This window comes from Myxine glutinosa, chromosome 13 (genome assembly GCF_964187855.1).
Source record: "Myxine glutinosa chromosome 13, kmMyxGlut1.1, whole genome shotgun sequence".
NCBI classification, from domain to species: Eukaryota; Metazoa; Chordata; class Myxini; order Myxiniformes; family Myxinidae; genus Myxine; species Myxine glutinosa.
Window position 1 is genome coordinate 9,968,523 of NC_136273.1, and position 144,179 is coordinate 10,112,701.

At 42.7% G+C, this 144,179-nt stretch overlaps 1 protein-coding gene across 1 annotated transcript; it reads left to right on the forward strand.

Annotated features, from left to right (window-relative positions):
- Nucleotides 1-470: 470 nt before the first annotated feature.
- LOC137438301 (von Willebrand factor A domain-containing protein 7-like) lies at nucleotides 471-114,992 on the forward strand. Its single transcript, XM_078767755.1, has 19 exons — nucleotides 471-842; nucleotides 17,660-17,782; nucleotides 24,638-24,820; nucleotides 29,623-29,689; nucleotides 35,089-35,186; nucleotides 35,336-35,500; nucleotides 39,518-39,727; nucleotides 51,708-51,846; nucleotides 52,604-52,761; nucleotides 56,540-56,830; nucleotides 67,708-67,926; nucleotides 70,459-70,628; nucleotides 70,737-70,854; nucleotides 75,291-75,495; nucleotides 75,896-75,986; nucleotides 88,143-88,363; nucleotides 88,684-88,966; nucleotides 114,239-114,339; nucleotides 114,634-114,992. Exons 1-19 carry the CDS (start codon nucleotides 572-574, stop codon nucleotides 114,644-114,646), a joined length of 3,126 nt encoding a protein of 1,041 aa, XP_078623881.1. The 5' UTR covers nucleotides 471-571; the 3' UTR covers nucleotides 114,647-114,992.
- The last annotated feature ends 29,187 nt before the right edge of the window (nucleotides 114,993-144,179 follow it).

Below are 144,179 nucleotides of genomic sequence, written 5' to 3' on the forward strand. Positions count from 1 at the left end.
TTCTCCTTCGTGCCCACGTCTTCCTTCCATAAGCCGACGTGGTGCCACTTAACCTCCCTTCAATATCCCTTACTCCCACTCCTTCCAAACAACACACAACTCTTTATCTCTGATAATTTCTGCAGATTGAAGAGTCCATATATATATTTAATAATTTCACCACCGATGGTATCAAAAACTTCTCCCTGGTCTCATTCCTACCATATTTTTCCTTAACCCCCTCTCACCTTTGCCTGTAGTTTTTAGTTTTTATGACATAAGGGATAAAGAGCAGGTATTTACCTGCACTGCCCACTGACTAATCAAATCCCAGGGTAACTTTGTCCCGTGTTCTAAATGTACTCAAATAAGCTGGAGAGGTAATCCGAATAATAATTTTTGGTTTGGCAGGAAAGAAAACCGGAAGTGTGTGGAGTATTTCTACAAAAAGAGAGGGGGCAGGGTTTGGGCGGTGGATGAACCGTGGGCACAATAAATTGGCGAGCAGGTCCGTGAGGGAGTGCACATTTCAACTTGTCTGTGTTCGCAGGTTTTTGTCCTTGTGGAGTACACCTGGTGTGCAGGTGCAGAGATGGTCCTCCATCCACAGATTGTATTTCTGCTGCTCGGACTCACGTCCCTTCTGGTCCCCCCATGCGCTCCTTTCTACCCGAACCGCGAGTCCCTCGGTGCAATTGAAGCCCAATTCACGGATGAAGAAATTACCGAGCAGGGCGTTCTTCGAGCAGTGGCAATGTTTATGGAAAGACATCCTCTACCCAATCATGGACCCTTCGATCCAGGACAACTGGAAAACCTCTCTCCACTAACACCGACGTCCCTCTTCCAAGCTTACTACGGGGGTGAGTTCGAAAATAGAGATTCTGCCTTCATTGTAACTTTGAGTTTGGTTTCCTTTTTGGGGTGTTTGGGGGAGCAGCACAGGTCACACCAGTTATACAGGTAGTATCACCGGTTAAAGATAACACAACCACATGATTTGCATAGTTGCAAATGTATCACCGAAAAGATCTCTTCTTTTTTCTCTCCACCAACAGCCTGGTAAACAGGAGTTAATTGAAGTGGAATTTATCATCTCCACCAACGAAGGTGCATAGAGGTCATGTTTCCACCGCTGTTTGTTACTTGGCAAAAAACCCCCAAAATTTCACAAGTATGTTGATCATTCCGGTTTGTGTGTTTGTGTGTGTGCCTGCTCCCTTATACTTTGGTTTCCTTTTTGGGGTGTTTGGGGGAGCAGCACAGGTCACACCAGTTACACAGGTAGTATCACCGGTTAAAGATAAACAACCACATGATTTGCATAGTTGCATAGAGGTCATGTTTCCACCGCTGTTTGTTACTTGGCAAAAAACCCCCAAAATTTCACAAGTATGTTGATCATTCCGGTTTGTGTGTTTGTGTGTGTGCCTGCTCCCTTATACTTTGGTTTCCTTTTTGGGGTGTTTGGGGGAGCAGCACAGGTCACACCAGTTACACAGGTAGTATCACCGGTTAAAGATAAACAACCACATGATTTGCATAGTTGCATTTGCATATGTTGATCATTCCGGTTTGTGTGTTTGTGTGTGTGCCTGCTCCCTTATACTTGCATACAGGTCACAATTTGAAACCGATCTTCACGAAACTTCACCAAATGGTAGAGTTCGTGGTCCGACAAAATCCTATATATTTTTGAGTTCAAAAGGTCAACATAGGCCAAAGGTGACCACTTTTCTCAAATTACTAAAACTAGAGGAATACCCGTGCTATGCACGGGTGGGAGGCCAGAAGCAAACAGGCAATGCAGACACGGCGAATGCTAAAGCATGAAACCAATAAATTCCACATTCCTGTAGCACCTTCAGTCGCATGCCAGACATGGACAGCAAGTTCGTGAAGGACTTCCATGAAAAACGTACCTGTTCGCAAACAAACGGATACGTTCACGCACAGAAACATCGATCGTGGGTCCGTGGCGAATCTGCATATGGCGATGGCAAAATATCAGAAATTGAAGGTTTTTTCTATTTTAAACGATTTATATAAACATCCGTTGAATCGTATCACACGCAAATCATCAGAATCTAAACAGTATCTTTAGAATTTCAATACAAGCCACATCACTGTTCATATCGGTAAATATTATTCCATTGTGTTTGGAAAAACTGGAAAATTTGGAAATTGGAAAAATTGGGGAAAATTTTGGAAAAACAATATTGCCGATTTTACTCAAGGGGGTCCCAGGATTACCCACCCAAAATTTCGTTGCGATCGGTTCAGCCGTTTTTTCGGTACCTGGGAACAGACAGACAGACAGACAGACAGACATTTGGTGAATTATAGTAAGATTAAACGTTTGGTGACCCAATGACTCTTTTGACTTGGTAGTTACCATATGCTACACAAAGGTGGTAATTCTAACCACAATATCATGCGACATAAGTATGTATTATGCTTTGACTGGAGCATTCCCAGAAAATGACAATCTCTTTCCACTGGAAATGAAAAATACACTGGACAATCAGGGTGTTCCACTGGAAGATTTGTCATAATAAGCTGATAAATATCGTGCAGAGTTCACTTTGTCATAGGTGAAACACCAAGGGATCCCTTCTCGGGCAGCTCGCAGCAGAGCAAGCAAGATCGTTTCCACAATATCCACGTATGACATGAAGAATGCTGACAAATATCCATTGTCATGACGAAGATGCTCCAATCATTTCTTCCAAAGAGCATGCGGCCCTTTAAAAGTTGGGTGTTCCAACAGAGTATCGGAGTTCCATTTGTGCAGATCTATGACGGCGTCATTCATTTTTTCTGAGAGCGAGGTTCCAGTATGAGTATTGTCCTGCCTATTGTTCTCGGCCAAAGAGAATGAAATGAGTATTGTCCTGCCTATTGTTCTCGGCCAAAGAGAATGAAATGAGTATTGGCCTGCCTATTGTTCTCCGCCAAAGGAATGAAATGAGTATTGTCCTGCCTATTGTACTCCGCCAAAGGAATGAAATGAGTATTGTCCTGCCTATTGTTCTCGGCCAAAGAGAATGAAATGAGTATTGTCCTGCCTATTGTTCTCGGCCAAAGAGAATGAAATGAGTATTGTCCTGCCTATTGTTCTCCGCCAAAGGAATGAAATGAGTATTGTCCTGCCTATTGTTCTCCGCCAAAGGAATGAATTCAATCCACGCGAGTCTCATAAACGCTTCATATATACACTTGTGCACGCGGACCGCTTGATTATACATCTTGCCTTCAAGAACTCTATTCATTGAACCTTCTGCGATGTCCCAAAGGCCAACATCTTGGAATCGCGCACCTAGGATTGACATCACGTTGAAAATTGTGTGGAATGTGCCCGAGCGAAGGATGATTTGTCATACATGTCTGTATGTTTCCAGACGATCTCGGTGGCTTTAAGATATGTGACTGGCTCTGGCAAAAGCAGACACTTGGGGGCAAAAATCAAAATTGAGATTTTGATATCATCTGATTCCCCATGCTTTTCTCTTTCATTTGATATTATGTTAATTAGATGAAGATTAACGAAGTTATGGTATTTTAATGACAATTATATTTTCATTTAAACAATGGAGATAATTAGGTTCAAAGTTCACAATAAAGTTCACACACACAAAGAATGTGCACACGTAGAGCTTTTCATTCATACCAAACATGTATGTCAGGGATCTCCTTCGAATTATGATGTATGGCTCGGAGTAAAACATCAAAATTTCGCGATTTTAGTGACTTTCTGAGCACATTTTGAGAATGACATTTTAGATTTTTCATCGAATTTCACAACTTTTCTGTTGTTTCTTCGAAAAATGTTTTGGTTCAATAATCTAGAGAAGTTACTCTTTCTATCCATATAAAAATCTCAATTTGGTCCCTGTGGTCATTTTTTTTTTTTTTTTGTATACAGAATCGAGGCTCGTGAAAGAGCTAACATTTATCACAAAAAAAAATCAACCAGACAAACAAAATATATAAAAAGAGGGAGTGGTAGACAAGATGGGGAGAGAAGGGGAAACACACAAACACAACATTTGAGAGCAGGGAGATGTGTGGGAGGGAGAGGGCTTGGGGAGAGGAGGCGTGGGAATGGGGAGGGGGTGGGAGAAGTACAAACACAAGGACACCAAGGACTTCCAGGACAGAAGTTGGTATTTCAAAAAAGTGGATTTGGGGTGAAATTAGCGGGGGTAGAAAAGATCAAGGTTTTGGATGGGGGAAGATAAGAGATGGTGGTGAACAGCTGTTTTAAAGACCTGGAGGGAGGAGTGGGATTGAAGAGAGTGAGGGAGTTTGTTCCAGAGGCGGGAGAAAAGAGGAATGAAGGAGTGAAGGTGAGCAGAGAGTCTTGATTTTGGCAGTTTAACCATAAGAGGGTTGCAGGCAGATCTTGTGCGACCTGTAGGAATATTTGGGGGACAGAGCCCAGAGAGAGCTGGGGGGGCAAGGCCGTAGAGGAGTCGGTAGAAGACGGAAAGACCACCAACCTGCCTGCGGTGAGTAAATGAAAGGCCCTCGGAGATAGCTTCATCGCGGGAGATTCCAACGATTCTGAAAGTTTTGTTTTGAAAGTTCAAATTTTGTTCAAATTCTGAAAGTTCAAATTTTGACTATTTTCGGCTTTTTCTCGCTAAGAGAAATGCCCCCAAGTGTCTGCTTTTGCCAGAACCAGTCACATATAGAGCCTGGTCCGTGACCACAACGATGTCCTGTAACCCCAGTGTCTGTCTCACAAGTTCTGACTGTTTAAAGATTTCTGAAACTGTAGACATTTCTGTAGTTGGAGCATTTATTGTGGGCAGGGTCACCAACAATATCTTGTGAGACAATGATGGTGCCTCTGGTGGTGATGTTGACCCCTGTCCAACTTGGTATTTTCTGTGTTAAATGACAATGACCCACAGATACATTTTGGATAAAAAAAATCTACAACCGGCGATCTTAGTGGTAGAGTTGTATATATCGAGTGATAAAACAGAGAAGGCCAAGAGCTACACACCACTATCACACTTTTTCCATCTTTAGGGACCAAAGCCTTGCTAAAAAAAATAACAGTTGAGTTGGCCTTGCTCCATCTGCCTGATACCGACCAACCCCTTTGGCTCATAGTCTAAAAGGATAATGAAATGGGACAATGAGTTGAAAGTTGGCGGATCAAATTGCAGAAAAGCCTTTTCAGGGATTTAGGGTTGGGCCCCAGTTTAATATGGCGCCTTTAAAGCTTTGTGGACATTGTTTCTTGTTGGGACATTACATAATTCTTGGAAAAGGCTATTCTTGCGTGCAATGACTTTTTTATCCTGGTGATCAGACCTGACAAGAAAAACGTGACAATGTTCAAGTTCAAATTCAGAGAAAACTTTCTTCCCAGGGAAAATTGCCTGCAATGTGGTTTCAAAGCTGTGCTGTTAATTCCTGTCCTTGGTTTTCCCTGCTTTGTGTTTCGTGCAATACTGGAAACACCAAGTTCTACGTTTGGCCTTTTTAATCTTTGCTGTTTGTTTTTATAATGACGAGGTGTCGCTTTGCTGACGGGTTTAATCAAAAGGCAGCAAACAGTTGTACTTTACAAACATATTGCATGTCTATCTGCGATAGTGTCAATGAGGATGTAAAATGAAGAAAAACACACGAAATAGAATCTTTTATAACACGTAATTGTTGTTTGGTTATTGTTGTTGTTGTTGTTGTTGTTGTTGTTGTTGTTGTTGTTGTTTGTGTGCTCCTTCCATGTACCTTTAGAAAATTTTTCTGCTGCTTCAAGAAGTATTACTACATATAATTAATTAGTTGCTTTGATGCTTCCATGCCTTCATAAAAGGGTTATATAATAATAAAATAATAATAATAATAATAATAATAATAATCGGTTTATTTCAAAATGACTTTTCGCAACCATAGGCTGAATTACAGTCAATTTACAAATGTTACAATAATATAAACAAAAAATAACTAGAACGGCGCTTGGTAGAGCTCATACCCCCGCCAGGCTGAACAGTTTATGTTTTGTATCCCACGGATAGGCCCGATCTGGATTCAGACCTGAACCAAAATCGAATCGGCTTGTTCTTGTCACCAAACCAACTCCGCCACCCAGTTTAGTCATAACTCATCCACAACTTTTAAAAATATCATGTTATATTTCACTTTTCGCCCGATCTCTCAATGGTGAAGAATCGCTTAAGAATTAAATAATTCTCGTATCCAAATCCATATTCATATCTTCACCAAAATCGAATCGATTAGTCCTTGTCACACACACAACCGGTTCACCAAGTTTCATCCAAATCCGTCCATAATTTTTTGAGATATGTTGTTCACAGACAGACAGACAAACAGACTTGGGTGAAAACATAACCTGCATCCACGTCCGGTGGCAGAGGTAAAAACGCCTCAAACAAAAAATACAGAATAAATGGGATAACATTGATGTTAAACCAAAATACAATCAACGTCAAACTCATATTGAACACAGGGATCTCATCCAATTCTTATTCAAAATGGAGGTTAAAAGGGGGGTGGGGCTGCACTTGTAGCGGTTGGTTCGACATCTAATAGCGGATACCATGTCAGAGTTAAGTTATTGTTCCACGGTGGGGGGAGCCAATCTCTGTGTATGTTTGATTTTAAGAGTTATTCTTCCTAGGTGGGGGAAGCCAATCTCTGCGTATGTTTGATTTTAAGAGTTATTGTTCCTAGGTGGGGGAAGCCAATCTCTGTGTATGTTTGATTTTAAGAGTTATTGTTCCTAGGTGGGGGAAGCCAATCTCTGTGTACGTTTGATTTCAAGAGTTATTGTTCCTAGGTGGGGGAAGCCAATCTCTGTGTATGTTTGATTTCAAGAGTTATTGTTCCTAGGTGGGGGAAGCCAATCTCTGTGTATGTTTGATTTCAAGAGTTATTGTTCCTAGGTGGGGGGAGCCAATCTATGTGTATGTTTGATTTTAAGAGTTATTGTTCCTCGGTGGGGAAGCCAATCTCTGCGTATGTTTGATTTTAAGAGTTATTGTTCCTCGGTGGGGAAGCCAATCTCTGTGTATGTTTGATTTCAAGAGTTATTGTTCCTAGGTGGGGGAAGCCAATCTCTGTGTATGTTTGATTTCAAGAGTTATTGTTCCTAGGTGGGGGAAGCCAATCTCTGTGTATGTTTGATTTTAAGAGTTATTGTTCCTCAGTGGGGAAGCCAATCTCTGTGTATGTTTGATTTCAAGAGTTATTGTTCCTAGGTGGGGGAAGCCAATCTCTGTGTATGTTTGATTTCAAGAGTTATTGTTCCTAGGTGGGGGAAGCCAATCTCTGTGTATGTTTGATTTTAAGAGTTATTGTTCCTCGGTGGGGGAAGCCAATCTCTGTGTATGTTTGATTTCAAGAGTTATTGTTCCTAGGTGGGGGACGCCAATCTCTGTGTATGTTTGATTTCAAGAGTTATTGTTCCTAGGTGGGGAAGCCAATCTCTGTGTATGTTTGATTTCAAGAGTTATTGTTCCTAGGTGGGGGAAGCCAATCTCTGCGTATGTTTGATTTCAAGAGTTATTGTTCCTAGGTGGGGGAAGCCAATCTCTGTGTATGTTTGATTTTAAGAGTTATTGTTCCTCGGTGGGGGAAGCCAATCTCTGTGTATGTTTGATTTCAAGAGTTATTGTTCCTAGGTGGGGGAAGCCAATCTCTGTGTATGTTTGATTTCAAGAGTTATTGTTCCTAGGTGGGGAAGCCAATCTCTGTGTATGTTTAATTTCAAGAGTTATTGTTCCTAGGTGGGGGAAGCCAATCTCTGCGTATGTTTGATTTCAAGAGTTATTGTTCCTAGGTGGGGGAAGCCAATCTCTGTGTATGTTTGATTTTAAGAGTTATTGTTCCTCGGTGGGGGAAGCCAATCTCTGTGTATGTTTGATTTTAAGAGTTATTGTTCCTCGGTGGGGGAAGCCAATCTCTGCGTATGTTTGATTTTAAGAGTTATTGTTCCTCGGTGGGGGAAGCCAATCTCTGTGTATGTTTGATTTTAAGAGTTATTGTTCCTCGGTGGGGGAAGCCAATCTCTGCGTATGTTTGATTTTAAGAGTTATTGTTCCTCGGTGGGGGAAGCCAATCTCTGCGTATGTTTGATTTTAAGAGTTATTGTTCCTCGGTGGGGGGAGCCAATCTCTGCGTATGTTTGATTTTAAGAATTATTGTTCCTCGGTGGGGGAAGCCAATCTCTGCGTATGTTTGATTTTAAGAGTTATTGTTCCTCGGTGGGGGAAGCCAATCTCTGTGTATGTTTGATTTCAAGAGTTATTGTTCCTCGGTGGGGGAAGCCAATCTCTGTGTATGTTTGATTTCAAGAGTTATTGTTCCTAGGTGGGGGAAGCCAATCTATGCGTATGTTTGATTTCAAGAGTTATTGTTCCTCGGTGGGGGAAGCCAATCTCTGTGTATGTTTGATTTTAAGAGTTATTGTTCCTCGGTGGGGGGAGCCAATCTCTGTGTATGTTTGATTTTAAGAGTTATTGTTCCTAGGTGGGGGAAGCCAATCTCTGTGTATGTTTGATTTTAAGAGTTATTGTTCCTCGGAGGGGGAAGCCAATCTCTGCGTATGTTTGATTTTAAGAGTTATTGTTCCTCGGTGGGGGAAGCCAATCTCTGCGTATGTTTGATTTTAAGAGTTATTGTTCCTCGGTGGGGGAAGCCAATGTCTGCGTATGTTTGATTTTAAGAGTTATTGTTCCTCGGTGGGGGAAGCCAATCTCTGCGTATGTTTGATTTTAAGAGTTATTGTTCCTCGGTGGGGGAAGCCAATCTCTGTGTATGTTTGATTTCAAGAGTTATTGTTCCTCGGTGGGGGAAGCCAATCTCTGTGTATGTTTGATTTTAAGAGTTATTGTTCCTCGGTGGGGGGAGCCAATCTCTGTGTATGTTTGATTTTAAGAGTTATTGTTCCTAGGTGGGGGAAGCCAATCTCTGTGTATGTTTGATTTTAAGAGTTATTGTTCCTCGGAGGGGGAAGCCAATCTCTGCGTATGTTTGATTTTAAGAGTTATTGTTCCTCGGTGGGGGAAGCCAATCTCTGCGTATGTTTGATTTTAAGAGTTATTGTTCCTCGGTGGGGGAAGCCAATGTCTGCGTATGTTTGATTTTAAGAGTTATTGTTCCTCGGTGGGGGAAGCCAATCTCTGCGTATGTTTGATTTTAAGAGTTATTGTTCCTCGGTGGGGGAAGCCAATCTCTGTGTATGTTTGATTTTAAGAGTTATTGTTCCTAGGTGGGGGAAGCCAATCTCTGTGTATGTTTGATTTTAAGAGTTATTGTTCCTCGGTGAGGTGTATCCCGGTGTGTACCCCGATTTTGAATAGGTACACCGTATCCCTGCGCATCGTAAGAGGCGACCAAGGGTTGGCGTCAGGAAGGGCATCGGGCCATAGAAACATTGCCTCAAACAGGGAACCATGATTGTCATGGGGCCCGCAAGGCTAACCCCCGCTGTAGCGGGGAAAATGGCCTTAAAACGATCATTCATTCATTCATTCATTTAGTGGGGGGAGCCAATCTCTGCGTATGTTTGATTTTAAAAGTACATTCCCAAAATTGACGGAGAGCTGTTCAAGCCTCTCAGAAAGAATAGGTATGTTAAGTACCTGACAAATGTCTCCATGAGGTTTGTTTCTACAAAAGTCGCGAGAGAGAATTATGCGAAACTCTTTCCATTGCAATTCCTCCAAACATTCCTTCTGAGTTGAGCCACAAAACCGAGCTTAGCCTCAAAACCATGCGGGCGACGCATATTCCAAAGTGGGCCTAACATACTGTAAATATACTGTTATTAAATCAGAAACAGGGACATTACAACGTTTCAGTTTCCGCAAAAAGTAGAGTTTTCTGTTGAATTTTTTTCTTCTTCACGTTTTCTTGCACATGGATGCCTGACAGTTTAACACAATCAGTTTGGTTAATAGCTGAGTCTCTGATATGAAAACTGGACACCTCTGCCGGGATACATATTGTGTTTCGTTGACCATTCTTGGAGACAGTCAAGTTGTTGCTGCAGAGGACTAGTTTGCTCAGTCTCACTATAAGTTTGACAAAAAGTCATGTAGTGTATACTTATAGTGCGAAACTTCAGGATAACCGGAAGCAAAGTCATTTATTATGGCTAAGAAAGCAACCGGACCAATGTGTGTGCCTTGAGGAACCCCAACATTAGTTATTTCCCATGTGGAACACGATCAAATGCTTTAGAGAGGTCAACATTCTTCAGTTCTGGTAGCTACTGGAGTTTATCAGTTTCCTTAAAAATATCATCCAGTATTTTAACTAAACAGTGAGTTGTAGACAAACCCTTAAGAGAGCAAAGCTGTTAAATGTCATCCTAATGTCCTCACATATCCAGTTTCCAACAAAATCCTCAAAACTTTGGAAAATAAGTATGTGAGTGAAATTGGGCGCAGATTATCAAGATTTGGTGGTTGAGACTTTGGAACCGGTAAAACATAAGTGGATTTCCAAATATCAGGTAATACACCTTCACGAAGTGAGCAACTGAATATTTCATTAAGTGGGACACATAATTTGTATCCAAATTACTTGATAATACGAGGCTGAATACAGTCCGGTCCGCCACTCTTATTAATATTCAATTTCTTGAGTTTATTAAAAACATCCTGCAGAGACACTGAAGGCGGTGGATCAGAAGGTACAGTAGGTCGGTAGGTAGGTAGACCACTGGCTAAGATGGAGTTTCGGAATGTCCTGAGCCACCGAGACGAACCGTTGGTTAATTTCCTTTCATGACATCCACTGTAAGTGAACTCCATTCAATGTACAATGTGCGCTGAGTGGGTTCATCAAAAATGTAGTGGTTTGAGAGGGTCATTAACCAGTGTGGCAGCTACATTCAAGTGTAAGGTGTGCACAGAGGGAGCTGCAGATGGAGGAAATGTTGAGTTGGATCTTGGAGACGGCGTGAAGCTGGAAGGTGTGAAAACATTTTGCTACCTCGGAGACATGCTGAATGGAGAAGGTGGATTAGACTCGGCAAACGGTTGCAAGAGTGAGATGTGCATGGAAGAAGTTTCGGGAACTGAGTGGCGTGCTGATGATGAGGGGAGTGTTATTGAAGCTGAAGGGAAAGGTGTATGCTGCATGTGTGAGAAGTGTTATGATTTATGGGAGCAAGACATGGGTAATGAACGTAGAGCAGCAACGAAGGCTGGAAAGGGTGGAAATGTCAATGGTTCGGTGGATGTGTGGAGTATCGTTGAGAGAGAGGAAGGAAGACAAATGATGAATTGCGAAAGATGATGGGAATAGAGCCTGTGATGGATGCTGTGAAGAGAAAGAGATTTTGATGGTTGGTTCACATGTTGAGAAAGGATGAAAGTGACTGGATGAGAAAGGTGATGGAAATGAATGTATGAATGAATGACATCTCCCTTACCTACACAGCTGACACCTCTTCCCCCACCTCAGTTAATGGCTACACAGCTGACACCGCGTGACAAAGCCGAATGCCTCAACTCTGTGTTTGCCTCAAAATCTTGTGTCCCAAACTGTCTGTACCCACATTTCCCAGTCAAACTCAGCTGCTCCTGGAATCTGTGTCCTTCACACCTGACAAGGTGGAGAAGTTTCTGTCAAACCTCGACTCTGATTCTGCAACTGGACCAGACGGCATCAACCCACGGGTCCTAAAATCCTGCTCTGCCGCTCTTTCACCCTCTCTCTGTTCTCCTCACCCTCTCTCTGTTCTCCTCACCCTCTCTTTTGCTCAAGGTCATCTGCCATCTGCTTGGAAATCAGCCAACATTACCGCTTTACACAAAAATGATGCTAAAACTGTAAAACAGATCCGTGCAACTACAGACAAATCAGCCTGCTCCCAATCATCAGCAAGGTCATGGAATCAACCATCGCATCTGACATCAAATCCTTCCTCTTCTCCAATGGCTTGATCTTGGATCATCAATTTGGATTCAGACCAGGTCATTCTATTCTGGACATGCTGCTTCTGCTGTCTCAACAATAGGTTGAGGTCCTCTATGCCAAAGAGGAAATCAGAGCTGTCTATGAAGAAGTTCTGTCACTCAAGCTTTTGGGTCTCACTATCTGCCATGATCTTTCCTGGGAAAACCACATTTCCTCACTGGCCTCAAGCCAGTCTCCGTCTGGGAATCCTCCATCGTGCAAAGTCCTTTCTGGGCACTTCTGAGCTCCTCACCACATACAAAGCTTTCATTCGCAGCTCAATGGAATACTGATATCCCCTCTGGGCTGGTGCTCCTGCCTCACACCCAGCTCGGCTTCATGCTGTGGAATCCAGAGCATTCAGAATCATTGGAATCTCCCACGATGAAGCTAACTCTGAGGGCCTTTCTCTCTCACCGCAGGCAGGTAGGTGGTCTTTCTGTCTTCTCCTGACTCCTATCTGGCCTTGCTCCCCCTGTCTGTCTGTACTCTGCCCCCCAAATATTCCTTCAGGTCGCACAAGATCTGCCAGCAACCCTCTTCTGGTGAATCTGCCAAAATCAAGACTTTCTGCTCACCTTCACTCTTTCATTTCTCTTTTCTCTCGCCTCTGGAACAATCTCCCCCACTCTCTTCAATCCCTCTCCTCCGTCCAGGTCTTTCAAACAGCTGTTCACCACCATCTCTTATCTTCCCCCATCCAAAACCTTGATCTTTTCTACCCCCGTTAAAACACCCCAAATCCACCTCTTTCAATCCCTAATTCCTTTCCTGAAATTCCTCGAAGTGTTCATTTGCTTTATACCGTGTACCCCTCCTCCCCCAGCCCTTCCCCTTCTACGGATCTACCGATGTCCCTGTTCTCCACTGTTGTTGTGCTGTGTGCTTCCCTCTCTCCCCCTGTTGTCTCCCGCTCCCTTCATTGTATGTTTTATGTGTCTGTGCATGTTTTCATGTTCAATGTGTTAGTTCTTACACGAACCTCGATTCTGTATACAAAAATATATATATCAGCTAACTGAATTCAACCACCAACTATTTTTGAGATCAACATAGGCCAAAAGGTCAACATAGGCCAGGTCAACCACTTTTTTCAAATCTCTGAAATCCTAAATTTTCATTGGATTAACTTAAAATTTGAAGACGATTTGCATATCAGATCACTGAATTTAACCACCAATTATTTGTGAGGTCAAAAGGATGGTCTACTGAGTGCCGTTCTACTTTGATCTGTTTTGCCAAGTGTCGCTCTATAAATGATTTTCATCTGTTTGTCTGTTTATCTGTGAGAGTGCAGGAGGGCTTTATCTGTGCGGGAGGGCCGACGGGAGTTGTGGGAGATATGTTGAAGGCAGTGGGAAATTGGGGTGTGAAGAGAATGACAGAGATCTGCAATCTGGTGGTGAAAGAAGGCCGCATTTCAGTGGATTGGGAACTGAGTACCCTCGTCCCTCTATACAAGGGGAAAGGTGACCCTCTGGAGTGTGGCTTGTACCGAGCAATAAAGTTATTGGAGCATGGAATGAAGGTATAGGAAAGGGTGTTGGAGAGGAGGATAAGGAAGAAAGTGAAGATTGACGAAATGCAGTTTGGATTTATGCCAGGAAGAGGAACGACAGACACGCTTTTTATTGTGAGGCAGTTGCAGGAGAAGTACATGGAGAAGAGGAAGAAGTTGTTTCTTGGGTTTGTTGATCTGGAGCAAGCATTCGACAGGGTTCCACGTGAAGTAGTGACATGGGCATTGGGGAAGTTAGGAGTGGATGAATGGTTGATCAGAGTTGTGATGGCAATGTACAAAAGAGCGCGCACAGCTGTAAGGACGAAGGACGGGAACAGTGGTGATTTTGAGGTGAAGGTGGGAGTGCATCAGGGGTCGATACTAAGTCCACTACTATTTGTAGCTGTGATGGATGTGCCGGCAAGGAACGTAAAGGAGGGTTTACCGTGGCAGTTGTTGTATGCAGATGATCTGGTGTTGATTGCAGAAAGTATGGATGGACTGAAGGAGAAGATGAACAAGTGGAAGGAATGTATGGAGACAAATGGTCTGAAGGTGAATATCGGAAAAACGAAGGTGATGGCAAGTGGTAAAACATGTGGTGAGGTGGAAAGAACTGGGAAGTGGCCGTGTGCTGTGTGCGGGAAGGGTGTCGGAGTGAATTCCATTCAATGTACAATGTGTGGTGAGTGGGTCCATCAAAAATGTCGTCGTTTGAGAGGGTCATTAACCAGTGTGGCACCTACATTCAAGTGTAAGGTGTGCACAGAGGGAGCTGCAGATGGAGGAAATGTTGAATTGGATCTTGGAGACAGCGTGAAGCTGGAATGTGTGAAAGCATTTTGTTACCTCGGAGACATGCTGAATGGAGAAGGTGGATCAGACTCGGCAACGGTTGCTAGAGTGAGATGTGCATGGAAGAAGTTTTGGGAACTGAGTGGCGTGCTGACGAGGAGGGGAGTGTCGTTGAAGCTGAAGGGAAAGGTGTATGCTGCATGTGTGAGAAGTGTTATGATTTATGGGAGCGAGACATGGGTAATGAACGTAGAGCAGCAACGAAGGCTGGAAAGGGTGGAAATGCGAATGGTTCGACGGATGTGCGGAGTATCGTTGAGAGAGAGGAAGTAAAATGATGAATTGCGAAAGATGATGGGAATAGTGCCTGTGATGGATGCTGTGAAGAGAAACAGTTTGAGATGGTTTGGCCATGTGTTGAGGAAGGATGAAAGTGACTGGTTGAGAAGAGCGCTGGAAAAGAATGTAGAAGGAAGTAGAGGATGGGGAAGACTGAGAAAGACTTGGCTAAAGATGGTCGAAGAAGAAATGTGGCAAGGGGGTTAACAAGGGGAGATGCAGAAAATAGGGCAAAAGATTGTCATGGGGACCGCAAGACTAACCCCCGCTCTTGCAGGGAAAATGGCCTTAAAATGCCTGTTGTTGTTTGTTGTTGTCTGTTTATCTGTGAACAAGATATCTCAAAAAGTTAGAACGGATTCAGACAAAACTTGGTGGAGATGTTGTTTATGTGACAAGGAAGAATTGATTCACTTTTGGTGAAGATCTGAATATGGATTCGGATACAAGAATTATTTAACTTTTAAAGTGTGTGGTGGAATATGTTGTAATGTCTCGAGCTGAGTGAAGAGACGATCCGAGCAAAGGGACAACCTTGAGGGAGCTTATATAAACTGTGCCCATTCGATGCGCGATCGGGTGGCATTCTGTATCCCAGCGCTGTAGACTACTGAGATTTAACAGGTGTGTAATTGCTTGCTTGCAGGAAACTAGAAAGAGATGTATGCCTTGTTGCCTTAATTATGGAACTAATAATCTGCATTCTTGTGTTGTGGGAATGGGTAAAGAAATAGTTCAATAAAGCCTCATTTCTTGCAAGAGCTCTGAGTTTGATTTCACAACAAAGTGATTCTTAACCATTGAGAGATCGGGCAAAAAGCAATTATATAACATGATATTTAAAGTTGTGGAGTTATGGATTAAACATAAAAAGTTGTGGATGAGTTATGACTAAACTTGGTGGACAAGTTGGTTAGGTGATGAGAACAAGCCAATTCGATTTTGGTTCAGGTCCAGATCCGGACTATCCGTGGGATACAAAACATAAACTGTTCAGCCTGGCAGTGTTATGGACTCTTCCGAGTGTCGTTCTCGTTGTTCCTGTGCTGTTTAAAAAAAAAAAATTTTGTATTTCATGATTTTTCTTATCCAACTATCGTGTTAATTTCGTTATGTAAAATATTTTCAATAGCAGAATTCTCATTTTTTATTTTTGATACTGATTGATATTTATGTATTTTTATCAGTAATTGATTTGATATATTTTATCAGTAATTGATATTTTTATCAGTGAGTCCCTGGTGTTGGGCTAGCGGCTAGGGTGCCAGCTTTGGATCCTAGGATCCTGGGTTCGAATCCCGGTCAATCGCTGAATTAACGCCAGGGGGGTTGACTCAGCCTGTATCATCCTTCCGAGGTGGGCTAATTGAGTACCAGTTCACTGGTAATTCCCTGCTTGTCATAAAAGGCGACAAACAGGGTTGGCGGCACGAAGGGCATCCGGCCGTAAAACATTGCTTCAAAAAGGGGACCAAAAAAACAACAACAACCACGGTCCCCGAAAAGGCCAACCCCCGCTTTGCGGGGAAAAATGGCCTCTAAACGGTGGTTTTATCAGTAATGTTTTGTAAACCAAATATCCTGTCTTCGTATTTTTGTTTGGTGTTTGACATTCAAACCAAAATTATTATTATTATTATTATTATTATTATTATATTAATACGGGTGTTCCTTATTTGGCTCACCTTAGCACAGAACGTGGTCATAACATATCATGTCTATAAAAAGGCCAAAAATCCTGTCCCAATTTCCTATCATTTTATATAATCTATAATTATTGCTGATGATTTAAACATCTTTTTATAACATTAATCTGTCTCCGAGATGTTTTTCTCATCTCCAAGCTTCATTTTGGTTTTTATTGTAGTACTCTTCCATTGACATGAGGATGGTCTTTTGTGGAACAATCTCAACCTCCTAGAAAGTACTCCTAGTTGCTTCCTCAGGCATTTCCTGAACCCTTGATCCAATGTGGCACAATACCATCCTTACTCCCAAACTTATCCCTGTGACATTCCGTGGTGTTTTTCATTAACCACTTTCAAACTCTCCTTCGACCTGGAATCAGCACCGTGCTTTACTGTCACGCTTCTGTTCCCTTCCTGCTCTGTCACGTTTCTCCATGGAGAATTACTCTTATTTGTTTACAACAATTGTGGATAGTTTTCTGTTAAAAACTCCCTAGTTGTGTTTGCTGATTCCTTTACCTGCAATTACACTGTCATCTCAAAATATTTGCTCTCACGACTACCTCTGTTTCTGCCACACTCGGCTGGATTCACTGTAGGCCATTTAGTACATGACGTTCAGGTTTCAATACAATACAGAGTACAGTGCTTCACCCTCATATATCACACCACAAAATATCCTCCTTTTTCTTGGTTTGTCTTCTTCGTTTGTTTATGGGCCTATCCTTGGATATTTTTGATTTGACATTCTTCCATGATGTATCCTGAGCATCGCACACCTCCAAACTACCTCCAGTACAACTCTGGAGGTTCTCATTGCCTTGATCCTTCCTCCCTGTTTTATCATCCTCAATGCTTTTGTTTATTCACTCATGGTATTTGTCTCCCCATTTTGTGCTGGTGCCCCCTCATTCCATTTTTAATTGTTTCTTTCAATTTACAATCGGACTCTGTAAATCTAAACTGGTGCCTAGTGGCTTTCTTCTATCTCGTTGTTGTCCCAATGCTTATATCCTGCTGTTTTCACACTTCACTCAGGTCTTTCGAATACTTTTTACCCTGGATTGTTACACTGTTGTCTTTCCAACTCTTCTGTTACCATCGCAAACTTTTATTGAACCAACCATCTCGATTGTTTCATCCAACTTCTCTCCTGTTTGAGAACGTCCTTCTTTGAACGCGTACTTTCTACCTTCTTTCAGTTGTTTCAGTCTTCGCCTCTCACATTCCTTCCTGTCATTGCTCTTTTAAACTCAATAACTTGTTTTCCTTCAGGCTTTCCCTCTTCTCCTCTCTGGTCTTTCTCTCTCCTCCCTGTATTACCTTTTTCTACATTTTGTTTTACTGCAAGCCTTTTCTTTTGATAAAAGGTAGTCTTGTGCAATAATAACTATTGTTGTTGCAGGTCCTGTATCAGCAGAACGCTTCAGTGAGGCAATCCAGGATATAGTGATTGGAAACAATTTTATCGAGGTGCTGTACGAGGATTCGGAGGAATACTTCTTATACTGTGACTCATTTCAAAAAGGTGCCAAGTTTGTTATTCTTCATTGTTGGTGTCGGATGTTAAAATTGGACAATTTAGTCCTCTTTTTTAATTGTGTTTTCCATACGGTATGGAATTTCATGTCCCTTAGGAAACTTTTCTCTTTGACATGCTTTTACTTTTACTTTAATGTGTGCATTATTTATTTTCTTTGTACCACTTTCTATGTCCATCCGCCCCCATTCCATTTTTCATTATACTCCTCACTGTTTGGCATTTTGTGATGCATTTTCATGAAAGGTGCCACGTAAGACTTGTTTTACTATCATTGTTGTTATTTTTATCTTCTGTAGCTCTGCTATTTCATTTGGATGTTATATTATATGTTGTGTAATGATGCTTAAATGTTTGGTCATTTGAGCCCGACTTCGCTCGTCCCCATATCGTCATCCTATTATTAAGGCTGCTAAAGCTTTCGAGTCTTGGTCTCCAGTACCAACTCTCATCCTGGTGCTTTGTGGGAAGGGTGTTACATCAGGAACAGTGTTTTTCTTCAGAGAGGATGTTCAGACAGTTATACCATCTCCTAACTTTGTCGTATTTTGAAAAGATTGAACCATTGTCTGCCACTACTTCAGCCAAAATCCAAATTTCTGTTCTAATACATCAGTAGTGTCGTCATGTTCCGATACTTGATTCAAACTAGATGGTATTCATAGAATACTTACCCTGTGCAGTCAATTTGGTGTGAGCCACCTTTTCTGGTTTTCAACGTTATTTTTTTTGATCCAATATGCCTGCCAGACCACGTGAGCGATGACATCATAAATTTATATTCTCTAATATAATTGTTGCATAGATCATGCTCAATAAATTTCAAACTGATCAGACTAAGCGTTGTCCCTGTCGAATTATGACGTCAGAATTATGGCACCATTGACGTCATCGTTAACAACACCTTTTCTCCATATGGAGTTATTTACAATGAGCCACGTTTCAATTTTTTCCACATAGCGGTTTTGGAGATATAGAGGTGCAACGTTTTTCGGTTTTTCCTATATGGCACCTGTAACACATGACCTATGACGTCATGATTATCATTCAAATATTCTTCAGGAGAAGGCCCTCTTATGGTGAAAATTTTGTGTCAATCAGACCAAGAATTGCAGAGAAAATCATACTGATCGAATCAAGCGTTGTACTATGACGTCATAATTAAGGTGCTGATGCCATCATCATTAACATATCTTATTCCTCAAGCGGAGTACTTGACAATGAGCCATGTTTAATTTTTTTCCCATGGAGCAGTTCCAGAGATATAGAGGTGCAACTTTTTTTCGATTTTTCCAAGATAGCACCTGTACCACGTGACATATGGCGTCATAATTATCATTTTTAAAATTCCACAGGAGGAGCTGCTCTTATTCTGAAAATTTCGTGCCAATCGGACTAACAGTTGCAGAGGATTATTTTTCATTGTGATCAGATCAAGTGTTGTACTTGTCGAATTATGACGTCATAATTAAGGCACTGATGACATCATCAACATATCCTATTTCCCCATGGGGAGTACTTCACAATGAGCCATGTTTCCATTGAGCGGTTTTGGAGATATAGAGGTGTAACGTTTTTCCAAGATGGCGTCTGTACCACGTGACCTATAACGTCATAATTATGAATAAAAAAATTATACAGGTGGAGGCGCTCCTATGGTAAAATTTCGTGTCAATCGGACCAACGGTTGCCGAGAAAATGAATTTTAAAAATGCAGACACGGCACACATACTGCACACGTACGTACCTACCCAAATGCTTAACCCCACTTTTCACTTCGCAAGCGCACGGTAACAACAGCGAAGTCATGCTTAAACTGACGAATATTTTGAAAGTAAAGTTTGAGACAGACCATGCTTTGTATATCAATACACAAGCACAGTTTTTTTTCTAAATGTTTATGTACATTTGATGTGTGTGTTTGTAGTCGGCACAATGAAGCTGTCCACCAAAACGATCCTCTTTTTTTTTTTTTTTTTTTTTTTTTTTTTTTTTTTTTTTTTTGTATACAAGATCGAGGCTCGTGAAAGAGCGAAAATTAATCACACAGAAAGACAAACAGACACATAAAACAAATAACATCGGGAGCGGTAGACAAGATGGGGAGAGAGGGGGAAGGACACAAACACAACATTTGAGAGCAGGGACCGAGAGACATGGAGACATCGAGAGATCTGTGGGAGGGAGAGGGCTTTGGGGGGGAGGCATGTGAAGGGGGGAGGCATGTGAAGGGGGGGAGGCATGTGAAGGGGGGGGGGGTGGGAGAGGTATAAACATATGGACACTGCCAGGATTTCCAGGAAATAAGTTGGAATTTCAAACAAGGTGGATCTGGGGTGAATTAGTGGGGGTAGAAAAGATCAAGGTTATGGATGGGGGAAGAAAAGAGATGGTGGTGAACAGCTGTTTTAAAGACCTGGAGGGAGGAGAGGGATTGAAGGGAGTGTGGGAGTTTGTTCCACAGGCGGGAGAAAAGAGGAATGAAAGAGTGAAGGTGAGCAGAGAGCCGAGATTTCGGCAGTTTAACCATCAGAGGGTTGCTGGCAGATCTTGTGCGACCTGTAGGAATATTTGGGGGACAGAGCACGGAGAGAGCTGGGGGAGCAAGGCCGGAGAGGAGTCGGTAGAAGACAGAAAGACCACCTACCTGCCTGCGGTGAGTGAGTGAAAGGCCCTCAGAGATAGCTTCATCGCGGGAGATTCCAATGATTTTGAAAGCTTTGGATTCAACAGCGTGAAGCCGAGCCAGGTGTGAGGCAGGAGCACCAGCCCATAGGGGAGAACAGTATTCCATTGAGCTGCGGATGAAAGCCTTGTATGTGGTGAGGAGCTCAGGTGTGCCGAGGAAGGACTTCGCACGACGGAGGATGCCCAGTCGGCGACTGGCTTTGGAGGCCAGCTTGGAAATGTGGTTTTCCCAAGAAAGATCATGGCAGATAGTGAGACCCAAAAGCTTGAGTGACAGAACTTCTTGGAGAGGATTGTTGAGAAAGTAGATGGGAGGGTTGTCCAGTCGATCTTTTCGGAGAGACATAGTAAGAGAGTGAGATTTGGCAGGATTGAAAGACATGTTCCACTTGTTTGACCAGTCTGTGATTTTGTCCAGGTCTTCAGAGAGTGAGGAGGCTGCAGACTGCCTATCTGAGGGAAGAGGAATGGAGCGGCAGAGAGTGGAGTCATCAGCAAAGAGATAGAGAGGATTTTCCAGAGAGTCAGAGAGATCATTGATAAAGACCAGAAAAAGCACAGGGCCCAGCACACTTCCTTGGGGAACTCCAGCCTGAACAGGAAGGGGAGATGAGAGAAATCCATTCAGGGCCACACGTTGACTACGACCAGAGAGGAAGTCCGCAAGCCATGCATGGAGATTTCCATGGATACCATAGGAGGAGAGTTTGGTGAGCAGAGCTGGGTGCCAGACCGTATCAAAGGCCCTTGATATGTCAAGGGAGACAGCTCTGATTTCCTGTTTGGCATTCAGGACCTCCATCCATTGTTGAGACAGCAGAAGCAGCATGTCCAGAGTAGAGTGACCTGGTCTGAAACCAAATTGATGATCAGAGATCAAGCCATTGGAGAAGAGGAAAGATTTCATATCCGAAGCAATGATGGATTCCATGACTTTGCTGATAATTGGGAGCAGGCTGATTGGTCTGTAGTTGCAAGGATCTGTTTTTGCACCTTTTTTGTGTAAAGCGGTAATGTTAGCTGATTTCCAGGATGCTGGCAGATGACCTTGAGCAAAAGATAGGGTGAAAAGAAAGGAGAGAGGGTGAGATAGAGCGGCAGAGCAGGATTTTAGGACCCGTGGGCTGATGCCGTCTGGTCCAGTTGCAGAATCAGAGTCGAGGTTTGACAAAAACTCCTCCACCTTGTCAGGAGAGAAGGACACAGAGTCCAGGAGCATTTGGGTTCGACTGGGAAAGGTGGGAACAGAGAGAGATGGGTTTGGGACTAAGGATTTCGAGGCGAACACAGAGTTGAGGCATTCGGCTTTGTCACGTGCGATGTCAACTGTGTGGCCATTTGAGGTAAGGAAGGGGATGGAGGGGGAACAAACACCAGAAACGGATTTGACCAGACGCCACCAGGATTTGGAGGAAGGAGACAGGTTTGAGAGTTCATTCTTGAGTGAGGAGAGATAGTGCTTCCTGGCACTCCTGAGGGTAGACACACACTTGTTCCGAGCTTGGTGGAAGGAACTGAGATTTCCTTCAGTTGGATTAGCCTTCCAAGAGGCAAAGGCAAGTTGTTTCAGGGCAACTGCCTCACCACAAGATTCAGTGTACCATGGACGGGAGGAAGGGTAAGACAATTGAAGGCGAGATGGGATAAATCTGTGCATGAGAGAGATCAGTTTGCTTTGGAAGAATTCCCAGGAAGAATTGATGTCAGAGGCAGTGGAGATGGGAGACCAATCCAGACGATTGATGGCTGCTTGAAGACCGTCCCAGTCAGCCTGAGTGAAATGCCAGACTCGTCGACGCTGAGGAGGCTCTCTGAGAATGGCCAGAGAGATGCCCACTTTGACAAGCACATGATCAGAAGAACCGATTGGAGCAGAAGAAGAGCAGCAGACATTAGCAGGGAAGTTTGTCATAACCAAGTCTAGAAGAGAAGATACTCCATTGGCTGAGATCCGGGTCGGGAAATTGACAGATTGTGTCAATCCCAGTGAGTCACAGAAGTCCTTTGCTGAGGTGCCATGACTAGTGAGAGAGGAACCCACACCCAACCAGGTGGCATGATGACAGTTGAAGTCACCACATATGAGGAAGAGAGAGTTGGGATGAGTGGATAGAAGTTGGTCCATGTTGTCAGACATTGAAATGTAGATGGAGTCATCACTGTTTGGGGGACGGTACAGAACACATATGAACAAAAGGTGGGAGCGGAGAGGAAGCCGTAACCAGAGGTACTCCTGCGGGTGAGGAGGAAAGAGAGCAGTGCAAGGAGAGTGAGGAAGAGAGTTTTTGACAAAGATAGCCACCCCACCACCAGGCCGAGGCTCAGGTCTATCATACCGGAGGAGGGAGTAACCAGGAAGAGATATTAAGGAATCAGAGACATCTTGAAGGAGGAAAGTCTCTGTTAAGCAGATCAAGTCTGGATTGTCAGAAGCAACCTGTATGGAGAGATCAGTCAGGTTTGAGCGAAGGCCCCGGATGTTTGAGGTCCATACCGTTAATGAAGAGAGAGGGGGAGCATCGGGTACAGGACAGGGGAGGGGAGGAGTAGGGTAAGATGAAGGATGAGAGGGGGAGGTAGGGAGAGCAGTTGATAGTGTTTCAGATGTTGCAGAAGAGTTCCAAGAAAGGGAAGGATGAGGAGGATGAAAGGTTTGCTGGTGAAGGGATGCGGCACAGTGAGGGGTTGTTTGAGGGGGGGCAGAGGAAAGTAGAAGGTTTGGGGGGGTGGAGGTATGAGATAGAAGGGAGACGAAGTGGGGAGGAGGCAGCTTGGAGGAGGAGGGTGGAGGAGAGAGAATTGGAGAGGAATGGTATGGGGGGAGAATTGAATGGGAGGGATTGGGGGGGAGTTTTGAAGGGGAGGAGTGAGGGGGGAGTTTAGGAGGGGAGGGGCAAGGGGGGAGTTTTGGAGGGAAGGGGAAAGGGGGGAGATCAGGAGTGGAGGGGCAAGGGGGGGGATTAGGAGGGGAGGGGCAAAGGGGAAGTTTAGGAGGGGAAGGGCAAGGGGGGAGTTCAGGAGTGGAGGGGCAAGGGGGGAGTTTAAGAGTGGAGGGGCAAGGGGGAAGTTTCGGAGTGTAGGTGCAAGGGGGGGGGATTTGGATGGGAGGGGCAAGAGGGGAGTTTAGAAAGTGGATGATTAATGAAAGACGAACATTGATAACAAATTGGGTTTGTTGTGATTTTCAAGTTAGCAATCCGGTTCAGGATGATGGAGGAGGGATGGAATGAATGTGAATTTAGACCATGTAGTGAGGGAGACGTATAAGATATTGAATTTCTTTTTTTTGAAGTGGAATGAGTTGGAGAGGAAATTGAGAAAAGCCTTTTAAATAGGAAGAAAAACAGCGTGTTGTAATATACCACTGAATAAAAAACAGAAGGGGAAAGGTTAAACATATTTAAAAAATATTTAAACAGAACTATGAACAATCTTATATGCACAAAAATACCAACGGGGGGAGAGCCGAGAGGGACCACCACGAGTCACGTGAACAGGGCAAACGGTGGATGGCAAGGAGATAATGGGGGTGGGGCGAACAGCACACATGGACAGAAAATACAGGATGAGACAACAGTACACGTGGAGAAAATAAAATAAATGTTTTTGTTTTTTTTTGGGGGGGGGGGGGGTGGGGAATTAGAACGTTAGACAGTATTATGTTCGGGGTAGAAGGGAAAAAACCAAGAGCCAAGCAAAACACACTTAAGTTAACAAAACACCGACGGGGGTACAACTACAAGGCCACACACTAGGAGCAGAACACGATTAATTAATTACGAGTTACAGGAAATTCAAACCAAAACTAACTATAATCAAACAATATCACATGGACGATAAAATAACGAATTGAAATTTGACAATCTATCTGGGGAAATGGGGGAGAAACACGTGGTCGAAGAACGAACGAACGAATAAGAATGAATAAACTAATAAATATTATAATAAACTAATTATATTATAAAATTATAAATACTAATTATAAAAAACTAATAAACTAATAAAACTAATAAATATAAACTAATAAAATAAAACTAATAAATAAAATAAGAATGAAATAAATTTTAATGGAGAATATTGTTAAAATGAACAAGTTTAATAATATGACAAGTTTGCTCCATTGCCTAACAAATACTGGTGTGTTGTTTTCTTTAGCTAACCAGGTGATCATCATCAAACGAGCATCTATCATACATGACTTGATGAACAATCCCAACGATTATGAAGCCATTAATAATGCTCGGATGAAAATTGGCGAGTTACTGCACATCATCCAAAAGTTCTACAGCAACTCCAACTGGCTGGAAATGGGTCAAACACAACCCTATTCTGGGCTAGGTATGTGAGTTTTGTGGTAAATGTGACTCTTCTATCATGTTACACTGCTTTTACTCAAATATTTATATTCATTTGTGTTTCCCCTTTTTTGAACTTTTCTAGAGCATTACCTGGTTCCTCCTATGAACACAAGGGTAGTCCAGCATGATCACGAGATTTTTTTGAATGTCCCTTATTTTCTATTGTTTGCTATTTTCTACAAGCAATGGAATGTCCCTTCCTTTCTATAGTTTGCCACATGGCACATACCCTAATATAAAGGGGGCTTTTCTATGCCCCTGGCATTTTTCCCAATAATTAGCGATATCTTACTATAATTCACCAAATGTCCGTCTGTCCGTTCAAAGGTACCGCAAAAACGGCTCAACCGATCGCAACTATATTTTGGGTGGGTATTCCTGGGATCCCTGGGAGTAAAATAAGCTATATTGTTTTTCCAATTTTCCCAAGTTTTCCAATTTTTCCAATTTTCCAGTTTTTCCAAACACGATGGAATAATATTTACCGATATGAACAGTGATGTGGCTTTTATTGAAATTCTACAAATACTGTTTAGATTTTGATGACAATTACGAACCTGCAGCGAATCCGGAAGTGGACAGATGTCGGCAATGCGTGGGTTTGATAATATCCCAATACAACCGTCATTCAATCCTAATGTTAAATCGTTAAACGTTAATCGTGTTAATCATTTTGTTAAAGTATCAATTGATGATTGGAATTGAGTGAATACAATTACGATTTTGAATTCGTAATTGTATTCACCAAACCGTACGGAACTTCACATCAGGATTTAAATATTTGTTTATGTCACAAATGTTGTTAAAAGTTAATTTTTTATATTAATGTTATTTCATTTGTGATTGGAGTTATGCTGTTTGGAATGAAAAAAGTGATATTGAGTTCAAGTGAATGACAAAATGCCGTGACGGTCTCTACTTTCTAAACGTGAATTCGCGGATTGCTATATGCAGATTCGCCATTGACTGGGTACCCGTTTGACTGGGTATAAACGGGAACAAACGTGCCCGTTTGTTTGCCAATGGGTACGTTTTTCATGGAAGTTCTTCACGAACTTGCTGTCCATGTCTGACGTGCGTCTGAAGGTGCTACAGGAATGTGGAACTTATTGGTTTCATGCTTTAGCATTCGCCATTTCTGCATTGTCTGCATGCTTCTGGCCTCCCACCCGTGCGTAGCACGGGTACCTCACTAGTACCAATAATTACACAATCACATTGGATTTTCTTTGGAAAAACAGCAAATAAATAGCAATTCCTTTTGTATTTGTTGTCAGTAAGCATACTTGATACTTATGGCAATGCAGAGTATTTCTGCTACCAAAGTTAAGGTCAGCATATGTGATATTTAATGCAATCTGCAAAGTATTTTTGCATGGTAAGCTATTTATCTTGTATAAAAACATGGCGAACATTCCTCCCAACACCTCCCGTCCGTCCCCTTTCTCCCCCATTCCTTTTCCCAATATGCACTGTGGACACACTAATTTAATAAGTCCTTCCTCTTCCCCACCCTCTACCTACCCACACCCCGCAACCACCGCCTGGACAAAATAAGCAATTAAGCATGGGAACTATTTTAATCCACATCGCCGGAGCATCCTCTGAAATTGTGAAAGCTTATGCCAAATAAAATGTTCCAATAACAGAGCGGTCAAATACTCATTGTGTGGGGAATTAAAATACTTTTCATGATAATTGTTTTTTTTATTGATCAAAATACAATTTACCATCAGGTGCAGATTCCTAAAGTATATACACTATTGGTCAAAAGTTTTAGAACACCTCAATTTTTCCAGTTTTTATTTAAATTTACGCAGTTTAATGTCTCAATGTACTCTGAAATTAAGCATAGAACAAATAAACAATTGGAGATAAAAATAAATCATAGAATCATTTTGTTTAACAAAATTTAATTTAAATTTTTGACTCGGCAAAGTCGCCACCTGTTGCAGATATAACCGCCGAACACACTCGTGGCATTCTTTCTACAATGGAAATCAAATATTGTTCGGGAAGTTCTTCCCAACACTGTTGCAGAAGTTCCCACAAATGTGTTGCACTTGTAGGTTGCTTTGCTTTCACCCTTCTGTCCAGTTCATCCCAAACCAGCTCGATGGGGTTTAAGTCTGGAGACTGTGCTGGCCATTCCATGATTTGAAGCCTACCGTCTTGTTCTTTTCCTCGAAGGTAGTTTTGACATAGCCTGGAGGTGTGTTTTGGGTCATTATCTTGCTGTAGGATGAACCCCTGACCAACTAGGCGTATACCAGAGGGTATTGCATGGCGCTGCAAAATGCTGTGGTAGCCCTTTTGGTTCAGGGTGCCAGTCACTCTGTGCAAGTCGCCGACTCTGGATCCAGCAAAAGAGCTCCAGACCATCACGCTTCCTCCTCCATTTTTGACAGTTGGTGTCACACACTGAGGAACCATCCTTTCGCCTACTCGACGGCGTACAAAAACCCTGCGTGATGAACCAAAGGTTTCAAATTTTGATTTATCGGTCCATAAGACCTTCCAGTCTTCAGTGGTCCACTTGCGGTGCTTCATGGCCCAGTCAAGCCTCTTTTTCTTATTTTGCCATCTTAGCAATGGCTTTCTTACTGCCACTCGACCTGTCAAACCTGCAGCTCGAAGTCTTCTCTTCCCAGGTGAAACTGAGACTTGCTTACTTCGACCAGTGTTAAGCTGTGCTTGAAGCTGTTGTCCTGTGAGCCGTCTATCACGCAAGCTATTGACTCTCAGAAACTTGTCTTCTGATTCTGTTTTGGCTTTGGGTCTGCCAGACCTCTTCCTGTCAGAGTTTCCTCCAGTTTCCAATATACTACTTCCTGCAGTGCAATATTGTCCAAATAATGCTTCAGAGGGTGTAATAACAGTCTGTTCCAATACTCCTTTTATACAGACAGGGGGTTTGTAATCAAGTAATCAGCAGAGGTTGGGACACCTGTAGGAATTGTTTGCATCAACTTTCAAGGCTTAATTTACTTACATTGCTGCAGAACAGCTGTAAGTTGTTGACCCATTACTTGTTCCCTGAAGAAGGCCTTTTTTTTTTTACAATATAACTGTGGAATTTACATTATTTTCCCATTTTTGCTAACCTAAACTTTTTTTTAACCTCGAGCAGTTTACTGCTTACCGTTGTACCATTTCAGGTTATTCACTGGACATTAAACTGCATAAATTTCAATAAAAACTAGAAAAATTGAGGTGTTCTAAAACTTTTGACCTGTAGTGTATATATATATATATATATATATATATATATATATATATATATATATATATATATATATATATATATATACAGTGCATTCAGAAAGTATTCAGACCCCTTCACTTTTTTCACATTTTGTTATGTTGCAGCCTTATGCTGAAATGGTTCAAATTCATTTTTTCCCTCATCAATCTACACTCAATACCCCATAATGACAAAGAGAAAACAGGATTTCAGAAAGTTTTGCAAATTTATTTTTAAAAAAAACTGAAATATCACATTATATATATTAAGTATTCAGATCCTTTGCTGTGACACTTGAAATTTAGCTCAGGTGCCTCCCATTTCTCTTGATCATCTTTGAGATGTTTCTACACCTTGATTGGAGTCCACCTGTGGTAAATTCAATCGATTGGACATGATTTGGAAAGGCACACACCTGTCTATATAAGGTCTCACAGCTGACAATGCATGTCCGAGCAAAAACCAAGCCATGAGGTCGAAGGAACTGCCGGCAGAGCTCAGAGACAGGATTGTGTTGAGGCACCGATCTGGGGAAGCCTACAAAAACATTTCTGCTGCATTGAAGGTTCCCAAGAGCACAGTGGCCTCCATAAGTCTGAAATGGAAGAAGTTTGGAACAACCAGGACTCTTCCTAGAAATAACCGTTTAATATAAGAAGGCACAGAACGACGAAAATGGAGAATCCCGGGACAAAATACAGACGGACGTGAAAACGGGCAGAAAAATCAATCAGTAAAGTGCACTCGAAATCCTGTATAACGGAAACTCACTGACTGCAGAAAACATAGTCTAATCAAAATGGCCATGAGCGCACAACAGGGGGTGCCAATCCTACACCATCCAACAGGGGGTGCCAATCCAACACAATCCAACAGGGGGTGCCAATCCAACACAATCCAACAGGGGGTGCCAATCCAACACAATCCAACAGGGGGTGCCAATCCATCACCATCCAACAGGGGGTGCCAATCCATCACCATCCAACAGGGGGTGCCAATCCAACACAATCCAACAGGGGGTGCCAATCCAACACAATCCAACAGGGGGTGCCAATCCAACACAATCCAACAGGGGGTGCCAATCCAACACAATCCAGCAGGGGGTGCCAATCCAACACAATCCAACAGGGGGTGCCAATCCAACACAATCCAACAGGGGGTGCCAATCCAACACCATCCAACAGGGGGTGCCAATCCAACACCATCCAACAGGGGGTGCCAATCCAACACAATCCAACAGGGGGTGCCATTCCAACAGGGGGTGCCAATCCAACACAATCCAACAGGGGGTGCCAATCCAGGTCTTTTTGGCGGACATTATGAGTCCAGTAGATGCAGAAAACATAAGGGGGTAGTGAATGCCCTGGTTTACACTGGAGCAAGGATGGAATGTCCTCCATTACATGACCTGTGAGTTTAAAGGGGTAGTGAATGCTCCAGTTTTGTACCATGAGTGCGGGTGATTCTGGGAAACTAATTATATTTTAGAAAAATGTGAAAAATCGTTTGTAATGAGCAGTGCGGTGGTTGTTTTGCAGGAAGAGAGAATGTCGCCTTTTTCCCTATTGTACAACCTGCTCAGACGACATGTGTGCCTTGCCCCAGGTGAGTGTCTTGCACTCCTTCGCTTCGCTGATGCTTCATTCCATGATGGAAGTGCATGGAAATATTCGACAATATAACCTGGAGTGTAGACGAGGGGAGGAGTTCTTCAATCCAGTTTGGATGCAAAACAGATTTTTGTTGTTGTTGTTGTTGTTGTTGTTGTTATCTGTAGTCTCAGACTTTGCGGTTTTGACCAGATATATGTCACACAATGGTCTCCAATTTATTAACAATGTGAAATCATGTGTTGTCAGCTAAAATTTATTTCATTTGGTTCAATGAGCCAATGCCATCGACTTTGATTTGACTTTTTTGGGGCCAAGCCCGATCTGGCCCTCAATAGATTTTACCAACTGCCGGTCAAAAAGTTTAAAGATTATTTATGGCAAAAAAAACAAAAAACAATTTATTACAACAAAAAATTCAAAGCACTTCTCCATATACAATATTGTTTGGTTTTGTTGAATATTGCCGCCAACGTCATTGTTGTTACCTCTGCCACCGAAGGTGCGTGGAGGTTATGTTTTCACCCCTCTGTTTGTCTGTCTGTTTGTGAACAGGATATCTCAAAGAGTTGTGGATTAATTCGGACGAAATGTGGTGGAGAGGTTGGTTGTTTGACAAGGATGAAATGATTAAATTTTGGTGGAAATCCTGATCTGGATCTCGATCCGAGAATTTTTAAGCGAATCTTCACCATTGAGAGATCGGGCCAAAAATTACATATAGCACAATATCTGAAAAAGTTGTGGACGGATTCAGCCGAAACTTGGTGGATGCGTTGCTTCGGTGACAGGGATAAATCAATTCGATTTTAGTGAAAATCCAAATCCAACATCTGGATACGAGAATTTTTTAATTCTTAAGTGATTCTTCACCATTGAGTGATAGGGCCAAAAATTACATATAGCACAATATCTGAAAAAGTTGTGGACGGATTCAGCCGAAACTTGGTGGATGCGTTGCTTCGGTGACAAGGACAAATCAATTCGATTTTAATGAAAATGCAAATGCAACATCTGGATACGAGAATTTTTTTTATATTTTAAGTGATTCTTCACCATTGAGTGATGGGGCTAAAACTGATATATAGCACAATATCTGAAAAAGTTGTGGACGGATTCGGACGAAACTTCGTGGATGCGTTGGTTAGGTAGACAAGAACAAGTTGGTTCGATTTTTGGTTTAGGTCCGGAACCAGATCTGACCTATCAGTGGTATACAAAACATAAACTGTTCAGCCTGGCGGAGGTGTGCGCTCTACGTCTCGTATACGTCTGCGTTCTACCAGTGACATTTCATTTGGGTTCCATGGGGAGCAACAACAAATAGTTGGGCATGTGTGAAAACTGGACCATGTAGGTTCACCGTAACTCTTTACATACAAAGTTTGATCCTTTTTATTTATCATCATGCCAAATGCTAGTTGGACTGGGAATTGACGTCATTGCCAAACAAATGGGAAGGACTCAAGAACTTCTCAGTGGGTTGTCCTGCAATGGCGGAAATTAGCATCGTTTTGTCTGATCCTGCAATTATTGCCTGCAGTAGTCTTTTGTTGATGATGACGGGCGACCTTTTTATTTTCACACATTGCTTGCAAGGTCATTTTGTTGGTATACATAGTCGAGGCTCATGAAATAGCTTGTACAGTGAATGGATCAGGACGTAACAGACAAAAACAGGACGCAAAACAAGCATGCATGAGGTGGACAAGTTGGACAAAGAGGATGCATGGGGTGGACAAGATGGATACAGAAGGAAACTCCAAGGAGGGAAAACTAGAAATTTGGAAGGAGGAGGGATTTGGGTGTGTTAATGAAGGTAGAAAAGATCATGCTTTTGGATTGGGGATGGTCTGAGATGATGGTGAACAGCTGTCTTGAAGACCTGGAGAGAAGTATAAGAATGAAGACGATGTGGAAATTAATTGCATAGGTGGAAAAAAGCGGAACTAATGAGTGGAGGTGAGCAGTGATCCTGGATTTAGGTAGTTTCACCAGAAGGGGGTTGATGTTGGACCAATGGACCATGTGAGCCCTGAATAACCCTGAGGGGACAAAGCATGGAAAGAGCAGAGGGTGCAAGACCAGAGAGGAGGCGGTAGAAGACGGAGAGACCACCCACCTGTCTGCGATGGCGAAGTGATAAACCCATAGACCCGGCTTCATCGTGGGAGATTCCAATAATCCTAAAAGCCTAGGTTTCCATGGCTTCAAGCTGAGCAGGTTGTGAGGCAGCAGAGCCAGCCCAAAGTGGAGAACAGTACGCAATCAAGACCTTGTAGGTGGATATAGGAGTTCAGATGTGTCAAGGAAGGACTTTGTATGATGGAGGTTGCCCAGTCAACTGCTGGCTTTGGAGGCCAACTTTGAAATGTGATTTGCCCAAGAAAGATCATGGCTGATAGTGAGACCCAGGAGTTTGAATGACTGAACTTCCTCAAATGGATTGTGAAGAAGGTAGACAGCATGGATTGCTCGACGGTCTTTTTGGGGAAGATAGTGAGATTTCTCAGGATTAAAATATATATTCCAAGTGGTTGACGAGCTTGTGATTTTTGAAGAGAGGGAAGGTCTGAAGAGAGGGAAGAGGCTGCAGCCTGCCTATCTGAAAGATGAGGGATGTCACAGCAGAGGAGGAGGCATCAGCAAGTAGACAAAAGGGATTTTCCAGAAGTCAAAGAGATCCTTGATGAAGACCAGCAATAGGACTGGGCCCAGAACATTACCTTGGGGTAGAGTGCATACCCCTGTCAGGTTGAACAGTTTGTTTGTATCCCACTGATAGGCCGGATCTGGATCCTGAACTGAACCAAAATCTAACCGGCTTGTTATTGTCACTGAACCAACTCATCCACCAAGTTTTGTCATAACTCGTCCATAACTTTTGAGATATCATGCTATATATCGTTTTGGCCCCATCCCTCAATCGTGAAGAATCACTTAAAAAATTATTGTGTCCGGATCCAGATTTGAATCTTCACCAATATCTAATTAATTAGTCCTTGTCACATACATAACCTGTCCACAATTTACATAACTATTCCATCCGCTGAGTCAATACTTCATCGAAGTGCCATTGGCAGCTATTAAAGCTTTGCACATCTGAATTTATGGAGTTTCTTCCATTTTTCCTTGTAGATTTGCTCAAGCTCTGTCAAGTTGGATGGGCAGCGTCGATGAACAGCAATCTCCAAGTCTTTCCACAGATTCTGAATGTAAATCTTCACCACAGTCTAAGGTCTTTTGCACTCTGAAGCAGGTTCTCCTCAATAATTTGCCTGTATTTGGCTCCATTCATTGTTTCCTCTATCCTTACAAGTCTCCCAGTTCCTGCCACTGAAAAGCATCCCCATAGTATGATGCTGCCACCACCATGCTTCACGGTAGGGATGGTGTTACATGGGTGATGATCTGTGCTCGGTTTCTGCCAGACGTAGTGCTTTGCATTCAGGCCAAAGAGTTCAATTTTTGTCTCATCAGACCACAGAATCTTTTGACCCACGCTTTCAGTCTTTGACGTGCCTTTTTGCAAACTCAAGGTGTGTTGTCATGTGCTTTTTTCGCATGAGTGTCTTCCGTCTAGCCACTCTCCCATAAAGCCTGGATATGTGAAGTGCTGCAGGGACTGTTGTCCTTCCGGCAGGTTCTTCCATCTCAACCAAGGAACACTGTAGTTCTGTCAGTGGTCATTGGGTTCTTGGTCACCACCCTAAGCAAGGTCCTCCTTGCCTGGTCCTCAGTTTGGTCGGACAGCCAGCTCTAGGAAGAGACTCAGTAGTTTCATATTCCTTCCATTTTCTAATGATGGAGCAGCACTCTGCTCTTGGGAGCTTTCAACACTCTATAAATTTTTTTATATCCTTCCCCAGATATATCCCTCCTCACAATTCTATCTCGGAGTTCTACGGACAGTTCCTTGGACTTCGTGGTGGAGTTCCTGCTCTGACATGCACTGTCAGCTGTGGGACCTTGTATAGAAAGGTGCTTTTTTCTAAATCATGTCCAATCAATTGAATTGGCCACAGGTGGACTCTAATAAAGTTGTAGAGACATCTCTAGGATGATCAAAGGAAATTGGATGCATCTGAGCTAAATTTGGAGTGTCATAGCAAAGGGGTTGAGTACTTATTGATTCAAGACATTTCAGCTTTTCATTTATAATTATTTTGTAAAAATTTCTATTAAAAAAAATAATTCCACTTTGATATTATGGGGTATTATGTGTAGATCAGTGACCAAAAATCTCAATTCAATCCATTTAAAATTCAGGCTGAAAAACACACTAAATGTGAAAAAAGTCAAGGGGTGTGAATACTTTCTGAAGGTACTGTAGGTAAGACAGCAATAAATAACTTTAACATATTATTACGGGGACACAACAAGAGTCCAACGAAGACACGACTTTCTGAATTCCTCCTCTTGTGCAGTTAATGTGTTGCTATCAATGGAACCCTCTTCTCCTCTCTCCTGATTTAGTGGCCCAAGATAATGTTTCGGCACAGTCTGATTCCACATATCCAGAAATGACCTCTATGATGCCCAAAAAACATCTGTTCTGTTTTTGCGGACAACTCCCAATTCCACTGACTGGCAGAAAGAGTTCTTTGGATGCTTTGTACTGTATATGAAGTATAATTAAATGCTCGTCTAATAAATGAACCATCTTTTAACCTGCCAAATCTCAGTCTTACCCTGTCACTCTACGAAGGATCATCATACGCATCCACGTATTTATTTCCATGGTTAGCCACTGGAAGAGGTGCAGTCACTTGCACTTTTTGGTCTCACCTTCAGCAATGATCTCTCTTGGACTGACCACATCACAAAGCTGGCTCCCAAAGTCAGCCATAGACTGGGAATTATCTGCATAAAGAAATAATAAGGCCTAGTCAGACTTTATAATTTTTTTTTTTTTTTTTTTTTGTATACAAGATCGAGGCTCGTGAAAGAGCGAAAATTAATCACACAGAAATTATTCGATTCGGCTTATTCAATCATTTTGTTGCAGTGAACCTGTATGGATAAAGTAAAAGATGAGCAAGCTCCAATTTGGACTTGTATTCTCCACCTGCCTCCAGTGGCATTTCATCTTCGGTTTAGAAATGCGTTCTTTGTTGTTGTAGAATAGGTAGGTCTAAGTAATTTCGTTTTCCTCTTTACCAATATGGATGCGATGTTGTGAATTCAATTACCTGTGCAGCCGCTTATGATCATGGATAATCACCTGTGTGGTCACTTACAATCATCTGCTTGTTTGTGTTTGGCTGTTTCCCCCACCACCTCACTGTTCATGTTACCTTTATCCCATCCTCACCTTGCTCTTCCATGATTCCAGATTTTGTTTATATAAAAACAACTAAGCTCTTTGAGTCTTACCTGTTCCTGCGTGTCCAGGAAGAATGGTGTATATACCTGCCAGGACAACCTTGTGGAGAAAAAACTTCTCACTAGCGGTTACAGAAAGGTGGGATTGTGCATTAATAAACCACAAGGTGAGTTCCTTATGATGTTTCCTTTGTTTATGAGAATGCTGCATTCGCTTTGCTTTCATTCAGCACACAAGGAAATACTGTTTGGTTCAACTACGAGTGCATTTCATGTCGGTCTCTTGCCCTCACATTCTGCCCCACTCTTCATCAAGGTAAATGCAACCATGGTGGAATCAACGACACATGGCAGGATAAAGCACCAGCAGGTGGCATAAACAAAGAAACAAATGATGCCCGGGTATCTCCACACCACATGTGGCATAAAGCAGCTGGTCAGCAGGCAGTGTTGGCTACAAGAGATTTCTTCATCTCCAACAGTGAGTTTTTAGACAGAGTCAGTGATAGTGGGAAAAAATCAAAGTTTAATAACTTATTCGGGTGTGAAATGCAGAGAATACACAGGGAAGTCCAAAAAAGTTTCTAAATGGACCCGGAATATTGGGAGTCGAACAACATTTTTTTTTAGACAGCTGAAAGGGACATTCTGATGAACACTTTTGTCTTGCTCAGTTTTATTGCTCTTAATATTGTACACATTTTATTTTTGTATACTAAGTGGAGGCTCGTGTAAGAGTTAACACAGAACATACAATAAAGGGAGTGGGAGACAAGAGGGGGAGAGAGAGGGGAGCCCAACAACAGTAGGGAACAGGGACATCGGGACATCTGTGGAAGGGAGAGGGCTGGGGTGGGGTACACGGGATAAACAAGATGGACACTACAGGGACTTTCAGGAAAGAAAACGGATTTGGGGTGGATTCTTTTCATGAATATAATGAATATAATGGAATGATAATTCATTTTCATGAATATAATGGAATGATCATTCATTTTCATGAATATAATGGAATGATCATTCATTTTCATGAATATAATGGAATGATAATTCATTTTCATGAATATAATGGAATGATCATTCATTTTCATGAATATAATGGAATGATAATTCATTTTCATGAATATAATGGAATGATCATTCATTTTCATGAATATAATGGAATGATAATTCATTTTCATGAATAAAATGAATATAATGGAATGATCATTCATTTTCATGAATATAATGGAATGATCATTCATTTTCATGAATATAATGGAATGATCATTCATTTTCATGAATATAATGGAATGATCATTCATTTTCATGAATATAATGGAATGATAATTCATTTTCATGAATATAATGGAATGATCATTCATTTTCATGAATATAATGGAATGATAATTCATTTTCATGAATATAATGGAATGATCATTCATTTTCATGAATATAATGGAATGATCATTCATTTTCATGAATATAATGGAATGATCATTCATTTTCATGAATATAATGGAATGATAATTCATTTTCATGAATATAATGGAATGATCATTCATTTTCATGAATATAATGGAATGATCATTCATTTTCATGAATATAATGGAATGATCATTCATTTTCATGAATATAATGGAATGATAATTCATTTTCATGAATATAATGGAATGATAATTCATTTTCATGAATATAATGGAATGATAATTCATTTTCATGAATATAATGGAATGATAATTCATTTTCATGAATATAATGGAATGATCATTCATTTTCATGAATATAATGGAATGATAATTCATTTTCATGAATATAATGGAATGATCATTCATTTTCATGAATATAATGGAATGATCATTCATTTTCATGAATATAATGGAATGATAATTCATTTTCATGAATATAATGAATATAAAAAAAATAAAAAATAAAAATAATGAATATGGATAATGAATATGATATGATATGATATGATGAATGAATGAATTGATGAATGAATGAATGAATGATGAATGAATGAATGACTGAATGATATGATATGATATGAATAATGATAATGAATAATAATAATGAATATGAATAATGAATAATGAATGAATATGAATATGAATAATGAATGAATAATATAATGAATATAATGGAATGATAATTCATTTTCATGAATATAATGGAATGATAATTCATTTTCATGAATAAAATGAATATAATGGAATGATAATTCATTTTCATGAATATAATGGAATGATAATTCATTTTCATGAATAAAATGAATATAATGGAATGATAATTCATTTTCATGAATATAATGAATATAAAAAAAAATAAAAAATAAAATAATGAATATGGATAATGAATATGATGATATGAATAATAATATGATATGATATGATATGATGAATGAATGAATTGATGAATGAATGAATGAATGAATGATGAATGAATGAATGAATGAATGATATGATATGATATGAATAATGATAATGAATAATAATAATGAATATGAATAATGAATAATGAATGAATATGAATATGAATAATGAATGAATAATATAATGAATATAATGGTATGATAATTCATTTTCATGAATATAATGAATATAATGGAATGATAATTCATTTTCATGAATATAATGAATATAATGGAATGATAATTCATTTTCATGAATATAATGGAATGATAATTCATTTTCATGAATATAATGAATATAACGGAATGATAATTCATTTTCATGAATATATTGAATATAATGGAATGATAATTCATTTTCATGAATATAATGGAATGATAATTCATTTTCATGAATATAATGAATATAATGGAATGATAATTCATTTTCATGAATATAAAAACCACCTTTAGAGGCCATTTTTCCCCGCAAGCGGGGGTTGGCCTTTTTCGGGAACTGTGGTTGTTGTTGTTTTTCGGTCCCCTTTTTGAAGCAATGTTTTACGGCTGGATGCCCTTCCTGACGCCAACCCTTTTTGCCGCCTTTAACGACAAGCAGGGAATTACCAGTGAACTGGTACTCAATTAGCCGACCTCGGAAGGATGACAGGTCGAGTCAACCCCCCTGGTCGTTAATTCAGCGATCGACCGGGATTCGAACCCAGGATCCTAGGATCCTAAGCCGGCACCCTAGCCGCTAGCCCAACACCAGGGACTTTCATTCATGAATTCATGAATTCATGAATATATATATATATTGTTACGGACACGACTTAGATGTTATGATGGGCCGAGCGGAATGGCCGCCGTGTTCGCACAGTTTACCCGATTACACTCGAACGTTGGCCGAATCGCGCTACGCTAGATCAATGAAGGAAAGGACACAACGGCTGGGTTAAATGACACGACACCAGGGGTACAGTTCTCAAGACCTCCGGAGGAGGATATAATATGGGTTATGCAGAACGTTTAGATTACACGGCACAGAGGTACAGCACAGAAAGATGGGCACTTAGACACGGTCTTATCTTAGTCCCGACAGACCACAGGCAAACGGGACAAGACTGACTCACACAGGGATTGATGGCAAGGAAGGGCAGGTATTCGATGGCTCAAGGTGCACCTTGGCTCAGGGGCAGAATCGACCCGGTCCGGTCCAGAGAGGCAGGAGGTATCTCTCAGCGCTAGGAGGTGGCGTTCTTTCTTCTTCGTAGCTGAGGCGCATCTGACGTCACCTCCGTCTTCCTGCGCATGTCCAGCGGGGAGTGACACGCCCTCGGCTCGTTAGCTCCGCCCCAGATGGAATCGGTCCGCCGCTTCTTATTGGGTGCGGGGGGTTACCGGGCTCCGCCCTTGACGAGGAGCTGACAGTGAGCCCCTGTGTGGTAACCCCGTCGGAGCACATGGTCAATGGTGGCTAACCAAGCCGGAGTGAGGACGCACACTCCCCGCGCCGCCGCCGCGCCGCCCCCGCTGTTGTTGTTGTTGGTGTTGTTATTCCATGAGGAAGAGATGCGGGGAGGTATTGGGAGGTCCTAAACTTACTAACGGTGCCATACAATCACATTCTGGTGCAACGAAGAGTCAGAATTAATGGAAACGAGTCCTTAACTGACATAGACTAAGAATAACTAGCAAGATGTCCTATAGTTGTCTACGTGAGATGCGGTGAACCTGGGCACGACATTTAATGGGGGAAAAAGGGGAAGGTCGGGGCTACAGAGTGTTGTTTACAGACAATGGGACTAGGGAATGGGGGATTGGGGATAGTTGGGGAGTATTGGGGAAATAGGGGAATATTTACAAGCGGATATGGATGGAGGCCAAATCCCATATCCGCAACAATATATTCATTTTCATGAATATAACGGAATGATAATTCATTTTCATGAATATAATGAATATAATGGAATGATAATTCATTTTCATGAATATAATGGAATGATAATTCATTTTCATGAATATAATGGAATGATAATTCATTTTCATGAATATAATGGTTAATTTATGAACTTGCCCTAGTCTCACATGACCTTCTAACGCTTGTTAAACAATTACATCCCTCCGTAGATGGTGGATTGCTGGAGTCTGTGGGTGACACTCTGTTCCGCACCCTTTTCTCTTTGAATGGATATTCACTCACCTTTGTAATAGATGTTTCAGGTAGCATGTCGGATGAAATTACAGCCGTCAAGAAAACCTGCTTTGCTATACTAGACCGATACAAGTATACCCAGGATGCACCTTTCAACTACATCCTCGTGCCTTTTAATGACCCCGGTACATAACAATTCCCACTTTTCATAATTTTTATTCTGGTGCACCAATTAGAGCAATAATTATTGCAAATAAATTACTGAGTACGAGCAAAGAATCCGACCTTAGGTACGGGTTCTTTGCGACTGCCAGGTAATAATTCCCACACGTTCATGTTGTCTATGGAATATTTTATGATGGGGCTTGTACTACTGTCTTCCACCAGGTGGTACTTTACCATACACATCTACTGTACATATCATTAGGGTCCTCCTCTTACTTTGGAAAATGATGTGTATGTGTGTGTATATATATATATATATATATATATATATATATATATATATATATATATGGCATTCTCTAGGTATCAGGTGACAAGTGCTTGTTATGCTTGGAGAGAAAAAACAGTAGAAAAAAATTAAATAAGAATGCAAACAAAATGCAGGCTTCAATATTTTACCTATGCAACAAAATTTGTGTGTTAAAGAATGATGAAAGAAACCAAAAACGTACATGGGTGAATGGGGTGGGGTCGAGGAGATGTGCAAATGGAGAAAAGTGAAATTGGACAATTGAGAGAGAGAGAGAGACGCAGACACAGAGAGACACAGAGAGACACAGACAGACAGACAGAGAGGTAGAGAGGTAGAAGGGGAAAGCAACACCTTAGCACATGTCGCTATACACTCTGGGAGTGAGGGAGTGTGAGGCAGGGGGTGGGAGAAAGACAGAGAGAGTGGGGAGCGAGTAAGCAGGGGGGTAGGAGGGAGAAAGGGGAGGAGATAGAGGAATGGGAATAGACAGAGGAAGAGAGTTAGATAGAGGAAATGGGGTAGAGCGATGCCTCAAAAATTGAGTGGAAAATCTTCAGATTAATTAATTGATATATTATTACTATATTTTCCATTTGTCTCTTGAACTTGTAGTTCACTTGTCCCATTTCTTTACTCATTCTAATCCTCCCGTTATGTTGATCATTCTTTTAATTCAAACTTGAATTTAATCTATGTTGCCTTCCTAACTCTGGAGATTTGTTTATGGAGAACCCAGCCACGGGAGCCTTCATGGCGATCCCGCTGGTTAATTATTTTTGTTCCACTCAATGAAGTTACACTTTGGGCACATTCCCAAGTCTTTTCTTAACTCAATATAATTTTCTGAACAGTAGAAAAAGTTGAGTTTAATGCTTTGGCAATTTCAGATTTTCTTGTGTAAATATGGAGAACGAGTGATCACAGGTTTGCTTGCTTAAAGTAAATACATAAATATGCTTAGTTATAAGAACAATTAGTTTCTTAAAATTTTCAGATTTAACTCGAGAATTTGACACTTAATTATTCCACATGCTCCGATCCTCCAATCTGAAGACATATTTCAATTATATACTGTCCTTTAATTAGTTCGTGAAAGTACATCGTGGTTCCAAGTGGCAAGGCATTTTTGAGCAGGCCGAAAAAAAATGGTGGCTTTATAAAACCTGCTAGGGTAAGCGGGCTGACCAAGGAAGGGTAAGCATGTTTTTAGTTTTTTCATGATGAGCACTCGGTTGATTATCTTCAAAAAGCGTGTTTAGGAATTTACTCAAACACCCAGTTTTCATTCATGCACTCCCTTGGAGTTCCCTTAGTATGCTTGCAGATGTTCAGGCTGCTAGGTTTCATGGTTTTGTAATTATGGAGGAGACACACACACACACACACACACTGACAGACACACACATACGTACACAAGTAGTAGGAGAATGGGGGTTCTGAAAAACACTAAAATTTTACATTGAAGTCAATGGAGAAAATTAAGGTTAATTATTGACTCACTGGATTTTCAATTAGATTTATCCTCCAATTAATTCCCATCCTCGAGATTTCAAGATGTTCAACAGACATTCGCTGATGCTCATTTTCACTCACTACGTTCGTTCGCTGTCAGCCGGCGCATTCAAGACACTCCATTTTCCTTCTACTTTTGGTGGAAGGGAAAATTTGGGGAGGGGGAATTAGGGAGGGGAAGGAGAGGGAGAAATGGGTGAAGGGGGAATTGGGGAGGGGACTGCATTTGATTATACTCACTAAGTGGACCAATTCATATTTGTTTGTTTTATTTTAGGGGATAATTAATTTTTTTATAACACTCATCACCATCAAGTATATTAACAAACAATATGTTGGAACTTGGTTCTTGGTACAAGTATCTTTGTTGAGCAGAGATGAAATGATAGACCTCTCTTAATGTCCTTGTTTAAGCACCTCCTGAGCCACATATCATTTTAAGATTGTAGTAAATTATTTTCCCATTGATTTCTTGGCAACCATCAAAATTTTCTGTCCGTTCAAGGATGTTGTCTCCTCTGGGAGGAGCCTCTAACTTATTTGTACTTAAATGTATTTGCTTATTTGTTTTATTTACTTTTCTTTTGGTTATTTCTTCAATAAGACTTTTTTGATATTTTTCACATTCGTTATGCTTTCCATTTATTTACCAAGGCTGCATTGTTCTCCACTCTTTAGTTTGGTTATTGCTTGGTTCTATCATTTATATTTCAGTAAAAGAGGCGGCGGTAGCCCGTTAAACCCTCCCATCCCCTCCCCTTAAAAAAAAATCTAATCACTTATGTTTATCTTAACTCTTCTATTTATTTTAACACTTACACTTATCTTATTGCTTAACACTTATACTTATCTTATTGCTTAACACTTATATCGATAAGGGATGCTATTAATTCCATTATCTAAAAGAAACCTCTTATCATCAAAAGCCCCTAATGCCTTTTTATTTACCTCCTCCGTGTATAATTGATGCTTATAACTTCTTATTGTATTCATCCTTCTATACTCCTCCCTTCTCAACATCAAACAATCATAATAATTCTCAAAATGTATCGTCTCTTGAATTACATTGTTCTTTATTCCCATCAACTTCCTATCACTCTTTTTAACATCCCCATCAATATATTTATATGCATAAGCCTTTGCTCTCAATCCCACAAATTCACTCATAACCTTTCCACCCAATTCATCTTTAAACTTTCCAATAACCATTTTATTCTTTGTAGAAAACAACTTGTTGTTTTGGTTATAATTGCTTGTATCATAAGTATTAACATCCTGAGTCATATCCTTATAAATATCTTCCGTATTGATTTTTAAAATAAAACTGTCTGTATCCATATAAAGTAAATTCATGTCATCCACATATCTCCTCTTTAAGTTGTTGTAGTAGTAGTCATACATTAATAATTTTGGCAAGTCAAGAATTGTTGTTCCTATATAAATAGGCTTATCCATTTCAAAACTCTTTTTAATCATATGAATAGCACAAAAGTTCTCTGAAAACACCTCTACTTTTGAAAACTGGGTCTATTAATTAATTTAGAGGCTTGTTTCCAAGATGTCGCAAGTCTTATATTTTGTCTGTTCCTAACATTTTCCATGGTCTTTCCAAACACAGCATTATTCATCAATTTATGAAAGTCCTTCTCAAAATCTCTCTTTGCCTCTGTTCTTTTCTTTGTATTAAAGTCAATATATGTTTTCAACCAATGACTTTGTTTAAACTTTAAAACTCTATGAATCTTCTTTACTCTCAAACCAGCAGCCAAATATTGTCTCAAATTCCTTTTTTATTTTTTTTATTTTTTTATTTTTATGTATACAAGATCCAGGCTCGTGTAAGAACTAACATCAATCACAAAAAAACAATCGGACAAACAAAACATACAATAAAGGGAGCGAGAGATAACATGGGGGAGAGAGAGGGAAGCACACAAGTACAACAGCAGATAACAGGGACATCGGGAAATCTGTGGGAAGGAGAGGGCTTGGGGGGAGGAGGCACGGGAAGGTGGGGGGGGGGGGGAGGGGTGGGAGAAGTATAAAACACATTGACACTGCTAGAACTTCCAGGAAAGAAGTCGGTATTTCACAAAAAGTGGATCTGGGGTGAATTAACGGGGGTAGAAGAGATCAAGGTTTTGGATGGGAGAAGATAAGAGATTTTTAAAATTTATTATTATTATATATTTTTTTGTATACAAAATCGAGGTTCGTGAAAGAGCTAAAATTAATCACACAAAAAATTAAACAGACACATAAAACATATAATAAGGGGAGCGGTAGACAAGATGGGGAGAGATGAGGAAGCACACAAACACAACATTTGAGAGCGGGGACTTCGGGAGATCTGTGGGAGGAAGAGGGCTTGGAGGGAGGAGGCGTGGGAAGGGGGGAGGGGTGGGGGGGGTGGGAGAAGTATAAAACACAAGGACACTGTAAGGACTTCCAGGAAAGAAGTTGGTATTTCAAAAAAGTGGATCTGGGGTGAATTAGCGGGGGTAGAAAAGATCAAGGTTTTGGATGGGGGAAGATAAGAGATGGTGGTGAACAGCTGTTTTAAAGACCTGGAGGGAGGAGTGGGATTGAATAGAGTGAGGGAGTTTGTTCCAGAGGTGGGAGAAAAGAGGAGTGAAGGTGAGCAGAGAGTCTTGATTTTGGCAGTTTAACCATAAGAGGGTTGCTGGCAGATCTTGTGTGACCTGTAGGAATATTTGGGGGACGGAGCCCAGAGAGAGCTGGGGGAGCAAGGTCTGAGAGGAGTCGGTAGAAGACAGAAAGACCACCAAACCTGCCTGCGGTGAGTAAGTGAAAGGCCCTCGGAGTTAGCTTCATCGTGGGACATTCCAATGATTCTGAAAGCTTTGGTTTCAACAGCGTGAAGCCGAGCTAGGTGTGAGGCAGGAGCACTGGCCCAGAGGGGAGAATCGGCTTTGATGTAGAAGATAATTTTCTTTATCATATAATGTAATAAGTAGTTTCTCTGCAGGCTTTCCTTTAGTAGAAAATGATTGTTGATAATTACCAAACCATTCATTCTTTGGTTTCATCTTATCAGGAGCATAGGGTAGGTCTTTATGTTTGTTATGTAGTTCTTCCAGATATTTTAAATCAACCTCAAAATAATAGCCTACCTTTGAATTATCCAATTCACTTTGACTTGATATAACAATATCTTGTAGAACCTTTTCATAAATCTTTTATTTTACCTATTTAAGTTTTCCATGAGGCAAAGCCTGAGGCATGCATAACCCATCCATACAAATTGTTCGCATCATAATACATCAAGTAACAACTATCTTTTGTTGCATCATAACCAGGAAGATATTTGTTGTTTGCTTTAGCATATCTCTTTGAACATACTTGAGATATTCCTCCTCTTTTAGCCTTCTCTATCATCAAAAGCAAAACTACATCACCGATTAAATCCAAAACCTGTTTTGTCATTTTTAGCATAGCACTCCAAGCCAACCCTAAAGCCGTATAATAATGAGCAGGGTCTAATCCATATGAATCCTTGTTATGACAAACTTCTCTGAAAGCCTCAAACACATCAGCCAATAAGAGCACATCAGTCTTAAGATATAAATCATGATATTCACTGAGATTCTTTATATTAAACTTCTTCCAAACATTTTGTGCTTGAGTATAATCTTTATCATATACCTTTATAATCTTGAGTATAATACTTTATCATTTATCATATAATAACACCAACATCATCAACTACATAATATTTTTTCTTCTTCTCTTCTTTATCCCCACTTTCTCATTTAAACCTCCTCCCCGAAATTGAAATTAATCTTGAAAATAATATTTTCATGACACTTTTAATTTATTTATTTTCCTCCTCAGTGCATCGAGTTTGATTTATTTTCTGTAATACCTCCAATCTTTTATTAATCTCACTGGTTTCCATATTTTTATATTTTTCCTCCCTCTCTCTTTCCTCCCTCTCTTACTTCTCACTTTTATCCCTTGCCTTCTTCTCCTTTTTCTCCCTTTCCTCCTTCTCTCTTTTAAGCCTGGTGTTGGCTTAGCGGTTAGGGTGCCGGCTTGGGATCCTAGGATCCTGAGTTCTGAATCACGGTCGATCGCTAAATTAACACCAGGGGGGTTGACTCAGCCTGTCATCCTCCTGAGGTCGGCAAATTGAGTACCAGCTTGCTGGGATGAATGATCCCGGTGTGAACCCCAATTTAGAATAGGTACACCTTATCCCTGCGCATCGTAAGAGGTGACAAAGGGTTGGCGTCAGGAAGGGCATCCGGCCATAAAAACATTGCCTCAAACAGTGAACCATGATTGTCATGGGGCCCACAAGGCTAACCCCCACTCTAGCGGGGAAAAATGGCCTTAAAACGATCATTCATTTATTCAATCCTCCTTCTCTCTTTTATCCCTTGCTCCTTCTTCTTTTTCTCCCTTGCCTCCTCCTTTTTCTCCCTTTCCTCCTTTTCTCTTTTCTCACTTTCCTTCCTCTCTTTCTTAACCCTTGCCTCATTTGCTTCTTCAACTCCTTCCTCATCCCTTGCTACACCTTAAACCATCTCCACATAGAATATTATACATATATTCATTATTCATTATTCATCTGGATTTTGAGATATTCTTGGATCTGTAAATATTTTTCTCATAATAGGATACCAATAAGATTTGTTGATGATTTCTAAAAGAGTTTTATATTTCATAACTTTTAGAAGTTGATTTTTATTTAATATTTAGATCAAATCTTCATTTGTGGGTTGAGCAATATCAGTATAAGACCAGTTCTTAATTAAAAAATTTCCAAAGGGGTTGATTACATCTGGTCCGCTGATTTAATTGAACTAAATAATGATAAGGGATACAAATATGCTTTAACCGTTATTGTTTTGAGCAGTAGATTTGCATGGGTTGTTCCTTTGAAAAACAAAAGGGGTAATACTCTTATGTTAGCTTTCAGTGGAATATTTAGTAAAAGCACAAGGAAACCAAAGAAGTTATGGACTGATGAGGGAACAGAGTTTTATTACAAAATATTTTTGAAATTTCTTAAAGATAATGGTATTACATTATACAGCACTTTTAATGAAGGAAAGGCAGTTGTTATTTAGCGTTTTAATCGCACTTTGAAAGAGAGACTATAACAAAAATTTACTCAACTCGGTTCTCAACAATGGGTATCTATAATTCAGGACATCTTACTATAATTCACCAAATGTCCATCCGTCTGTCTGTCTGTCCATTCGAAGGTACTGTAAAAACTGCTGAACTGATCGCAACGATATTTTGGGTGGGTAATCCTGGGATCCCCAGGAGTAAAATAGGCTATTTAGTTTTCCCAATTTCAGCTTTGGTCTCCAGCATTCTCAGGTTTGGACTCCCGCATAACATTCGCGTATTACATTATACAGCACTTTTAATGAAGGAAAGGCAGTTGTTATTTAGCGTTTTAATCGCACTTTGAAAGAGAGACTATATAAAACATTTTCTCAACTCGGTTCTCAACAATGGGTATCTATAATTCAGGACATCTTACTATAATTCACCAAATGTCCATCCATCTGTCTGTCTGTCCGTTCGAAGGTACCGTAAAAACTGCTGAACCGATCGCAACGATATTTTGGGTGGGTAATCCTGGGATCCCCAGGAGTAAAATAGGCTATTTAGTTTTCCCAATTTCAGCTTTGGTCTTAGCATTCTCAGGTTTGGACTCCCGCATAACATTCGCGTTCGCATAACGTTCATTGTGACGATGTTTTCATTGTGACGATGCTGTTTTCCCGCGTGTCGCACAAAGGGCTGCACCGATCACTGCACATCTGCACCGATCGAACTCGGTGACCTCGGACAAAGACCTTTTATATAGACATGGGTTGAATCCCTGCTTGAGAGAATTCCATCCCCCTCCCCGCCATCACGGCCGTCTCTCCAACTTACAATCCCACGAGATATACGGAAAGGACGACCCAAAACCAATATAAACATCATTAAACATCATTCGTATGTAAACTTCATTAAAAGTAAATAATGACCTCGGCCAAAGTTCAAACGACATTTAATCTCTACATGAGAGAATTCCACATAGCTATTTGGGCGGTGAATACGTTAACAGATCGCAGTCTCCATCGATCTTGCCAAGGCCGTAACAGCTATAAGCTCAAAGTTCTTTTAACTGTTGATTTGGTAGTTTTTACAATGAAGGAAACATTAACAAAGTTGCTAAAAGTTTATTTTGTGATTAATTGGAGTTACAGTCACGTGAAAAAGTAAGTACACCCCATGTAAAGTTTTGACTTTTTCAACATATTTCAACATACAGCTATTTGATCTTCATTTCAACAATATTGATAGATAACGGTGATATAATATAACAAATATCATGAAACATTTACATTTTGTAGTCCATTGTATAATTTAAATAAACATAAATGCAAATTTCGCATGTGGAAAAAGTAAGTACACCCTGGCTCTAAGAGGTGGTATTGCCCCCTTTGGCAGAAACAACCTCAATTAGGCGTTTCTTATAACTGTCTACCAGTCTCTGACATCAACTGGGAGAAATTTTTGCCTACTCCTCCATGCAGAATTATTTCAGCTGTGCGATGTTTGAGGGGTTTCTTGCATGCACCGCTCATTTCAAATCCCCCCACAACATCTCGATGGGATTTAAATCCGGGCTTTGACTTGGCCATTCCAGAACCCTCCATTTCTTTCTTTTCAGCCATTCCTTGGTGGATTTACTGGAATGTTTAAGGTCATTGTCATGTTGCAAGGTCCACCTTCGGTTGCGCTTCAACTTTCCGACAGATGGCCTCACATTATCCTCAAGCACCCTCTGGTACAATGAAGAATTCATAGTGGATTCCATGATGGTGAGCTGCCCAGGCCCTGATGCAGCAAAGCTGCCCCAAACCATAATATTTCCACCACCATGCTTTACAGTTGGTATCAGGTTCTTGTGGTCAAAATGCTGTCTTTGGTTTTCGCCAAACATGTCTTCTGGTACTGTGGCCAAATAGCTCAACCTTTGACTCATCTGTCCAGAGCACATTGTTCCAGAAGTACTGGTCTTTGCCTCGGTGTTCATTGGCAAACTTTAGTCTTGCCCTGATGTTATTTCTGGACAGCAAAGTTTTCCTCCTGGCACACCTCCCATGTAGATCAAATTTGTGCAGCTGCTTTCGAATGGTAGACTCGTGCACTTTGACATCAACAGTGGCAAGAGCTACCTGGAGGTCCCGTGATGACATTCTGGGGTTCTTAGAGACTTCTTTCAGCATCTTGCGTTCTGCTCTCGGGCTGAACTTGCTGGGGCGGCCTGGCCTGAACAAGTTGACAGTTGTTTGGAATCTTCTCCACTTGTAGATGAGCTTCCGGACAGTCGAATGATTGATTTCAAATTGTTTGGAGATCTTTTTAAATCCCTTCCCAGACTCGTAGGCATCTATAACCTTCTTTCTGAAGGCCTCAGAGAGCTCTTTTGATCTAGGCATGGTGACGCCACACACTTCAACAACAAAGAGCAAACCAAACTAAATGTCTGAGGTTTAAATAAGACAGGTTCCTCCAAGATCCTCTCTAACGATGTTCTAATCATTTGCACCTGAGCTGGTGCACTTGATTCTAATTTTAGGTATTTGAAGTTGTGATACATGTAGGGGTGTACTTACTTTTTCCACGTGCAAAATTTGCATTTATGTTTATTTAAATTATACAATGGACTACAAAATATAAATGTTTCATGATATTTGTTATATTATATCACCTTTATCTATCAATTTTGTTGAAATGAAGATGAAATAGCTGTATGTTGAAATATGTTGAAAAAGTCAAAACTTTACATGGGGTGTGCTTACTTTTTCACGTGACTGTATGTTGTTTGGAATGAAAAAAGAGATATCGAGTTCAAGTGAATGACGACATGCCGTGATGGTTTCTACTTTCTGAACGTGAACTTCACGGATCGCCATATGCAGATTCGCCACGGTCCCACGATCGATGCTTCTCTACGTGAATGTACCCGTTTGTTTGCGAACGGGTACGTTTTTCATTGAAGTCCTTCACGAACTTGCTGTCCATGTCTGACGTGCGACTGAAGGTGCTACAGGAATGTGGAATTTATTGGTTTCATGCTTTAGCATTCGCCGTATCTGCATTGCCTGTTTGCTTCTGGCCTCCAACCCATACATAGCACGGGTATCTCCTTAGTTGTAGATAATTACAATAATACAGTTCATTCATCAACAAAATCAAAACCATCGGAAACATTTTCAAAATGAGAATATGAAAAGGAGATTAATCTGAGAAAGCCAAAGTTCAAAGTTGGTGATATTGTAAGAATATATAGATGGAAAAGTCATTTTGAGAAAGGTTATACAAAGAGATGGGCTAATGAACTCTTTTAAATTGTTGATGTAATGGATTCGGTCCCTTGGACCTACAAGTTATATGATTTAAAAGGAGAAGAGATTTTTGGTTCATTTTATTCACAAGAATTACAAAAGACACAGGTAAGCAGATAATATCCTTGAAAGCAATAGGTTGACACTTCACAATCCACTGCTATATAGGAATGGGAGGATTAATGTTGTTGTTTGGGGTTTATGAATATAGAAATATACCTTATTCCTGGACTACAATCCTCCTCAATCCTGAGTAGCTCTTCTATGAGACTGCTCTCAAGAAGCTCTTCATAATTATTTAGTAGTCCAAGCGTTTTTCTTTAAAATGGGTTCCTCTTTTCACCTTGTATTGAGCACCCAAGTCTAATAGTTAGTGGCGTTGATTTCTTAAAGGAGTTATTTCGAGCTGTTTTAAAGTATCTATCACATTGTTCCACAGCCTCCTGAATAGATTTAGATTTATTAACAAAAATTTTTAACTTCATAATTGTTAGGGATTTCTCCTTATTATAACAGTGCTCCATTTATAAGGTAATATTTATAGATGCTTCTTTGCTTAAAATAAAATTGTCTTGGTCATTTAGCCATTTCATCTCTGCTCAGCAAAGATACTTGTACCAAGAACCAAGTTCCAACATATTGTTTGTTAATATACTTGATGGTGATGAATGTTATAAGAAAATTAAATGATTCCCTAAAATATAACATAAACAAATATTCATTGGTCCACTTAGTGAGAATAATCAAATGCCCCCTCCCCAATTCCCCCTTCCCCCATTTCTCCTTGTCCTTCCCCTCCCTAATTCCCCTTCCCCAATTTTCCCTTCCACCACAAGTAGTAGGAGAATGGAGTGTCTTGAATGTGCTGACTGACAGCGAACAAACGTAGTGAGTGAGAATGAGCATCAGTGAATGTCTGTTGAACATCTTGAAATCTTGAGGATGGGAATTAATTGGAGGATAAATTCTAATTGAAAATCCAGTGAGTCAATAATTAACCTTAATTTTCTCCATTGACTTCAATGTTAAATTTTTGTGTTCTTCAGAACCCCCATTCTCCTATTACTCTCACACACACACATACACAAACTGACATTTATTATTATAGATGTACTTCTTGCTTCTGCTTCTTCTTGGTAGGGAGTAAATTAAGGAAAAGAAAAGAATGTAGGATGGTAGGATAAGGAAAGGGGGTGGGTAGAGTTTGGGAGAGAAAGGAATTGACAATTGGAACGATATAAGAGTATGGGGATGGAATAGAAGGAAAGGAGCAGAAAAAGGAGAGAGGGTAAAGAAAAATTCTGCCATGTTGGCATACAAAATAAATATATGACTCCAAAAGTGAAGGATGACGGGGTAGCAGAATGTCTGAGTGGAAACAGAAGGGATGGGAATATTGGATGGGATACTAAGGGAAATGGGGAAGAGACTTGTTTTTGAGATAGATTGCTGAGGGTGTTTGGTGGGGGGTATTGGGAGTCAGAAAATTATCTATGTAAACACCCCTCAAAATAATTTACTGGATGATGACGTCCTTGGCATCCAGATCTGGAAAATGGAGTTAAACAAGTCAGAATACTAACAATTGTATAACGATGTCTATGTTGGAGGATGCTGTAGTTTTATAGTGTGGGTTGGTGTAATTGTGTATTTTATTTGTTTTGAGATTGGGACAGAAAAACGTCAAAATACCTTTAAAATTTCTATAAAAAAAATTTAGATGAAATGTTTTTCAAAAGAAAAGTTCATAAAATGAGTCATGATTGTGAATGCTTATCTGTGTGGTAGACGTGGGACCTCTCCTGAATACGAGGAATGTGAGTGTATTGAAAGCCGCAATTGATGATTTGAAACCTAACGGCGGTGGTGATTGCCCAGAAATGGCACTCACAGGTGTTGAGCTCGCCCTGAAGAACAGCTTACCACGGTTAGTGTTGCCTCTATCCGCTCATTCCCTTTGTCATCACTTGTTTCTTACCACATTAGGCCACATTTTGATTCACCATTTATCATGGGGAGGTTGGTAAATTTGACGAGTATCAAATGGATGTAGATTTATGGAAGAATTACCTTATATGATATTGTAAGGTGAGTACTGGCATTGTAAACACCTGAACGAGTACTGTTTGTTTGATCTGCGACAAAAGAAATCCAGAAGAAGAAGACCAAATTTCAACTCATTCCATCCTGCAGTTTTAGAGTGCATGCAAGTCATAATATGCCTGAGCGCGAATACACACACACACACACACACACTCACACACACACACACACACACACACACACACACACACACACACACACACACATACACACACACACACATATATATATATACACACACACACACACACACACACACACACACACACATATACACACACATGCACACGAGCGACGCATGAAACGTGGAGCGTGAAGTCCACTGGAGCGTGAATAACTTGGCTGGGCGATGTTATAAATGTTAGGGATGGCCACAGGGGGTATTACGAACCCCCCTCCCGGTATGATGCACATTTAAACACAGCCTTAAGCTACATTTTCCCTATTTATTACATTGAAATGCTCCTACATGTCACACGCTCCATACTATTTCCATTCAATCCTACCTTTCCTATGGAATTCTCTTACCTACCCCCATAAACGTAACAATATGTAATATAAATATATCTTACCTGTTCCAGATCAAGAATCAATTTCTTCTCGGATGCATCTGCAAAAGATGTCGAGGAAAAAAGAGATTCTGTGGTGTCTCTGATAGAAGAAACAAAGAGCAGCATACACGTGTACCTCACAGGAATGTGCTATCGCATGCGGAGTGTAAGAAAGAACAACGAATATGGTGAGAAAATCCAATCCCAATAATACTTGTGATCACTTTCATGAATTTCCAAGCATTCCAAAACTGTCACCTGCAGTTCCATTTGACTGATGATGGCCATTCGTTTTGGCCCCATATTTATGCTCGATTAGGAATGACTAAATGTACGTAACCATTGCTTCGCTGACAGGTTTAATCAAAATACAGCATGTTGTACTTCACAATCATATTGCATGTCTATCTGTGAATCTCAATGAGGATGTAAAGTGAAGTGAAACGCATGAAAATGGATCTTTTGTAACAAGTTGTTGCTGCGGTCGTGGTGCCTGAGGTTGTTGTTGTTGTTTGTGTGTTACTTCCCTGCCTTTCTAAAGGGTTCCTGCTTTCGTAGAATAATTAATGTTACCGTTGGAACCACTGCATTAAGCTCTCTTTACTGCTTCTTCTTCCTCAATTCTGGACAAGGGCTTTTAAAGCAGGCACTTTCATGATTAAACATGTTCTGTCCGTAGACTCGTGAATCGCCGCAATAATGTAATTCAGGCGGATTTATTCCCATCTCCCAGTTCCAGTTTTCGTTCCAGTGGTTCCAGAAAACTTAGTTTTCTTGTGTATACAGGAGTAGAGGTGAGTTAATTACAGGAGCAGAGGAGCAGAGGTTATTAGCTTTCCATCCAAATAAACCTATTATTAGCTTTCCAACCAAATAAACCTATTATTAGCTTTTCATCCAAATAAACCTATTATTAGCTTTTCATCCAAATAAACCTATTATTAGCTTTTCAACCAAATAAACCTGTTATTAGCTTTCCAACCAAATAAACCTATTATTAGCTTTTCATCCAAATAAACCTATTATTAGCTTTTCATCCAAATAAACCTATTATTAGCTTTCCAACCAAATAAACCTATTATTAGCTTTCCAACCAAATAAACCTATTATTAGCTTTCCAACCAAATAAACCTATTATTAGCATTCCAACCAAATAAACCTATTATTAGCTTCCCAACAAAATAAACCTATTATTAGCTTTCCATTTAAATGAACCTATTATTAGCTCTCCAACCAAATAAACCTATTATTAGCTTTTCATCCAAATAAACCTATTATTAGCTTTTCATCCAAATAAACCTATTATTAGCTTTCCATCTAAATAAACCTATTATTAGCTTTCCAACCAAATAAACCTATTATTAGCTTTTCATCCAAATAAACCTATTATTAGCTTTCCATCCAAATAAACCTATTATTAGCTTTCCATCCAAATAAACCTATTATTAGCATTCCAACCAAATAAACCTATTATTAGCTTTCCAACCAAATAAACCTATTATTAGCTTTCCATCTAAATAAACCTATTATTAGCTTTCCAACCAAATAAACCTATTATTAGCTTTTCATCCAAATAAACCTATTATTAGCTTTTCATCCAAATAAACCTATTATTAGCTTTCCATCCAAATAAACCTATTATTAGCTTTCCAACCAAATAAACCTATTATTAGCTTTCCAACCAAATAAACCTATTATTAGCTTACCAACCAAATAAACCTATTATTAGCTTTCCAACCAAATAAACCTATTTATTAGCTTTCCAACCAAATAAACCTATTATTAGCTTTCCAACCAAATAAACCTATTATTAGCTTTCCAACCAAATAAACCTATTATTAGCATTCCAACCAAATAAACCTATTATTAGCTTCCCAACAAAATAAACCTATTATTAGCTTTCCATCTAAATGAACCTATTATTAGCTCTCCAACCAAATAAACCTATTATTAGCTTTCCAACCAAATAAACCTATTATTAGCTTTCCATCTAAATAAACCTATTATTAGCTTTCCAACCAAATAAACCTATTATTAGCTTTTCATCCAAATAAACCTATTATTAGCTTTTCATCCAAATAAACCTATTATTAGCTTTCCATCCAAATAAACCTATTATTAGCTTTCCAACCAAATAAACCTATTATTAGCTTTCCAACCAAATAAACCTATTATTAGCTTTCCATCCAAATAAACCTATTATTAGCTTTCCATCCAAATAAACCTATTATTAGCTTTCCAACCAAGGAAATATATTATTAGCTTTCCATCCAAATAAACCTGTTATTAGCTTTCCAACCAAATAAATCGATTATTAGCTTTCCAACCAAGGAAATCGATTATTAGCTTTACAACCAAATAAATCTATTATTACCTTTACAACCAAATAAACCTATTAATAGCTTTCCATCCAAATAAACCTGTTATTAGCTTTCCAACCAAATAAATCGCTTATTAGCTTTACAACCAAATAAATCGATTATTAGCTTTCCAACCAAGGAAATCGATTATTAGCTTTACAACCAAATAAATCGATTATTAGCTTTCCAACCAAGGAAATCGATTATAAGCTTTCCAACTAAATAAATCGATGAGCTTTCCAACCAAGGAAATCTATTATTAGCTTTCCATCCAAATAAACCTTTTATTAGCTTTCCAACCAAATAAATCGATTATTAGCTTTCCAACCAAGGAAATCGATTATTAGCTTTACAACCAAATAAATCTATTATTAGCTTTACAACCAAATAAACCTATTAATAGCTTTCCATCCAAATAAACCTGTTATTAGCTTTCCAACCAAATAAATCGATTATTAGCTTTCCAACCAAGGAAATCGATTATTAGCTTTACAACCAAATAAATCTACTATTAGCTTTACAACCAAATAAACCTGTTATTAGCTTTCCATCCAAATAAACCTGTTATTAGCTTTCCAACCAAATAAATCGATTATTAGCTTTCCAACCAAGGAAATCGATTATTAGCTTTACAACCAAATAAACCTATTAATAGCTTTCCATCCAAATAAACCTGTTATTAGCTTTCCAACCAAATAAATCGATTATTAGCTTTACAACCAAATAAATCGATTATTAGCTTTCCAACCAAGGAAATCGATTATAAGCTTTCCAACCAAATAAATCGATTATTAGCTTTCCAACCAAATAAATCGATTATTAGCTTTACAACCAAATAAATCGATTATTAGCTTTCCAACCAAGGAAATCGATTATTAGCTTTCCATCCAAATATATCGATTATTAGCTTTCCAACCAAGTAAATCGATTATAAGCTTTCCAACTAAATAAATCGATGAGCTTTCCAACCAAATAAATCGATTATTAGTTTTCCATCCAAAGAAATCGATTATTAGCTTGCCATCTAATTAAATCGATTATTAGCTTTCCAACCAAGGAAATCGATTATTAGCTTTCCATCTGAAGAAATCGATTATCTTTCCAACCAAGTAAATCGATTATTAGCTTTCCAACCAAGTAAACTGATTATGAATTATCGATTGTTATTTATCGAATGGTGTGTGTGTGTGTGTGTGTGTGTGTGTGTGTGTGTGTGTGTGTGTGTGTGTGTGTGTGTGTGTGTGTGTGTGTGTGTGTATGTGTGTTTTTTATTATTATTATTATTATTGTGTATGTTCTATTGTATGGACACTTGTCCATTCATTTTTATATAATCGTTTGTTTTTCCATTACTCTGATAGGATTCACGTTTATGTTTTAGTAAATTGTGGCTCGTGGAAATGCACTGCCGCTCAACTTTCTGATGCAATAATAAAACATATTTACTTTAATATGTTATATCACTGTGTAAAAAATTACAGGAGATCTGTATTTGGACTGATTTCTTTCAACTTTAGTTTGTTTTCGTAAACTTAAGTGAAAATAAAAATTTCATTTATTGTGCAATAACTAGTTTAAGAGGCTTTGCCCTTTCCTTTTATTGCAGGTCAAGATGAGTCCAATGTAAGAAAAGCACGGGTTCAGCGAAGCACTTACAGCGATATCTTCCATGAGCTTTCTGACCTCTCTGGTGGTTCATATGTGATGACAAGCAAGGTGGAGTTAAAGAATATACTCAAGGATGTGGAGTTGTCAATGAACACAGCACCTGTAACAGTGTTGCAGAAACGTGTCACCAGCCGGCAGCTGCCCGTACCAATCGACCAGGCCCTGCTTGATTTCGCCATCTCGGTGAAGTCTGGAAACTCATTCACATTAAGCCTGCAGAGTCCTAATGGTAAGAGGAGGCTTAACTGGAATGCTCTCTCTCTCTCTTTCTCTGTCTCTTTCTCTTTCTCTTTCTCTTTCTCTTTCCCTTTCTCTTTCTCTTTCTCTCTCTCTCTGTTCATCTTTAACGGGAGGACAAAAGTCTCAAAAAACTGGTTTTAAATGATAAATATTACTAAAGTGTCTCCTTTATTTAAAGATAAATATTACTAAAATATTTATTCCTAAAAATTGCTAAATATTAATATTAGTAAATAATACTAAATATTAATATTAGTAAATATTACTAAAATAAAATATTTAAAGATAAATATTACTAAAGTGCTTTTCCCCAGAATCCTCATAATCATACTACTTACATACGTAATAGACATACTCACATTCTAATAGTACGTAATAAATAGGCAAAGTCACATTTCAATAGTACTGTCGTGTCAGCCCTGCGGTTAACCCCGCTGGATGAAGAATAGCCGTAACGGTCCTTTACTTTTAGGCAAACGGCAGAATAATGGCATTTGGTATGTCGTGCGTGGGTGAAGGAACCAAAGTGCTTACCTGGACGAAAGCACACAGGTTGATTCCCGAAACACACAAAGAAAGAAACACACATGACAAATAAAATACAACAATAATGAATTTAATGAAAGTAAATAAATGCAAGACGAAAGTGGTGAAAAGGAAAGGTGAGGTAAAACTAAATCCAAATTTGAGACATCTCTATTCAGACCCAAATACACAACAGGGGAATTATAAAAGAAAATAAATTGTTTTATGCCGGCCGGCACTCAGCTTTGCTCAACGAGATCGTTGAAAGAAGTCGACAATATAGAATGACCAAGTCCAACACTTCCCGTGCCTGAGCGCCCAATATGAGGCCCAGCCGACGATGGCGACACACACAGAGCCGTCGAGTGAGCTGTGAAGACGGCCCTCTTTTTGCTCTCTCTCTCCGTCCGAAGCACCAAGAGTCCCGCAAACCGACGCCTTATTGCTCTTCTTCACGATCGCAAAAGTTCCACAAAAGCTCCGAAAAGTGCTCTTCACAAGCTCACCCGAGAGCACAAGCAGTCGAGCCACCCGAGAGACAAAGACTAGAACAGAGAACAGAGAAAGATAGTCTTCTTCCTCTTTTCCGAACCTTCTCGCTCTGGCATCACGCCGTCCAATCGCCCGATCTCTATTGGATTACCCCATCTCCACAAACAATTATGAACCTCGGGGTGTGGCCTCATGGCCCTGCTCTTTCTAGAGGTGGGGCTTAGTTGCCGATTACGATTCCTTGGAGGCGGAGTTTAGCTGTTGCTAAGCAACAATTACCAACAGAAGCCGAATGGGAATGTTCGGCTTCTGTTGGTAATTGTTGGTTAATGGACGGTGGTTGTTATTGTTGTTGTTGTAATGAAGGTTTTATGGCCAGCCTTGTTATAACTGCAAAAACATATGGAAAAACTACAGGGAGCAACCACAGAATGGGGCAAACTAGCCTTAGACCCTATCTAGATAACACAACACCACCCCCCATATGGTGACACATAAACAATGTTAAGCCCCAGTCTCCCTACTTAAATTACATCTAGATGTCTCCTACCCAGCCACGGTCCATGCTGCACCGATACAATCCTACCTGTACTCTGGTATTTCATCCTCTACCCCCACAAACGTAAGAGTGCATACTTAATAGACATACTCACATTATAATACTACGTAATTAATAGACAAAGTCACATTTTAATAGTCCATACGTAATTGACATGCTCACATTCTAATAGCACGTAATTAATAGACAAAGTCACATTTCAATAGTGCATACTTTATAGACCTGCTCAAGTTATAATAGTACATACTTAATAGACATGCTCACATTCTAATAGTACATACTTAATAGACATACTCACGTTCTAATAGTACATACTTTATAGACCTGCTCAAGTTATAATAGTACATACTTAATAGACATGCTCACATTCTAATAGCACATACTTAATAGACATACTCACGTTCTAATAGTACATACTTAATGGACCTGCTCAAGTTCTAATAGTACATACTTAATAGACATCCTCACATTCTAATAGTGCATACTTAGACATGCTCACATTCTAATAGTGCATACTTAATAGACGTACTCACGTTCTAATAGTACATATTTAAAAGACATGCTCACATTTCAATAGTACATACTTAGTAGACGTACTCACGTTCTAATAATACATACTTAATAGATGTACTCACATTCTAATAGTACATACTTAATAGACGTACTCACATTCTAATAATACATACTTAATAGATGTACTCACATTCTAATAGTACATACTTAATAGACGTACTCACGTTCTAATAATACATACTTAATAGATGTACTCACATTCTAATAGTAGATACTTAATAGACGTACTCACGTTCTAATAATACATACTTAATGGACCTGCTCAAGTTCTAATAGTACATACTTAATGGACCTGCTCAAGTTCTAATAGTACATACTTAATAGACATGCTCACATTCTAATAGTGCATACTTAGACATGCTCACATTCTAATAGTGCATACTTAATAGACGTACTTACATTCTAATACTACTTACAACATTGTGATACTACGTACTTAACATACATGCTCAGATGTAATACTATGTATTTCTTTTTTTCTTTTTTTTATGTAGAAGGCTCCAGGCACAGACTATGTCGTCCTCATCGAGGCCAGGCCTAAATAAAAGAGCTGCATTGATAGAAAAGTAAAGAGGGAGAGAAAAGTCTTTAGAGCTTTTGAGAAAGCAGAAAATCTGCTTTTTGAAAAGATGAAGATCATAAGTGTTTGGAAATACATGTGAAGGTAAAGAGTTCCAGAGTTTGGCAGTGGAGGGGAAGAAACAAACATCATAACGGCCCACCCTTGAGTTGCCAATGGCCACACAATAATCATGTGATGTCAAGGCTTGTCAAGTATTCCGTGGTCTCGCTAATGGCGGAGGTACACAAGTAGCAAGTTCATGGGAGCAGAAACCGAAGTAATATCTGTAGAAAAGAGAAAGAGAGCCAACTTTGCGACGTAATTTGAGAGGGTCGAGTTTTTAGGTCAGATTGGGAGAGTTGATAAGTCGAATTGCTTTTAATTCAATTCTGTCCAGTAAGTATGTGGAGCTAGAACTTCCGCAGATGTGAGAGCAGTACTCTATACAAGGACGAATCAATCCTTTATATAGTTGAAGCAACTGGTGAGAGGAGAAGAATCTTCGACATCTGAACAGGACTCCCAGTTTCTTCGAGGCAGATTTTAGCTATTTGTGTAATGTGTGGATTCCAGGATAGATTTGAAGTTAGGGTAATACCTAGTAGGTTTATTGTATCACATGGTGTCATTGTGTAACTTTCAAATGAGATTGGAGAGTTGAGAGGAGTTTTAGAGAGAGATAGGGAGAAATTTAATTTTAGAAGCATTAAATTTAACCTGGTTACATTTGCCCCACTGGGAAATCTTGTCCAAATCCGAATTTAAAGAGGTGGTTGTGATAAAACGAGATGCAGATCGATTGAGGGAAGACGGGGCAGATGGGAAAAACATGGAGAAATGCAACGTTGAGTCATCAGCATATGAGTGCATTTGGTTATTTGTAGAAGAAAGGAGGTCATTGATAAAAAGAAGGAAGAGTATTGGAGACAGAACAGAACCCTGAGGAACAACACTGTTGATAGGGAAGGAGGGAGATGTTGAGTTATGGACAATTACAGAGATAGAGCGGTCAGAGAGAAAGCTCGATATGAGAGAGCAGAGTGAAGGAGGAAAGCCAAAAGAGGAAAGCTTGGATATCAGGACCCCGATGCCAAACTCTGTCAAAGGCTTTTGAGATATCAAGGCCGACAACAAAGGATTCCCAAAGTCTCTCAGAGAAGAAGCCCAGACATTCGTAATGTAAGAAAGGATATCACTGGTAAATTTTGCTTTGCGAAAGCCATATTGATGGTCAGATAGAAGACTGGGATTCAAGATGCTTGAGGAAATGGTTATTGAGAAGGTATTCAAATACTTTGGAAATAGTAGAAGCTAGAGCGATAGGACGGAAGTTGGAAGGGTTTGAACGATCACCTTCTTTAGAATGGGCTGCGCTAAGGCATGTTTCCAGGAAAGAGGAAAAGTTTGGGTTTTTAAACAAAAACGAAACAAATGAGCAGCACGGGTGCAAGTTCTGAAGCACACTCCTTCAAGACACAAGGAGGAATGCTATCTTGTCTGTATGCCTTGCTTGTGTCCAGAGAGAGGAGTACTTTTTGACTGCATGGAAAGAGATTATTGGGAGGGGCATAGGATTGGTAAGGGGTGAATCACAGGGAGATGGAATGTTAGAGTCATCCAGAGTGGAATTAGAGGAGAAAAGAGAACCAAAAAGAGTTGCTTTATCAGACGGAGAAACAGCTATAGTACCATCAGAACGGAACAGTGAAGGAAAGGCAGAGCGACAGAAGTTGTTGACAATACTTTTAGCTAATGACCAGAAAGATATATTGGTGGAAGAAGATGAGATGTTATCACATTTCTTTTGGATAAAGGAATGCTTCGCCTCACGAATAACATGTTTGCAATGATTTATAGCAGATATGAAGACTGAATGTAATGTGCGTCGGAGGAAGAAGAGTTTTTCCATGTCCGATATGCCGCATCTCGTGCACTAATGGCTGCAGAGCAGGAACTATTGAACCAAGAGTTGGTAGGAGAAGTAAACTTGAAAGAGAAGGGGATATAAGCCTCCATTCCTGCAACAATAACCTCAGCTATACGTTCAGCAGAGATAGAGGCATCGGCCGAGGAGAGGCAGTAGTATTTCCAGGGAAAGTGAGAAATGAAGTTCTTTAATAGACGGAACCTCTTGCTGAATAGATGCATCAAGGAAGCATCGGTTTATATACCAGCAAACAATTTGTTCTTGTGAACAGTTTAATTCCCCCACTTTTATTATTTATGACTTGTAATACCAGCTTCTAACAGAATGCGCTATATGATACATATTTTAACAGAGTAAATTGGGGTCCTCATCCAACGCTTTACCGTGCGGACTATGAAAACCTTATTTAGCCCCGTTAACCATCCTATGAACCCTGCAAGTATAACCACTTGTTTTCAACTCTAGCTGGTCAGGGGTCCATATAAATAAAACGAACACAAACACACAAACACACAAACAATAGGATAGTACAACAACAACAACAACAACAGGCATTTTAAGGTCATTTTCCCTGCTAGAGCGGGGGTTAGCCTTGCGGTCCCCATGACAATCTTCTCCTTCTCCACCAAACAATAGGATATTGTCGTGTAATAATTCTCCCACTTCTATCATGTCTTTAAATTGTTTTCATGGAGACAATTGGTGTGTTTAATGATGAATTGTAATCCACCAGGAGCTAAACAATACTCATTTGCATTGAAAATTTTGCCTGATCCAACCTCGGAACTAAGAAAAAGTCTTACCTTCTCGGGCAACCACCACCACCACCCACCCCGCGGAGTACAACCACGAGTTTTTGACTCATTCCAGCAGTTTAGGAGTGCATTGTAGCCAATCTAAGAAACAAACACACTTCTCAAATCTATATATATATTATCCGTAGGTGATTCTGTCTGTGATATGCCTCTCTGGGGGAGTGGCTACACCCAGTCTGGGAGGGGCTTCAAAAACAAATATCCACCATTTTGTTTTCTCGCATAGCTCCGAGGCCTCTTTTGTTAGGCCAGCAGTGTCTTGCTCTTGCTCACAGTTTTATTTCAACTCTAATTCGATATCTCATTTCATTTTTTACAGTCGCTAACATGGTTTTAGACTCGGTTTCAAAAAACGGGAATAAAATTCGATGAAAGTTACCGTTTATAGAACAAAATGCATTTTCAAAGGCCTGTAACATAAAGCCCATTTTTTTTTTTTTTTTTTTTTTTTTTTTTTTTTTTGTATACAATATCGAGGCTCGTGAAAGAGCGAACATTAATCACACAGAAAGACAAACCGACACATAAAACATATAACATAGGGAGCGGTAGACAAGATGGGGAGAGAGGGGGAAGGACACAAACACAACATTTGAGAGCAGGGACCGAGAGACATGGAGACATCGAGAGATCTGAGAGAGGGCGAGGGCTTTGGGGGGGGGGGAGCGTGGGAAGGGGGCAGTGGGAGAGGTATAAAACATATGGACACTGCCAGGACTTCCAGGAAAGAAGTTGGAATTTCAAACAAGGTGGATCTGGGGTGAATTAGCGGGGGTAGAAAAGATCAAGGTTTTGGATGGGGGAAGATAAGAGATGGTGGTGAACAGCTGTTTTAAAGACCTGGAGGGAGGAGTGGGATTGAAGGGAGTGAGGGAGTTTGTTCCAGAGGCGGGAGAAAAGAGGAATGAAAGAGTGAAGGTGAGCGGAGAGCCGAGATTTCGGCAGTTTAACCATCAGAGGGTTGCTGGCAGATCTTGTGCGACCTGTAGGAATATTTGGGGGACAGAGCACAGAGAGAGCTGGGGGTGCAAGGCCGGAGAGGAGTCGGTAGAAGACAGAAAGACCACCTACCTGCCTGCGGTGAGTGAGTGAAAGGCCCTCAGAGATAGCTTCATCGCGGGAGATTCCAATAATTCTGAAAGCTTTGGTTTCAACAGCGTGAAGCCGAGCTAGGTGTGAGGCAGGAGCACCGGCCCATAGGGGAGAACAGTATTCCATTGAGCTGCGGATGAAAGCCTTGTATGTGGTGAGGAGCTCAGGTGTGCCGAGGAAGGACTTCGCACGACGGAGGATGCCCAGTCGGCGACTGGCTTTGGAGGCCAGCTTGGAAATGTGGTTTTCCCAAGAAAGATCATGGCAGATAGTGAGACCCAAAATCTTGAGCGACAGAACTTCTTGGAGAGGATTGTTGAGAAAGTAGATGGGAGGGTTGTCCAGTCGATCTTTTCGGAGAGACATAGTAAGAGTGTGAGATTTGTCAGGATTGAAAGACATGTTCCACTTGTTTGACCAGTCTGTGATTTTGTCCAGGTCTTCAGAGAGTGAGGAGGCAGCAGACTGCCGATCTGAGGGAAGAGGAATGGAGCGGCAGAGAGTGGAGTCATCAGCAAAGAGATAGAGAGGATTTTCGAGAGAGTCAGAGAGATCATTGATGAAGACCAGAAAAAGCACGGGGCCCAGAACACTGCCTTGGGGAACTCCAGCCTGAACAGGAAGAGGAGATGAGAGAAACCCATTCAGGGCCACACGTTGACGACGACTAGAGAGGAAGTCCGCCAGCCATGCGTGGAGATTTCCATGGATACCAAAGGAGGAGAGTTTGGTGAGCAGAGCGGGGTGCCAGACCGTGTCGAAGGCACGTGATATGTCGAGGGAGACAGCTCTAATTTCCTGTTTGGCATTGAGGACCTCCATCCATTGTTGAGACAGCAGAAGCAGCATGTCCAGAGTAGAGTGACCTGGTCTGAAACCAAATTGATGATCAGAGATCAAGCCATTGGAGAAGAGGAAAGATTTCATATCAGAAGCAATGATGGATTCCATGACTTTGCTGATAATTGGGAGAAGGCTGATTGGTCTGTAGTTGCTAGGATCTGTTTTTGCACCTTTTTTGTGCAAAGCGGTGATGTTGGCTGATTTCCAAGCAGATGGCAGTTGACCTTGAGCAAAAGAGAGGGTGAAGAGAACAGAGAGAGGGTGAGATAGAGCAGCAGAGCAGGATTTTAGGACCCGTGGGCTGATGCCGTCGGGTCCAGTTGCAGAATCAGAGTCGAGGGTTGACAGAAACTTTTCCACCTTGTCAGGAGGAAAGGACACGGAGTCCAGGAGCAGCAGGGTACGACTGGGTATGGTGGGTACAGAGAGGGATGGGTTTGGGACACAAGATTTAGAGGCAAACACAGAGTTGAGGCATTCAGCTTTTTCACGTGCGGAGTCAGCTGTGTAGCCGTTTGAGGTAAGGGAGGGGATGGAGGGGGAACAAACACCAGAAACGGATTTGACCAGACGCCACCAGGATTTGGAAGAGGGAGACAGATAAGAGAGTTCGGTCTTGAGAACGGAGAGATATTGTTTCCTGGCTCTCCTGAGGGTGGACACACACTTGTTTCGGGCTTTGTGAAAGGAAATGAGATTTCCTTCCATTGGATTTGCTTTCCAGGAGACGAAGGCAAGTTGTTTCTGGGCAACAGCCTCACCACAAGATTCCGTGTACCATGGACGGGAGGAAGGGTATGACAACTGAAGACGAGATGGGATAAATCTGTGCATGAGAGAGAGCAATTTACTTTGGAAGAATTCCCAGGATGAGTTGATGTCAGAGGTGGTAGAGATGGGAGACCAGTCCAGATGATTGATGGCTGCTTGAAGACCGTGCCAGTTGGCCTGAGTGAAATGCCAGACTCGTCGACGCTGAGCAGGCTCCCTGAGGATGGTCAGAGAGATGTCCACTTTAACAAGGACATGATCAGATGATCCGATCGGAGCAGAAGAAGAGCAGCAGACATTTTCAGGGAAGTTAGTCATAACCAAGTCCAGAAGAGAAGATGTTCCGTTGACTGAGATCCGGGTCGGGAAATTGACAGATTGTGTCAGACCCAGTGAGTCGCAGAAGTCCTTTGCTGAGGAGCCATGGCTGGTGAGAGAGGTACCCACACCCAGCCAACTGGCATGATGACAGTTGAAATCACCACATATGAGGAAGAGAGAGTTGGGATGAGTAGATAGAAGTTGGTCCATATCATCAGACAGCGAGATGTAGATGGAGTCATCACTGTTTGGTGGACGGTACAACACACATATGAACAAGAGGTGGGAGCGAAGGGGAAGCCGTAGCCAGAGGTATTCCTGGGGGTGAGGTGGAGAGAGTGCAGTGCAGGGCGAGTGAGGAAGAGAGTTTTTGATAAAGATAGCAACCCCGCCTCCAGGACGAGGCTCAGGTCTATCATACCGGAGGAGGGAGTAGCCCGGGAGAGATACTATGGAATCAGAGACATCATAAAGGAGGAAAGTTTCTGTTAAGCAGATCACGTCTGGTTTGACAGAAGCAACCTGTATGGAGAGATCAGTTAAGTTTGAACGAAGGCCCCGGATGTTTGAGGTCCATACCGTTAATGAAGAGGAAGGGGGAGCATCAGATACAGAACAGGGGGGAGGAGGGGTAGGGTAAGATGTGGAAGAGGTGGAAGAGGTAGGGAGAGCTGTTGAAGGTGTGTCAGAGATTTCAGAATAGCTCGGAGAAAGGGAAGGATGGGGCGGACAAAAGGTTTGATGGTGATTGGGTGAGCCACAATGAGGTGTTATTTGAGGAGGGGGAAGAGCGAGGCAGAAGGTTGGGGGAGATGGAGGTGAGAGTTTGAAGGGGGAAGAAGCGGGGAGGACGCTTTGAGGAGGGGGAGTGAGCGGGGGGAAATTGAGAAGCAATGAGGGTGGGGAGATTTGAAGGGGAGGGGTGAGGGGGGAGTTTGGGAGGGAAGGGACAAGGGGAGGGATTTGAAAGGGATGGGATATGGGGGAGATTTGGAGGGGAGGGGTGAGGCAGGAGTCTAGGAGGGGAGGGGCGAGGGGGCGTCTTGGCGGGGAGGGGTGAGGGAGTAGTTTAGGAGGGAGGGGGCAAGGGGGGAGATTTGAAAGGGATGGGTGATGGGGAAGATTTGGAGGGGAGGGGTGATGGGGAAGATTTGGAGGGGAGGGGTTATGGGGAAGATTTGGAGGGGAGGGGTGAGATTGGATTTTTGAAAGTGTACGATTTATGGGAAACGAACATTTATTGCAAAATGAGTTTCTTGTGACCTTCGAGTTAAAAATACGTTTAAGGACGCTGGATGGAGGATGGAGTGCAGGAGAGTTTAGGGAATGTAGAACAAAGGCACTATAGGAGATGGATATTTTTTTTGGGATGAATTGATTTGGTGAGCAAGTCGAAAGCAGCCTTTTAAAGAAGAAGAAGAAAAAGGTGTTATAAAATATGACGGAATACATAACTTGAGGGGAAAGTGTAAACATTGAAGGTTAATGAGTGAAAACTATCTGGGGAAATGGGGGAGAAACACGTGGTCGAAGAACGAACGAACGAATAAAAATGAATAAACGAATGAGAACAGAGAAGGAAATGTTTTTTTTTTTTTTTGTTTTTTTTTTTTTTTTGAGTTGAGATTTACACAAGGAAGTAGGCTATGGGTGAAAAGACTGGGAATACAGAGAACGAAAGTTATTGGATCACAAACGACGGACCACTGAGAGAAAAACAAAGCCTCAAGGTTGTACAGTGCACACTGTACAAGGCCTTGCTCGCGACACGGCAAACAGACGATCAATTTATGAAAGATAAACACCGAGAAACAACCAAAGTTGCACACAATAACTTCACACACCGAAAGATAAATACAGTTTCGACAAAATACAATTGTGAACAGACTTAACTTCGAAAAACGTGGAGACCGTGTGGAGCTTCGAAAATCCCTGCCGCCGAGCATTCATTGAGTCTCCCTCACGGCTTTATCTCGACTAATTCACCATCACGGTCGCTTGGGATGGTTATAGTCTCAGTTTCAGCTAAAGTTGAGAAAATCGGCGACGTATTCCAACAGCCATTTTGAATGTGTCGACTGTTATGTGGGCACAGGGAAGGAGAGAGCGGAATGAGAGAGGAGAATGACAGAGGAGAATGAGAGTGGGGAAGGAGAGAGGGGAAGGAGAGAGTCAAAAGACATACCTCATAACAGTCAAAAGACATACCATGCTTAAAAAAACATTCAATATGTATATAAATTATGAGTATGCATGAATATATTTTTTATATATCCCAAAGACATTAGGAGGAATCAATGTACTTTTATATGAATAATAACATTAGCAGACAATAATATTATAAAGTCATGAATAAATATTTTTTATGAATAATGTTTTTTCCCAGGGTCTTCAGTGATAGATGGAGAGATGATCGTGGACACACCAACGTACAAGTTGCTCCTGATCCGTAACCCATCTCCACAAGGAAATTGGAGTGTTATAACGGAAGGAAACGCACCACGTGATGTGATCGTCACAGGCAAAAGCATCCAGGACTTTTCTTACCAGATCATGCATGACATAAATGGCTTCGTCCTTCCCATTGAGGGACGACCTGTCGCTGGTTTGTAATTTTCCTTGGTTCTCAAAAAAAAAAATATTCCAGAATCTTTCCTCAATTTTTCTCCCTTCCTTTACTGTCTTGTTGAACTACATTTGATAGGTAAGACAATATTAACTACATTGCCTTCAGAAAGTATTCACACCCCTTGACCTTTTCACATTTTGTTGTGTTACAGACTGAATTTAAAATGGATTAAATTGAGATTTGTTTTTGTCAATGATCTACACATAAAACCCCATAATGACGAAGTGAAAATATGTTTTTAGAAATCTTTACAAATTCATTGAAAATGAAACACATAAATATCTAATTTATGTAAATATCCAACCCTCTGAGTCAATACTTCGTAGAAACGCCTTTGACAGCTTCAAGTATTTTTGGGTATGTCTGCATCAGCTTGGCACATCTGGATTTGGGGAGTTTCTCCCACTCTTCCTTGCAGATTTGCTCAAGTTCCACATTGGCCACAGGTGGACTCCAATCAAGTTGTAGAGACTTCTCGAGGATGATTAAAGGAAATTGGATGCACCTGAGCTCAATTTGGAGTATTGCAGCAAAGGCGTTGAATACTTAGTAACTCAAGACATTTTGGCTTTTCATTATTTTGTAAAAAAAAAAAAAAAATCCAATTTGACATTACAGGGTATTAGGTTATTATGTGTATATCAGTGACAATTAATCTCAATTTAATCCATTTTTAATTGAGACAGTACCACACAAAAATAACACATTATTTTTTAAAATTCAGGTTAAACCAAATGTGAAAAGTCAAGGGATGTGAATACTTTGTAAAGGCACTTTTGAGATGTACATTGAGGTTCATTGAGGTACATTGAGGAGATGTACAAGTACATTGAGGAGATGGTGGCTTTGCTCATCTGCCCCTTTGGAAGGACTTGCGTGACTCGGCGCACTCCGCGTACCTCACCACACTCGTTTCAGAGGGATAGGTATTTTTGATCATTTCGGTGTCTTTTGGGTCTTTTGTGTCTTCATGGTGTTTTGGGTCTTCAGGGCCATTTGGGTCTTCAGGGTCTTTTGGATCCTCTGGGCCTTTAAGAGTGTTTTGGGTCTTCAGGGTCTTTTGGGTCTTCGGTGTCTTCAGGCCTCAAAAGACACGACACAAATTAACACGATTTTCTATACAGGTATGAAAGATTAACACCGAGAATTTTCCTTGGGACCCACTGTAAAACTACACACACACACACCTTGGACTACACACACCATAAAATAAATACAGTTTTGACGAAAATACAAATGGGAACAATTACTTAACTTCGATAGCATGGAGAGCGTGGACAGCTTCCTTGGTGGATTTACTGGTATGTTTGGGGTTATTGTCATGTTGCAAGGTCCACCTTCGGTTGAGCTTCAACTTTGCGACAGATGGCCTCACATTATCCTCAAGCACCGTCTGGTACAATGAAGAATTCATAGTGGATTATATGATGGTGAGCTACCCAGGCCCTGATGCAGCAAAGCTGCCCCAAACCATAATATTTCCACCACCATGCTTTACAGTTGGTATCAGGTTCTTGTGGTCAAATGCTGTTTTTGGTTTTCGCCAAACATGTCTTCTGGTACTGTGGCCAAATAGCTCTACCTTTGACTCATCTGTCCAGAGCACATTGTTCCAGAAGTGCTGGTCTTTGCCTCGGTGTATATTGGCAAAATTTAGTCTTGCCCTGATGTTCTTTCTGGACAGCAAAGGTTTCCTCCTGGCACACCTCCCATGTAGATCAAATTTGTGCAGCCTCTTTCTAATGGTAGACTCGTGCACTTTGACATCAACAGTGGCAAGAGCTACCTGTAGGTCCCGTGATGACATTCTCAGGTGCTTCGAGACTTATTTCAGCATCTTGCAGTCTGCTCTCGGGCTGAACTTGCTGGGGCGGCTTGGCCTGAACAAGTTGGCACTTGTTTGGAATCTTCTCCACTTGCAGATGATCTTCCGGACAGTCGAATAATTGATTTCAAATTGTTTGGAGATCTTTTTAAATCCCTTCCCAGACTCGTAAGCATCTATAACCTTCTTTCTGAAGACCTCAGAGAGCTCTTTTGATCTGGGCATGGTGACGCCGCACACTTCAACAACAAAGAGCAAACCAAACGAAATGTCTGAGGTTTAAATAAGACAGGTTCCTCCAAGATCTTCTCTAACGATGTTCTAATCATTTGCACCTGAGCTGGTGCACCTGATTCTAATTTTAGGTATTTGAAGTAGTGATAAATGTTGGGGTGTACTTACTTTTTCCACATGCGAAATTTGCATTTATGTTTATTTAAATTATACAATGGACTACAAAATGTAAATGTTTCATGATATTTGTTATATTATATCACCTTTATCTTTCAATATTGTTGAAATGAAGATCAAATAGCTGTATGTTGAAATATGTTGAAAAACTCAAAACTTTACATGGGGTGTACTTACTTTTTCACGTGACTGTACGTTTGCTCTATTATAATAAGATTTGGAAGTTTTCCCCACACTTGTTTCCTTACCGCTCATCTCCCTGTGGCGTGCAGACAAGGAATACATACTTCAGGTAAAACCAAGTGGAGTAAATGGAAACTTTTCTATCGACGAGGTTCTTATCCTGAATGCGCAGGGCAGTGTTGTCCAGAGCTTGTCTGCACAACCACTCCCTGGCAGCTCGAGTGGTGCAACCTCTGTGCGTGTTCGTTTCACCTCATTGGTAAGTGAGTTTCTTTGAAGTATTCTTAGAGATATGCACACATGGAAAGATACAGTACTTCCCATGGATACCGGTGATGTGACAACTTGTTGCTTTCAACGCCTGCAGGAACCCATAATGGTGGGCATTTGTGGAACCGCAGCTGAAACAGAGAAGTATTGCAGACTGAAAACGAAGTTGGTGTTCATCGAGAAGATCCGCCTAAGTCGACTTCACGACGAGAACAGTAAGTTGTGGCTGAATGACAAAACATTGTCACGTAATCGTATTTTGTGTTATAGATGTCAAATATAAATATATAAATAGTAGGAAGAGTCTTTTAAACTCTTCCTTTGTATTTCCCAACACAATATAAGTTCATTTTGTCCTGTGAACCTTGCATAACAGGTGTGACGGTAAACACACAGCGCTATGCGCCGCCATATTTGTTAGAATGCAGAATCATAAAGTTATTCTGCCCTCAGGGCATGATGGCGAAAGTTTGAATTTCAGTTTTCTTGTAGTTGCTCTGCCCTCAGGGTATGTATATTTTTTTCCAAGTCCTGCTAAACGGAAGGTTTTTGAAAGCAACATAGATGCGATTTGTGTTCTGCAATTAAAATATACAAGTATAGAATTAAATGGGAATAAAATATGCATTTTAAAGATTGTAGAAAAAAAAACAATTCCGGAAGTTTACCGCCGTTGATGCAGCGTATTTTACACCATATTATTTAACATGTTACAAAAATATTAATCCCTTTTTTCAGGCCATTTTCTCTGCTAGAGCTGGGGTTAGCCTTGCGGGCCCCATGACAATCATCATAGTTCCCTTTTTGAGGCAATGTTTTCATGACCGGATACTCTTCCTGATGCCAACCCTATAGTCGCCTCTTACGACATGCAGGGATTATGTGTAGCTATTCTAAACTGGGGCACACACCAGCACATTCATCCTCATCCCAGCAAGCTGGTACTCAATTTGCCGACCTCAGAAGGATGACAGGCTGAGTTATTTAACATGTTACATTAGTTCATTACATTTAACATGTTACATGTTACAACTAAAAACTGGTCGGCCCAGCCCTAATTAACACTTCCTTAGCCAACCCTTTTATTTTCTGCTTTAAGTGTTTCCTCCCCTTCTCTCTCTCTCTCTCTCTCTCTCTGTCTCTCTGTCTCTCTGTCTCTCTGTCTCTCTGTCTCTCTGTCTCTCTGTCTCTCTGTCTCTCTGTCTCTCTGTCTCTCTGTCTCTCTCCCTCTCTCTCTCTCCTTCTCTCTCTCTCTTCTTTCATCTTTGTTTATTCCCTTGCATTTTGTGCCCAATTGTTCTCCCACTGTACCCCATTGTCAATTTAATCTTGCTCTACCACAAGTCTTGTTCTTGTAGAGAAAAAAACCTGTCTTCTCCAGGTTATCATCTTTTGGAGAGATTCCTCTCTTGGAGTTTCCATGACATATTTTTAGCCCTCGTTGGACTTGGTCTGAAACCGGGCTTTGGGATTGGGTCTCGACCATCCGTCTGTAAACATATCTCCGAGATGTATGGACCAATTTTATTCATACTTGGGACAAAGCCAATACATGACGGTGTATATATGCACATCATTTTGTTTCTCTATGCGATCAAAAATGGCCGACTGGCAGCCATTTTAGTTGATAAAACACCCAATGTTGTACACATCCTCAACCATTTCTGGACATGCATTTACCGTTGTTGTTCAAACTTGGCACACTGATAAATGATAATGAATGATGGCTTACATATGCACATCATCTTTTTTCGAGATCAGATCCAAGATGGCCGACTGGCAGCCATTTTCTTACTTAAACGTGTCCCCAACAATTTATTGGACATGCATGGTCCGATGTTGTTCAAAATTGGCACAAGCACAGCACATGATGGCATACTGTTACGTGCTCCCCCCGACCCCCTGGTCACGGTGTACCTCCGAGCCCTGAGAGGAGTCACGGCAGAAAAATGTGTTATTCTGTATGTCAAAGATCAATGGAGAAGCCACCCCAATTGTTACTCACAAACAAATATTGTATTAATATCACTCAAGAATAACAGTACAACAATAATAGTATTCAATAGTACAATCAATATGTCCTATGATGGTACCATCAGTTTTGTAATATAGAACTCACTGTGCTCCAAGTGAGTGAAACAAGAACATCCCCAATATCTCTTATTCCCGGCTTTAAGCCCAAAGTTGTTTCGCTCCAGCGATCGCCAGAACGATGTCCAATCGAGACCGGAATCCCGTGCGGATGGCAAGTACAGTCACACAGCCGAAGCTGTACAAAGGCGCCCTCAAGGCGACTGGGAAATCCAAAGGCGCCATACAGGCGACTGAGAGATCACACCCTCGGGTATGGACGAATTAACCTTCACAAAGCCATGTCACACACACGCCCCAGATCGACGTCTGAATGCGGTGAAAATGGTCGAAAAGAGACGAAACCGCGAGCGAAGCACAAGTCCTGCGCGAGTCAAAATGGCCGACGACCCGCTCTTGAGATGTAACGGCCCGGCGATAATTCTCCTCGGAATCCACCGCCAAAAGCCTGACACGCAGGTTGATCGGTCACAGCGATGACAACTCTGTCGCAGACTCCTTTCCCGGGAACCCGAAAGTTCGCTAGTGACTCTTGCACGCCAACGTTCGCTTCAGAACCCGGAGCAACTCCGCTTTCTTGTCCGACTCATTCGCTCCGCCCTCTTTTTCCTCTTCTTCCTCTTTGTCGTCCGGTTCCCGATCCGGTTTCCTGTTTCTTTTGACATTAACTTTTTTACCTTTCGAAAACAGTTCATGAACAATAAACCTTTTGAACACAATAATAGTACATGGAATCAGAAATATTTACAGTGGATGCAAGCCACCACAACGGAAGTGACGAATCCGTAACAATACATGTGCACCTCACTTTTTTGCTATCTTATCAAAGATGGCCGACTGATAGACTAGTGGCCATTTTATTTGTAAAAAAAATCCAGTATTGAACACGTCCTCCACAATTTCTCGGACAAGCATTTACATTTACAATAACATCTTATTGAAACTTGGCACACAAATAATGAATGATGGCCTGCATATGCACGTCATTTTCTTTCAGGATCAGATCCAAGATAGCTGGCTGGCGGCCATTTTGTTACTTAACCCTTCGATGCATTTGTGGGTCTTTTTTGTCTGGCATGATTTTGTTTTGTAATAACTTTGTTATAAAAACGTTTTTACCCATGATCTTTCAGATTTCCTTCAAATAAAGACCAATGCATCTATGTGTGTGTGTGTGTGTGTGTGTGTGTGTGTGTGTGTGTGTGTGTGTGTGTGTGTATTGCTTTTTTTGTTGTTCAGGATGGGGGGAGGGGGGGGGGGGGGTAAAAAAAACAGATGCATTCCAATGGCATGTACGAGTATTTACAAAAAATCACAACACAACAGATCCATTACACTTGTACATTAGGGTATTACTCATTGTTAACCCCTGCAGAATAGATCCATTCACTTGTAAATTAGTGTATTACTCATTGCTAACCCCTGTTAAAAATAAAATCCCCCGATCCTGTAAGAAATAAAACCAAAAACACACATACAGGAATATGTGTTACCCTTCATTCAAAGTGTATATGAAAGATAATGTGTAAAATCGTTTTCATAACAAAGTTATAGTGAAGCAATCATGCTAGGAAATGTGATGGGGAAAAATAAAAAATATATTAATTCCTCCCCTCCCCTCCCCCCTCCAAAACACACAGAGGAATATGTATTACCCTGTACTCAAAGCTTATATGAAAGATAATGGGTAAAAAAGTTTTTATAACAAGGTTATAGAGACATAACCTGAGGCCATAAAATACCCCCGATTGCATTATAGGGGTTATCTTGAGCAATTGTATTCTAGCGTTAAACATGTTCCCCATCCATTTCTTGAACATGCATGGACCGATTTTGTTCAAACTTGGCAGAAAGACAATACGTGAGAGTATACATATGGAGAAGAATTGCTTTATTACCCTCGCCAGAGAAGAGGGTATTGCATTTGAGTCCGTTTGTCTGTCTGTCTGTCTGTCTATCTGTCTATCTGTCTGTTTGTCTGTCTGTCTGTCTGTCTGTTTGTTTGTTTGTCCACACAGAATAAATGTGATTTTCTCTGCAACAGTTGGTCCGATTGACAGGAAATTTTCACCATTGGTGTACCTCCACCTGCAAAAACTTTAATGATAATTATGACGTCATAGGTCACGTGGTACAGGTGCTATCTTGGAAAACCCGAAAAACTTTGCATCTCTATGCAATATCTCCGAAAGCGCTGCATAGAAAAAATTTGAGACGTGGCTCATTGTAAAGAACTCTCCATGGGGAATAAAATGTTAATGATGATGTCATAGGTGCCTCCATTATGACGTCATAATTCGAAAAGAACAAAACTTCATCCGATCAAGATGAAATTTCTTGAGCATAATCGAGGGATAAATTGGTGGGGGGGAAAAAAAAAAAGATGACGTCATCGGTCACGTGGTTCGGCCGCCATATTTGTTTTACTACAAAAGCCTTAAAAACCAGTGAAAACACGTCCTGGCGAGGGTCTGCAATCTCTGATTGCTCTTTCTTGTTATCATTGTCATTTTGTCATTATCAATGAGCATTGACCAAAAACTTGTTTCGCTCTACCCAGCAATGATGAAGCCAGGTGAATCGATAAACATCTCCATCGTGCTTTCCAATGATGGTACTTCTGACCACTTCATCATCAACGTGAAAGATCAGATGAACCTGCTGACTACGTATTCTCCACAAAACGTCAGCCTCGATCAGGGTCACAACATAACCATAGTTTCGACGTTTTCTGCACCTGCTGAATTTAATAACCACACTTCCAGGTGATCCTTCAAGAAGATGCTATTTAAAATGTTTTGCTATTTAAAAAGAAGATGCTATTTAAAATGTGTAATGTTTTGTATTCAAGCTTGAGGAATGGGGCAGTTTTCCATAATCAATTAAATACAGGTTAACGGTTGTAATGAAATATGATGAAGTGAAAGTATACACATGTACATGTTTGCGAATTATATTAAATAAATAGTTTCAAAATGGGGGAGGGAAGCAAAATGTCCATCAGCTGTTAGTTTTTTATTTTGTTCATAATTCATAGTTCCTTCATTCCTAACACGGAAGAGAATCACCTTACACAGGTACCCAGGATCAAATTTATACACTGAATCTTCAACAAGGGATGATGCTGTTTTATTTGAGGTCATTGACCTAATGTCTCTATCTTAGTTTGGTGCGAGTCGTGGTAAAAACCAGAGGCACAACTCCGACTTACAACTACCTCACATTTGCGGTCACGACCATCCCGAAAAATGCTCTCGTGAGTACATTTCCCTATTTATTATTTTATTTTTTTTTGGATACAAGATCGAAGCTCGTGTAAGGTAACATCAATCACAAAAAAGAAAAACGGACTCACAAAACATACAATAAAGGGAGTGGAAAACAAGTTGGGGAGAGAGAGGGAAGCACACAAGTACAACAGCAGAGAACAGGGACATCGGGAGATCTGTGGGAGGGAGAGGGCTTGGGGGAAGGAGGAATGGGAAAGGGGGGGGGGGTGGGGGTGCGAAAGGTATAAAACACATGGACACTGCTATAACTTCCAGGAAAGAAAGAGGTCGAGATTTAAAAAAAAAGTGGAGCTGGGGTGAATTAACGGGGGTAGAATAGATCAAGGTTTTGGATGGGCGAAGATAAGAGATGGTGGTGAACAGCTGTTTTATAGACCTTGAGGGAGGAGTGGGATTGAAGAGAGTGAGGGAGTTTGTTCTAGAGGCGGGAGAAAAGAGAAATGAAGGAGTGAAGGTGAGCAGAGAGTCTTGATTTTGGCAGTTTAACCATAAGAGGGTTGCAGGCAGATCTTGTGCGACCTGTAGGAATATTTGGGGGACAGAGCCCAGAGAGAGCTGGGGGAGCAAGGCCGGAGAGGAGTCTGTGGAAGACAGAAAGACCACCAACCTGCCTGCGGTGAGTGAGTGAAAGGCCCTCGGAGTTAGCTTCATCGCCGGAGATTCCAATGATTCTGAAAGCTTTGCACACCTTAATGCTTTTTTATTTTCACTCGTTTTGTTGTTCGATCAATAGTGTCGTCAAAGTCATCATGCATGACCAAGTTACCTTTCAAAGCAATGAGCACAATGAAATCCGTTTTTAGTTTTGCTTTCTATCTTTTGTAACTATTCTCTGATTACCTCCGCCACCGAAAGTGGATGGAGGTTATGTTTTCACTCCTGTCTGTCTGTCTGTTTGTCTGTGAACAAGATATCTCAAAAGGTTGTGGACGGATTCAGACGAGATTTGGCAGAGAGGTAGTGTATATGACGAGGCCGAAATGATTAGATTTTGGTGAACTTCCAGATCCGGATCCGGCTAGTGTTTAAGTGATTCTTTACCATTGGGGGGCTTAGCGGTTAGGGTGCCGGCTTGGGATCCTAGGATCCTGGGTTTGTTGGCTTAGTGGTTAGGGTGCCGGCTTGGGATACTAGGATCCTGGGTTCGTTGGCTTAGCGGTTAGGGTACCGGCTTGGGATCCTAGGATCCTGGGTTCGTTGGCTTTGCGGTTAGGGTGCGGCTTGGGATCCTAGGATCCTGGGTTCGTTGGCTTAGCGGTTGGGGTGCTGGCTTGGGATCCTAGGTTCCTGGGTTCGTTGGCTTCGCGGTTGGGGTGCCGGCTTGGGATCCTAGGATCCTGGGTTAGTTGGCTTAGCGGTTAGGGTGCGGCTTGGGATCCTAGGTTCCTGGGTCCGTTGGCTTTGCGGTTAGGGTGCGGCTTGGGATCCTAGGATCCTGGGTTTGTTGGCTTAGCGGTTAGGGTGCCGGCTTGGGATCCTAGGTTCCTGGGTTTGAATCCCGGTCGATCGCCGAATTAACGCCAGGGGGGTAGACTCAGCCTGTCATCCTTCTGAGGTCGGCAAATTGAGTACCAGTTCACTGGTAATTCCCTGTGTGTCCCAAGAGATGACTAACAGGGTTGGCAGCAGGAAGGGCATCCGGCCATAAAACATTGCTTCAAAAAGGGGACCATGGTGCCCAAAAAAGGCCAACCCCTGCTCTAAAGAAAAAGGGCCTCGAAAGGTGGTTCTTCACCATTGGGACATAGGGCGATAAGTGAGAAATGGCATGATATTTAAAAAGGTTGTGGTTGAGTTTTTCTCTCTTCATTTTAGGGCATGAGCTGCCAGCCCTCGTGTTCACGAAAAACAAGCAGCTGCTGACTTTGATTCGGTTTTAAGATCAGGGTCATGGCTGTCACGCCCTGATCGCGAGGCATCGTCAGTGTAGGTGGGAGAACCTTTTAGTTCTATACCAGGTAACGCCCGCCTTAAGTGAGGCAACCCCTCGCCAATACGTATCCTGGTCAGCCTGTCTCTTCTTTTGGTCTGAGCCAAGTGGACGAGGTCAAAAACTGAAAAGAGCGACAATCATGTGAGGCTTACGAAAAACTAAAAAGCATACTTCGTCAGAATGAATCAGTATGTGTTGTCAAGTACTTGAAAAGCTGTTTTTTAAAAGTGTAATTCCTCTAGATGTTTGTGTTGTAAAGCTTTTAGACCTCGTGAAACTTTTGTCTGTCATGTGACAGGTAAGACTTTTGTTGTTGACTGTGAATGTTTATTGGGATGTAAATCAAAGTACGTTATTTATCTTCTCACTTGTGGACATTGTGGATTGAAATTTGTTGGTAAAACTTCTCAATGTATCCATCAGCATTTGAATGGGCATCGGTCTGGTGTATCGTCTGGTATTAAGACATATTTATATAATCATTTCAATGAGGTTGGGCATGATTTTAGTCGTTGTGCTATTCAGGTTATGGATTCAGTTAATGTTAATGATTTTGATAACATAGAGGAGTGTAATGTTGAGCTAGGGCACAAAGAAGACTTTTGGATTAGGACCCCATGTGTGGTCTATCCCTTGGGCCTTAATGATAGGGTACAAGGTACTGGGTCCGTTTCTCTAGGTAATATATCCAAAAGTGTTTTGGTAATCCAATCAGGAGACCCAGAGGTCATGGGCCTCGTACTTGGGGTCACATAGCTCCAAAAATGGGAAATCAGAGATAATTGATAAACTTAAAGGTTTTTATGAAGGAAAGATTGTTCATGATTTCATGTTCATGTTCATGATTTTCCAAACAAGTCTTCGCTAATATTCTCCAGAGTTTAGCACATTCATATGACATGTGTTCCTTTTTTATTGAAGCTTTTTGTCGCAGGGATCTTACCAAGAAGTCTCATCCCAAAGTTGATAGGATTCGTGAGTTCTTAATTTGTGATTTTTTCGAGCAAACAGGAAGATAAACTTCATTTCTTTTTTTACTTAATTTATTCATTCTTCGTTGTTCTTCATTCAGACTTCATTCTATTTTTCGGGATACTAGTATAGATCATTTATCACCCGATAAAGTTAGGGCGCGAGCCCCAGTTTGTTTGTTTGTGAAATAAATGTTAGCTCTTTCACGAGCCTCGATTCAGTATACAAAAAAAACCCGCTAATTTCGGTCCCCTTGTGTTTTATACCTCCCCCCCCCCTCCCCCTCCCACGCCTCCTGCCCCCAAGCCCTCTCCCTCCCACACTTCTCCCTGCTCTCAAATGTTGTGGTTGTGTGCTTCCCCTTCTCTCCCCATCTTGTCTTCTGCTCCCTCTTTTTGTATATTTTGTTTGTCTGGTTTGTTTTGTTTGTTTGTTTGTGAAATAAATGTTAGCTCTTTCACGAGCCTCGATTCAGTATACAAAAAAGAAAGAAAAAAAAAAGGTTTATTTCACCTTCACGAAAACCACAGGACAATCCTTATTCAATTACAGTAAATTTCCCTAAAAGTCTTAGTTTCGATATGGTAAAGGACATTTTGGAGACTGACTGGGTATGTTATTCTTCCCCTTTTTGTATGATCCTTGTGGACACGTAGTTTCTGGAGATTTGAATGTTATTAGGAACAGTGAAATTAGGGATCTGATGAAAATGGGAGCAAAATATAGGGAACCAGTAACTCGACCTTGGAGCTGCATTAGGTGTATTTAAAACGTTCGACAAAGGGTAAGATAGGGGATTCGGGGGAGTCAGGGGGAGAAAAGAAAAGAAAGAAAAATACGGCAAAGGAAAGAACTCCCTCACTCTCGTCAATCCCACTCCTCCCTCCAGGTCTTTAAAACAGCTGTTCACCTCCATCTCTTATCTTCCCCCATCCGAAACCTTGATCTTTTCTACCCCCGCTAATTTCAGCCCAGATTCACTTTTTTGAAATTCACATGATTAAATTTATTATCATATTGTTGCGGACGCGGTTAAAGATGTTATTTACCGAGCGGTTGGTATTACCGCGACCGAACAGTTCCCCCGATTCTTCCCCAACTCACCCGATTCACCCAGACGTTGGCCAAATCGCACTATGCCAAATCAATGATAGAAAGGACATGACGACTGGGAAAGAGGAAACGACGCAAGGGGTACAGTTCTCAAGACCTCCGGAGGAGGGTATAATTACAGTGGTGGAGAAAAGGGGTAGATTACAAGGCAGTGAGGTAAAGACACAGAAGAGATGGGCACTTAATTACCGTCTTATCTTATCCCAGACAGACCACAGACAAACGGAACAAGGCAGACTTACACAGGGATTGATGGCAGGAAGGGACAGGTAGGTCGATAGCACAAGGTGCACCTTGGCTCGGGGACAGGATAAAGCACGGTCCAGAAGATGCGGGGATGTCTCACAGCGCTCGGAGGGGACGTCTTTCTTGCTTCAAGCTCAGCGCGCATCTGACATCACCCCCCTCTCACCGCGCATGCTCAGCCGGGAGTGACACGCCCTCGGCTGGTTGGTTCCGCCCCACTGGGGCCGGTCCGCCGCTTCCATTGGGTGCGGGGGTTACCGGGCTCCGCCCTTGACGAGGAGCTGACAGGGAGCCCCTATTTGGTAACCCCGTCGAGCACATGTTTGATGGCGGCCCGTTGGGAAGGCCTGGTGCCCTCCCAACACCCCCTACCAACCAAGCCGGAGTGAGGACGCGCACTTCCTGCGCTCGTTGTTGTTGTTGTTGTTGTTGTTGTTGAACTGTGAGGAAGAGCTGCGGGGAGGTATTGGGAGGTCCTAAACTTCCTAACGGTGCCATACAATCACATTCTGGTGCAACGAAGGGTCAGAATTAATGGAAACGAGTCCTTAACTGACATAGACTAAGAATAACTAGCAAGATGTCCTATAGTTGTCTTACATGAGATGCGGTGAACCTGGGCACGACATTTAATGGGGGAAATAGGGGGAGGTCGGGTCTACATAGTGTTGTTTACAGAAAATGGGACTAGGGAATGGGGGATTGGGGATAGTTGGGAAGTATTGAGGAAATAGGGGAATATTTACTAGCGGATATGGATGGATGCAAATCCCATATCCGCAACACTGCACCCTTCTCTACCTCGGGGCGGCCCGACCCGATAAATTTTTACCTACTTTAGTGTGGCACTCAGATGTAGTTCCCTCTACTATTAACTCAACCCTGAGTGCGACAGTTTTACAGATGTTCACAAATGAGTAAATATGTCCCCCTGCGACGTTGCACCCTTCTCCTAACAGAAACACACCCACAGGATAACCGAATCGCGGAAAGCATCCTCAAACTAAACATACAGCCGGTAGGGAGCATTATTTATACAACACTGATATTTACACTACGATCCAGGACCTGTTCTTTGAGGAACACATGCAGATGTTATGCATAGGGAGAGCATGCATGCCAGCATCGATACACCAACCCACGAGTGCCCTGTGGCCCTACGGCCTTTAATAATGTGCAGAGCACCCCGTCCAAGCACCAAAAGCACTACCCCATGACGCACAGTCAGCACCATCCGGTACACCAATAAAGTGTTCATAAAAATGCACAATTAAGTGTCCATGGTCACCGGTGGTGTCGCAGCCGGCCGATGTTCTGCCGCTGGACTTGCCTTCATGGATTGCACTTGGCCTTCTGGCTTCTTTAGAAATAAAGAAAGGCACCAACCGCGTCCATTTCTGAATTGTGGCCGTCAGGGGGGCCAACTAAAAGTGGTTCACCTGTATGGCATAGGTGCCACGTTGACCCAGAGGGCCATCCACGGGTGGTGCTTGACCGCAAAAGAACTGCGGTCCATTGTGGGCGGCCACAAAAATTGCGGTCCATATGGTGTATCGATCCAGGCAGCAAGCAGCGGAAGTACAGGCCCACAACTGCAGAGCCAGCACCTCTCTCTCCTCTCTCTCTGCCCCAAAGCCAGATCCTCGGAGGTGGGAGACAAAAGAAGACAAGTGAGTAAGGTGGTAAGGGCGCAAAAGAGCACGCAATACAAGGTAATGCACACTGGGGGCACATGGGAACCAGGTGAGACAGGTACGTTCCTACCGTACGCCCCCCCCCACCAGGTAATCTACATTGCCCCTCCCTTACCCCTTACTGTATCCACAAAACACAACACTACCCATAAACATCTACTTTACACATCAACAACGTCCCTACTGTCTTCCCCGTTCCTCCCATAAACCAAATTCGTCTTCTCTCCCTCCTAACCAATCAAATTTGCCATTTCCAACTCAACATCAAAATCTGCCATCACCAATTCATCATCAGTCCCTCCTAAGGAGGGAGAGATGGAATCACCCCAATGTCTCATCCACGTCGTGATGCGTCTCACAAATCCAAACAGCAATTCTCCTTTCCTGCAACACAAAACAAAGAAAACACAGGTGTGGAGTCATCAGCATCACCTCAGGTAAGTGGCTGCGTATGGTGCGACAGGTTCATCAATCCTAACTATTTCCTAAATGACTTTAACAACTTTACATTACCCGGGGTCTTTCCCTGCCAATCCATTGGCCAACTTACACTATGGGTTCTAAAAACCAATTCCCATTGACCAAACTGTGGTGCTTCTCAATTTGGGGTCTCACTCCCCCGATTCATCTCCCGGTGCCCTTGCACAATTTCTGGGCTGCGACGTGTAGCTCTCCCAGCAGGTCTACCCACCTGCACACCTCCACCACTGCAGTTGCCACCCGAGCTTACCTAGCTCCTCACCCTAACCTAACTAACTGGGGAAGGCCCCTCCTGGCTCTGTCACCCCTCGGTGCCCTCTGGCACTGGGCTACCCGGGTCCGTCCTCCGGATCCTCGGGCCCCATCCACAACAACTACTACCGGCTCCCAGAGCCCACCTGCGGCCTCACCTGGCCGACATCCTCACAGTGGTGGAGTGCCCAAACCAACTACACACACTAACAGGCTACACGCCCAGCCATTTCCACAACACTAATGCACCCATCCAATCATCATTCTTCCACCCGCACTACAGATGCCAATATCCAACCACAATTTACCTATACCCTCTACCTAACACTTACACTACCCGCCCCGGGTATCCGTGATGGGGGTCCACTCTTCCCCCATCCACACCTTCGCACCACGCACACCACTCCGTACCACTTACTCCAACTCTCTCCACACCACTCATTCTCTGCTCCATATATTCCACACACCTGTACTTGCACACCTGTGCTCTCATACTTGGTGCCGCCTGCACCCTTCTCTCCCCCAAGCACATTCGCGCTGATCCACAACACTCACTACTCACCATGACACTCATCCGCAATGCTCTCTCATTCATCACTTGTACACTCACACACACCTCGGAGCATTGCCTCACCGATGCCTCATTTGAAGCTGCTCACCAGCACTTCCATTCACACTGCATCATCTGCTCTGTCTACTCCCTTCTAAACTCGCGCTCCTCCGTCTTCTCTTACACTCAGCGCTCCCACGTCATTATCAAACACTAAGCTACTACGTCCCCACTACAGGTACCAAGTCTCTTACTTAAATCTTGTCACCCATAGTCACCTCTAGTCCCTATCAATATAACCTAACCCACCCGGGCTAGTTTTCACTGCCATACACCCCATAATCTATAGCGCATTTGCCCCAATCATGGGAAGGGTGGCAGGGATGCCACCCTTACCCACCGTCATACGGCACGAGTGGGACCTTGTGGGACCACCTCGTATGTGAGTCGTTGCCCGCCTGCCGGACCCCGTGCGTCGCCCCTTGCGGGGTCAGCGCGGGGCCGAACCGGCCGGGCCCCCACAGTACATTACCCCCAAGGGGCTCCCGTGCCTCCCCTGTCCCTCTAAAAACTACCCCTGTTGGTGTCGATGCATGGGTCACGCTTCCGCAACCCGCTACCCATTCCATACCACCACAACCTTGCTCACTCACACCTCGCACCTCGCCCATCACCGGACCCTCTCGCTCGCACCCTCGTTCCATACACTCCGGACCAGCCATACACCTCACTCTTGGCCTCTCACGAACATCCGGGTCCATCTCGACCCCCAAGCTTATTAAATCACCTGGCGCATCACACACACGACCATATTGGTCACCACTTACACCGGGTCCTCTTTCTCTTCGCTGCTCCTCCATCACCTGCGAATCCCTGATCCGGTTAATGAGCACGTCGTCACGATCCGAACACAGACTTTGGACCAATTATTTTACTTCCTCTTTTATCTCTTTCTTATCCTCTCTCCGTCGCTTCTTAATTTCGCTCACCCCTTCTTCCACTTCTTCTAATTTCTGCTTCACCTCCTTCATCTCCTCGTGCGCCCCCTTAAGTTCTTCCTCTAACTCCACCTTATTTTTTTCTATGTGCTCCCACACCTCCCACTCTTTAACCTCCATCACCTCTACCACCTTGTTCATTTTCCTCGTCAGGTCCTCATGTACCGTCTGACACTCTTTTTTAATTACCCCTACGTCCTTTTTCATCTCCTTCTGTGTTGATTTTAAACCCTCTATTACCGCTGTGTTCTTCTTTACCTGGTCCCCCAACTCCTTTTGTCCCACTGTCAGCTGTTCTACTCCCAGCGTCAACTCCTCTATACCACCTTGCAATTTTACAGTCCCCTTTCTCACCTCCTTCTCCATGCGCTCCTTACAGTGCCTCACCTCCTTGCGCACTCCTCCGACCTCCTCACTCACACCTCTTCTGATCTCCTCTCCCATCACTTGCATCTCCTGCCCAGATGCCACCCTCATCTGCTCCATTTCCTCCCTGTGAGCATCCAATTTGGTTTCTACCCCCATTCTGACCCCCTCTATCTGCTGCCCCATTTGTTTAACTTCCCTTTCCGCTTGGTCCCTCATGTCCCTCAATTTGCCTTCCATACTGTTTTCTAACCCCTCTAACCCCTTTTTCATCCCTGCCATTTGATTCTCTTGAGCGGCCATTCTGTTTTCTACCCCCGTTAACCCCTCCTGTATTTCCCCTAATCTATTGTCTAATCCCTCAAATTTGTTTCCTAATCCCTCTATTCTACTCCCTAACCCTCCGATCTGGGTCCCCATGTCCTCCCTCAATTTCTCGCTATTGGACACCCATGTCCTCCCTCAATTTCTCGCTATTGGACCCCATCCTTTGTACTAACCGTTGGCTATTGGCCCCCATGTCCTCCCTTAATTGCTTGCCCATTCTTTGTTCCAATTGTTCGCTATTCTGGGCCATAAGGGCCTTCATTTGTATAAAAAAAAGGTTCAAATCCACCAGCGGCGCTGCTACGGTCGTGGGCGCGGTCGCCGTAGCCATCTGCGAGGCGCCATTTTGCGAACCTGCCGCCCTCACTGCTTCGCTCTCCTCATGTCCCTCAATTTGGTCCTGGATCGACCCTGCCTCACTCTCCTCTACCGGAACCCAGCCGTCTTGATCTCCCATAGCGCGACTTTCAAAATTCGGGTTTTTTTGTAAAACAAAATCAAATTTCGGTGACTTGTAATTTTGAGCACGTTAAGCGCGCTTCGGGTCCGTATCTCACTCCCAGACACCAATTGTTGCGGTAATAACACAATTGGTGTCCAAAATTTGGGCTAAATAAATTTAGTCCCAGGTTCGAATCCCAACTCCTGACTCCAATTGTTGCGGACGCGGTTAAAGATGTTATTTACCGAGCGGTTGGTATTACCGCGATCGAACAGTTCCCCCGATTCTTCCCCAACTCACCCGATTCACCCAGACGTTGGCCAAATCGCGCTATGCCAAATCAATGATAGAAAGGACACGACGACTGGGAAAGAGGAAACGACGCAAGGGGTACAGTTCTCAAGACCTCCTGAGGAGGGTATAATTACAGTGGTGGAGAAAAGGGGTAGATTACAAGGCAGTGAGGTAAAGACACAGAAGAGATGGGCACTTAATTACCGGCTTATCTTATCCCAGACAGACCACAGACAAACGGAACAAGGCAGACTTACACAGGGATTAATGGCAGGAAGGGACAGGTAGGTCGATAGCACAAGGTGCACCTTGGCTCGGGGACAGGATAAAGCACGGTCCAGAAGATGCGGGGAGGTCTCACAGCGCTCGGAGGGGACGTCTTTCTTGCTTCAAGCTCAGCGCGCATCTGACGTCACCCCCCTCTCACCGCGCATGCTCAGCCGGGAGTGACACGCCCTCGGCTGGTTGGTTCCGCCCCACTGGGGCCGGTCCGCCGCTTCCATTGGGTGTGGGGGTTACCAGGCTCCGCCCTTGACGAGGAGCTGACAGGGAGCCCCTATTTGGTAACCCCGTCGAGCACATGTTTGATGGCGGCTCGTTGGGAAGGCCTGGTGCCCTCCCAACACCCCCTACCAACCAAGCCGGAGTGAGGACGCGCACTTCCTGCGCTCGTTGTTGTTGTTGTTGTTGTTGTTGTTGAACTGTGAGGAAGAGCTGCGGGGAGGTATTGGGAGGTCCTAAACTTCCTAACGGTGCCATACAATCACATTCTGGTGCAATGAAGGGTCAGAATTAATGGAAACGAGTCCTTAACTGACATAGACTAAGAATAACTAGCAAGATGTCCTATAGTTGTCTTACATGAGATGCGGTGAACCTGGGCACGACATTTAATGGGGGAAATAGGGGGAGGTCGGGTCTACAGAGTGTTGTTTACAGAAAATGGGACTAGGGAATGGGGGATTGGGGATAGTTGGGAAGTATTGAGGAAATAGGGGAATATTTACAAGCGGATATGGATGGATGCAAATCCCATATCCGCAACAATATTATGGAGTGTGTTAGCAAAGTTATAAAAATATGATAATACATTAAATCCTATTGCGATTAAAGTTGGAATAAGTGATGTTGCATTGATGGGTTGACTGACTGCCTGGATGCAACTGAGGTTGTGGATCTACTGATGTACCATCTATTGATGTGGATCCATGATCGAGGTTGTGGATCTACTGATTGACCATCTATTGATGTGGATCCATGATCGAGGTTGTGGATCTACTGATGTACCATCTATTGATGTGGATCCATGATCGAGGTTGTGGATCTACAGATGTACCATCTATTGATGTGGATCCATGATCGAGGTTGTGGATCTATTGATGTACCATCTATTAATGTGGATCCATGATCGAGGTTGTGGATCCGCTGTTTGGAGAGCTCCTGGGCTGAAAGGATCGAAACCTCGAGGAATAACGGTGCCCAGGTGATGATTCGTGCAGTCGGGAAACTCGTCAATTGCTTACAGGTTAACGTTCTTGCTTTAGGTGGAGAAACTATGTTTTGAGGTTTACAATTTAAATAAAGTTGAATATGGGATGTTGTAAATTTAACATAATTTACAACAATCCTTTAAATTATTTATATTTAAGTTTAGGAACAACCGATACGGTACAATTAATTACATGCATTTTAAAATAAGAATTGAAAAAGAGAAATAAGAATTGAAAATCATAAGAGATAGAATTGTGAGAAACGGAAAGAAAAAAAACAAGGTGTGTGTGTGTGTGTGTGTGTGTGTGTGTGTGTGTGTGTGTGTGTGTGTGTGTGTGTTGTTAATGTCCGGCTTCCTTCTTGTACCTACAGTGCAGTAATTGGTCTTTTATTGATTATGACTAAACTTGGTGGACGAGTTTGTTCGGTGACGAGAACAAGCCGATTAGATTTTGGTTCAGGTCCGAATCCGGATCCGGCCCATCATTGAGATACAAAACATAAACTGTTCACCAGGTGGAGGTATGCGCTCTACCGAGTGCCGTTCTAGTTTATACATGTGCTTTAATTTGTAACAGGTGTAATATAGCATATAATTACATACATGTAATATGTCCAAAGAACCACCTTTAGAGGCCATTTTTCCCTGCAGAGTGGGGGTTGGCCTTGTTTGGGCACCGTCGTCCCCTTTTTGAAGCAATGTTTTATGGCCGGATGCCCTTCCTGCCACCAACCGTTAGTCGCCTCTTGCGACACACAGGGAATTACCAGTGAGCTGGTACTCAATTAGCCGACCTCGGAAGGATGACAGGCTGAGTCAACCCCCTCTGGTGTTAATTCAGCGATCGACCGGGATTCGAACTCAGGATCCTAGGATCCCAAGCCTGTAATATGTCCAAAGGAAGTGAAAAAAAAAGAAATGGGAAAAAGTTACACCTTGTGTTATCCTTGCTGTCACGTTCAGGTTGTTGACACCGAACCACCAAATGTGAACTTTACTGGATCACCTGCCAACTGCAAAGCGGAGCACCAGCACGGGGAAAACTGTTCCACATACCCTTGGGAGTTGCACTTCGAGGCCCAAGATGAACAATCCAAGGCTAATCTGCGTGTCACGGTCATTCGCGGAAATCAAACAGGTGTTAACTCGTGGAAAGAAGGCGACGTCATGGTCGGCAATTATAGGTGAGCATGGGATTGAATTAGTTGCTGGTATTTACTTTATCATCACAGCTCTATATTTTTATCTTCAGTAAAATTTCCATCAGCTTAACTTCTTACCTTTATCTCCTTGATAACTCGGCCATTGCTGTGCCTAAATTGCCTTTCTTTACGTCAAACCGGGGTCACCTATTCATATTCTCCTTTATGCACTCTTTCTTTTGAAATGACAGTTTTGAGGAACCATGAGGATTTCTCCACAAGAAAATTAAATCCTCATTATATGATAATAATAATAATAATTATAATTATAATAATGATAATTGATACCATATCTTTTACAGCTCTTCATGCTGCTTCCCTTATGTGGAAATAAAGATATCCGACATGTATGGAAATACACAAAATATCTCGTTAGACAACTCCAAAGATCCAACTCCAACTCCAACTGAAACTCCAACTGTCACTTCAACTCCAACTATAACTCCAAATGCAACTGAAACTCCAACTCCAAGTGCAACTCCAACTGTCACTCCAACTCCAACTATAACTCCAAATGCAACTGAAACTACAACTCCAAGTGCAACTCCAACTCCAACTGTAACTTCAAGTGCAACTCTGCCCCCGGTAAGATTTAAAGATTGTTTTCCAAGTTAAAAATCCATTTTATTCAAAATTACTTCTTTTATTCAAAGTAATACTGGTATGTTAAACACGACGAAATTGAACAAATGTACTTTAGCCTTAAAACGAAAGTACATGCTCATGTTGATGCTTTTCAAAGTAATCTGAATGCATCAGATTTATTGACGTGTATACATATATATTTATTGACGTGTATACATATATATATATATTGACGTGTATACATATATATTTATTGACGTGTATACATATATATATATATTGACGTGTATATATATATATTGTTACAGATACGACTTTGATGGTATGGTGGGCCGAGCGGGATGGCCGCCGTATCCGTACAAGTTACCCGATTGTGCCCGAATGTTGACTAATCGCGCTACGCTGGCTCAATAGGAAAGAGAAGACACCCGGCTGGGTTATAATGACACAATACGACACCAGGGTTTCGATTCTCAAGTATATTCGTACGGAAAAAGGTTAGATTACAGGGGCTAGAGGTATATTACAGGAAGACAGGCACTTAGACACACTCTTATATTATCCCCGGACAGACGACAGACACACGGGACAAAATGCTGACTCACACGGGGGTTGATGAAAAGGGGAGGCAGGTCGCGATGGCTCAGGTGCACCTGGCTCAGGGACAGAATCACGTACGGTGGTGTCCAGAGATGCGTGAAGGTATCACAGCGCTTGTGGGTCGCGACTTTGGTCTCAAGCTGGGGAGGTCGCTCAGCGCTCGGGAGGGTGGCGTCTTTTCCTTCCAAGCTCGGGGCGCATCTCTCGTCACGTCCGGCGCGGGGCCGCGTATATCTCCGGCGGGGAGTGACACGCCCTCGGCTCGTTAGCGCCGCCCCAGATGGCATCGGCCCATGGCTTCTCATTGGGTGCGGGGGTTACCGGCTCCGCCCTTGACGAGGGGCCGACAGGGAGCCCCTTCGTGGTAACCCCGTGGAGCGCGTGGTCAATGGTGGCTAACCGAGCCGGAAGGAGGACGCCCACTCCCCATGCCGTCACCGCGCCGCCCCCCTCTTTTGTTGTTGTTGTTGTAGTTGGCGCTTCTTCATGGGGAAGAGATGCGGAGAGGTATGGGGAGGTCCTAAACTTCCTAACAGGTGCCATATAATCACATTCTGGTGCAACGAAGAGTCATAATTAATGGAAACAAGTCCTTAACTGACATAGATTAAGAATAACTAGCAAGATGTCCTATAATTGTCTACGTGTGGTGCGGGGGACCTGGGCACGACATTTGATGGGGGGATGAAGGGGAAGATCGGCTCTAATGGGTGTTGTTTACAGACAATGGGACTAGGGAATGGGGTAAGGGAGAGTTGGGGAGTATCGGAGAAAATAGGGGAATATTTACAAGCGGATATGGAGGCCAAATTCCATATTCGCAACATTGCACCCTTCTCTACCCTCGGGGCGTCCCGACCCGATAAATTTTTACCTACTTTAGTGTGGCACGCAATGTAGTTCCCTCTACTATTAACTCTACCCTGAGTGCGACAGTTTTACAGATATTCACAAATGAGTAAATATGTCCCCCTGCGACGTTGCACCCTTCTCCTCACAGAAACACACCCACAGGATAACCGAATCCGGAAAGAATTCTCAAACTAAACATACAGCCGGTAGGGAGCATTATTTACAAGACTACGCTGCTATTTACACTACGATCCAGGACCTGTTTTTGGAGGAACACATGCAGATGTTATGCATAGAGAGAGCGCGCTTGCCAACATCGATACACCAACCCACGAGTGCTCTGTGGCCGACGGCCTTTAATAACGTGCAGAGCACCCTTTCCCGAGCATCAACAGCACCACCCCACCACCAATCGGTGCAGTCACCATTGTTCATTGGAATAAAAATAACTTCAACAACCCCTAACCCTGCAGGTGTCTCTTGCTCTTCTTGTGGTGCACTTGGTGGTGTTAACTATTAGTGGTTCACCTGTATGGCATAGGTGCCACGTTGACCCATAGGTCCATCCCCGGGTGGTGCTTGGCCGCAAACGAACTGCGGTCCATTGTGGGTGGCCACAAACATTGCGGTCCATATGGTGTACCGATCCAGGCAGCGAACAGCGAAAGTGCAGGCCCACAACTGCGCAGCCAGCACCTCTCTCTCCTCTCTCTCTACCCCAAAGCCAGATCCTCGGAGGTGGGAGACAAAAGAAGCAGACAAGTGAGTAAGGTGGTAAGGGCGCAAAAGTGCACGCAATGTAAGGTAATGCACACTGGGGGCACATGGGAACCAGGTGAGACAGGTACGTTCCTATCGTACGCCCCCCCCCCACCAGGTAACCTACATGGCCCCTCCCTTACCCCTTACTGCATCCACACAACACAACACTACTCATAAACATCTACTTTACAAATCAACAAACATCCCTACTGTCTTCCCCGTTCCTCCCATATACCAAATTCGTCTTCTCTCCCTCCTAACCAATCAAATTTGCCATTTTCAACTCTCATCAAAATTTGCCATCTCCAACTGAACATCAAAATTTGCCATCACCAATTCATCATCAGTCCCTCCTAGGGAGGGAGAGATGGAATCACCCCAATGTCTCATCCACGTCGTGATGCGTCTCACAAATCCTCACAGCAATCTCATTTCCTGCAACAAACAAAGAAAACACAGGTGTGGAGTCATCATCATCACCACAGGCAAGTGGCTGCGTATGGTGCGACAGGTTCATCAATCCTAACTATCTCCTAAATGACTTTAACAACTTTACACTACCCGGGGGCTTTCTCCGGCCAAACCATTGGCCCTCTTACACTATGGGTTCTAAAAACCAATTCCCATTGGCCAAACTGTGGTGCTCTTCAATTTGGGGTCTCACTCCCCCGATTCATCTCCCGGTGCCCTCGCACAATTTCTGGGCTGCGGCGTGTACCTCTCCCAGTGGGTCTACCCACCTGCACACCTCCACCACTGCAGTTGCCTCCGAGCTTACCTGCTCCTCACCCTAACCTAACTACCTGGGGAAGGCCCTCTGGCTCTCTCCCCACTCCGTGCCCTCTCTGGCACTGGGCTGCCCGATCCACACCCGGGATCCTCAGGCACCCACTCACAACTACCGGCTCCCAGAGCCCACCTGCGGCCTCACCTGGCCGACATCCTCACAGTGGTGGAGTGCCCAACCAACTACACACACTAACAGGCTACACGCCCAGCCATTTCCACAACACTAATGCACCCATTCACAACACCATTCTGCAACCGCACCACAAATGCCAATATCCAACCACAATTTACCTGCACCCTCTACCTAACACTTACACTACCCGCCCCGGGTGCTCGTGAAAGGGGTCCACTCTTCCCCCATCCACACCTTCGCACCATGCACACCACTCCGTACCACTCACTCCAACTCTCTCCACACACCGGTACCTGCACACCTGTGCTCTCACACCTGGTGCCACCTGCACCCTTCTCTCCCCAAGCGCATTCGCGCTGATCCACACACTCACTACTCATACACTGCTCCACACACCTGTCCAGTCGCACCCCTGTGCAATCACACCTGTTCAATTCTCACACACACAGCATTATCTCAGCTAACTACTCCCTTCTGAAACTTGCGCTTCCCAGTCGTCCCTTTAAACTATTGCGCTCCCACGTCATTATCATCCATACTAATCTACCTGCGTCCCCACTACAGGTATCAGTCACTAACTAAACTTAACGTTACCTAATGTCATCTTCGCTAGATCCCTACACACCATATCCTAACCCACCCGGGCTAGTTTTCACTGCCATACACCCCATAAGCTATTGCTCCTTTGCCCCCCACGTCTGTGAGGGATGGTGGATTTGCCATCCCACCACATCGGGGGTCTCTCACTATTAATTTTGTTCGTCCAGATTTCCAACCAATTCAAAAAATTTGCCAATCACTACCCATCATCTGCCAATCACTACTGCCAATCCCTTGCCAATCATCAAATTTTGTTTTTCTCTAATTTTGGGTCCAAAACACTAACCTCATCACCCAGTCTACTCACTAATACCTCTCGGTGCGCCAATCCCTGTCCAAAGCCCGGCTTCGTAAAGCCAAGCAATGGATGCTGGTTGTTTTGTGCCAGCGGCTGGATGCGTCCGGCAGTCGGGGCAGGGACGGGGGCTTACCCGTGCCGAGATCCCACACACCACCTCGGCGTGGAGCCATCCAATGCCCCGATCTAGACCTGCCGGCACGTCTCACCAAAAAGTGGTCGCCATGACGACCCTTCCTATCCAGCCGCCCGCTCCGCCTAGTGGAGCACGGACGCGGCCGTTCAAAGCGAGGCCCGGCACGCACCGAGGGCCCGATTCGGCTAAAAGTCGACCTAACCTCTAACCCGTGTAACGTCGATGCTTCACCTGCATGCTTACACCCCGCAGCCCGTTCCTTGCTCACACATCCAGCCGTCCCCATGCTCCTCGTACCTTTCCTTACACATCCAGGTACCCTCATTCCACTCACAGCCTTGGTCACACACCTGACCACCGAACACTTTGGCACACATTCGTTGGTCGCACCCCTCACCAAAACACCTCTTCGCGCCCCCTCCTCGGTCACCTCCTCTGTGACAATCACAGGTGTGCCCTCATTCGCACACCCACTCACGTGCCTCACCACCAACTCCAGCGTGCATTCCCACTCACGCTCTACCATTCCAGGTGTGCATCCTTCCATCCCAGGTGTACATCCTCGTTCACCTGTCACAACTAACTCACGCTCCATGTCACTCTCACTACTTTCACCTCCACTCGTGACAACGCACTCACCCTTACTCTTGACAGCACACTCTTTCCCCATGCACCTGTCCGTCACACACCTTTCTCGCGCACACTCTCCCGTTACACCCTCTGTAACACTCACCACAGGTGGACACTCTTCCTTACTTCTGACAGCGCACTCTTTCCTCATGCACCTGTCGGTCACACCCCTTTCTCGCGCACACTCTCCCGTTACACCCTCTGTAACACTCACCACAGGTGGACACTCTTCCTTACTTCTGACAGCGCACTCCTTCCTCATGCACCTGTCCGTCACACACCTTTCTCGCGCACACTCCTGCGCACACTCTCCCATCACACCCTCTGTAACACTTACCACACCGCGCTTCCATGTGCTCCCTCGCACACGCGCTACGACCGACTCACTCTCGCCAGCACCCTCACTACTCCTTGGCACGCACTTTTTCCTCACACACCCCAGAGTCGGACTTTCTCGCACACCTCCTCTTTCGCACACCAGACCTGTCGCACACTTCACCAACGGCCTCTCACGAACACCCGGGTCTATCTCGACCCCCAAGCTTCTTAAATCCCCTGGCGCATCATACGCACGACCATATTGGTCACCACTTACACCGGGTCCTCTTCCTCTTCGCTTCTCCTCCATCACCTGCGAATCCCTCATCCGGTTAATGAGCACATCATCACGATCCAAACACAGACTTTGGACCAATTCTTTTATCTCCTCTTTTATCTCTTTGTTATCCCCTCTCCGTCGCTTCTTAATTTCGCTCACCCCCTCTTCCACTTCTTTCCGTGTCGCTTTCAACCCTCCTAATACCGCAGTGTTCCTTTGAACCTGCTCCACTAACTCCGTCTGTCCCACCGTCAGCTGCTCCACCTCCTGCGTCAGGTCCTCTATGCCCCCTTGTAACTTTACAGTCCCCTTTCTCACCTCCTTCTCCATGTGCTCCTTACAGTGCCTCACCTCCTCGCGCACTCCTCCGACCTCCTCACTCACACCTCTTCTAATCTCCTCTCCCTCTACCCCATTTTTCACTCCCTCTATCTGATTCTCCTGGGCAGCCATTCTATTTTCTACCCCCATTAACCCATTTTTCACCTCCTTTATCCCGTTGTCTAACCCCTCTCCGGTACCCCTCGCTTCGTCCCTCATTACCCCCAGTTGGCCCTCCAATCGCTCACTCCGAGCCCTCATTCGGTTCGTTATTTCTTCAATTTGGTTTCCCAATCGCTCACCCTGAGCATCCATCCGGTTCCCCAACCGCTCACCCAATCGCTCATTATCAGCCCTCGTTTCCTCCCTCATTTTCTCGCTATTCTGGGCCATAAGGGCCTTCATTTGTATCCAAAACGAGTTCAAATCCATCGGGGGCGCTGCCACGGTCGCTGGCGCGGTGATCAGCGAGGCGCCATTTTGCGCGCCCGCTTCTTCGTGCGTGACGGCGCTATTTTGCGCGTCTGCTACCCCCGCTGTTTCGCTCTCCTCATGTCCCTCAATTTGGTCCTGGACCGACCCTGCTTCACTCTCCCCTACCGGACCCCAGCCGTCTTGATCCGCCATAGCGCGACTTGCAAAATTCGAGTTTCGTAAAACAAAACAAATTTCGGCCGCTCCAAATTTTGACCAAATTTTTTTTTTCCTCTATTCGTTTTTTTTTTTTCTTCAAAATTTGGTCGGGCCTCGAATCTCACTCCCGACACCAATTGTTACAGATACGACTTTGATGGTATGGTGGGCCGAGCGGGATGGCCGCCGTATCCGTACAAGTTACCCGATTGTGCCCGAATGTTGACTAATCGCGCTACGCTGGCTCAATAGGAAAGAGAAGACACCCGGCTGGGTTATAATGACACAATACGACACCAGGGTTTCGATTCTCAAGTATATTCGTACGGAAAAAGGTTAGATTACAGGGGCTAGAGGTATATTACAGGAAGACAGGCACTTAGACACACTCTTATATTATCCCCGGACAGACGACAGACACACGGGACAAAATGCTGACTCACACGGGGGTTGATGAAAAGGGGAGGCAGGTCGCGATGGCTCAGGTGCACCTGGCTCAGGGACAGAATCACGTACGGTGGTGTCCAGAGATGCGTGAAGGTATCACAGCGCTTGTGGGTCGCGACTTTGGTCTCAAGCTGGGGAGGTCGCTCAGCGCTCGGGAGGGTGGCGTCTTTTCCTTCCAAGCTCGGGGCGCATCTCTCGTCACGTCCGGCGCGGGGCCGCGTATATCTCCGGCGGGGAGTGACACGCCCTCGGCTCGTTAGCGCCGCCCCAGATGGCATCGGCCCATGGCTTCTCATTGGGTGCGGGGGTTACCGGCTCCGCCCTTGACGAGGGGCCGACAGGGAGCCCCTTCGTGGTAACCCCGTGGAGCGCGTGGTCAATGGTGGCTAACCGAGCCGGAAGGAGGACGCCCACTCCCCATGCCGTCACCGCGCCGCCCCCCTCTTTTGTTGTTGTTGTTGTAGTTGGCGCTTCTTCATGGGGAAGAGATGCGGAGAGGTATGGGGAGGTCCTAAACTTCCTAACAGGTGCCATATAATCACATTCTGGTGCAACGAAGAGTCATAATTAATGGAAACAAGTCCTTAACTGACATAGATTAAGAATAACTAGCAAGATGTCCTATAATTGTCTACGTGTGGTGCGGGGGACCTGGGCACGACATTTGATGGGGGGATGAAGGGGAAGATCGGCTCTAATGGGTGTTGTTTACAGACAATGGGACTAGGGAATGGGGTAAGGGAGAGTTGGGGAGTATCGGAGAAAATAGGGGAATATTTACAAGCGGATATGGAGGCCAAATTCCATATTCGCAACAATATATTGACGTGTATACATATATATTTATTGACGTGTATACATATATATATATATTGACGTGTATACATATATATATATATTGACGTGTATACATATATATTTATTGACGTGTATACATATATATATATATATTGACGTGTTTACATATATATTTATTGACGTGTATACATATATATATATATTGACGTGTATACATATATATTTATTGATGTGTATATATATATATATTGACGTGTATACATATATATTTATTGACGTGTATACATATATATTTATTGACGTGTACACATATATATTTATTGATGTGTATATATATATATTTATTGATGTGTATACATATATATATATTGACGTGTATACATATATATTTATTGACGTGTATACATATATATTTATTGACGTGTATACATATACATATATATATATATTGACGTGTATACATATATATTTATTGATGTGTGTATATATATATATTTATTGACGTGTATACATATATATTTATTGACGTGTATACATATATATATATATTGACGTGTATACATATATATTTATTACCTGGTGTTGGGCTAGCGGCTCGGGTGCCGGCTTAGGATACCTCGGATCCTGGGTTCGAATCTCGGTCGATCGCTGAATGAATGCCAGGGGGGTTGACTCAGCCTGTCATCCTTCCGAGGTCGGCTAATTGAGTACCAGTTCACTGGTAAATTCCCTGTTTTTTTTTTTTTGTTTTTTTTTTGTATACAATATCGAGGCTCGTGAAAGAGCGAACATTAATCACATGAACACACAGAAAGACAAACCGACACATAAAACATATAACATAGGGAGCGGTAGACAAGATGGGGAGAGAGGGGGAAGGACACAAACACAACATTTGAGAGCAGGGACCGAGAGACATGGAGACATCGAGAGATATGAGAGAGGGCGAGGGCTTTGGGGGGGGGAAGTTAAAGGCGGCAAAAAGGGTTGGCGTCAGGAAGGGCATCCGGCCGTAAAACATTGCTTCAAAAAGGGGACCGAAAAACAACAACAACCACGGTCCCCGAAAAAGGCCAACCCCCGCTTGCGGGGAAAAATGGCCTCTAAAGGTGTTTTTTTAAATTTTATACATATATATTTATTGATGTGTGTATATATATACATATGATGTGTATAGATTGCATCCTGGCACTGAGGCCAAAATACATGGTCATACATGACGCCACTGTGTCTCAATTGAGAAATGCCTTTTCATGTAAACTAGCGTGGACCGGCTCACTGCGCTCACCTCACCACACGTCGCTGCAGGGGCACGGGCTTGTTTTAACTGAGGATAATGACTATGTGAGTAAAGGTCCAAGTGGTGTAAAGCTCTAAATGATCAAGGGTCCAAGCAGTCTTTTTTATGTTGAAGGCTCCAGTCACGGACTATATAGTCCTCATCGAGGCCAGGCCTCAATAAAAAAGCTGCATTGATAGAAAAGTGAAGAAAGAGAGAATTGTCTAAGAGTTTTTGAGCAAGTCAAAAATCTGCTTTTTTAAAAGGGGAAGATCATAATTGTTTGGAAAGACATGATAAGGTAAAGAGTTCCATAGTTTGGTAGTGGTGGGGAAGAAACAAACATGACGATCCACCCTTGAGTTGTCAATGGCCACACAATAATCATGAGATGTAGCGGCTTGTCGAGTATTCCGTGGTCTCGCTAATGGCAGGTGTACACGTTCTTGGGAGCAGAAATGGAAGAAGTAATGTCTAATCTGTCTGAATGGTGTAAGGGGTCTAAATGGTGTTAAGGTCTAACTCTAAGGGGTTGAAAGAGATTTGAGGGGTGTGAAGGTCCAAAGGTTCTCGGGGTCTAAAGTGTATAAACGGTCTAAAGGGTGAGGGGATCTAAAGGTGTCTGATATTGTGTATTGTGTATTGTAGTAGTTGTGTAGTGTGTAGTGTATCGAAAGGGTCTGAAAGGTAAAAGGGGTCTTAAGGGTCTTGGAGTCTTAAGGGTCTTGAGGTCTTCAGGTTTTTGGGGTCGAATGGGTCAAAATGGGTCCGAGGGCCTTTCACTCACTCACCGCAGGCAGGTTGGTGGTCTTTCTGTCTTCTACCGACTCCTCTCCGGCCTTGCCCCTCCCCCTCCCCCCCCCAGCTCTCTCTGCGCTCTGTCCCCCAAATATTCCTACAGGTCGCACAAGATCTGCCAGCAACTCTCTTATGGTTAAACTGCCAAAATCAAGACACTCTGCTCACCTTCACTCCTTCATTCCTCTTTACTCCCACCTCTGGAACAAACTCCCACACTCCCTTCAATCCCACTCCTCCCTCCAGGTCTTTAAAACAGCTGTTCACCGCCATCTCTTATCTTCCCCCATCCAAAACCTTGATCTTTTCTACCCCCGCTAATTTCACCCCAGATACACTTTTTTTGAAATTCCAACTTCTTTCCTGGAAGTCTTTGCAGTGTCCATATGTTTTATACCTCTCCCACCTCCCCCCAAGCCCTCTCCCTCCCACAGTTCTCTCGATGTCCCTGCTCTCAAATGTTGTGTTTGTGTCCTTCCCACTCTCTCCCCATCTTGTCAACCGCTCCCCTTATTTCGTGTTTTATGTGTCGGTTTGACTTTTTGTGTGATTGATGTTAGCTCTTTCACGAGCCTCGATGTTGTATACAAAAAATTAAAAAGGGGCTTTTTGGTATTTTGGATCCTCGGTGTCTTTTGGGTACTATTGGAATTACGTACTATTGGTCTTCGGGGTATTTTTGGGTCTTTTGGGTGTTAAGGGTCTTTGCAGTCTTAGTAGTGGTCTTAAGGGTCTTGGGAGCCTTCAAAGGTATTCAAAGGTCTAAGACTCTAAGGGGTCTCAGCAGTCTAAAGGGTCCAAAGGTACATTCCAGAAGTACATAATTAATAGACATTTAGTCACACGGTTTCATGGAAGGATGCACGGATGCATTCCCGAGAAGAGCTCTTTTTATGTATAGATAGATAGATATAGAAAATTCAAAAAATTTGACAAATTTGAACGCATACACCTGAACCCATTGGCAAAAGTGTATGGCCACTGACCGTCATCAAAACCTTATCAAAACACCTCCCCCCCCATTCCACCCGCCCCCCCTCCCCCTCCCCGAGGTGGGCAGACGTGCATCTCTTATCTCTTGAGGTTGTTGTTCAGACCTCTTCTGATATTGGGAACCTCCCCTCCCCCTCACCCCTCTACTCCCTGGGAGCTCCCTGATCCAAAATCAAAAAATCTAAGACCGAGCGATCCTGTGGACTATCGAGTAGAAGGGATGTATCGGGTTTTAAAGCAATCAGTTGGTAAACAAGCATTGTGAGTATTGCGCTGCAATACATGTCCCCTACGGGCAGTATGCCGTCCGGAAAACTGTTGGGGAAATTACCAAGGGTTATTCACCCACAGGTTCTGAATCGTTCCCAATCGCTAATTACCTCAGGACGGGCTCACCTGTGATTCGCACTCGGGACTTCGATTTATACACTTTGCAGACAGGTCAGCAGAAGCACGAGAAAATAAGTTGTTGATAAAGAACCTTTAGAGTCGCTAAATATCAGTAATTTATTATATTTTCCAGTTCACGATCAATGATCGATGTGTATATATATATATATATGTTGCTCGGCTTGGCTCCGCCCCTCCGGAAAGCGCGCGCTGTGTCACGCTGTTGACGTTCGCGAGACGAGGCGGAGGGCGCGCGGTGCGGCTTGAGGAGAACTCTAGAATAAACAAGAGATATCCATTTTTATAAAATATTTTCGTTTAATTAACGATATCTGCCAAACCACGTGCCCTACCGCAAATTCCAAAAGGACATTTTAGTAGACTGACATGCTGAACAGATCTGTGAAGTTTCCCCTCGATTGGATGAAAATGAGGGAGGAGCTCGGTTTTAAAGGTTCATGCTTAAAAACGTCATAACTCTGAAACCATGTGACGCATGACGTCATGCTCGCGGACGTTTTTGTTCGTCATGCGTATGCGATTCTGCCTGCAAAGTTTGGCCTCGATCTGTTCAGCCGTTGCAGAGACAAAGGAGTTTTTGTGTTTTCACGAAAAACAATATGGCGGCCAAACCACGTGACCTGTGACGTCATAATTACCATTAAAATATTCTACAGACCGAGACCCCTACGGTGAAAATTTGATCTCAATCGGTCCTATTATTGCAGAGAAAATCTTTTTTACAGGAAATTAAAACTTAAAATGGCACTGAGTTAAGGATCATCAGAATTATCAGAATTACCAAAGTTCAAAGTGCCATAACTTTGTTGAAAATGATCGAAACGTCGTGAAGTTCGAACTTGACCTGCAGCTTATCATAAGGAAACCATGTGCCAAGTTTTAAATCATTAGCATTAAGCGTTTAGAAAATTGTCCGGAAAACTGTTCTTTGCGTGACGGACTGACGGACTGACGGACTGACTGACGGACTGACTGACGGACTGACGGACTGACGGACTGACTGACGGACGGAGGGACGGCGAGCAAACCTATAGTCCCCTCCGGTGTGCACCGGTAGGGGACTAATAATGGACGAGTAGGGATCCGAAGATTCAGGGGGTAACACCCTCGGGAGCCCTAATGATCCGGATTCATCATGACAACACCCACGGGTCTTACTATAAATGGACGAAGTGTGTGTGTGTGTGTGTGTTTGTGTCTGTGTGTGTACGTGTGTGTGTCTCTGTGTGTGTCTGTGTGTCTGTGTGTGTGTGTCTGTGTGGGTGTGTCTGTGTGGGTGTGTCTGTGTGTGTGTGTGTGACTGTGTGTGTGTCTCTGTGTGTGTGTACGTGTGTGTGTACGTGTGTGTTTATGTGTGTACATGTGTGTACATGTGTGTGTGTGTGTGTGTGACTGTGTGTGTGTGTGTGTTTGTATGTGACTGTGTGTGTGTCTGTGTGTGTGTACGTGTGTGTGTGCGTGTGTGTGTACGTGTGTGTGTGTGTGTACGTGTGTGTGTATGTGTGTGTGTACGTGTGTGTGTGTCTGTGTGTGTCTGTGTGTGTCTGTGGGTGTGTGTGTCTGTGTGTGGTGTGTGTGTCTGTGTGTGTGTGTGTGTGTGTCTGTGTGGGTGTGCCTGTGTGTGTGTCTGGGTCTGTGTGTGTCTGTGTCTGTGTGTGGTGTGTCTGTGTGTGTGTGTCTCTGTGTGTGTGTGTGTGTCTGTGTGTGTGTCTGTGTGTGTGTGTGTGTCTGTGTGTGTGTGTGTGTGTGTGTGTGTGTGTGTGTGTGTGTGTGGTACGTGTGTGGTCTGTGTGTGGTCTGTGTGTGGTGTGTGTGTGTGTGTGTGTGTGTGTGTGTGTGTGTGTGTGTGTGTCATGCGTGCCTCCACGCATCTGCATCGATATATTTTGGCTTTAAAATGTTTTTCTCTGCAACTGCTCATCCGATTGATGGGAAACTTTAAACATAGGAGGAACTCCTCATGGAGAATATTTTATTGCTCTGACATCATAGGTTACATGATATGGCAGCCATATAGAATTAAAGGGGGAAAAATGGACATTTTCTCCAAAACTAATCAACAAAAACATTTAAACTTGGCATATTTCATCAAGTCCCCCATGAGGTATATAGAGTGATAACGATGACTTCATCAGTGAAGTGGTATTCCAGCTATTATTCATTATCCAATTCCAATTGAAATCCTTATCCAAAAATCTGAAACTTCATGTATGTGTTGTATGACCCGATGTGAAGCAATAATTAAATTTACTAGCAACGGTACCCATCCTATGGGCAGGACTTCAATTGGGAGGCCCAAATGAAAAGGCAAAATATCAGAAATTGAAGGCTTTTTTTTAATTTTAAACGATTCATATAAAGATCCGTTGAATCATATCACACGCAAATCATCAAAATCTAAACAGTACATGGCGCGCATTTTGAAAACAGATTGAATTCTGCAAAACGGAAGCAGCCGCTGCACATCTTTCTCAGTCGCACGTTTATGTGTGAAGAGTGCGCACCGAATCTGTAACACGGAAGTGGCCGCTACACCTGCTTCTCAGTCACACGTTTGTGTGTGAAGAGTGTGCGCCGAATCTGTAACACAGAGGCGGCCGCTACACCTGTTTCTCAGTCGCTTTGCACATGCTACCATGTTACTTCGGAGCCGCACGTTTATATAGGAAGAGTTCGTCAGGAGTCGATCTAGTTTCTCCTGGTACGTAGAATTTCAACAAAAGCCACATCACTGTTCATATCGGTAAATATTATTCCATTGTGTTTGGAAAAACTGGAAAATTGGAAAAACAATATGGCCTATTTGACTCCAGGGGGTCCCATGATTACCCACCCAGAATTTTGTTGCGATCGGTTCAGCCATTTTTGGGGTACCTGGGAACAGACAGACAGACAGACAGACAGACGGACAGACATTTGGTGAATTATCGCAAGATGACGTGTATAACGAATGCCAAGAAACTATTTGACACATTGGGGTGCATGGATGATACGGGTATTTGGGTAGAATAGAAGTGGGCCCTGATAGTAGCGTGTCCAGTTACCAATGGTATTTTTGTTCAGAATGAACGCACTAGGCCAGACCATGGGCTCTCTACGAGTGCTGTTCTAGTTACCTTCGCAAAAGCGGAAGGTTATGTTTTGATCGCTGTGTATTTATTTGTATGTCTGTGTGTGTGTATGTTAATCGCATAACTCAAAAAGTATTCAACCGAATTGCATGAAATTTGGTGGGATGATTGGTTATTATACGGGACACATTTGATTAGATTTTGGGAAACAGATTTGCTCAAATTCTGACTATTTTTAACTCGATCGTATTTCACTCAAAGTTATGAGCGACTGAAGAAGAAGATGTCCATCCAGGACGTCATCACTATAACGCGATCTCCCGCGATCATTTCAACCTCAAAAAAAATTATAATTGCAGATTTGACAATAGATGAGGCATATTAACAAACGAATGAAACAGATTTGCTCAAATTCTGACTATTTTTAACTCGATCGTATTTCACTCAAAGTTATGCGCGACTGAAGAAGAAGATGTCCATCCAGGACGTCATCACTATAACGCAATCTCCCGCGATCATTTCAACCTCAAAAAAAATTATAATTGCAGATTTGTCAAGAGATGAGGCATATTAACAAACGAATGAAACAGATTTGCTCAAATTCTGACTATTTTTAACTCGATCGTATTTCACTCAAAGTTATGAGCGACTGAAGAAGAGGATGTCCATCCAAGACGGCATCACTATAACGCGATCTCCCGCAATCATTTCAACCTCAAATGAAATTCAAATTGCAGATTTGTCAATCGGGGAGGCATATTAACAGACGAATGAAACAGATTTGCTCAAATTCTGATTTTTAAAAATCGATCGCATTTCACATAAAGTTTGAGGTACTAAAGAAGAAGAAGATTCGTTTAGCTTCTCAGATAAAATAAATAATTCTGTCTGCAATTTCAGGTAAATTACCTTCGCAAAAGCGGAAGGTTATGTTTTGATCGCTGTGTATTTATTACCTTCGCAAAAGCGGAAGGTTATGTTTTGATCGCTGTGTATTTATTTGTATGTCTGTGTGTGTGTATGTTAATCGCATAACTCAAAAAGTATTCAACCGAATTGCATGAAATTTGGTGGGATGATTGGTTATTATACGGGACACATTTGATTAGATTTTGGGAAACAGATTTGCTCAAATTCTGACTATTTTTAACTCGATCGTATTTCACTCAAAGTTATGAGCGACTGAAGAAGAAGATGTCCATCCAGGACGTCATCACTATAACGCGATCTCCCGCGATCATTTCAACCTCAAAAAAAATTATAATTGCAGATTTGACAATAGATGAGGCATATTAACAAACGAATGAAACAGATTTGCTCAAATTCTGACTATTTTTAACTCGATCGTATTTCACTCAAAGTTATGCGCGACTGAAGAAGAAGATGTCCATCCAGGACGTCATCACTATAACGCAATCTCCCGCGATCATTTCAACCTCAAAAAAAATTATAATTGCAGATTTGTCAAGAGATGAGGCATATTAACAAACGAATGAAACAGATTTGCTCAAATTCTGACTATTTTTAACTCGATCGTATTTCACTCAAAGTTATGAGCGACTGAAGAAGAGGATGTCCATCCAAGACGTCATCACTATAACGCGATCTCCCGCAATCATTTCAACCTCAAATGAAATTCAAATTGCAGATTTGTCAATCGGGGAGGCATATTAACAGACGAATGAAACAGATTTGCTCAAATTCTGATTTTTAAAAATCGATCGCATTTCACATAAAGTTTGAGGTACTAAAGAAGAAGAAGATTCGTTTAGCTTCTCAGATAAAATAAATAATTCTGTCTGCAATTTCAGGTTAATTACCTTCGCAAAAGCGGAAGGTTATGTTTTGATCGCTGTGTATTTATTACCTTCGCAAAAGCGGAAGGTTATGTTTTGATCGCTGTGTATTTATTTGTATGTCTGTGTGTGTGTGTGTATGTTATTCGCATAACTCAAAAAGTATTCAACCGATTCGCATGAAATTTGGTGGGATGATAGGTTATTATCCGGGAACCATTTGATTAGATTTTGGGATCGATCGGGTCAAAGGTCAAGGTCAAGGTCATGAAAAGGTCAAAATCGTCTTTTTACCATAGCGCGGTCAATTTGTGTCCAATTTGTATGAAACTAATGCCAAAATGTTCAGAATTCAATGCCCAATCTTGTGATATGCGACATGACACTCTGACGTCATAACCCTTGTTAGCGGTTGGGGGCCAAAGGTCAGGGGGGTCACACCCTTGCAAAATGTGCGGTTTTTTTAAAATCATAACGCGGTCAATTCGGATCCAAATTGGATGAAAGTAGATGTGTCATTCTTATGTGTCATGATGTTTTCGACTGTTGGTGCAATTTGAAGAGATGAAAAACAGAACATATATATATATATATGCATATTTTACAGTTGTAAGGATGCATGTAATAAACTTGGATTAGCAGCCGTAAACATGGTTCTTTCCGTGCAAATCAACGGGACTATGGCACAGTGACCACGAATCAGCGCCGAGGCGACCATCGGGTTCCCACCTACTATAAATAGTTTATTTATAGACAGACGGACAAGTGGGCGGGTCGATACAGAGCTACTGTGGACTATGGTACCAGGAGAGGCGTATTTCACAACTAATGCTTGGTTTTATCAATAGTACATGAACTTTAATCGCGTGTTTTGCAACTGTCGTGTCATGTCCTTTAGGTAATCTAGAATATACTGTGGGTGAGTTGACACCAGATAATTTGAAAGCTGATTTTATTATAGGCTACCTCTAACACGAAAACGTATATTTTGTTCTAAGCTATGATTACAACAGCAACTAGCTGATGTCATACGTTCTAAATATAGCAGATACAGCTACAATAGTATATTCTGAAAATAACACAATCCTCTGATATGATACATCTCTATTGTGCAACATGCTGACGTCATACTTTCTAAAAATAGCACAGCAAGCCAATGTAATATTTTTCACTTGCTCAACCAGCTGATGTCGTGATTTCTAGAAAAAAATAGCACAATCTGAATCAGCTGATGTAATTTCTCTGTCCCAACCAGCTGATGTCGTCATTTCTAAAAATAGCACAATCGGATTAATGTGTCATACTTGTCTATTGCACAACCAGATAATGTCATGCTTTCTAACAATAGCACAATCATCGGACATGAAACGTAGTCTATTGCAACATGCTGATGTCACACTTATTTACAAAATGATGACATCATTTAGTGGAATTACAGGGTTGACATTTTATATGGAATATATATTTTGGTGTTCTGGCTTCTATCAAGTCACAAAAATAAAGTATAATAAAATTAAAGTTCTGATCATCGAAGCTAGTAACCAACAAACACAAAATAATGTAAATTTATGTGAATCAACTTTTAATTCATAAAAATATCCATATTACAAAATTACAAATATATTACTGATTTAATGTAAACCTTGTACATCTGTATGTATCTTGAATTGTGCAATGTTCATGCTCTGTCAGCAGATTTTTGGCTACATGCTGACATCATACTATCTAAAAGTAGCAATCTAAAAGTAGCACATCCAGCTGACGTAATATTTTTCTCTTGCTCAACGAGCTGATGTCGTAATTTTTAAAAATAGCACAATCAGCTGATGTAATATTTTTCTCTCTCCCAACCAGCTGATGTCGTCATTTCTAAAAATAGCACAATCACATTAAAATTTCATACATATTGTACTTGTCTATTGCACAACCAGATGATGTCATGCTTTCTAAACAATTATATTTAGAGCACAATCATCGGACATGCAACTTATCTATTGCAACATGCTGATGTCACACGTATTTACAAAAGGATGACATCATTTGGTGCAATTACGTATCTCAATTGTGCAATGTGCATGCTCTGTCAGCAGATTTATTTTGTATAAATAGGTTTACTGAAGTATCATTTTCAATATTGCAGCCAGCTTTGGGTCTGTACATTCAACCGGAACTTGAAGAACAATATGCCTCGATCCAGATCAAGAAGCCATGAGCAAAAACGAAAAGACCAGAGGGAAAATATGCGGGCTCGGCGTGAACAGGAATCAACAGTGGAAACTGCTCGACGTCGCGCATCACTCAGGGAATCGGCCCAGAGACACAGAGAACGAGAGTCTTTCGAAGAAACTGAACGACGTCAAGCAGATAACACGGAATCAACACAGATACACAGAGAAGGCGAGTCTTTAGAAGATACTGAACGACGTCGTGCAGCTAACAAGGAATCGACCCAGAGAGACAGAGAAGGGGAGTCTTTGGAAGATACTGAACGACGCCGTGCAGCTGACAAGGAATCGACCCAGAGAGACAGAGAAGGGGAGTCTTTGGAAGATACTGAACGACGTCGCGCCACACTACGAGAAAGGGCGCATAGTCGACGAGAAGAGGAAATCCCAGAACAGACAGACAGACGCAGGATTTCAATGAGGGAGCAAATGCAAAAAAACATTGCAGCCGAGACGCAAGAACAGACGGATACTCGCAGGACTTCGATGAGAATACGAATGCAGAAAACCATTCAAGTCGAGACGCCTGAACAGACAGATACACGCAGGGCTTCAAATAGAGACTCCACCACACGATCTCGCAAAATGGAGGCTTCTGCTATACCTACTGTTGTACAGTGTGCCGCAAACTTCAGAGCCAAGATCCAAGAGGGCCCCATTTATATATGCTGCTCCTGCCATCGCCTCATGTACAGGAGATCTGTTGTCCAAATGAACAATGAAAAGTACAACAGTGCACTGATAAAACAGATCATGGAACATGGTGGTGCCTTGGAAACCAATGGAAAGTTGTGGCTCTGTACAACGTGCCACAGAACACTGAAGCGAGGAGAAATCCCGACTCAGTCGTGGGCCAACGGGTTAGCACTTGACGATGTCCCGCCTGAGATGAGTGACCTCCGGCCACTGGAAGTACGACTCATCAGCCAAAGGATTCCCTTCATGAAGGTTGTATCCTTGCCGAAAGGTGGCCAGAAATGCATTCACGGCAGTGCGGTGAATGTGCCATCAAAACTTGACACAGTGACAACACTTCTTACACGATTGCCGCAGGACGCAGAAGTTGTTCCACTGAAACTCAAACGCAAGCTCGCGTACAAAGGCCACTACATGCACGAATATGTACGTCCTAAGAAGATCATGGCGGCTCTAAAGTGGCTTCAGCTCAACAATCCACTGTACAAGGACATCACACTTTGTATGGATTGGGAGGCAATATGGGAACAGGATGAATCAGATCTGTGGGAAGCCATGACTCTCAATGAAGGAGCACCCCGGGAAGCCAACGTACAATCACCGATGTCATCATCACTGGTAATTCAAAATAATTATCAGGGTCTACAACACCTAGCAAGATCGCGACATCTTGATGTCGTCAACGTACCGGCGGATGGGAACTGCTTCTTTCATGCCGTCTCTGTATCCCTTCAAGCATCAGGCATTCAGTCAACAAGTGCATCTGATTTGAGGGCCCAACTAGTACACTTCCTTGAAGACTCCACCTCGTCTCGTACCTATGCTGGTTTCGTTCCCAGGAATTCTCAAGGACTAACTCCAAGTCAACAAGAATCTCCAAACCGCAGGATGACCAGATATGTTACAGCACTTCGCGGTGGAGAATGGGCCGATAACATCGCAGTGCAGGCTATTGCTCAAATGCTCAACATCAACATCCGGGTGCTCAACACCATCACCCCAGACTGGATGCACGACATTCACCCGACAGGCACACGAAGGGACAACACCATCACATTGGGTCTCATTGGAGAACAACACTACGTAGCTCTTGAAAACTCCACCAACCACCAGGAAACACCAAGCAACAGCCCCAGGAGCACACACGAAGAGCAACAAGATGACGTCGCATCGGAACCGGACGACAGACTGCGAGGGATTCCCTACGATACTCTCCTCCAAGAAGAAGGAAATGCAGACAAAACTTACTCCGTGGCTCCAGCAGAAAATCTAAAACCCTGTGCCTTTCTGCTTGATGAGTTATTCGAAGAACTCGCCAATCCGTCAAAGTATCCACATGGCAGTGGTGGACTTTCCGCGAAAAGACCCAAGAGCATCACTCCAAGGAAGTACTTCAATCAAAGACTACTGGATGCCGATGGACGCTTTGCCAAGGACATCGATTATTTGCTTGCTGCACAGTACACAGTGGAATCCAAGCAAATACTGGATGATCTGCAAATATCGATGAGACAAACACACGGAATGAGCTTCCAGAACCGCCCAATCAACGCCGGTTTGTTGAAGTCATCTGACAATGTACAAGCAATGATCCGCACAGACACAGCATTCAGGTTTCTGAAAAACGTACGTGGATCACCTGCATACTGGAAAACGACGCTACTGGATTTGCTAGGCATGGTGCGGCAACTCGGCACTCCCACTTGGTTCCTGACACTCTCAGCAGCGGACATGCAATGGCCTGAGGTCATCCAGAGCATAGCCAGGCAGTACGGGACCAAACTCAGTGATGACGATGTGAAGAACATGAGCTGGGAGGACAAATGCAAATGGCTCAGAAACAACCCAGTCACAGCGGCCAGACAATTTCAACACAGACTCGAGACTTTCTTTAAGGAGTTCATAGGCTCAAAGAGCAATCCCATTGGACAGCTTGAGGACTTCATGATCCGCGTGGAATTCCAAGCTCGTGGGTCGCCACATGCGCACACGATCCTGTGGATAAAAGACGCCCCAAAGATCGGAGTCAACACGGATGAAGAAGTCTCTGCGTTTATTGACCGCTACCAATCCTGCTCCCTACCTGAAGATGATGACGATCTACATGAGCTCGTCACGTCTCTCCAAAGCCACACCCACTCGCGCACCTGCAGAAAAGGCCAAAACTGTCGGTTCAGGTTTCCTCATCCACCGAGCCAAACCACACTCATCGCCAAGCCACCAACAGAAGAAGATCCTGTTCTCGCAGCACGCCAGATCAGCGAGAAGCAAGAGGTTCTTCTGAAAGTGAAACGGGAATTAGAAAGTCCTGAGTGTCCTCGGGACATCACACTTCCGGATTTGCTGCAGAGAGCCGAGGTTGATCAGCTCCAATATGAAGAAGCGGTGAAAGTGGCCAAGACAGGAAAACAGATCATTCTGAAGCGTCAACCACGTGAGGCATGGGTCAACCAATACAATCCGGACATCCTCCATACATGGAGAGCAAACATGGATCTCCAGTTCATCCTTGATCCGTATTCCTGCATCATGTACGTGACGAGCTATATGCTGAAAAGTGAGAGAGCTATGGGAGAACTACTCAGAGCAGTCGTAGACGAATGTCGAGGGGAAGAGATCAAGTCAAGACTTCGAAAAGTGGGTTCAGCTTTCCTGCACAACCGAGAGGTCAGCGCTCAGGAAGCTGCATACAGACTTCTTTCTCTGCCACTGAAGAAAGCCAGTCGAACAGTCGTTTTCGTCAACACTTCCCCAAAGGAGAAACGAGTGGCAATGCTTAAACCGCGGGCTCAACTGATGGACATGGACGATGACTCAGAAAGCATCTACTGCACATCTCTTCTCGACAGGTATTCAGCTCGGCCACAAACTCTGGAGGACATGTCGCTGGCTGAGTTTGCAGCAAATTATACCACTACGACCGCTGGTAATGCTGCAGAGGGACATGACCATCAACCACAAGTCTTGTCTGATGATGAAGCTGAAGAGGACGATGAACCACGAGGTGCAGCTACCACGAAAATCCAATTAACAAACGGATTGGGACAGATGCACAGACGAAGAAAACCCTGCATCATCAGATTCCACCAAGAAAAAGCCGAGGGAGAAGCCAAGTACCGCAACCTCCTCATGCTATACCAACCTTGGCGGAATGAGGAAACCGACATCAAGGGAAATTGCGCGTCATTCCTGGAGAAGTATCAACAAGTCCAGGCTCTTGTCCGAAACAACGAGCAGAAATTCACCCACAATGCCGGGGAAATTGACCAAGCACTGCAGGACCTTCACGAGTTGGGTCCCCCTGAACACGCTTGGGACGCCATGGCACCGAATGCACTACACGAAGAAGCACAACAGGAAGAGGAGGGCGCAGTGAATGACAGATTTTTGGAGCAACCAGACATGGCAGAGAATATCGATTTGGGCCCTGAAGCACGCTCCAACAACTCGGAATTTCATGCTCGTTTCAATGCAGAACTTGGGAAGACACTCATGACACCTCAACAATACAGAGAAATGATGAGAACCTTGAATGTCCAACAAATGGAAGTCATCAAGGTGCACCGCAAGTGGTGCAAGGACATGATACGCGCTCTGAAGTCTGATGGACCAGTTCCCGTCTACAGGTTATTTCTCAGTGGACCGGGAGGTGTCGGGAAGAGCCACTTGATCAAACTGGTGCACCACGAGACAATGAGATTACTGAAACCCTTGTCGGGGTACTTTGAGCCTGACGAGCTGCCCGTTATCCTCACTGCTTTCACAGGAACGGCTGCATTCGGCATCGAGGGAATGACACTGCACTCTGCCTTCAGCTTTGCTTGTGGACCACGCAGCAAGAGAGAATACATGCCTGCGAGTAGCGAGAAACTCAACTCCCTCAGATCGCGCCTCGGGAAGCTCAAATTGCTCATAATAGACGAGGTGTCCATGGTTGGAGCAGATCTGCTCTATCACATCCACCGGCGACTACAGGACATCACAGGGCAATCAGATCCCGACTCCCGTTTTGGAAACGTCAGCATCCTTGCCGTCGGGGACCTTTTTCAGCTGCAACCAGTGGGTCAGAATCATGTCTTTGGTCTTCCTTCTGATTGCTACGCCAGGTTACATGGATCCCTTTAGGAAGAAAACTTCTCTGTCATCGAGTTGACTGAGAGCATGAGGCAGAAGGATGACAAGCAATTTGCTGACCTGCTCATGAGGGCCAGAAAAGCTACCTGCACAGAGGACGACATCAAGCTACTGAAGACTCGAGTCGTCACTTCATCTGACAACACCTACCCTGCTGATGCCCTACACGTCTTTAAGACCAACAAAGAAGTCGACAACCATAACTTGTCACACATCAAGAAATCACAATCACACATCCATGAGATCAAGGCCATTGACAAGCGTAAGGATGTCCACACAGGCCAGCTTACCGTGGTGATGCCATCTAAAGCATCCGACACTGGAGGACTGTGAGAAGTTGTCGTGGTCACAATGGGGGCACGGGTCATGGTCACTGTCAACATCAACGTGTCCGACGGCCTGGCCAACGGTGTTTGTGGAACTGTCGTTGGGATTGAGACCACAGGAAATCAGGTGATCGTCATCCTTGTCAAGTTTGACAGTCCTCGAGTCGGAAAAGATGCCATCGCCCAGAGTCAATACAAGCAACAGTATCCTGACGCAGTTCCGATTATGAGGCAGGACGTCCAGTTCTTCACAGGAAGAGGACGACAATCCGTGGAGGCCAGACGAACACAGTTTCCACTCACACTTGCCTGGGCCTGTACCATCCACAAAGTCCAAGGAAAAACGCTGGAGCAAGTTGTAGTTGCCATGGAAGGGAGAGGGAAATTTATGCCAGGACAGGCATACGTCGCCATGAGCCGTGTACGATCTTTGCAAGGACTGTTCTTTCTCGGGTTCGATGCAAGTCACATCCGCATCAACCCAGTCGTTCAACAAGAAATGGATCGTCTGAACAACGCTGCAAAAAAGAATCACCCCTTGCCGCATTACCAAGCTGATAACAGATGCGTCAAAATCAGTTTTCTGAACGTCCGATCTTATCTCGAGCACTTTGATGACATGAGGAACGATCCAGCTATCAGAAAGATGGATGTGCTCTGTTTTGCTGAGACATTTTTGCATGACGGCCAACGACTAGGACCGGAACAAATGCTCAAGCAGGACGTTCAATGCTTTCGAGCTGAGAGGCCCCTCGACCACGGGATTCACAGAGGAGGCATTATGATTCAGGCTCCACAGGAGATGACTCCAGCGAGTTTGGACACACCATCCACAGCACTGGAGTACACAGGAATCGCCCTCCACGCCCACCGAAGGACAATCAACATCGTGACCGTGTACAGGCCTCCATCACAGGGTCCTAGGATATTCAAAGACCGTCTTCAACAACTGATGACCACACTGAACACAGAAAACCTGACGGTCCTCCTCGGAGATTTCAATTTTGACTTGCTGGACACCCCTGACCATGACATCCTCCAGCTGATGGCTCACCACGGGTTTCGCCAGTGTGTGACCGGACCAACGACTGACCAAGGATCGCTACTGGACCACGTCTACGTCAACCAGCCAGTCACTGTACATGTGGATGTCGTGGACACATATTATTCAGACCACGATATCATTTGCGTCTCTCTGCAAATGTGACTTTTCACCTATGATGAGATGTATTCCTACTTTTAGTTCTTTTATATTATACACAATTATCACTAGTTCATGTATGACTGCATACAGTTAGGTCAATTGGAATACTACGTTCTATTTTAGGCTGATGTATTGTTAGTAACATATAGTTCATGTATTGTTTTTCAATAGGAGTATGCATGTTTACATTATGCTGTAACTTTTCTCCAATTGTTCTCAATTGCAAAACAAGAATTTCAAAAGTAATACAAATTAAAGGTATTAATTCTCATTCATTTTTTTATGGATGTTACACAATTTAATGGTAATGTTCAGGGAACTTGTTTCACGAACGTCCGGCTTTGGACATGTATAGTTATGTACTTGTCAGAAAAATATAATAAAATACATATCAACAGAACAACCATTTCTCTGTCTCATATTTTTGCAGCACTTCGCAGCACATAGAGTCCAAATGTTATCAAGTACCACCACATGGATGTGATTACAATATCAAACTTTTGGCGGGATAGAATGGTTTAATTTGAAACAAATCTTCCCGCATGACAACGTAGGTGTGGCTTTGCTACACAGATCTTGTAGTCTTTTATTTTGGCAACAAAAGTAGCTGCGGCGAAGGTATGCGCTCTACCGAGTGCCCGTTCTAGTTGTATATGTGTATTATCATTTATTGCTATGATTTGTTGTTTTTCATGCCATAAATAATTTACATATGTTTGTACTCCCAAATGTCGTACCACAGAATTCAATCCTTCAACTGAAGAATATTATTATCGGTTGCGCAGTCGTGGTTGGTGTTCATGTTCTCATGCACATCGGACCTGTGTACTGCATCATCAAAAAGTGAATACCATCACGTGTGACCACCACATGTCAATGCTCATAACACGCGACTCTAAAATAATTGCAATGCCCAATTACAAGTCTGCAGTCATCACATCATTTCTCCCACAATACATTGCGGTCTTTTCCTCATCACCTCTTCACACCGCTTTCTCAAACATGTAATATTTGACCATTTTTGCTATTTGAAACAAATTAGCTGTTTATTTAATTTTCTTCTGTCCCAACGTTTGCTGCCCTTTGTCACAATTTTCATGTTGACTTTTTAACCATTCAAGTCTTCTGCTTTATCAGGTGTATCACCTAGACCTAGAGACTTGACCTGTTCTTGGAACCACCTGGAGCGTTTGCCTTTCTCGACGTGAGGATGGATATTGAGGACACAAAGCTCATTAAATAACTCAATTAATTAAATTTAAGATTACTGTATTTGGGAAATGATTCCCAAATTCCCATTTGGGAAATTTGGGAAAATTTGGGAAATTCCCATTTGGGAAATGTACTTTGGGAAATGATAATGCCAGGAAAATGTTGGACAAAACAATGATTCCTTTTTGTATATGTTTGCTTGATATGTATGATAATTACAACTCCACCAACCCTCGTCCCCATGAATGGAAAAAATATATATAATAAAATAATTCTCAACCCTGTATTTGTGAAATCGTCATCATCTTTTGAAGAAATTACTTTATTGACCAAAAAGAACAAAAACTTGCACACACTTTTTGCCATTGATATCTAAATGCTGAATGTCAACCAAGCCACGGGTGCGGGCAAGGTAGCTTGCATCGGTGCCAATCCCATGCATGGATAGAGAGGGAAGGTTAGCAACAGGAAAGGTATCGGGCTGTAAAACAATCCGCCGAATCCAAAGGATTGTTGATGTGAACGGGAATGGCACCCATGCTCGGGCGCACCCTGCAAGCGACGCACAGGTACCCACCAAAACCCTGTGAGAAATGAGTGTGGGCTACCATGCAGCGGACGAAGATGGCCAAAGAAGAAAATTCGAAGGAAAGATGAAAAGATGACCAAACTTAAAAGAGCAAATCTGAATGTTTGGTTGCTTGACAGGAAGAAGTAGTGATGAAGTAACCAAACTGATGGTAAGAAAAGTACAAATTATGTCTTCAGAAAGAATAGTGGAAGGGAAACAAAGCAAGAAAGTGCTAGTGGATATAAACTTTCTTGCCCATGGACAGGATAGGAGAATAAATGGTGTTGGAGTAGCAAGTGTTGTGTGAAGAAATTAATGACAAGGTGCTGGCAGTGGATATAATTAGTGGCAGAACCATTAAAGCTAGAAATTGGGGGTGAATTGTGGAACAGTCAGTTGTTATGCACCACAGGAGAAAGAAGAATTTTGTGAACTGATGGTTAACGTAAACAATACCAGGTGACAGATTAGTGGTGGCAGGTCAGGGGTCAAGATAACTTTTTTTTTGGTGGTCTGCGAGGCTACCTGAACAAATTTTTGGTGGCCCGCCAGAATTTTTGGTGGCCCGCCAGAATTTTTGGTGGCCCCCCAGTATTTTTTGTGCAGTTGGATCTCTGCGCTGCATCAGATAGGATGGCTAGATGCAACTCTTTGCAAGTAACGCACTGCTTATTGAGTGTACAGTGAGTGATCAGCCGTATGCGTCTGAACTCACCTCCAGCAAGGGTCATGTTCTCGTATCCAATATGATTTGTGGAAAGCTTCTGGAATTCTGCACATGAACCAAGGTAGTGGTCACTGGTGTGTTACAGTGAGGACAATAAGGTTTGTGTTGGTGCTTAGACTTGGTTGTTGAAGAAACTTTACATGATGTCTATGTCTTTGTGCCAGTCATCGTTAACTCTGAGTTGTAAAACACGTGCACGTGATTTTCTCCTTGAAAAACGAAGAATGTTGTTCCTTTCTTTCCGATCTCTGGCCCTCGCATTTGTAGAGGACAGCAGATCCAGGAAAGTGCCATGATCAAACAGTTTGGATAAGACGAGACACCAAAATTTCTTTCATGCTCGATGGTTTATTAAACTTTTAAAAAATGGCCTTTTGGGGTATGTGGATGGTACTGCCAACTGTAGTGTCCATTTCAAGATTCCCTTCGGCATCCTTCAATATGCTTTAAATAAAGGGTAATACATGTTTCACATTGCCGTGTCCCCGGGGTTAAGACCCCTGGGTGACGGCTGATCAAAACGAGCTTTAACTCCGAGGCGTACTTCGAACATTGGCAGAATTATCTTTGGCATGCGTGGGAAAGGCCTGAAGCCTTATCTGATCAGAAACACACGGGGTTAATCCGAACCTACAGAACATAGAAATGAACATGACAAGAAATTGTAAATCAACAAATAATGATTTAATGAAAATAAATGCAAAGACAATAAAAATGTTGAGGTAAAAACTAATAGTAATCGGCTAAGGTGAGGGACCCTCCATGCAGACTCAATTACAGACACATGGAGAAATAAAAGAAAATGAAATGGTTTGGTAATCGGCCAGCACTCAGCTTTGCAGTTCAACTGAGGGCTGGTAGACGTTCGTGGAAGACATATGTGGAGGACCAAACCACCACGCACCGTAAGCGCACAAAAATGGTGCGGAGTCGCACTCCTCAACATCCCAACGTGAGGTACTTCTCGCAATGCCGATGGCCCCGAACCTCTCTTGTTCAGTCTCTTCCCCACAAGTGCATCTCGTGGATTTCTGAATCCCTTCACCCAGGAATCTCAATGCTCGGACCGAGTGAAATGTTGGAGGTTTATTAGGATAAGATTATTCATATATGAGGAGAATGTCAGCACATAAGCCAGTAGCGCTGTTTCAAGAAATAACACGACAAAGCCATCCACCAGACAACTCAGAGAATTTCAACCTACATCTGTCATTATATACTTTCACCGAAGAACAAGGAAACTTAAACATGTCCTTTGTCACACAGACTGTCCCTGCAACACATACTGGTAGCAACATAAAGAATGCCACCACAAAGTTTAGATAAAGGCTGTACAAAAACAGCTTCTCAGATCGAGGCAGTCTGACCTTAGCCTTGAGGGAGAAAATGGGTCTTACTGCCCCCATGAGCCTTCAAAATCCCTCACAACCCCTCCTTTAATAAAGCTTTTATCTTAAATAAGCATGAAAGGAAAGAAGATTTTATTAACCACGTGTCCCCCTAGGGATTTTTCATAGAAGTATTTGTCTACTATCTGTGATGTTATCTTTGTCTTCATGGGGTGCATGAAGATCCTTGTTGAAGGGAACTTCACACTAGCTGTGATAGGGTGGGTCAGGTCCTTAACCATGAAGTTGGCGCGATAAATCCCAGACGGTAGTCAAATACCTGTTATGAGCCCTTTTCTCCCTTATAATCTTGGTAGACCTAGAGAAGAAGAAGAAGAAGAGAGAGCTACTGTAAAACTGTAAAAGTGTGAAACTGTCAAAAAAGGAAAGGGTTTGAGGGATATATAATGGATTAATTCATTGCATTGCAATTTCAAAAGAAAAGGAAAAAGAATGTTTAAAAAGGATTACAGAGGAATGAAATAAAAAATCATCTCAATATATGAATCGATGTAAATGAACCAAAGCCTTTCATGCAAATTAAATGCCAGAAACAATCAGAACACCCATTACTCAAGATGGGGGTTTTAAATCAAATATCAGGTTAATAGCAGGCAATTGCCTTTATTTTCAGTTCAAGCGCCGTGTTAATGAAGCTCTTAGCTGGTACAAAGCGGTGCAGCATATTGAAGTACCGGTTTTACCATCGACGTCATTGTTAAGACAAGGCACACTTCTTGACGTTTTCCCCTCCTTTGGGAAATCAAGGGGGGCAATCTGCTGGCTCGCGCAAGGGGCAATCTTCACGTTCGCTCTTCTGAAACGCGCATTGGGTACTGGGTTTTAGAGTTCAACACTACGCAATCATTCCGCTCACTTGTCGGGCTCTTCAAATTGCTCCAGAACTGTCTCCATCTCCTGCATGGTTTGTTCAGTTAACTCTTGAAAATAGACTATTGGGTCGGCTGGGAATGATTTAGCTAGCTTGGGGGTCAAAGGCGGGGTGGGGATAGGAGGGTGGCGAATCTGGAACTCTCCCACCGCACTCGTACTGGGGTGAATTGAGTATCAGCTCGTGCACAGGAATGTCTCGTTCATCTTCCTCCCGCTCCCAGCCCACCATGGCTTGTTCCCCTGTGCCTGCATCGCAAAGCTTTCTGACACACACCTGGGTCAACACTCTCAAGCATCCTATAACAAGGATGATCATGATTAGGAGTCCCACGGCCACCATTAGCCAATGAACTATTTTTGCTCCCCATGCTCCGAAGATGTTTCTCAACCAGGATCCTATCCCCCATTTCTCCCTGTCCAATCTTTCATTCTTCAGATTGGAACTTATCTCACTCATCTATTCAATCTCCGCCTGTACTCCCTGTGTCGGATCCGATATCCATGCACAGCATCTGCCTTAAACAATTCCGCAATTCCTGCCCCCCCCCCTCTTCCCCCCACTTCTCTGCCAAGAGCAAGTCAAGTGCCACTCTATTCTGCGCATTATCATCGACCTCATCTCGACTACAGCATTCAATAAGGCATGATCTGCCGCCATTGACTTGTTTGCCACTCTTTCTAACACAAAAGCCAGCTTATCTATTTGATAACTACCCATTACTGTGCCTGCTCCAGGGAAGAAAAAGCTTCGTGCCTTCTCCCATCCTGCCCCGTGCAATGTCGTTTGGCCGTCCACATTCCATGAGGCCCTCTTTTGTCTGATCCGTCCGGCCCTCATCACATACCCTTCCTCCTTGAAGTGTATCTGAGGGACGATGTATGCTAAATAGCAAGTTCCTACCAAACCTAGTGGCTGGTAGGGGTAAGCCTTATCCCCACACATGAACATCGTCCCACGGGGTCCAACCATAGAGCCTGCTATGCAAAGTCCATCTCCCCCCAACTTCATACTATATTTTGAAATGGGTCCACCATTCAGTAGTATTACCTCCCAGCCTCGATTTACACTATTCAAGGTCCTCTGACATATTGAATTTCCCATAATGTGGCGCGAATAGTTTTTATATCCCAGGATTTTCAAGCAAACAGGTCCTTCCTCTTGTCTCACCAGATGTAGGGCACTGGGCATTTGCTCCTGTTGCATCTTGGATGGCATTCTTCCCTCTTTTAACACCGGGCAGACTTCTTCCTCAGCCCTTACAGCTATTCCTCTCGTGATCCTAATCCCAAAGCAAGAAGCCCCACTAAGGGCGTTGTCTCCGGGGGAATACCTACTTCTGCCGTTCTTGTTCTTCCAACAAATCTGGGGCAGGTGGAGAGGAATTGCCCTCATGCTAATTCCCTTCATCGATAGTGGGACAAGTGTACATGCCCAGCAATTAGACTTATTGAGAGCAGCGGCTACCTGTCTCGACACCTGCCAGTATGTGTTCCGCTCATGTTCGTGCTCCTCTTGCACTATCCGAACGTGCTTGCCTTTGTTGTACTGTACCTCCATCGTGAGCATACCGTTTATATACAGCCGCTCTTTAACGAGCTTACTGTCGTTGTACCAGCGCTCCTGTATGAGCTCACCGCCCACATACAGCCCCTTTTTATGAAGCTCCCTGCTCTGATGGGCTAGAGGAGCCAGCACCATCACCCACTGGAGGCTGAGGAGTAATTTCTGCATTCTCGTATTTCTGCGATCGGAATATCTTACAATGTGTCGCGTGTATCCACGATGGTTTACCTTCAACCTTGAGCGCTGTATGCGATACAAGTAGTACTTGATGCGGTCCAATCCACCTGGGCTGCAACGCTGCGGTTCACCTCCAATTCTTCACCAGTACCAAGTTACCTGGCTGAAAAGGGTGGCACTGCTCGGTCGCAGGCTCAGGCATCGCTGCCGTCACCTGCGTGTGAAAACTTTTTGTAACCTTCGTCAAAGCCTTACCGAAGTCTAATATCGCTCCATCCATGAAATGCAAATCCATTTTTGTCAAATCAAGTGGTGCTGTCACAGGCACTCTCATGGGTCGACCCATGAGAATCTCATGCGGGGACAACCCGGTCTTTCTATTTGCTGTCGATCTCATGCTCATTAGCACCAGCGGAACTGCTTTAGGCCATTTAAGGCCCGTCTCCTCACATATTTTGCAGATTTTATTTTTCAAAGTGACATTCTGACGTTCAACTGCACCCGCTGATTGCGGGTGATAAGCGCAGTGGAATCGCTGATTAATTTGTAGTGCTTTGCATAATTCTTTTTTAATGTCTGCAGTGAAATGTCCTCTTTTATCACTCGAGATTTTATCGGGAATTCCATACCTACAGATGTATTCTTTCATTAACAACTTAACTACTGTGGTCGCGTCACATCTCTTACACGCAAAAGCTTCGACCCACTTCGTGAACATATCCACGATCACCAATATCTATTGCAACTGATTACACTGACGTTCCGCAACCTATGGGTCGCGACCCAATGTTTGGGTCATGAAGGATTTTCAATGGGTCGCACGATTGTTTCAGAAATCGCGGGAAAAAAACTATCGACGATTTACTTCTCCCGATTGAACAGAACAGAGATCAAACGAACGCCGATACAAACTTTATAGTGTGGACTCTTCTACCATGCTGTACCGATGTACCGCGATGTACCGCGCGTGCATCCGGTCAGTCAGATCATACATTTAGTTTCCGACACGCGAATGGCCATTGCTTTTCATTCGAAAGATTGAGCTGTGAGCGTAAGGTACTCGCCATGGCTAGAAAGTATCAGCCTGTGTTCCTGAACTATGGGTTCACCTCGAATATCGATAAGCACAATGTTCATCGACCACAGTGTGTGATATGCCTTGACGTGTTGGCCAACGAGTCCCCCAGGCCCCAAAAGCTGAAACGGCACCTCGAGAAGAAACATGGAGATCATGACAACAAGTCGCGGGAGTTTTTTCTGCCGAAAGAACGCGAGATGAACAACAGCAAGTCAGTAATGAGTTTGGCTGTTTTTCCGTCGAAGGGACTGACCAAAGCCAGCTACCTGGTGGCGGAGAAGATAGCCAAGAAAAGAAACCGGATAATCCACATCTACAATGTTGCTTACGGAACATTTGAATTAGGCTTGTAAGTTTCACTTTCGGGTTTAATCAGTGAAAGTTGTTTATTTAATGTTGTTCATGATAACGGAACATTGAACCTGGATATAAGTTCAGATGCATATCGGGTCTTTTCAGTAAAAGTTATTCTTGTTTTGTTTTTCAGTTCATGTTACATTTTAAGTTCATCATCTATTCACGATGAAGATTAAAATAAAGTTCAAACACCTTATCTTGGCGTGTCACTTTAATAATTAAAGTTTTATTCTGTCATGTATGAAGCTGCAAATATTCACCGACCGCGGGTTTATTTAGGTTTTTCCGGAAGTTACGTCCCAGCTCGGATGGCGCTGTGGTGAATCGGGCCTGTATCGGGAGAGTCAATAAACGTGTGCTACAATCGATCCTAGTCTGTCGAGATACCTTACATATTCTATTTCACAAAAGATACACCGCCAATGAATGTTGTGAGATTCATCTTCTTCTTCATCATCATCTTCATCCGGATTCATCTCTTCCGTAGCTGCTAACAAGGCAGGGAGTTTACGCCTGATTGGCTGACGATAATATCAAGTGGGCGGAGTCTGTGATCGAAGTCGCTGCTCATTCTCAAGGGGGCGTGGTCTCTCGCTCTCTCTCCTCATGGTCGTGGAGATCCATACAAAATAACAACAAAGTAAGGACAGTGTTTGGTATGATTGTCGTCACTTTGCTTTATTGTTCAATTACGAATTGTACTACTGTACAAAGAAACCGAGGGACAAAACATTAGACTAGACGGATTTCTGAGAAATGTGAATGTTAGGTGCATTTTTGGGTAAAAGCTGGGAAGCTCACCTTTTAACATAACGAGCAACGGTACCTATGGGCGTGGCTTCAATTGTGAGGCCCAAATGAAAAGGCAAAATATCAGAAATTGAAGGTTTTATTTTATTTTAAACGATTTATATAAACATCCGTTAAATCACATCACACGCTGATCGGGACGTGTTACATTTCGAACAGGTGATTTTCAAGCAGAAATAATTAGATTTCAAGCAGGTGATTCTCCTTTACTTTGGAATTGAACCCACCTGTGAAGTGTGGTGAGTTGCAGGTGCTTGCAAGATAAAGAAAAAAAAAACTCACTCATTCAACCAGTTTGAATGGAGAAAAGGAGTCATTCTGCTGTTTCGTGGCACTGTGTGTACCGCAATGAGCATGGAGAAAAGAAAGAAAACCAGAGAATTGTCTGAGGTCGGACACAAGATTGTAGCCAAGCATGGACAATCTCAAGGCTACAAGTCCATCTCCAAAGACCTTAATTGCCAACTTCGATTATTAATTCTCCCGTTTTCCTCATGATGATCTATCCATGCGCCGAACGACCAAATGGCGGCAGCGTTTTGAACATGCCGGATGTGACGTATGGGAGCAGGCCACGTACGTCCGTTTCAAACAGGATGTGACGTATGCCACGAAACGTACATGCTCAAAATTAATCACTTACACTATTATGAACAATGAACTATTATATTTTCCTTTTATTATGTTTTTTCTTAAAACAATAATTTGTATAAAACTGTGACCCTTTAAGGTTCCGTAATGCGCCCCTCTGATGTCTGCGTCCTCGCCGGCTGCCTCGTTGGCCGAATGGCAGCGCCGGCCCTGTGTACTAGAGTCCCTTTATACAGGGACTCTACTCCCCTCCCCCCCTCCCACTCCCCCTCCGCCCTCTTCTCCCTCACGTTTATACACGGAATGCCGGGTACTTCCCCCCCCCCTCCACTCCCCTCCCCTCCTCTCCCCTCCCCCCCTCTACTCCCCTCCCCCCCCTCCCACTCCACTCCCCCTCCGCCCTCTTCTCCCTCACGTTTATACACGGAATGCCGGGTACTTCCCCCCCCTCTTCCCCCCTTCCCCCCCCTCTTCCCCCCTTCCCCCCCCTCTTCCCCCCTTCCCCACCTCTTCTCCCCTCCCCCCCCCTCTTCTCCTCCCTCCCCCCCCCCTCTTCTCCCCTCCCCCCCCTCCTCTCCCCTCCCCCTCCTCCCCTCTCCCCTAACACAAGTGCAAAAAGTGGTTTTCAACACTAACACAAGTGCGAAAAGTGGTTTTTTCCACACTAATACAAGTGCAAAAGTGGTTTCCTGCACCAACACAAGTGCGAAAAGTGGTTTTTCAACACTAACACAAGTGCAAAAAGTGGTTTTTCAACACTAACACAAGTGCGAAAAGTGGTTTTTCCACACTAATACAAGTGCAAAAGTGGTTTCCTGCACCAACACAAGTGCAAAAACTGGTTTTTCAACACTAACACAAGTGCGAAAAGTGGTTTTTCAACACTATCACAAGTGCAAAAAGTGTTTTTTCCACACTAATACAATTGCAAAAGTGGTTTCCTGCACCAACACAAGTGCGAAAAGTGGTTTTTCAACACTAACGCAAGTGCGAAAAGTGGTTTTTCAACACTATCACAAGTGCAAAAAGTGTTTTTTCCACACTAATACAAGTGCAAAAGTGGTTTCCTGCACCAACACAAGTGCGAAAAGTGGATTTTCAACAATAACACAAGTGCGAAAAGTGGGTTTTCAACACTAACACAAGTGCGAAAAGTGGTTTCCTTCACTAACACAAGTGCGAAAAGTGGTTTTTCAACACTAACACAAGTGCGAAAAGTGGCTTTTCAACACGAACACAAGTGTAAAAAGGGTTTTTTCCACACTAATACAAGTGCAAAAGTGGTTTCCTGCACCAACACAAGTGCGAAAAGTGGTTTTTCAACACTAACACAAGTGCGAAAAGTGGTTTTTCAACACTATCACAAGTGCAAAAAGTGTTTTTTCCACACTAATACAAGTGCAAAAGTAGTTTCCTGCACCAACACAAGTGCAAAAAGTGGTTTCATTCACTAACACATGTGCGAAAAGTGGGTTTTCAACACTAACACAAGTGCGAAAAGTGGTTTCCTTCACCAACACCAGTGCGAAAGTGGTTTTTCAACACTAACACAAGTGCTAAAAGTGGTTTCCTGCACCAATACAAGTCCGAAAAGTGGTTTTTCAACACTAACACAAGTGCGAAAAGTGATTTTTCAACACTAACACAAGTGCGAAAAGTGTTTTTTCCACACTAACACAAGTGCAAAAGTGGTTTCCTGCACCAACACAAGTGCGAAAAGTGGTTTTTCAACACTAACACAAGTGCGAAAAGTGGTTTCCTTCACCAACACCAGTGCGAAAAGTGGTTTTTCAACACTAACACAAGTGCGAAAAGTGGTTTTCCACACTAATACAAGTGCAAAAGTGGTTTCCTGCACCAACACATGTGGGAAAAGTGGATTTTCAACACTAACACAAGTGCGAAAAGTGGGTTTTCAACACTAACACAAGTGCGAAAAGTGGTTTCCTTCACCAACACCAGTGCGAAAAGTGGGTTTTCAACACTAACACAAGTGCGAAAAGTGGTTTCCTTCACCAACACCAGTGCGAAAAGTGGTTTTTCAACACTAACACAAGTGCGAAAAGTGGTTTTTCCACACTAATACAAGTGCAAAAGTGGTTTCCTGCACCAACACAAGTGCGAAAAGTGGTTTCATTCACTAACACATGTGCGAAAAGTGGGTTTCCTTCACCAACACAAGTGCGAAAAGTGGTTTCCTTCACCAACACCAGTGCGAAAAGTGGTTTATCAACACTAATACAAGTGCAAAAGTGGTTTCCTGCACCAATACAAGTGCGAAAAGTGGTTTTTCAACACTAACACAAGTGCGAAAAGTGGTTTTTCAACACTAAAACAAGTGCGAAAAGTGGTTTTTCCACACTAATACAAGTGCAAAAGTGGTTTCCTGCACCAACACAAGTGCGAAAAGTGGTTTTTCAATACTAACACAAGTGCGAAAAGTGGGTTTTCAACCTTAACACAAGTGCGAAAAGTGGTTTCCTTCACTAACACATGTGCGAAAAGTGGGTTTTCAACACTAACACAAGTGCGAAAAGTGGTTTCCTTCACCAACACCAGTGCGAAAAGTGGTTTTTCAACACTAACACAAGTGCGAAAAGTGGTTTTTCCACACTAATACAAGTGCAAAAGTGGTTTCCTGCACCAACACAAGTGCGAAAAGTGGTTTTTCAACACTAACACAAGTGCGAAAAGTGGTTTTTCAACACTATCACAAGTGCAAAAAGTGTTTTTTCCACACTAATACAAGTGCAAAAGTGGTTTCCTGCACCAACACAAGTGCGAAAAGTGGTTTCATTCACTAACACATGTGCGAAAAGTGGGTTTTCAACACTAACACAAGTGCAAAAAGTGGTTTCCTTCACCAACACCAGTGCGAAAAGTGGTTTTTCAACACTAACACAAGTGCGAAAAGTGGTTTTCCACACTAATACAAGTGCAAAAGTGGTTTCCTGCACCAATACAAGTGCGAAAAGTGGTTTTTCAACACTAACACAAGTGCGAAAAGTGGTTTTTCAACACTAACACAAGTGCGAAAAGTGGTTTTTCCACACGAATACAAGTGCAAAAGTGGTTTCCTGCACCAACACAAGTGCGAAAAGTGGTTTTTCAACACTAACACAAGTGCGAAAAGTGGTTTTTCAACACTATCACAAGTGCAAAAAGTGTTTTTTCCACACTAATACAAGTGCAAAAGTGGTTTCCTGCACCAACACAAGTGCGAAAAGTGGTTTCATTAACTAACACATGTGCGAAAAGTGGGTTTTCAACACCAACACCAGTGCGAAAAGTGGTTTTTCAACACTAACACAAGTGCGAAAAGTGGTTTTCCACACTAATACAAGTGCAAAAGTGGTTTCCTGCACCAATACAAGTGCGAAAAGTGGTTTTTCAACACTAACACAAGTGCGAAAAGTGGTTTTTCAACACTAACACAAGTGCGAAAAGTGGTTTTTCCACACGAATACAAGTGCAAAAGTGGTTTCCTGCACCAACACAAGTGCGAAAAGTGGTTTTTCAACACTAACACAAGTGCGAACAGTGGTTTTTCAACACTATCACAAGTGCAAAAAGTGTTTTTTCCACACTAATACAAGTGCAAAATTGGTTTCTTGCACCAACACAAGTGTGAAAAGTGGATTTTCAACACTAGCACAAGTGCGAAAAGTGGGTTTTCAACACGAACACAAGTGCGAAAAGTGGTTTCCTTCACTAACACAAGTGCGAAAAGTGGTTTTTCAACACTAACACAAGTGCGAAAAGTGGTTTTTCAACACTAACACAAGTGCGAAAAGTGGTTTTTCAACACTATCACAAGTGCAAAAAGTGGTTTTTCAACACTAACACAAGTGCAAAAAGTGGTTTTCAACACTAACACAAGTGCGAAAAGTGGTTTTTCCACACTAATACAAGTGCAAAAGTGGTTTCCTGCACCAACACAAGTGCGAAAAGTGGTTTTTCAACACTAACACAAGTGCGAAAAGTGGTTTTTCAACACTAACACAAGTGCGAAAAGTGGTTTTTCCACACTAATACAAGTGCAAAAGTGGTTTCCTGCACCAACACAAGTGCAAAAAGTGGTTTTTCAACACTAACACAAGTGCGAAAAGTGGTTTTTCAACACTATCACAAGTGCAAAAGTGTTTTTTCCACACTAATACAAGTGCAAAAGTGGTTTCCTGCACCAACACAAGTGCGAAAAGTGGTTTTTCAACACTAACACAAGTGCGAAAAGTGGTTTTTCAACACTATCACAAGTGCAAAAAGTGTTTTTTCCACACTAATACAAGTGCAAAAGTGGTTTCCTGCACCAACACAAGTGCGAAAAGTGGATTTTCAACACTAACACAAGTGCGAAAAGTGGTTTTTCCACACTAATACAAGTGCAAAAGTGGTTTCCTGCACCAACACAAGTGTGAAAAGTGGTTTTTCAACACGAACACAAGTGCAAAAAGGGTTTTTTCCACACTAATACAAGTGCAAAAGTGCTTTCCTGCACCAACACAAGTGCGAAAAGTGGTTTTTCAACACTAACACAAGTGCGAAAAGTGGTTTTTCAACACTATCACAAGTGCAAAAAGTGTTTTTTCCACACTAATACAAGTGCAAAAGTGGTTTCCTGCACCAACACAAGTGCGAAAAGTGGTTTTTCAACACTAACACAAGTGCGAAAAGTGGTTTTTCAACACTAACACAAGTGCGAAAAGTGGTTTTTCCACACTATCACAAGTGCAAAAAGTGTTTTTTCCACACACTAATACAAGTGCAAAAGTGGTTTCCTGCACCAACACAAGTGTGAAAAGTGGATTTTCAACACTAACACAAGTGCGAAAAGTGGGTTTTCAACACTAACACAAGTGCGAAAAGCGGTTTTTCCACACTAATACAAGTGCAAAAGTGGTTTCCTGCACCAATACAAGTGCGAAAAGTGGTGTTTCAACACTAACACAAGTGCGAAAAGTGGTTTTTCAACACTAACACTTTCGCAAAAGTGGTTTCCTTCACCAACACCAGTGCGAAAAGTGGTTTTTCAACACTAACACAAGTGCGAAAAGTGTTTTTTCCACACTAATACAAGTGCAAAAGTGGTTTCCTGCACCAACACAAGTGCGAAAAGTGGTTTTTCAACACTAACACAAGTGCGAAAAGTGGTTTTTCAACACTATCACAAGTGCAAAAAGTGTTTTTTCCACACTAATACAAGTGCAAAAGTGGTTTCCTGCACCAACACAAGTGCGAAAAGTGGTTTCATTCACTAACACATGTGCGAAAAGTGGGTTTTCAACACTAACACAAGTGCGAAAAGTGGTTTCCTTCACCAACACCAGTGCGAAAAGTGGTTTTTCAACACTAACACATGTGCGAAAAGTGGTTTTCCACACTAATACAAGTGCAAAAGTGGTTTCCTGCACCAATACAAGTGCGAAAAGTGGTTTTTCAACACTAACACAAGTGCGAAAAGTGGTTTTTCAACACTAACACAAGTGCGAAAAGTGGTTTTTCCACACGAATACAAGTGCAAAAGTGGTTTCCTGCACCAACACAAGTGCGAAAAGTGGTTTTTCAACACTATCACAAGTGCAAAAAGTGTTTTTTCCACACTAATACAAGTGCAAAAGTGGTTTCCTGCACCAACACAAGTGCGAAAAGTGGTTTCATTCACTAACACATGTGCGAAAAGTGGGTTTTCAACACTAACACAAGTGCAAAAAGTGGTTTCCTTCACCAACACCAGTGCGAAAAGTGGATTTTCAACACTAACACAAGTGCGAAAAGTGGTTTTCCACACTAATACAAGTGCAAAAGTGGTTTCCTTCACCAATACAAGTGCGAAAAGTGGTTTTTCAACACTAACACAAGTGCGAAAAGTGGTTTTTCAACACTAACACAAGTGCGAAAAGTGGTTTTTTCCACACGAATACAAGTGCAAAAGTGGTTTCCTGCACCAACACAAGTGCGAAAAGTGTTTTTTCAACACTAACACAAGTGCGAAAAGTGGTTTTTCAACACTATCACAAGTGCAAAAAGTGTTTTTTCCACACTAATACAAGTGCAAAATTGGTTTCCTGCACCAACACAAGTGTGAAAAGTGGATTTTCAACACTAACACAAGTGCGAAAAGTGGTTTTTCAACACTAACACAAGTGCGAAAAGTGGTTTCCTTCACTAACACAAGTGCGAAAAGTGGTTTTTCAACACTAACACAAGTGCGAAAAGTGGTTTTTCAACACTAACACAAGTGCGAAAAGTGGTTTTTCAACACTATCACAAGTGCAAAAAGTGTTTTTTCCACACTAATACAAGTGCAAAAGTGGTTTCCTGCACCAACACAAGTGCGAAAAGTGGTTTTTCAACACTAACACAAGTGCAAAAAGTGGTTTTTCAACACTATCACAAGTGCAAAAAGTGGTTTTTCAACACTAACACAAGTGCAAAAAGTGGTTTTCGACACTAACACAAGTGCGAAAAGTGGTTTTTCCACACTAATACAAGTGCAAAAGTGGTTTCCTGCACTAACACAAGTGCGAAAAGTGGTTTTTCAACACTAACACAAGTGCGAAAAGTGGTTTTTCAACACTAACACAAGTGCGAAAAGTGGTTTTTCCACACTAATACAAGTGCAAAAGTGGTTTCCTGCACTAACACAAGTGCAAAAAGTGGTTTTTCAACACTAACACAAGTGCGAAAAGTGGTTTTTCAACACTATCACAAGTGCAAAAAGTGTTTTTTCCACACTAATACAAGTGCAAAAGTGGTTTCCTGCACCAACACAAGTGCGAAAAGTGGTTTTTCAACACTAACACAAGTGCGAAAAGTGGGTTTTCAACACTAACACAAGTGCAAAAGTGGTTTCCTGCACCAACACAAGTGCGAAAAGTGGTTTTTCAACACGAACACAAGTGTAAAAAGGGTTTTTTCCACACTAATACAAGTGCAAAAGTGGTGTCCTGCACCAACACAAGTGCAAAAAGTGGTTTTTCAACACTATCACAAGTGCAAAAAGTGTTTTTTCCACACTAATACAAGTGCAAAAGTAGTTTCCTGCACCAACACAAGTGCGAAAAGTGGTTTCATTCACTAACACATGTGCGAAAGTGGTTTTTCAACACTAACACAAGTGCGAAAAGTGGTTTCCTGCACCAATACAAGTCCGAAAAGTGGTTTTTCAACACTAACACAAGTGCGAAAAGTGGTTTTTCAACACTAACACAAGTGCGAAAAGTGGTTTTTCCACACTAATACAAGTGCAAAAAGTGGTTTCCTGCACCAACACAAGTGAGAAAAGTGGTTTTTCAACAATAACACAAGTGCGAAAAGTGGTTTTTCAAAACTAACACAAGTGCGAAAAGTGGTTTTTCAACACTAACACAAGTGCGAAAAGTGATTTTTCCACACTAATACAAGTGCAAAAGTGGTTTCCTGCACCAACACAAGTGCGAAAAGTGGTTTTTCAACACTAACACAAGTGCGAAAAGTGGTTTTTCCACACTAATACAAGTGCAAAAGTGGTTTCCTGCACCAACACAAGTGCGAAAAGTGGTTTTTCAACACTAACACCAGTGCGAAATGTGGTTTTCCCAGGAAAGATCATGGCAGATAGTGAGACCCAAAAGCTTGAGTGACAGAACTTCTTGGAGAGGATTATTCAGAAAGTGGATGGGAGGATTGTCCAGTCGGTCTTTTCGGAGAGACATCGTAAGAGTGTGAGATTTGTCAGGATTGAAAGACATGTTCCACTTGTTTGCCCAGTCTGTGATTTTGTCCAGGTCTGCAGAGAGTGAGGAGGCTGCAGACTGCCAATCTGAGGGATGAGGAATGGAGCGACAGAGAGTAGAGTCATCAGCAAAGAGATAGAGAGGATTTTCAAGAGAGTCAGAGAGATCATTGATGAAGACCAGAAAAAGCACAGGGCCCAGAACACTGCCTTGGGGAACTCCAGCCTGAACAGGAAGAGGAGATGAGAGAAACCCATTCAGGGCCACACGTTGACTTCGACTAGAGAGGAAGTCCACCAGCCATGCGTGGAGATTTCCATGGATACCAAAGGAGGAGAGTTTGGTAAGCAGAGCGGGGTGCCAGACCATATCGAAGGCACGACGGCATGTGATATGTCAAGGGAGACAGCTCTAATTTCCTGTTTGGCATTGAGGACCTTCATCCATTGTTGAGAAAGCAGAAGCAGCATGTCCAGAGTAGAGTGACCAGGTCTGAAACCAAATTGATGATCAGAGATCAAGCCATTGGAGAAGAGGAAAGATTTCATATCCGAAGCAATGATGGATTTCATGACTTTGCTGATAATTGGGAGAAGGCTGATTGGTCTGTAGTTGCCAGGATCTGTTTTTGCACCTTTTTGTGCAAAGCGGTGATGTTGGCTGATTTCCAAGCAGACGGCAGATGACCTTGAGCAAAAAGAGAGGGTGAAGAGAACAGAGAGAGGGAGTGAAAGAGCGGAAGAATAGGGTTTTAGGATCCGTGGGCTGATGCCGTCAGGTCCAGTTGCGGAATTAGAATCGAGGGTTGACAGAAACTTTTCCACCTTGTCAGGAGGAAAGGACACAGAGTCCAGGAGCAGCTGGGTATGACTGGGTACGGTGGGTACAGAGAGGGATGGGTTTGGGACAGAAGATTTAGAGGCAAACACAGAGTTGAGGCATTCAGCTTTTTCACGTGCGGAGTCAGCCGTGTAGCCATTTGAGGTGAGGGAGGGGATGGAGGGGGAACAAACACCAGAAACAGATTTGACCAGATGCCACCAGGATTTGGAAGAGGGAGACAGATAAGAGAGTTCGGTCTTGAGAATGGAGAGATATTGTTTCCTGGCTCTCCTGAGGGTGGACACACACTTGTTTCGGGCTTTGTGAAAGGAAATGAGATTTCCTTCCATTGGATTTGTTTTCCAGGAGACGAAGGCAAGTTGTTTCTGGGCAACAGCCTCACCACAGGATTCCATGTACCATGGACGGGAGGAAGGGTATGACAACTGAAGACGAGATGGGATAAATCTGTGCATGAGAGAGAGCAATTTACTTTGGAAGAATTCCCAGGAAGTGTTGATGTCAGAGGCGGTAAAGATGGGAGACCAGTCCAGATGATTGATGGCTGCTTGAAGACAGTGCCAGTTGGCCTGAGTGAAATGCCAGACTCGTCGACGCTTAGGAGGCTCTCTGAGAATGGTCAGAGAGATGTCCACTTTAACAAGCACATGATCAGATGAGCCGATTGGAGCAGAAGAAGAGCAGCAGACATTTTCAGGGAAGTTAGTCATAACCAAGTCCAGAAGAGAAGATGCTCCGTTGACTGAGATCCGGGTCGGGAAATTGACAGATTGTGTCAGTCCCAGTGAGTCGCAGAAGTCCGTTGTTGAGGAGCCATGGCTGGTGATAGAGGTACCCACACCCAGCCAACTGGCATGGTGACAATTGAAATCACCACATATGAGGAAGAGAGAGTTGGGATGGGTAGATAGCAGTTGGTCCATGTTATCAGACAGCGAGATGTGGATGGAGTCATCACTGTTTGGACCGTTTGGTGGACGGTACAACACATATGAACAAAAGGTGGGAGCGAAGGGGAAGCCGTAGCCAAAGGTATTCCTGGGGGTGATGTGGAGAGAGGGCAGTGCAGGGCGAGTGAGAAAGAGAGTTTTTTTTATATAAAGATAGCAACCCCACCTCCAGGACGAGGCTCAGGTCTATCATACCGGATGAGGGAGTAACCTGGGAGAGATACCAGGGAATCAGAGACATCATGAAGGAGGAAAGTTTCTGTTAAGCAGATCAAGTCTGCTTTGTCAGAAGCAACCTGTATGGAGAGATCAGTCAACTTTGAGTGAAGGCCCCGGATGTTTGAGGTCCATACCGTCAATGAAAAGGAAGGGGGAGCATCGGATACAGAACAGGGGGGGGGGGGGGAGGGGTAGGGAAAGATGTGGAAGAGGAGGAAGTGGTCGGGAGAGCTGTTGAAGGTGTGTCAGAGATTTCAGAATAGCTTGGAGAAAGGGAAGAATGGGGTGGAAAAAAGGTTTGATGGTGATTGGGTGAGGCACAGTGAGGTGTTTTTTGAGGAGGGGGAAGAGCGAGGCAGAAGGTTGGGGGAGATGAAGATGAAGGTGAAAGTTGGAAGGGGGAAGAAGCGGGGAGGACGCTTTAAGGAGGAGGGGTGAGAGGGGAGTCTAGGAGGGGAGGAGCGAGGGAGAGTCTCAGAGGGGAGGGGTGTGGGGGGAGTTTAGGAGGGAAGGGGCAAGGGTGGAGATTTGAAAGGGATGGGTGATGGGGAAGATTTGGAGGGGAGGGGCAATGGGGTAGATTTAGAGGGGAGGGGTGATGGGGAAGTTTTGGAGGGGAGGGGTGATGGGGACGTTTTGGAGGGAAGGGGTGATGGGGAAGATTTGGAGGGGAGGGGCAAGGGGGAAAATTTGAAAGAGATGGGTGATGGGGAAGATTTAGAGGGGAGGGGTAAGGGGGTAGATTTGGAGGGGAGGGGTGATGGGGAAGTTTTGGAGGGGAGGGGTGATGGAGAAGTATTGGAGGGAAGGGTTGATGGGGAAGATTTGGAGGGGAGGGGCAAGGGGGAAGATTTGAAAGGGATGGGTGATGGGGAAGATTTGGAGGGGAGGGGCAAGGGGGAAGATTTGAAAGAGATGGGTGATGGGGAAGATTTGGAGGGGAGGGGTGATGGGGAAGTTTTGGAGGGGAGGGGTGATGGGGAAGATTTGGAGGGGAGGGGTGAGATTGGATTTTAGAAAGTGTACGATTAATGGGAAACGAACATTTTTTGCAAAATGAGTTTCTTGTGACCTTCGAGTCAAAAATACGTTTGAGGACGCTGAAGGAGGGGTAGAGTGCAGGAGAGTTTTGGGAATGTAGAATAGAGGAACTGTAAGAGATGGAATATTTTTTTGGAATGAATAGGTTTGGTGAGCAAGTCAAAAGCATCCTTTTATAGAAGAAGAAGAAGAAAAAGGTGTTATAATATACGACAGAATGCAGTTCTTCAGGGGAAAGTTTAAACATTTTTAAAATGAACAGTGAAAACTATCTGGGGAAATGGAAAATGGAAATGGGGGTGAAACACGTGATCGAAGAACGAACGATCAAATAAGAACAACGAATAAACGAATAAGAACAACGAATAAGAACAGAGAAGGAAATATATATTTTTTCGGTTGTTTTTTTTTAGTTGAGATTTTAAACAAGGAAGTATGGGGTGAAAGACTGGGACAAAAACAGAGAACGAAAGTAATTGCAGCACAATCGACGGATCGCTGAGAGAAAAACAAAGCCTTAAGGTCGGACACGGTAGCCTACTAGGCCTCAAAATACGCGACATGAATTAACCGACGATTTTGTATACATGTATGAAAAACCAACACCGAGAATCCTACTAAAGACACACTATAGGTACACACACCAAAAGATAGATACAGTTTCGACAAAAACACAATTGTGAAAAAATACTTAACTTCGAAAGCGTGAGCGCATGGACAGCTTCGAAAAGACGTGACCTCGCCGACAAAGATCTCGCGAGATAATGGGGGAAGATAAGAGATGGTGGTGAACAGCCGTCTTAAAGACCTGGAGGGAGGAGTGGGATTGAAGAGAGTGAGGGATTTTGTTCCATAGGTGGGAGAAAAGAGGAATGAAAGAGTGAAGGCGAGCAGCGAATCTTGATTTTGGCAGTTTATTACCATAAGAGGGTTGCTGGCAGATCTTGTGCGACCTGTAGTAATATTTGGGGGACAGGTCACAGAGAGAGCTGGGGGAGCAAGGCCAGAGAGGAGTCGGTAAAAGACAGAAAGACCACCAACCTGCCTGCGGTGAGTGAGTGAAAGGCCCTCTGAGTTAGCTTCATCGCAGGAGATTCCAATGATTCTGAAAGCTTTGGTTTCAACGGCGGGAAGCCGAGCTAGGTGTGAGGCAGGAGTGTGAGGCAGGTGTGAGGCAGGAGCCCAGAGGGGAGAACAGTATTCCATTGAGCTGCAGATGAAAGCCTTGTATGTGGTGAGGAGGTCGGGTGTGCGAAGGAAGGACTTCACATGACGGAGGATGCCCAGTCGGTGACCCGGCTTTGGAGGCCAGCTTGGAAATGTGGTTTTCCCAGGAAAGATCATGGCAGATAGTGAGACCCAAAAGCTTGAGTGACAGAACTTCTTGAAGAGAATTGTGGAGAAGTGCAAAAGTGGTTTCCTGCACCAACACAAGTGCGAAAAGTGGTTTTTCAACACTAACACAAGTGCGAAAAGTGGTTTTTCAACACTATCACAAGTGCAAAAAGTGTTTTTTCCACACTAATACAAGTGCAAAAGTGGTTTCCTGCACCAACGCAAGTGCGAAAAGTGGTTTTTCAACACTATCACAAGTGCAAAAAGTGTTTTTTCCACACTAATACAAGTGCAAAAGTGGTTTCCTGCACCAACACAAGTGGGAAAAGTGGATTTTCAACACTAACACAAGTGCGAAAAGTGGGTTTTCAACACTAACGCAAGTGCGAAAAGTGGTTTCCTTCACTAACACATGTGCGAAAAGTGGGTTTTCAACACTAACACAAGTGCGAAAAGTGGTTTCCTTCACCAACACCAGTGCGAAAAGTTGGTTTTTCAACACTAACACAAGTGCGAAAAGTGGTTTTTCCACACTAATACAAGTGCAAATGTGGTTTCCTGCACCAACACAAGTGCGAAAAGTGGTTTTTCAACACTAACACAAGTGCGAAAAGTGGTTTTTCAACACTATCACAAGTGCAAAAAGTGTTTTTTCCACACTAATACAAGTGCAAAAGTGGTTTCCTGCACCAACACAAGTGCGAAAAGTGGTTTCATTCACTAACACATGTGCGAAAAGTGGGTTTTCAACACTAACACAAGTGCGAAAAGTGGTTTTTTCCACACTAATACAAGTACAAAAGTGGTTTCCTGCACCAATACAAGCGCGAAAAGTGTTTTTTCAACACTAACACAAGTGCGAAAAGTGGTTTTTCCACACTAATACAAGTGCAAAAGTTGTTTCCTGCACCAACACAAGTGCGAAAAGTGGTTTTTCAACACTAACACAAGTGCGAAAAGTGGTTTTTCAACACTATCACAAGTGCAAAAAGTGTTTTTTCCACACTAATACAAGTGCAAAATTGGTTTCCTGCACCAACACAGGTGTGAAAAGTGGATTTTCAACACTAACACAAGTGCGAAAAGTGGGTTTTCAACACTAACACAAGTGCGAAAAGTGGTTTCCTTCACTAACACAAGTGCGAAAAGTGGTTTTTCAACACTAACACAAGTGCGAAAAGTGGTTTTTCAACACTAATACAAGTGTGAAAAGTGGTTTTTCAACACTATCACAAGTGCAAAAAGTGTTTTTTCCACACTAATACAAGTGCAAAAGTGGTTTCCTGCACCAACACAAGTGCGAAAAGTGGTTTTTCAACACTAACACAATTGCGAAAAGTGGTTTTTCAACACTATCACATGTGCAAAAAGTGGTTTTTCAACACTAACACAAGTGCAAAAAGTGGTTTTCAACACTAACACAAGTGCGAAAAGTGGTTTTTTCCACACTAATACAAGTGCAAAAGTGGTTTCCTGCACCAACACAAGTGCGAAAAGTGGTTTTTCAACACTAACACAAGTGCAAAAAGTGGTTTTTCAACACTAACACAAGTGCGAAAAGTGGTTTTTCCACACTAATACAAGTGCAAAAGTGGTTTCCTGCACCAACACAAGTGCAAAAACTGGTTTTTCAACACTAACACAAGTGCGAAAAGTGGTTTTTCAACACTATCACAAGTGCAAAAAGTGTTTTTTCCACACTAATACAATTGCAAAAGTGGTTTCCTGCACCAACACAAGTGCGAAAAGTGGTTTTTCAACACTAACGCAAGTGCGAAAAGTGGTTTTTCAACACTATCACAAGTGCAAAAAGTGTTTTTTCCACACTAATACAAGTGCAAAAGTGGTTTCCTGCACCAACACAAGTGCGAAAAGTGGATTTTCAACAATAACACAAGTGCGAAAAGTGGGTTTTCAACACTAACACAAGTGCGAAAAGTGGTTTCCTTCACTAACACAAGTGCGAAAAGTGGTTTTTCAACACTAACACAAGTGCGAAAAGTGGCTTTTCAACACGAACACAAGTGTAAAAAGGGTTTTTTCCACACTAATACAAGTGCAAAAGTGGTTTCCTGCACCAACACAAGTGCGAAAAGTGGTTTTTCAACACTAACACAAGTGCGAAAAGTGGTTTTTCAACACTATCACAAGTGCAAAAAGTGTTTTTTCCACACTAATACAAGTGCAAAAGTAGTTTCCTGCACCAACACAAGTGCAAAAAGTGGTTTCATTCACTAACACATGTGCGAAAAGTGGGTTTTCAACACTAACACAAGTGCGAAAAGTGGTTTCCTTCACCAACACCAGTGCGAAAGTGGTTTTTCAACACTAACACAAGTGCTAAAAGTGGTTTCCTGCACCAATACAAGTCCGAAAAGTGGTTTTTCAACACTAACACAAGTGCGAAAAGTGATTTTTCAACACTAACACAAGTGCGAAAAGTGTTTTTTCCACACTAACACAAGTGCAAAAGTGGTTTCCTGCACCAACACAAGTGCGAAAAGTGGTTTTTCAACACTAACACAAGTGCGAAAAGTGGTTTCCTTCACCAACACCAGTGCGAAAAGTGGTTTTTCAACACTAACACAAGTGCGAAAAGTGGTTTTCCACACTAATACAAGTGCAAAAGTGGTTTCCTGCACCAACACATGTGGGAAAAGTGGATTTTCAACACTAACACAAGTGCGAAAAGTGGGTTTTCAACACTAACACAAGTGCGAAAAGTGGTTTCCTTCACCAACACCAGTGCGAAAAGTGGGTTTTCAACACTAACACAAGTGCGAAAAGTGGTTTCCTTCACCAACACCAGTGCGAAAAGTGGTTTTTCAACACTAACACAAGTGCGAAAAGTGGTTTTTCCACACTAATACAAGTGCAAAAGTGGTTTCCTGCACCAACACAAGTGCGAAAAGTGGTTTCATTCACTAACACATGTGCGAAAAGTGGGTTTCCTTCACCAACACAAGTGCGAAAAGTGGTTTCCTTCACCAACACCAGTGCGAAAAGTGGTTTATCAACACTAATACAAGTGCAAAAGTGGTTTCCTGCACCAATACAAGTGCGAAAAGTGGTTTTTCAACACTAACACAAGTGCGAAAAGTGGTTTTTCAACACTAAAACAAGTGCGAAAAGTGGTTTTTCCACACTAATACAAGTGCAAAAGTGGTTTCCTGCACCAACACAAGTGCGAAAAGTGGTTTTTCAATACTAACACAAGTGCGAAAAGTGGGTTTTCAACCTTAACACAAGTGCGAAAAGTGGTTTCCTTCACTAACACATGTGCGAAAAGTGGGTTTTCAACACTAACACAAGTGCGAAAAGTGGTTTCCTTCACCAACACCAGTGCGAAAAGTGGTTTTTCAACACTAACACAAGTGCGAAAAGTGGTTTTTCCACACTAATACAAGTGCAAAAGTGGTTTCCTGCACCAACACAAGTGCGAAAAGTGGTTTTTCAACACTAACACAAGTGCGAAAAGTGGTTTTTCAACACTATCACAAGTGCAAAAAGTGTTTTTTCCACACTAATACAAGTGCAAAAGTGGTTTCCTGCACCAACACAAGTGCGAAAAGTGGTTTCATTCACTAACACATGTGCGAAAAGTGGGTTTTCAACACTAACACAAGTGCAAAAAGTGGTTTCCTTCACCAACACCAGTGCGAAAAGTGGTTTTTCAACACTAACACAAGTGCGAAAAGTGGTTTTCCACACTAATACAAGTGCAAAAGTGGTTTCCTGCACCAATACAAGTGCGAAAAGTGGTTTTTCAACACTAACACAAGTGCGAAAAGTGGTTTTTCAACACTAACACAAGTGCGAAAAGTGGTTTTTCCACACGAATACAAGTGCAAAAGTGGTTTCCTGCACCAACACAAGTGCGAAAAGTGGTTTTTCAACACTAACACAAGTGCGAAAAGTGGTTTTTCAACACTATCACAAGTGCAAAAAGTGTTTTTTCCACACTAATACAAGTGCAAAAGTGGTTTCCTGCACCAACACAAGTGCGAAAAGTGGTTTCATTAACTAACACATGTGCGAAAAGTGGGTTTTCAACACCAACACCAGTGCGAAAAGTGGTTTTTCAACACTAACACAAGTGCGAAAAGTGGTTTTCCACACTAATACAAGTGCAAAAGTGGTTTCCTGCACCAATACAAGTGCGAAAAGTGGTTTTTCAACACTAACACAAGTGCGAAAAGTGGTTTTTCAACACTAACACAAGTGCGAAAAGTGGTTTTTCCACACGAATACAAGTGCAAAAGTGGTTTCCTGCACCAACACAAGTGCGAAAAGTGGTTTTTCAACACTAACACAAGTGCGAACAGTGGTTTTTCAACACTATCACAAGTGCAAAAAGTGTTTTTTCCACACTAATACAAGTGCAAAATTGGTTTCTTGCACCAACACAAGTGTGAAAAGTGGATTTTCAACACTAGCACAAGTGCGAAAAGTGGGTTTTCAACACGAACACAAGTGCGAAAAGTGGTTTCCTTCACTAACACAAGTGCGAAAAGTGGTTTTTCAACACTAACACAAGTGCGAAAAGTGGTTTTTCAACACTAACACAAGTGCGAAAAGTGGTTTTTCAACACTATCACAAGTGCAAAAAGTGGTTTTTCAACACTAACACAAGTGCAAAAAGTGGTTTTCAACACTAACACAAGTGCGAAAAGTGGTTTTTCCACACTAATACAAGTGCAAAAGTGGTTTCCTGCACCAACACAAGTGCGAAAAGTGGTTTTTCAACACTAACACAAGTGCGAAAAGTGGTTTTTCAACACTAACACAAGTGCGAAAAGTGGTTTTTCCACACTAATACAAGTGCAAAAGTGGTTTCCTGCACCAACACAAGTGCAAAAAGTGGTTTTTCAACACTAACACAAGTGCGAAAAGTGGTTTTTCAACACTATCACAAGTGCAAAAGTGTTTTTTCCACACTAATACAAGTGCAAAAGTGGTTTCCTGCACCAACACAAGTGCGAAAAGTGGTTTTTCAACACTAACACAAGTGCGAAAAGTGGTTTTTCAACACTATCACAAGTGCAAAAAGTGTTTTTTCCACACTAATACAAGTGCAAAAGTGGTTTCCTGCACCAACACAAGTGCGAAAAGTGGATTTTCAACACTAACACAAGTGCGAAAAGTGGTTTTTCCACACTAATACAAGTGCAAAAGTGGTTTCCTGCACCAACACAAGTGTGAAAAGTGGTTTTTCAACACGAACACAAGTGCAAAAAGGGTTTTTTCCACACTAATACAAGTGCAAAAGTGCTTTCCTGCACCAACACAAGTGCGAAAAGTGGTTTTTCAACACTAACACAAGTGCGAAAAGTGGTTTTTCAACACTATCACAAGTGCAAAAAGTGTTTTTTCCACACTAATACAAGTGCAAAAGTGGTTTCCTGCACCAACACAAGTGCGAAAAGTGGTTTTTCAACACTAACACAAGTGCGAAAAGTGGTTTTTCAACACTAACACAAGTGCGAAAAGTGGTTTTTCCACACTATCACAAGTGCAAAAAGTGTTTTTTCCACACACTAATACAAGTGCAAAAGTGGTTTCCTGCACCAACACAAGTGTGAAAAGTGGATTTTCAACACTAACACAAGTGCGAAAAGTGGGTTTTCAACACTAACACAAGTGCGAAAAGCGGTTTTTCCACACTAATACAAGTGCAAAAGTGGTTTCCTGCACCAATACAAGTGCGAAAAGTGGTGTTTCAACACTAACACAAGTGCGAAAAGTGGTTTTTCAACACTAACACTTTCGCAAAAGTGGTTTCCTTCACCAACACCAGTGCGAAAAGTGGTTTTTCAACACTAACACAAGTGCGAAAAGTGTTTTTTCCACACTAATACAAGTGCAAAAGTGGTTTCCTGCACCAACACAAGTGCGAAAAGTGGTTTTTCAACACTAACACAAGTGCGAAAAGTGGTTTTTCAACACTATCACAAGTGCAAAAAGTGTTTTTTCCACACTAATACAAGTGCAAAAGTGGTTTCCTGCACCAACACAAGTGCGAAAAGTGGTTTCATTCACTAACACATGTGCGAAAAGTGGGTTTTCAACACTAACACAAGTGCGAAAAGTGGTTTCCTTCACCAACACCAGTGCGAAAAGTGGTTTTTCAACACTAACACATGTGCGAAAAGTGGTTTTCCACACTAATACAAGTGCAAAAGTGGTTTCCTGCACCAATACAAGTGCGAAAAGTGGTTTTTCAACACTAACACAAGTGCGAAAAGTGGTTTTTCAACACTAACACAAGTGCGAAAAGTGGTTTTTCCACACGAATACAAGTGCAAAAGTGGTTTCCTGCACCAACACAAGTGCGAAAAGTGGTTTTTCAACACTATCACAAGTGCAAAAAGTGTTTTTTCCACACTAATACAAGTGCAAAAGTGGTTTCCTGCACCAACACAAGTGCGAAAAGTGGTTTCATTCACTAACACATGTGCGAAAAGTGGGTTTTCAACACTAACACAAGTGCAAAAAGTGGTTTCCTTCACCAACACCAGTGCGAAAAGTGGATTTTCAACACTAACACAAGTGCGAAAAGTGGTTTTCCACACAAATACAAGTGCAAAAGTGGTTTCCTTCACCAATACAAGTGCGAAAAGTGGTTTTTCAACACTAACACAAGTGCGAAAAGTGGTTTTTCAACACTAACACAAGTGCGAAAAGTGGTTTTTCCACACGAATACAAGTGCAAAAGTGGTTTCCTGCACCAACACAAGTGCGAAAAGTGTTTTTTCAACACTAACACAAGTGCGAAAAGTGGTTTTTCAACACTATCACAAGTGCAAAAAGTGTTTTTTCCACACTAATACAAGTGCAAAATTGGTTTCCTGCACCAACACAAGTGTGAAAAGTGGATTTTCAACACTAACACAAGTGCGAAAAGTGGTTTTTCAACACTAACACAAGTGCGAAAAGTGGTTTCCTTCACTAACACAAGTGCGAAAAGTGGTTTTTCAACACTAACACAAGTGCGAAAAGTGGTTTTTCAACACTAACACAAGTGCGAAAAGTGGTTTTTCAACACTATCACAAGTGCAAAAAGTGTTTTTTCCACACTAATACAAGTGCAAAAGTGGTTTCCTGCACCAACACAAGTGCGAAAAGTGGTTTTTCAACACTAACACAAGTGCAAAAAGTGGTTTTTCAACACTATCACAAGTGCAAAAAGTGGTTTTTCAACACTAACACAAGTGCAAAAAGTGGTTTTCGACACTAACACAAGTGCGAAAAGTGGTTTTTCCACACTAATACAAGTGCAAAAGTGGTTTCCTGCACTAACACAAGTGCGAAAAGTGGTTTTTCAACACTAACACAAGTGCGAAAAGTGGTTTTTCAACACTAACACAAGTGCGAAAAGTGGTTTTTCCACACTAATACAAGTGCAAAAGTGGTTTCCTGCACTAACACAAGTGCAAAAAGTGGTTTTTCAACACTAACACAAGTGCGAAAAGTGGTTTTTCAACACTATCACAAGTGCAAAAAGTGTTTTTTCCACACTAATACAAGTGCAAAAGTGGTTTCCTGCACCAACACAAGTGCGAAAAGTGGTTTTTCAACACTAACACAAGTGCGAAAAGTGGGTTTTCAACACTAACACAAGTGCAAAAGTGGTTTCCTGCACCAACACAAGTGCGAAAAGTGGTTTTTCAACACGAACACAAGTGTAAAAAGGGTTTTTTCCACACTAATACAAGTGCAAAAGTGGTGTCCTGCACCAACACAAGTGCAAAAAGTGGTTTTTCAACACTATCACAAGTGCAAAAAGTGTTTTTTCCACACTAATACAAGTGCAAAAGTAGTTTCCTGCACCAACACAAGTGCGAAAAGTGGTTTCATTCACTAACACATGTGCGAAAGTGGTTTTTCAACACTAACACAAGTGCGAAAAGTGGTTTCCTGCACCAATACAAGTCCGAAAAGTGGTTTTTCAACACTAACACAAGTGCGAAAAGTGGTTTTTCAACACTAACACAAGTGCGAAAAGTGGTTTTTCCACACTAATACAAGTGCAAAAAGTGGTTTCCTGCACCAACACAAGTGAGAAAAGTGGTTTTTCAACAATAACACAAGTGCGAAAAGTGGTTTTTCAAAACTAACACAAGTGCGAAAAGTGGTTTTTCAACACTAACACAAGTGCGAAAAGTGATTTTTCCACACTAATACAAGTGCAAAAGTGGTTTCCTGCACCAACACAAGTGCGAAAAGTGGTTTTTCAACACTAACACAAGTGCGAAAAGTGGTTTTTCCACACTAATACAAGTGCAAAAGTGGTTTCCTGCACCAACACAAGTGCGAAAAGTGGTTTTTCAACACTAACACCAGTGCGAAATGTGGTTTTTCAACACTAACACAAGTGCGAAAAGTGGTTTTCCACACTAATACAAGTGCAAAAGTGGTTTCCTGCACCAACACATGTGGGAAAAGTGGATTTTCAACACTAACACAAGTGCGAAAAGTGGGTTTTCAACACTAACACAAGTGCGAAAAGTGGTTTCCTTCACCAACACCAGTGCGAAAAGTGGGTTTTCAACACTAACACAAGTGCGAAAAGTGGTTTCCTTCACCAACACCAGTGCGAAAAGTGGTTTTTCAACACTAACACAAGTGCGAAAAGTGGTTTTTCCACACTAATACAAGTGCAAAAGTGGTTTCCTGCACCAACACAAGTGCGAAAAGTGGTTTCATTCACTAACACATGTGCGAAAAGTGGGTTTCCTTCACCAACACAAGTGCGAAAAGTGGTTTCCTTCACCAACACCAGTGCGAAAAGTGGTTTATCAACACTAATACAAGTGCAAAAGTGGTTTCCTGCACCAATACAAGTGCGAAAAGTGGTTTTTCAACACTAACACAAGTGCGAAAAGTGGTTTTTCAACACTAAAACAAGTGCGAAAAGTGGTTTTTCCACACTAATACAAGTGCAAAAGTGGTTTCCTGCACCAACACAAGTGCGAAAAGTGGTTTTTCAATACTAACACAAGTGCGAAAAGTGGGTTTTCAACCTTAACACAAGTGCGAAAAGTGGTTTCCTTCACTAACACATGTGCGAAAAGTGGGTTTTCAACACTAACACAAGTGCGAAAAGTGGTTTCCTTCACCAACACCAGTGCGAAAAGTGGTTTTTCAACACTAACACAAGTGCGAAAAGTGGTTTTTCCACACTAATACAAGTGCAAAAGTGGTTTCCTGC

Bases quoted from the DNA above. Each gene is read 5' to 3' on its own strand.
- LOC137438301 (XM_078767755.1), top strand. From the start codon at position 572: ATGGTCCTCCATCCACAGATTGTATTTCTGCTGCTCGGACTCACGTCC. The intron at 51,847-52,603 runs GTTAGTGTTGCC...TACCTGTTCCAG, and splicing joins CTGAAGAACAGCTTACCACG to ATCAAGAATCAATTTCTTCT. The intron at 70,629-70,736 runs GTAAGTGAGTTT...CAACGCCTGCAG, and splicing joins GTGTTCGTTTCACCTCATTG to GAACCCATAATGGTGGGCAT.